The sequence below is a fragment of the Ceratosolen solmsi genome, unplaced genomic scaffold (genome assembly GCF_000503995.2).
Source record: "Ceratosolen solmsi marchali unplaced genomic scaffold, CerSol_1.0 scaffold10, whole genome shotgun sequence".
NCBI classification, from domain to species: Eukaryota; Metazoa; Arthropoda; class Insecta; order Hymenoptera; family Agaonidae; genus Ceratosolen; species Ceratosolen solmsi.
The window spans coordinates 15,347,387-15,466,320 of record NW_011948412.1 but is presented as its reverse complement, the minus strand read 5'-3'; the positions used below and the strand labels follow the sequence as shown (position 1 = coordinate 15,466,320).

Genomic DNA, 118,934 nt, shown 5'->3' with positions numbered 1-118,934 from the left:
GGTTTTTTTGAGGGTTGACCTTGTGCTCTTCAATAGAGAAAAAAAGTCACTACACGTACTTACACGTGTTTTACTAGTCTGTCGTCTCACGGCAGTGAGCTATAAAGATTTACGAGGACGTTTACGAGTCCCACCGCATCGAAGATCTGGCCGATATCGTGACGGGAACTACCACGTGTTTGAATATCGCCGTCTGACCTACATAAGACCGAGTATGTCGGGTCCAAGTAGTTTTTCAACTCGGAGCATTTAATTAAATCAATTGTTATTTTTGTGCTCAGATAGTTTGACTTTAATTTCGAAACTGAGCTCTATTTGTAAAAATCACCCAACTTTCTTCGAACTATTTTTAAATGAAATTTCATACGGTTTTAATATATCAAATTATGTAATTTGTAATTATCGATACGGTAGCTATTTGTTTTATTATTATCATTATTTGTATTTATCACCGATAGAATTGATAATATTAATTTAACGATTTTATGTCACCTTAAGCTTCTTGAACATTTCATGTTTATGAAAGTGAAACGCATACAAAAAAAAACTTTAAAATGTACCTAATTATTGTGCAATGTTAAGGAGTTTGATCAATTGCATAATTATAGTATGTAAAGTGACATATATAAATTTCGAAAAATATTTATAATATTTTAATAAGGCCAAAAGAATCCTCTTTTTATAGTCTTTAAATTAAATTTTAATATATACTTTTCTTTTACATATAATTATTGAGGAATTAACTATGGGCTCCTGATATAAAATTCAGCTGTAATTCATAAATGAATAGGAAATTGATTTTCTCTTAAAAATTGTAGTCTGACCATTATGGAGGGGAACCTGTAATAATAACTTCAGCCATTGTGACATTAAGAACTCTTGCGCAGTCCTTTTAATGAGCGTTGGTTTATTTACGTTCGCACCCTCGATTACATTGAGATTCATCGCCATTGTATTCTACTGGAACTTATGCATGACCCGGATATCTAAAATTCCTAATAAAGTTAGAATGTCAAACTTCAAGAACCTAAATGGACAAATAAAAGTCGTTGGTACGTTAGTTAGGAAATCTTTCATGGTAATTGTATAAATTTTCTTCGTTCAGTTTCTTTTTGCAGTATCTAGTTTATATATCCTTCGTATATACTTTCGTATTTACAATATACACATTCGAAGTGATTGGAATTTTTATATTTTAATATTAGTATTGTTTTTTATAATTATGAAAGTCTGTCCAGCTCTGATAATCTATAATGTTAAATAATTATTGAAAACATTATTAATATTTTTTATATTTAACAATGCATTCATTTACGAATGAATGATTTAAATATAGAAAATACAAATCTCATCGAATTCATGAACTTTTTTTAGAGTTTTTCAATTTTTGATATATTTCAAAATAATTGTAAAACTTTTAAAACATGGTACGTAATATACCACAAACAAAATAAAATTCACTTGCGCGTTTCTAACTTATCTTACGTGCTATTCGCAAGTTTAAACATGATATTTTTAACAAGTAATTAAAAAATTAATTGTAAAAAGTTTTTGTATGTTTTTATTACGCATGCGTATCAGAAATTTCTTTACAGGTGTTTTGCATAAATGATTGAGGAAATTTTCAAGGTTACTTAAACTATGTTGTTCTAATTTCGATATTATAGAATTACATACACGCTATTTTATATTCGCGTAAGTTATAGTTTCGTTCAGAAATATATTTTATAATGACATCTTATATAAAATATGAGCATCTTAATAAATAGTAAGACTCTCTCTCTCTCTCTCTCTCTCTCTCTCTCTATATATATATATATATATATATATATATATATATATATATAATTCTGTTATAATGAATTTAAATATGCATTAGTCAAATAAAGATGAAATTGTTGGGTTGTACCAAACGTATGATTATGTTAGATTAGATTTATTCAACTATAATAAAATTTCAAATTATATCTTATTCTTGTCCTTCAATAGCATTATTGAACGAACAAAAATGAGCAATAAAAAGAATAAGTCTCTCAATGTAAAATTATAATAAAGTCATTGTATTGTTTCTCTTATAGTACGATTATGATTTGTGGTTTAGCATACAACGGAATATCTCAGCGGAATTCAATGTAAAATTAAACGTTTCGACTCATAGTTACCACCTCCAATTTCCTGCATTCGCTTACTCTATGATTATTAGGTAACTGATGGTTGTGCCTTTAGTAGAGTTTCTCTATTTTTCCTAATTCGTAATGAATGAAAAACGATGAGTTATAATATTTTGAATTTAAGTATTTAAGACATAATTCAAATGAATTTTAATAGTCTATAAAACTTATTAGCTTATTTCGCTCGCTTAGCTTACATTAAACCTTTGTTTATCTCGTTTGCATTATTATTCTCATAATTATTGGTTACAGCACTCAAAAACTTATACACATTCATAAATATTTTATACTGAATCAACAATTTGTATTAATCACTCAATAGGAAATCATAAATACTTGAAAAACATAAAAGATAATTAAAGGTTTTATATACGGTCATGAATTGAAAGTGGCATATTTATGATATTTTTTTATAATATATTATGAAATAGAAACAATAATAAATTAAAAATTTATTAAATAAAATGTTCACGATTATTGGAGATTGTTCTATAATTATATTATAAAAACACTCAGCATAATGGATAATTAAAATTTTTATTATCACTTTATACTTTTATCTTCTGTAATATTGTTGTAAAATAAAGAACTTTATTCATTTATCTGAAAGGAAAGAAAATATATAAAATTTACATAAAATTAACAAGATATGAATTAACATTATATGTTCTTAAGCAGAAATAAATCATTGATAGTAAATTATTAATTGAAGCGACTGAAATCTATGTTATAAATAAATCTACTATCGTACTTGATACGTGATCGACTATCGTAATTTTACGTTATTGATTGATGATAATTAAGCTTTGTTCAATATTTGCTTTAGTTTAAATTAAAGGAATAATTTTAATATATAATTTTATATTGTATTTTAGAATTTTTATATAATATTTAAAATTTTTCTATCATTAACGTGTATATTTATATCGTTAGAACAAGGAATATAATGATGCCGTGAGATATATTATTTATTAAAATATTATAGATTTTAATATATTCGCATTAATAAAAAAAATAAATAAATTAATTTAAATTATCTTTCCTTTCAATAATTTCATTTAATTCTAGAAATATTTTGTACATAAATATCAATTCATAGAAGATATTTGCGATTATTGCAGTATTAACATTACAGTTGGAAACGTAATTGTTACAGAGTTTTGTATTAATTTTAAACGTAAATTACGACTCACTCTCATCTGTTTTGCCTTTTTTTTTAAACCTGCTATCTCATAATATTTACTTTTCCACGAATAAAGTATATCCTATAAAGTTAAACGAGTGATTGAATCCGATTGTGAGAATCGTATTTACATACCTGAGTACGGGTTGTTGCCATTGTTCCTAGAGTTCAATAGTCCAGTGTCGTTAAAAGAAAAACTACAGCGATTTACTGACTCCTTATGAGAATGTTTCATGTGTAGACACTTTGAATGAGAGACGCTTATCAACGTGGTCACTTCATACTTGTATAATTTCTGGATTTAAAGATGAGGTGTATTTATAAAGTTTTCGCGCATGATTCAATTGAAAATCTATACATATTGTTCGTCTTTTTCTATTTCAGAATTGTAGCACAGTTTAAAATCACTTAATTGTTTTATTTAAATATTTTGATGACTATTTCTGCCTGTATCTATAGCTATAATTCCAGGCGAAATCGTATAAAATGTTGCAGACAATAAAATGCATGTATATTACTAAAACTAATTTTGGTCAGTTGTTAACAAGTAATTTTATTTTTATTTAAAATAATATCTACGCTGATTTTTTATATTTACTAAAAAAAAGATTAATTTTTTTACTCTTATACATTATTCAAAGAACTAAAGAATAACAGGAAAAAAGGGGCGTTATTGAAACTACTTTTTTGATAACTTACGTTATACGAACTCACTATTATTATACATGACATTTATTACAATTTATTTATGAACATTTGGCTGCCAATTGATTCATTATTAGGTTAATGTTATTATCGAAAGTCAATTTATCGCTGGAACTTTAATTAATTGCAAATGTCGAAGTACATGCACGTTTCTTATCTATTACCATACAAAATTTGGAATTGAATATATGCATTCCATATATTGTAACAACTATTTTAAAAGAATGTAGGGAAGATTTTTGCCCTGAATTTATATGTAATTAGTACACATCGATTATGTCTATACAATATTTTTATATACATGCTGTTATTCTATTTTCTCTTGCTTTTTCATTTAAAAGTACGTGAATTCGTTATATTCATCTGTAATTAATTAATCTTCTATTATTATTTATAAGTAGTTATATTTATTTTTTATTAATCTGATCATATAATCATTGAAAATGTAGATATTTTTAATTATTATTGAGTACACATTTATGATATATTTAAGGTTTATGTTACATTACCAATATTTCAATTATATTTTATAAAATTATGTATTTATAATTATTTGTTTGTTTATTATCTTTAGTTCTTTATTATTTTAATTAACCATGATATATTATTATATATTATAATATTTAATAATTTAAATACATATAAGTGTAACTATGATTTTTAAATATAATTATGACTATGAATCAATTAAAGCATATGCTTTATAGTACTGAAATGTCAAATTTGGTTACAATTTATTTTTATTTCATAAAAGAAAGCATTATTAATAGTGTAATTTTTTTAGAATTTTAATATTCATCGGTAGATTTTTTAATTAAATTTAGCTGTTAGCTAACGATTTATAAAGCAATTATACAAACGTTGTACGATGATGTTTTTTTTTATATCCGTCGAAAACAAGACATACTTGTATTACAATGAAATTAAATCATGTAATGATGTAATAATATATATTATTTTTATTCCTTGCAATTACAATTCTTTATTATAATATTAATGCATAATGATTTGAATCGGAGTACTTATAATAATACAATACATTCTATATTATATGTTATATATCATATAAAAAATAAGTTTGTATTATTAATATTATGACTGTAAGTAATTAAGACTGTATTTATCTTGGAAATTTTCAAGTTCTACAAATTTCAAATATTAATATTTAGAAGTATAATTATATTTATCATAATTAACTATATTTAGTACTTCTAAGATTAATGTTTAGTCATAAATTTTAATAAACATTGAAATTTGAATTGATACAGTCCGAGTCAATTACTTTAACTCATTGAGTATTATTATTGATTAAACAGTTAATACGAGACTTATCAACAACACGATCGTAAATCATCCTTGTCAGCTGTCGTTAATTCACTCGGGAATCAGTACTCACCGTTTGTATTAGCATGTGTTTGTCATATTTTGATAACGATAATTATTGACCGGCAAAAGTTTTAAAATAGGCAACATTAGTATTTGTTTAAATAGTCGAGTTTCGCGTGAGATGTTCTACTACATCTTAACACTTGACTTATGAATCATGCTGATGAGGAAGAATTGTAAAGGATGCGTTGCAAACAAGTATGCCTTGGTATATACAAATCCTGTATTATCGAACCGACACAAATGGTACGTGACTGTAAAATTATGATGCGGTCTTAATTAAGATTTTAGTTCAACTTTACATAGTAAACGAATTGCTTGAATTACATTGATATAAGAAACTGTTCAACTTTGTTACACATAATAAATTTAGATTTTCATAGTTGTCTCAATATCTTTAAAGTATTATTGTGGATAAAATTTATTAAAGAAAGAAAGAAATAACGTTTATTGAAAACGTATTAATACATATCACTTAGTATGCATTCATTTTACTAGTTTTATTTTTTGGTACAACCAAATATATAGTCATCAAAATCATCAAAATATGAACTATGCTTAAAAATTATATATAATAATATATTAAAAATGGAATTTTAATTTGATAATATTTTAATATCGGCCAAAGTTTAAAAAATGTATTAATGAAATTTTAATTGAATTTGTTACAAACGATTAATTCATAGATTATATTAAATTCATATAAAAATAAAAAATATTAATGCCACTCTAGAATTTTCAGACTATTTGTAATAATTAATGATCGATCAAATCCATATAAGATATTACCACATTTTTTGTTTGTAACAGGAATGCATTATTTATCTTTTTTAGTTCGAAAATAAAAACAACGAAATCAAGCTGAATATAATAATGGGTAAAATAAATTATGGAGTGACTTGCGGATCATTCTGTTAGGTAATAAAATTTATTTCATCTTTATACGAGTCTTGAATGATAAAATATTTCGTTACGCTTGTTTTGCATCGGCACTTAAAATTTCCTTTTACACCGACAACCGCATTACAATTTATAAAGGAATTTAATGAATGATAAGAGTAATTCTATCATACCGCAATGGAAAAACAAGGAAAATACAAATTAAATGTGCTGATTTTATGTGTGAAAAAATCATTTTAAACGACTGAAATGTATATTCAATCGTCAAAAATAATATTTTAAACACGTCACTGATTACAATTTTTTCATGCTAAATCTGGATATAAAATCAGCGGAAAAACAGAAGACAGAAGTAAGGGAAAGTTCATCGAAGGCATTAAAACTATAATCGTAATTAAATATCGTTTATCTCAATAAAGAAATACGTTATGAATATAATATCGGTAATCATATTGTTCAATGTATCTTTCACTCATTCGTACGTAGAAATCACAAAATATTAATGGAAACTCATTTATTGGAGGAACTGGCATTGCAATTAGTTATTAAAAAAATAACAAATAAATAGATGTTTAATTTCACAATATAAAATTTCATTGCTATTATTAATTATTTAATGTTCAAATACTTTATCAGCGTCAAGTAATAATAAAGTAATACATTACTAATTATACTTATTAATATTAATTTAAGAAAAAGTTTATTTTATTTTATTAGTTGAATTATTAATTGAATTATTAGTTTTAGTATTAGTAGTATTTCTTCTTTGACATTGTTAGAGCGAAAGTTATTGTCTTATATACAATTACGAAAAGGGCCCAATAAAACTGGGATTATTGGTCTTTTACAACCTTTTTCTGATGGGATTAAATTGTTTTCAAAGAAATTTATTGTGAGGTTTACAGTAAAAAAACTCAATGATTGACGAAATATATATAAATAATTTTTTAGTTTTCTGAAATTAGTAATAATAGAAAAGCATTATATATTGTATTTCAATATATGACTAGAGAAGGTTTTAATGAATTATTTCCAGAATAAGAGAAAACCGTATTTTAATGCTTTTGTATTAACTCTCTTTCCTCTTTAGCTAGAATTCTCAGACAAACTCATGCTAATTTATTTTATGGATCTGTGCTTATTATACTATTTTATAAATGTAAAAAAAGAAATTCATAAAAAATTAAATTAATAAAAAAGCTGATGTTGCTGGTTTGCAAAAACGTTAATTTTCAAATATTGTTTAAGTTATTATATGTGATAGTGTAAATGTTCAAATACAAGTTAATTACGTTTTTTTTTAATTTAATCAAAGATGACACTTTCTTTAAAAATAGCGTCGAATAAATTTCCATTTGCAATATTACAAATACTTTGTGTAAAAATACAATGTGTAGTATTTACGCACACTTATCAATTTGATTAAATTTTTAGATAAGTTATACATACAAGATAAGAAAATAATACCGTTTTCAAGAAAAATTTCGCTAATCAATAATAAAAAGTAATTTAATAATAAATATAATTATAAAGTGCATGCTATGATTACATAAGAATACAGTATCGAACCTATAATTTAATATGCTTCCTTGCGGCAATAACGGTATATTCTGCAACTGTGCTCTCCTTCTAATGTCCATTCTGAATGGTTAAAAAATCTTTTATAATTCTCAACGTAATAATAAGTAATTATTATTTTCAAATTGTAATCTTATAAACTTTTACTGTTGCTTGAATATTTTCACATCGTCTATATATTTTGTGCATGTATAAATTATAAAATTCATATATATTTATATAATATTCGACTGTATTTTTATTAAGTTGGTGTAAATGAAAAATAATTTTTCAAAGACGCTATTTAAATAATACATTTATCCATATGATTTTTTATTTTAACGTTCATTATTCTATTACAGTGGGATGTGCTTAAATTTTTCATAATTGAGTCTAGTTTGACTTAATTATTTGAAAATATTGAGAATTATTAACACTAATTAAGTGTTACAATATGCATTGTATTTATAACATCTTTTGTTCTCTCATTCTATATTTTGATAATGTGTAGATCTGTATAATTTAATTTTCTTTAATTTTTTACATACGAAATATCGATTTATTGAATGAAAATATTTACTCAAAAGCATTTAGGCAGTATACGACAATAAATTAATAAAACTTAGCTAAAAGTGTCCTGAGAAAGGATAAGGACTTCATATTTCATTTTTACAGCGTTTAATATCGTTAGTTTAGATATCTTCGGATAATTTCGGACTACCTTCGGGAGCTTTCGATACCTCTAAGATTTATACCTCTCCCTTAAATTAGCTTATATTTAATAAAAGGGTTTTCTTTTATATGTATATTAGAAATATATTGTAAAGTACAGCGGTAAAGGATTAATTCAATTTAACTTTTAAATATACAATTAGCTGTTTTGTTCGACGGTTTTGTTTTGTTCGACGAAAATCGACGGTTACCGTTGGATAGAGAAAAGATAAAATATTTCGCTTTCATATTTTTCTCCTGCATTCTTTCAATCCCACTGAATTCATAGAAAGATTTTATGTAAGACTGTACCTTATCATAATCCTGATGTTTCTTTACCAAAGAGTCTTATAACTCCTTTTGCGAAAAGATATTCACTCCCTACTAAGCCTGTAAACCGGGCCCAAGTTAATGTTGCCTCTCGAGTTCCCGTCGATTAGATGGATACTGAATATAATTATCATTAATTATTTAATATTTAGTTTACAACTTAATTCCAAACCATTTTTTAATAATTATAAAAAATAATATTGATTGGAATATTAATTTTTAATAGCTTTAAAATATTAAGTTTTAGTAGATTTAAAAATAGTGAATTATAAGCCGGATGTAATAAAAGATTAAAAAATATAAGGAAGATAAAAGAATATTTGAATTTTGATGAGGTCTGTAATTTCGTATTCATCAATTTAATGTTGAACAACTTTGGTAAAATAAAAGAACTTTATTTCTATAAAAGTAATAAATATGTGCGGTTAATTATATATGAAAATGAAATCCATAAATTTGTATATGTTGAATTTCTTCACTTGCTGATCCTCGGGTTTCTTCGGTTCAAAGACCTGAGCACAGACGACATATAATAATGAAACGATTTAAAAGTATTTTTTTTAAGAATTGTGTAAAATGTCGAACTAGATGATTTAGATTAATTAATAATACAACGTGACGCACTTGTTTTCGAATGCTTATTTTAATATTACTTTGTTTTTGTTATTTTTTATTGTTCAACATACTTTTTTAAAAGAATATTTTTATTCTTTACCTCTTAATTCCTTACAAATATTCCTACGATATTTAGTAAAGTAATAAAATATAATGAAATTGATAGAATCTCATAAAAAGAAGAATATAATTAAATATGTTCGAATAATTTTTAAAACTTAATTCATCGATTTTTTTATTTCTAATAAGATATATCATTTATGATTTATTATTGTAAATATATTTTTGCAATCTCAATACATGCTGATCATTATTTGTACTATGTTCGGATTTGGAGCATTTATTTTATTCAAAGAATGTTTACATTTACTTCTTTAGAATTCTCGAATGTTCTACACTTACGACCTCATCTTGTCTGAAGTTGCAAAAATATTTGACCCATTAGGTTTTGTCTCACCTATCGTGATCAAACCAAAAATCGTCTTGCAGGAGTTATGGCTACATAAATTACATTGGGATGAAACATTACCCTCCCAATTATCTTCACGATGGCTAATCATAATATAAGATCTCGTCAATTTAACGACAATAACTATTCCACGTTGGCTTAATATTACAGGCACATCACATATAGAGCTATACGGTTTTTCCGATGCATCTCAATTAGCAATATTCCAAGACGAAATTGGCACCCCTTAAGAAAATCACAATATCAACATTGGAATTATCAGCAGCACTACTTCTTTCGAAATTAACACATTACGTGCTAGCCACTCTAAGGATGGAAATCGATGCAATCCATCTTTGGACAGACTCACGGGTGACACTCTCATGGATAAAATCCAACCCATCACGATGGAAGGAATTTGTAAGAAATTGATGGATTGTATATTGATGCAGGTGGTATATTCGGAATTGCACCATTTATTCGAAGCCTTCGATTCTCGGAAAGTTTAGAAGCCGTCTAGCCCTCGAATGTTTACATTTACTTCCATAGAATTCTCGAATGTTCTACAAGGCTGCTTAGCCTTCGCATAGCAACATCTAAGCTTCGTTTCGAGCTAGTGTTAGTTGCCGCGCTGATACTTAAGAAAGTGCGCGTCAAGACTCTTCGTAGTTATCACTCAGCAGTCACTCAGTACACAGTGTCGGTAGTTAACATAAAGCAGTCATTCAGTACGCGGTGTCGGTAATTATTCAGTGCACAGTGCCAGTTATTTCTCACAATCAGTCACTCGTCCTAGCTACGCCCTAGCCACGCCATTACACGGAGTCTACAATAAAGAGAAAAGTCACGTAATATACACTCTCCCAGTGCAGCCATTGCAAGGAACGCTCGTTCAATTCTGCAGTGTGCACGGTTAACAAACAGTCAAGGGCTGACTGCCGTTCTAGAAAATAGTCGACTACACAAAGTATTGTATCTCACCCTTCTACGCGCGAAGGTATATCATCTGTCTTTATTGAGAATAACTAGCTCACGGACATTCCCATACTCCCCTTATGAGTATGGTCGACTCTTCTTGCTAACCTTTATAACGTTAGCATAGACTTCGCCAAGCCATATTCCCCTTCAGGGAATATACAAAATCCATTGCTGATTCCCATAACATCATCAACGACATTTTCACCATCACCTAGGAGCAAATACATTATTATAATAGAATATAATTCACTCTCTACCACGAGAATATAGAACAACAATTGTGTAATTGTCAATAAACAAAATAAACAATATCCTAACCTAAGCTACACACTGTACATATTTATAGCCCTTCCATATGTGTTTTTTCCTTTTATTTGGCGAGCGACAAATAACTGAAATATTGAACTTTTGGCAGTTCAAGCCAGAATAAAAAAAAAGAAACTTTTCGAACATTTAGCATATCAATTTTAATGTAGTGTATGAAATAATATAACGGTATATAAAAAGAATAATAGATTTAGATATTATTGCATTATAGAAATTCATATTTATAACTTATATAATATTTCGATTTATTTACCAAAAAAGTATGCAGTTTTTAACCGCTTATTATTAGTGAATTGATGTTAAGTACAAAAAAATAAAAAATACAAAATAAAATTATTTATATAAATTAATTTAATTTTGATGTACCAATAGACTGTTAAGAAAGTATGTAAATTTTTGAAGTTTAACATGTAAAAGATGTTCATAATAAATGATAAAAATCAACTATAAATTAGAAACATTAATAAAGATTTTTTAAAATTCATTATAATTTTTAGAATATTTCATATTTGTTCTTAAAATATATTTTTAATTGTTAATCATAATTACAATTTATATATTAATAAAAGTATGTTAATACGTTCTTATGATTAAAAACATTTTTTAGGTACATTGTATTGCAAACTTTAAGTTCCCCTCAACTTGGATGATAACCGCAAACTACAATCTTTATAACTTTAAACCCCTTCTATTACGTAGTTTTTATCTTCTCTCTGCCTAATATTCGTTTTGAGTGGCTTAATGTCAATGATCTCAAGCAAATTTTTAGCTAATGCATGTATATACAACAACTATATTAGTGCAGTCTCTCAGCTGATTCTATAGTAATTGATTTCGTTTGAATTTTCTATACTTCTATATTCTTCACCTTATTCTTGAAGTCGTCTATGTATTATTCCGAAAAAAATTAAGGATAAAACGTGAATGACGAATATTGATGCTATGCTTCTCTGTATATAGAAATAATATTTTTACGTATAAATACATGAGTATACATACGAATAGTAATTATACTTATCTGCTAGTATTGAGTATTTTAAGAGTATTTTTTGTCTGATAGTTGAAGTCAATGCATTTTATTTAATTAATTTTTTATCGTTTAGTATATATAATATATATATAAAGTAAATTTCAATTTCAGTTCATGTATATATATAAAAATATTTTTTCAATATTTTCTTTTTATTATAAATTTTAAATTACATACAATTTTACGATATAAAACATTTAAAAATATATATTACTTAAATTTTAATTATATTTGATTTTATTATTAATAATATTTTACTGTTGTTAATAAATGATGGACAACAGTTTAAAATTTATAATTGAATTTGTTATTTTCCGAGCAATTTTGCATCAATTTGCAGACGTGATATAATAAATGTAACAAGAAGAGAATTGAAGTAACGTACAAGCAAGTCTCCGATAATACCGAACGTTTTCGCTGCTTCATGAAAAGTTATTAGCAGTGTGGCAAAACAATTGTATTTAACGGTTTGATAAGCTAATTCTTGCAATTCCATTTACCACAGCAACAGTTGTCCCGTAAAGATAAAACCGCAAGAAATTTCCTTTAATGATAAAAAAATAAAAAAACTTCTTAAACATAAGATGCTATAAGATGAAGAGATGTACGGTCCGAATGAGAAAGAAGGAAATAAATTAAAGAGAAAAATGACTCCTGCGGTTACTATTAGTACCTTTATAGAAATTATATATACTTCAATATATTTAATTTTTCTCTTCTATGCTTCTTCTTAATTTCGAAATCAGTGTTATCCTTGTTCATTATTTGAACAATTCTATCAAATACCGACTCGATCAATTAAAAAAGTTAAGAAAATAGCAGAATCCGACTATGAAGAATCTCGAACAACTTGGCAATTGCTACTTGAACGTTATGCTTCATTACTGGAGCTATAAGTGCTGATACTTGATAATGTTGATTGCGAACTAACGAGTCGGACATTAACTCAAGTCAATCCGACAGAATTTTTTATTAGAGTGCGTAATATTTTTATCTCTTGTTTCGCACGCAATCAATCGATTTAAACATTGTAATTTAATAACCGAGTGCTTGATTTTTATTTTTGGTGGCCCTAATGTTAATTTTTTTTAACATCTTATATTTTAAATAAACATTTTTAGTATATATATTTATAATTTGTGTTGAATTATAAGTTTAAAAGTTTTATACTGTGAATGGGTAATATACAGTATTTGAAGTCTTCATTATTTAATGATATTTTAATAGATTATAATAGTAATATTTAGCTGTATCTTAGTAAAAAAATTAATATTAATGAAAATTTTGTATATTCCAGTATAGTTAAAGTGCGTTCAATAAACATATCATTTAATTACATAGTTTTCTATATAGTTGAGTGAATTCTATAAAAATATTATTTAATTATATAATATATAAATCAAATTTAAATATTTAGATTATAATTCATTTCAAAATTAACAAATTGCAGGTTAGAATACCTGTGCGTGTGTATTACATTATTTGACAATTATTTATTTAGCACATATGTTAAATATACATGAATTAAATTAATATAATGAATTTTCAATACAGCTAGTTTATGCAAGCTTTGAAATAAAATGTGTAGTAGAAAATAAAATTTTAAAATAAATAAGTTTAAAATAAATAATTCTGAAATAAGTTATATAATGTATAATTATTTTTAAGTGAGCTATAAAAATTGAAGTAAAATAATCCAAATTGACTCACTTTATTTTAGGAAATAATTGATATATAATCAGAAAATAAATTGTTCGTAATATTCACTGTTTTATTAGTATATTTGTTTTAAAAACAGAATTGTTTCAGGTGTTTCTGAAATTATAACTAACCTTATCTATTGTAACCTAATGATCTAATATTGCTAATAGAATTGTCTTTCATTAGATTGCTGTAATAATTTTAACAAATGCTTTTTAAAAATTAGGAACATTTATATGTACACAACATTAATATGTATTTAATATAAAAGTTATATATTGTTTTAACAATATTTTTATTATATATCAATTGATTAAATATTTTATAAATAATATATCAAATTGAACAAGAGGCATAATAATGCATTGGAAAGCAATTTTAATATACATTACAAAATTTTATCTAGGAATATTCAAGGATAAATTGAATGGACTATTATAAAAATTCTTAATGTTACAAGTGGTTAATAAAGAAAAGTTTTAGTGTATTTATCGACTTGTCTTAATTTATAAATTTTAATACACTCCTTTAAGTATTTAGAAATTGGTTCTTCAATATTAGTTACATAGCAATTACATAAATTCAATACTTGATCGAAAATTACGAGCGGAGAAAGACTCGCAGAAGTAAAGGAGGAGGAGCAACAATATAAAAAGCGCTAGGCATTCACAATTTAAAGACATAATAATACGGACAAAGCGATGTACAGTAAAGTACATTAATTTTTTTGTTTTCCAGTGCCCATATCGTTAACAACCGTTTCCTAGTAATTATAATAATTTTTCTTGTTCCCCCTCTTCTCTTTATCATTCAATTTTTTCACATTTCATTTACATTTAGTATTGATTTATTAAGCCAAGCATTTAGGATTCAAGCACACAATGAAGTGAAAAGTAATCTTCAAGAGGAATTAATATTTTGTTTTTTGTATTACACGTTGAAGAAGAAGAATTCGACTTCACATCAGCGTAGAGATTTAATTTTACAAATAAAAAAATTAGATAAATAAATATAGATAAATGTATATTAAAATCCTTATTTATTGGTACTCTTAAAGTGTGAGAAAGCACATAGAGGATAAAACGAGAGAGATAACTTTACAAAAAATGTGTCTATTCAATAATACATATATATTGTTATATCCATCTTTGTTCTCCAGCAACATGCACTTATAGTATTTTGCTCTGTTAATAATATCTTACGATAAAATCTTTTTGTCCACTGCTATTAGCAATGGTAGAAGTAAAGATCGACAATATTATTTATCTCTAGGCGCTCTACGATGCCAATTTACTCTTCACTTTGACTTAAATTATTTATTTTATATTTCATAAAAATCAGTATCGTTTGGCCTCTCATATTTTCTTCATTTAGCCATTTAAATGGAGATTACATATTAATATTAATTCATCATCATAAAAATTTACCACGTTCATGAGTTGCTTATAATGCTAATATGCTACCTTGATAAAGCGTAATCAGAATTCTTTTATGATTGATGCACTTAACATGAACAAATATCTGATGAAAAACTATTAATTTTACTAAAAATGAATTTAGTAATGTTTCTATCATTTAATAATTAATTTGTCATAATGAACTAATCTTATGATTACTCAATTATTATTCAACTATAAAAAATTAATATTCTATTTTTTGTTTTGTAATATATTTACTTATGATTTCTGTAATATATTTTTGTTTTTTAAATTATGTTAAAATTTATTTGAATAGCATGGGTTAAAAAGAGAAAAGGTGAATTAATTAAGAGTTGTGTACTGTCCAAAAATCATTCCTCTATGATGTCGTATATGTCTTTTTATATTTTTAAATATTCAATTTCTATTTAAATAATGTATATTTATATAAATAACATTAAAGATGTTTGGTATCTTCTGTGTTTATTCTTGAAATGCAATACTCCTTTATATTGAAATGTTATTTATCTACTAAATATAAACTAAAAATACACTTCTACTAATTATTTGAAAGATTAATACTGAAATTATTTACTATAAATTGTTAGTTATATAATTTATTAATTGTAATTATACTCTGACTCTCTTATACTAATTTTGAACATCGTTTATAAAGAATATATATAATTTTAATGGATACGCTACTCGTTGTATCCTCAAAAGCTAATATATATTGCCTCTAATAAATTTTACAATATATTATAAGCTCGAAATCTTTAAAATAAAAGTAACATTTAAATTTTTACATTTTAATGAATTATAAGTACAATTTGTCAATTGCATAAAAAACTAATTGGTTATTCAAATATTTTAAATTGATTTTGTTTACTATCCAAATATTGTATTAAAAGCAAAATTAAAATATTGCAATATTAATAAAAAAAATATGGTGGTGTGAAATATGCATCTATTAAAACCAATATTTATTAAAACATACTTATTATATATTATCACAGATTAAAAGAATATAAAAATAAATTAATGAAAATTTTAAATAAACTTTCTTACATATAAAATATTTATATACATATATATATAAAAATATGTATATACATATATACATATAATACTTATTTTATCCAGTATTTTCATTAATATTTTAAAACTTATTATAATAACTGTTTATAATTATTATATGTTTAAATTGTATTTTATAATTATCAAAAAATAAATAAATATCAACGAATAAGTTTAACAACTAAATCTTACACGATACGAATTTAAAAAAAATGATATTGAAAATACTTTAAATTATTTTTGAAGAACCTATTTGCAAAAAATAAATCTTTGTATACAAAATGTTTGTTTTTATTTTTCATTAATGAATTCCAATTCATCTCGATGCGAGGCTATTGTTACTCCAATATAGTGACAATAAAGGAGTATTATTTTTTTCACTACTATAGTTATCAATTATTTAATCTGTAATATTACATAAGGACATTTTAAAAATACAGCAAGATTCGTCGATGTTATAAGAAATTCACTAGAAACAGGTACTCCCTGGTTTAGATATTAAAAAAAATTTTACTTATAATAGTATTTTTACTCTTCCTTTATGTTGCATTACAAGTACGGTTACCAACGCACAGAAATTAAAACAATAATAACTATGTAAAGAACTATAAAGATACAGTAAGATACCTAAACATGCAAAAGGCACACTTTCCTCGGTTGCAAGCTTCTATATGAAGTCTGTTTTGGCTTTAATTAAATTTTCTTTTATAAATAATTTGGTACTTATAAAAACAATTTTATTAACAACATTCTTTTATTTTTACTATGGATGAATCAAACGTGAAGCGTAAGTCGGCTTAGGCAAATAAAAAATACGAATTTCCTACGATGAATCCTAACGTTGGTAAAAGAAAGCAGAGAGACTAAAATTTCATCTGCGGATGCATTACCGAGAATGAAAAAGACACGAGCAAAAGGAGATTAAGCCGCTGATGAACGAGGCAACCTTATTGTTATTATCATATTATTACTCTAGATTACTATCAGTTACTTTTCATTATGAAATTTTCTTATTAACTTTATTAACAATTACTGTCTTTGTGCATATTTTGAAGAATAAATTTCAAATTTGAGTTAACTATTCATAAAATTGATTAAAAGATCTTCCTAAAATTCAATTTAAATTGAACTATTAATACTTTTTAAATTTAATACATATTTAGTATTATATATTATTTTTATTTGTATGCATGAATGTAGAAACTTAATAAAAAATTCGTTTCATCTTTTCATTAGTAAAAATTTTGATGTAATGAATAATGGTATAAACAAGAAATGACTGTGTTATTCATCTTCTTGACGGTGCTATTTAGAATACTATTAATGTACGTGTAAATACGCGGATATTATAAAAAGAATCGTTTTATTTGTTCAAAAACACTTGCACACACTCTCACACACACACATATTTATATAAATGCACAAATGCACTGAATCCTTTTGACCAAAAAAGGAATGATAATGAAAACCAAAAAAGGAATTCAGTTTGCACTTTTTAATGAAGATAAAAACTATATTTTTGTAAGGAATTTGATTTGAAATGATATTACAAGAATATTTGTATGATTGCTATTTGTTTTTCTACTTACAACTTTTTAAAATAAGAATATACTGTTTTATTGTGAGAAATTCTATTTGTAAAGAACTCTTAATAACTTAATCATTTTGGCAGTCCTACAGTCCTTTTATTTCTTTTTATTTCTTATTTCCTTTTATTTCTTATATCTTTGATTATCAACTTAGGTTCTCTTATCCAGCCACGATATTCACACTAGTTTTTATTGAGTATTATTATTATTATTAAATAAGTATGTAAGAAGTAATGATTAGATATATTTCATATAAATAAATGATTTATTTCTGCATTTTATTTAAGAGTGAATCAATTACAATTTATATCATTTAAAGTTAATACAACATCATTATTATTTAGCTTTCTAATTATCTATTTACGAATTTCCATAAAGATAGATTAAAAAGTGAAGGAAAATCATTTACATTACCGTTGTACACTGTAAATTCTCTTTTAATTTAGATAATTGTTAGATGTGATTCAAATCATTTATCATCCCAAAATGTCTTAATTCAGTGTGTTGATAAGTATTTGGTGAGATTAACTATTGGAATTTCAAAATCAGTATATATTAATTATTTGGTGCTTTCATTATTTTAAAGGTTATATTAAATGATTATATAAAGAAAATTTTATTATTCTTTAGGAAAAATATATTTCTTATTCATATTGTTCTTTGCTGAAATGCATTTAAAAAAATAATATTTCATTACATACATATATATTACAATAATCAAGTTAATAAATTAGTATATTGTTAGAGTAAATATTATATAATAGAGTGAATCAAATATTTAAAAAAACCTTGATGTTGTTGAAACTGAGCTTGAAATATATGTAAATTAGTAAAAAAATGATATTATAGATATAAATCATAAAATTCTAAAGGAATCTTTTTTAAATATATCAGTTAGAAGAGCCAATAATTTAAATATAATCCTCGACCATTTTTTTCTCCATTTACAAGCTTAACAATTATTCATCCGAGACTTGGTATCATTTTGATATCATTCTTCAACCTAATATTACTTAAGTGTATGCGATACCATTCCATTAAAAAGCTTGAGTGAATTGCAAGATTTCTTTTTAAAAGTCCATTTCAAAATATTGTCCCTTATAACCGTAATACAACTCTTTCTCTTTTCCGATTGTAATCGGTAATTAAAGATACGATGCAAGTGAATTACAATGATTATTCTATATTTTCGACCTGTTGTTCTAACTTTGCTTACTTATGTCTAGCGATTGCGAAAAGACGATCTCATGCAATCATCTGTAAATTCTATATCTCGGCCAGAAACCAGACGAGCGAAGATGAAACTCGAAAAAGAGAGGGGTAATACCCTCAAGAGCGAGAGGATGCGTACGCTGATTTTTCAAGGCTAACCAGTGCGCCCCTTGTATTTGCATTGCGTTTTAGAACGTCCCTTTGTTCGATGAAGGCGCCGCCTTTTTACCTTCTATTCTTTTTTTCTGATCACACCGTTCTTTGGTGATCTTCCTTCGCTCATTTCTTACTCCATTTCACCTTTCCCATTCCTCTTCGACGCGTATTTTTACAGGAACGTGAGAGCTCTGTTTTACCGACCTCTGCATGGGAATCTGAGACTGGATTTTGTAGATATATCGTTCGAGCTCCTTTGCATATTCGTTGTGTGCTCGGATATTCACGAAATTCAATTACTCGTATAAAGTCTGTAAGCGTTTTATGTTGAAATGGAAATTCACATGAGATAGTAGTAATGAAATAAGAGATTAACTTTACTGTCATTCTTTGCATTTAGAGCATAATATGATAAATAATTTTTTCTCAGATATATTCTTGTGGTTCAATAATTAAAATGTCAATTTTTGAAATTTTTTAGAAAAGCAATGAAAAATAACGGCAATCTGAATAAGTATTCTATAAGTATTTCCTATTACAACCAAAATTTTTTTAAATTGTTTTTCTTATAATAGTTCGTAATACATAAACACCTATCTTCATTTATACATATATTATGTATTTTTTATTGAGTGAACAATATTTCTAATGAATCATTTAATAAAATAACTAATAATATAATAAACTAATAATTATAATATAAATAACTTTTAATTGTGCAACACTGGAAAACTTAATAAAATTACAATGATATTATGCTTATATATATATATGTTTGAATTATTCAAAGAAGATAATTTCAAACTGTATAGGATGGACATTAATTCAAACTATTTGGCTCTAGTTACACTTTTTAATTTAGCTGCGATACGTTTGTTGTCTTTTACTATATACAATACTATATCGATTATACTGATTATGTACAACTTATTATAAATTAATATTTAATTACTCTCAAACACATTGCTCAACTGTACTTAAAATATATTCATAAATATTCAGTTGAATTATCTTCAGTAATATATATCAATATTTATCGAAACAAATTAAAATTTGTTTATAACTATTGCAGTTAAGCTGTACGCTTTATCATGTATCTTACATTCTATTATATTCCCTTGACACAAAAAATATATACATCATAACTCATAACTTACTGTCATAGTTGTATTACTAGAATACAATATTTTTATTTTATTAAATTAATTATAATTAATAAAATATTAAATTCTGTGTATAAAAAATATTAAAATGAATTAAAATATTCATTAATTAGTTAAATTAGTTAAAGAAATTTATTAAAGCTTTCCTTAAAAGATTTATTGTAGCACAAAACAATGAAATTATAATAAAAAAATCCTGCTATTAGATTATTAAATATTTATGACAATTACATATTATAATAAAATAACAAAATCAACTGATTTATATTTTTAAATAACAAAAATTAATAAAGCTAATATACTAAGATTTACGATTATTTTATTTAAACAAATTAATATAGAAATTACAACACAAATCCCCTTATAAAAAGTGTTTGTTTAATTAATAAGATATGTCTATATTTATTTATTAAAATTTCAAAAAACTATGACCTTCAATAAATATAAAGTAATTATTTAATAATAGAATAAAATAATACATAGAAAATAAAATATAAAAGTACTTAAAAATTATATTAACTACGGTTTTCAATGTTTTAAACAAAAAAAGTTTTCATCCAATTAAAATAAATTACTTAATTACCTTAAAATTTGTATGCAAAATTCCTGATAATCACGTACAGTGAACATCTTAATTTACAGTTGTACTATTTTTTATGAATAAGGCTATTTATTATAAATAAAATTATACAGTTCGGTGGATCAATAGCAATTAAAAAAAAAAGTGTCAACAAATTATCTGGAAAGGTAAATACATTAATAAATAAAATCGTAGATGTTAACCATGATGATAAAAATAGTGATTTAAATCGATAAAACGGTTGCGATTTTATAAATACGAGGTAGAAAGAAAAATTATCAGTTAGAAATATATAGTATTAATTGTCTTGACAATTAATAAAAATCATAAATACAAATGAATCTTTCGACCGAAATAATATAATGGGCAATTTATTATAACAAAGGAATCAAACATTATACCGTTGTTCACAAATATGATTCATAAGGTGGAATGAATATTTATATTATAATAAATAGTTAGATAGTATCTTTGTGCTTTACGATAGATAAATTGCTAATATTTTTAAGGTGAGAATACAAAGGTGATTCAGTAATACTCAAGCTTTGATTCTAAGCATAAGAGAATGTTGTATTTGTATTATTTTATAAGTTTAAATATTTTTTTCATAAACGCTAATGAAGATATTTGGATGAATATTTTAGTTGATCACATTTATCAAATTCATCCTTATCAGATTACAATTTTTAGAAATACTTCAGTAACTACATCTATTGAAGAAGATCGTATTATTAAAAAAATGGTAGTATTCTCACCAATAGTTATTGTTGACGTATCAAATATACAAGAAATTATCAATAGTTCAATTGTAAAAATGCCAACATTTGATTATCCTAGAAAAACGACAATATACATTGTATTTTTATCGAAGTTGCTATACAGTGAAAGTATTCATTTATGACAACTTCAAACTTTATTAGACTTTTTAGTCAGCATATCTCCAAGAACTATACGTCCAAGATGTTTATTACTTTATTTGAAGAGTAATTCTATTACCCAAAGTTGGTTACAATTGATTTTACGTCATGCTTGGTTCATGAAGTTTTTAGATTTTTCTATTATACGATTAGATTCACAATACAATCACCAATTAAGCATGATTATGAACAGTTATAATCCTTTTCTATCAACTTTTGACAGCGAAATTTATACATCGAAAACGAAATTATTTCCTGATAAACTTGTCGATATGAAGGGATACGTATTAAAAATTCCTTTTATATATCTACCACCGTTTATGACAGTTAATATCCTTAACCAAAGCTTTATTTTTGATGGATCGGGAATAAAATTGTTACGCAGTTTTGGAGAAGTTATTAATTACACGACTAAAGTGATAATAACTGAAAAAATACCTAAAGGAGAAGTATCGTTGAAATATTTAATTCACGAAAGTTCCATTATACTTAAAGATAAAATACAAAAGATAATCAAAAGCTTACGAGATAATAAATTTGATATGTCACCAGTTCCATTTTATCCGACGGCTAATATGTTAGATGAGGAAAATGTTGAAAAAAGTATACCTTTTATTTTTGACAATTTCGGTATTCTGGTTTCAGTGACAGCAATGATTGAAATCGATACTTCATTCGCTGCATTTTGCAATTATATGATCAATATGTGCATTGTATTAATGTTTATCCTCGTGAGTTATTGGCTTAAATTACCAAAAGAGAGTTTTGGTTATTTGGCATTGATCGGAGTTTTTCTAGGACAATCGACACAGACACCGAGGAAATCTAGCGACAGAATAATATTTTTCTGCATCGTGTTTCTGTCGATCACACATTTCTCAAATATTTTTGCAAAAATTACAGAAACACATGTAAAAACTTACGAATTACCACTATCGACCGCTGAAGAAGTTGAAAAATCCAAAATGTTTCCTCAGATCAATGAAGGTTTCTTTGCAAATTATTTTAAAGATTCAGATGATCAATTTCGAAACCTCAAATTAAAGTTGCAGATTGTGAAAGGTAATAAAAACTGCTTCCAATCACTCCAAGAGAACACAAAAATTCTTTGCTTCACAAGTAAATCCAAAGCACAGGATATTATGAAGGTAAAAGAGAAATCTAATGGATGTCCATTATTACGATTTAGTGAATTTGAATTTTTTAGTGTAAGAAGTAGTATGTATTTTGAACGAGGATCTCCATATGTTGAAAAATTTAATTGGTTTGCGCAGCGCTTTCTAGATTCTGGCATTTTTGAACTTTGGGAGCACAATCATAAAGAAAAAACTGTGTGCTTTGAGGATAAAATAAATCATTTAAATACGGATAAACATAACTATATAATGCAGCAATCGATATCTATATTGATTTTTGGATATATATTTTCAGTTTTAATTTTTTTCTTTGAATTTATTTTAAGTTCGAAAGGCAACAATAAGAATAATGTAATATATTGAAATTGTATCGATTGATACGTATGTGTAGTGAATATAATAATAAAAATTGGATCATAATTCTAATGGATTTTGAATTAGCTTTGTTTTATATTTTATTAGATTTGACGAAAATTATAAAACTTTTCGGTTAACATTACATTATAAAATTTATAGATGACAACTGTATTTTATGCTTGTAATTTTCTGCTTGAAAATACGTAATATGTTAATTAATATAAATTATAATCAGGATAAAATTCCTTTATTTACAATAGTATGAAACAATGTCATACTTTTGGAAAATAAATATTTATATAAATAGTCAATTTTAATGGTAAATAATTTTTTATTATTCTTCAGTTTCTCTTATACTGGAACAATAAAACTGTAGAATTTTAAATATTAATTTTTCGGTTCCTTTACGAAATGAATAAGTTAATTCTATTAATAATGTTGATATGTTTATAAATAGTGAAAGTATTAGAATAACATTTGTAATATTTTTTGTAAAAGTACCCAACACATTGATTTCGTTTTATTTCATGCTTTAATAGAAAAAAATTGACCGAGTCTCGAATTCTTTGAATTTATTTTTTGCGTTTAATGTCCATAATGATTACTTCTATTTCAAGTATAATTTTTTATTTTTTATTTTACTAATATTAAAGTGAATTGTTTTTTATAAAAATTTCATAATTGTTTTTTGAAAATTGTGTGTATATAAAAATATTTCAACTATTAATATTAAAGCTTGATGCTTTACTTTGTTCATTAGTTAATTATATTATACTTCATTCGGTGCAGATTTTTATTTCTGTTCTAATATGACTATTAATTACCTTTCTTCTTCTTGCTATGATCATTGTAATAAGATGATACGAAATACAATCCCTTTAATTGTGTTATTAGCAAAAGTTTTATTTTTATAATTTACAATATATATAGAGAGTATTTAAATAGCTTTAATTTCTTTAATTATTTTTTTTAATTATTTATCTTATTTGTTTTCGGTAGAAAAAGTAGGTTATATTCATATTTCATTTTATATCATAAATAATTTATCTGAATGTGCCTGGCATTTATAGTATATTCATATTGTGTAATATACTAATTTTAGTTGTCACTTAATGATCAATATACTTCAGAGTGAAATAATAATTTATCATCGTTATAATTATATTTTGCCTCTCTTTATTAACATTGGTATTAATTGTAAATTTTAAGTATTAAAAATTACAGTATAATTAAAAATATTGTTACAATTTAATAAATATAAATTGTTAATTAAAAACTTACTAGCGTAATGCCATAGTAATGTAATTGGGTCAAATTGCTTAAATATTGATATCATAATCGAATAAATAAAGTAAAACTCGCTATCTACTAAAATTAACTTGGTGTGTAGAAAATGAATAAAAACAGTTCAATCGAGTTTACGTATAATAGTGAAAAGCTTTGTTATCATAACTGTTGAAATTTTCTTTTTCTTTAGTTAATTATACAATATATATTAATAAATAGGAATATTAAAAAATATTCTGGTATTTGCATTAAAAAAGAAAATTAGTTACACTAATAAATAGAATAATAAAATATTGTTGGCACATATTGACATCCTGTAAATACATATATAAGGTGTTTCATATCGAATAGATTCACAAGAGTTCACAATATAGAAAACTTGCATAAAGTATTGGAGTATATTTTTAAGTATCTTCAACAAATATTGTACACAAATATTATTTGAATGATTCGTTTAAACAAAATTTTAAACTATTTATTTCTCGAAAAATTTATAAAATGTACTTATTAATGGAAGTAGGATTACTATATAACGCAATTCATGAGTATTTGATATAGCATCTTAGGAATACTATTAGTTTTATCGATAAAATGGATCTCTTCATTTTCCGAAGGAGCAGAATATCGAAGGGCGGCCTTGGCCGTTACAAGACCGGAATTCAGTGCGTGACGAGCAACGCATCATTAACATCGCCGAACGACGTTTATGTCGCGAAATGAAGAGGCGTGAGGGGAGTGGTAAAGGAGCGTTGGGCTCGACGAGTTTAAATTAGTTGGCATTTTTCAAGGAGACTTCGTACTTATTTCTTCTCTTTTATCTTCGTTTTGAAACTGTGCTCGGTGTACTGAAAACTTGTATGTTGGCTGCAACATCATTTTTCTTGATACTTTGTGGACCGCTTTTTAAATCCTTTGTTGTTGATGTATCGTTGAATCTTTTTTTATCTAATAAAGTGGAGTCAATGAGATTTAAAATTTCTCTTTTAATACATTAGGAAACAATATAATATGCTGACAATTGCAGTTTGGTTAGTGTATATTTTTACATTATAATACTGCTTACATAAAACTATTCATATGATCAATTATATAAAAAAAAAAATAATTAAAAGCCACACACATGCTATATATATATATATATATATATATATATATATATATAGCATGTGAGTGGCTTTTAATTTAATATATATATATATATATATATATACACGGTAATATTAATGATCATTACTTATCTATAATAGACATTTTAAATAAATTTTTGAAATCTACAATAGTTTTATGAAATTTTTGTCAAAATCTTATTTTATTAATATGTTTAATTTTACCATCTTAAAATTATAGTATATATCTAAAAATATTTATTTTTATAAATATAATAGGTGCGTATTGAAGATGTAGCGATTGATCTCCAAAAGAAACTAGAAGATTTAACTAAACAAGATAGACGATAAACAAAAAAAGTTAAATAATCAACCGGAAGGTTTCAATTGCAATTTTGAGAATTTACTAACATGGAACTTGTAAACTCTACCTGTTCATCAATGAATATACAAAATATAAAATTGCCATTGAATTTCTAATGAAAAATTCCAAAACAATTTTAAAATAAATTCTATTCAATCAATACTCGAAAAAAATATTTCATTGGGAGTACGATTATTATCATTTCGTGGAAAGTCCTTAATAATGATGTCAAGGAATAGTTATTTTTTAATGACATATTTTTAATTGTTTATATGAATATATATACAGCTTTGACAACATTTTTTCTTCTAAAAAATAAACAATTTATATATTGGACGAGGAATGCACTTTGGATTAATCATCTTTTCTAAGACTCAATATTTCAGAATAATGTCTTGTAATATATTATTTTTCACTTCATTCAATTACTTACTTAATTTTATTTTCAAATGCCCGTACGAAAATTTATTTCTTAATAAATATATGATATTTTGTAGTCAATGCGTGTATGTGTATGCACGCGCGTTTGTGTTTGTAAACGTGGGGAATGACTAAGTTGATGCTACAAAACAATACTATAATATTTAAATCAATACTACCAATTAATTTTTTTCCAAAAAGAATATAAAAGGCTATTGTTGAACAACTCCACGTTCGAAACAATTAAATAACGTTCATTTGTTTATTAAAATTTTGGAAGTATAATTATTTCGGAATAGTTATTTTTTAAAGCAACATACGTCAACAATTAAAATTGTCTGATAGAAATCTCGCGAAAAGTGTTCATTTCTAAAAAGAAACGGAAAATGCTAACTGTTTACAGTAAAAATATCACGAGTAGGCCATGAAATCTAAGCACGTAATACGACTCTTGTTCCTATTGTTTCGCTATTTCATATATTTACTCCATGAAATGAAAAGAAAGGTCTCGGACGCTGTATTCTACTCTACACAGTATCACCGCATACGATCGCTTAATGACTTTTGTATTGTGTAACCTTTTCCAACAGTACCGAATACTACCTTTAGATAATTATGCGATATTTATCCCGCATGTTAGTGCTTTAACTTACTCTTAAAGAAAGCTATTCCACCATACGTACCGATATGTTTGTATTGCAAATTATTTATACATTCTAATGTTGTATTTTACGTGTATTATTATTATTTGTTTTATTCAAAAATTAATATTTTGTTAATTTGTTTACTTTAAAGGACTCTTGCGTTATTTTTTTTTAATATTAGAACATTAAGTATTTTTATTTGAACTTACATTACGATAATACTTGAAAATAAATTTGATATTTACTGCATATTTGATTTCTTATTGATAATATTATTTTAATCTTTCGCTGAAATAATTATACTAACTATTTATAATAGTCCTAATGCTTCGAAATATCCTTATTAATATGAAATATTCTTAACGTAAATGCGCATTCACATATTTCCCGATGAAGTTTTTCATATATATTAAGCGATCTCCCTTTAAGTCGTAAAACTTATGATATTTTTTCATCTGATATAGTCCAATAATTATGGTAACAAAAAGGAAATCAGACACTGGGAGTATATGTAAATACCTAGTCGATTGCCATTGTTCTTGTTTTTCGAATATCTGATAAATTTAGTACGTTAGAATTTCGATTTTTGTCTTTAATCGTTATTACATGAATCGTGACTATTGTCGATCGATGTTAATTTAACATTCCATTATATGTTTTTCCTTCGACTTTTGAAGTTGCAAAAAATCCGTGTGGTATGAATGTACTTGGTTGTCATTGCCTTAACATCAGTTGCTATCTACTTTTTCAGTGCCCTTGGTTGCTGGCACTTGCATTACTTTCCACTAGATCGGATACTTTAACATTGTACACTGGTTTCTTTTAATCTATTTGCTTGATCTCTTTATTCAGATTTAACAACTTCATTTCTTGACATACTGAATCGCTTATTCTTTAAGATTTTTAATTGGATTGAAATTATTATTTTTCTTATAAACAATATTTATTAAAGTCATCTATTATTAAATTATTTTGTTAATTTATTAGTTTGGCTTTGATTCTGTTTAGAAACTGCATAGTTAGGCCAAGTACTAATATTTGATATAAGAAGAATTATAATGTTAAGTTTCAAATTATAAATAATATATACTTATTAGACTTCTTTATGAATTTTAATAATGATCTGTTATAGCTGTATATAATTTACAAAAGCAAAGTATATTTATTTTTTAGTACAATATGATTTAAATATTTTAGTACATTTGTTTCGTATTTGTTGATTAAGACATCAAATCGAATCAGTAATTCTTCTAAAGTTAAATTATAAATAAGTTAAGTTATCATTAAGTAAGTAACTGAAGCTTGAAAAAATTATTATAAAGTAAAATAATAAATAAATAATTGTTAATACTATATATATAGTTGAAGATGCTTATAATTCGAATAATAAAAATTCAATTAAGCATTACATATACATAAGTCCTTGAGTAAAACATCGCTTTTATATTGAATCCTGAATTTCACACTTTTGAATCTTACATTCACTTCGGTATTCTGTAATGTAAATTTAAATTTTCGAACTAAAAAACATTCGAAGAATCTTTTTCTCGAAAATGAATCTGTGATCTATTCCTTAGTGGATAGATTCCCGTTTATTCTTTACATATAAAAAGTAGATTACTTCCTTATACATTAATGTATACTAATTTTTATTTTAAAGTATCTAACATTTTATTACTGCCTAAAAATATTGAAGTACTACAATAGTATTATATCGCTTGTTAAAAGATTGTATTAATAAAATTTCTACTTTCTACATTATAAAGATATGAAAACAATGAAATATGATGTACACTAACATTTGTCTTACTGACATGTGAATCATGGATCTTAAATTTTTAAATATATTTTAACTCTATCTTTATTTTAACTATTTTTATTTTTATTTTATTTTCTTAATTTGGCGCGTGGAATATTTTACTAGAAATGTCAGGCATTGCTGGATGTCGAAAAACTATGGTATCAATTAAAGTTATATATGATTAATGTTATATATTAGTGTTATATAGGGCATACGTTAGGCATATACAGTATAGGAAAATGGAATAATCTAATTTTTGATCATTGTAATTTTTGAATTGGTATACTCAATATTTGGATGGTTTTAAAATTTGTGCAGATATATTTTTATGATTGAATGATAAAAATTGGAAATATTTAATGGTTCATCTTTCACACAACATGTCGTGTCATATTTTTAAAGTTTATATCTTACGTAACTGGAATCAAAACGTGTAATATATAACAAATCATTTTAATGTACTCATCAAATTGTTCATTTAAAACTACCAAATGATACTATAATTTATTCAAAATAATTATTAAAAAAATAATATTCAACAACTAGCAATTTGTTTCAATGTATTATTCTTGCCTAAATGAGAATTAATATGGAATTCACTATGTTAATTAGAATTAACTAGTTCGGAGCAGTTATATTTTTTTAAGGCCATTATCCTTTCATTGCATTCCTTTTTTTCCAAAGAATATTATGTCAAAAAATGAGAAAATTTCTCAAGAAATAAATAGATTTTGATTTTATGGTATTTTACTTTCCAATTAAGCTACATATTTCAAATAATCATTATTTATTTTGTTAAATTGTATTCAATTTACTATTTTAAGTTTTATCATTTCCCGTAAACTTATTTTCTAACTCAATATTTGTTCCATTTGAAAACAAAAATACAGGTTTTTACACTCAAAAATTAATTTTAATAATTTCAAGTATAAAAGTGGCAAGTTTTTATTAAGTGTGTATACAATTTCTCATGATGAATTATTTTCACTATTTTTTTTTACTGTACCGTACTGCTGTAAAGTAATTAAAGGCATTGAAATTAGCTTAATAAATTTGAAAGACGATTAGACTGAGAGTTTATTATTGATTTTGTACAAAACGGTATTATTCGATAATTATTTTAAGTATTTAAATTCTGATTTTGGTAATTAATGTGTTATAAAATGTCACTGGTGAGAACCGAATTTAAATCATAATTTTTTTAGATAAATCCATGTCTTCTAAGCTGTAATAATTTTAATACTATAATCTTCACAACTTGCTTAGTCGTAATAACGGGTTTCTTCAAGACTCCTAACAAATTGCTCTGTATATCTGACAGATTTTATCTCTATTGTGGTACTTATTGTGCAATAAACTTTTATTGTCAGTATGAGGAAAAAAGTAATGTCAAAAAGTTTATAACGAGCATATTATATTACTACATGGTATCATTTTGCAAACATTTAAATTGTACCTGCGGCATAATTTATATAAAATTACTTGAAAATTGCAGCAGTGAAAACTTGTTTTTCCAGAATTATAATTTACATATTACTGATGATGTAGTACAACCCTTTTTATTTCATTACCTACCTATAAAAGTAAATAAATGTCTTAGATTACGAGTTTAAGGCTCAATAATAACACGATGAAACTTTGAATAGAGGTAAATGATAATCTCGTCTATTCGTTAAAACATACGTGGAAATGTTTGAAATTAGGTTTAATAAGTCAATCGTTGCACATTTTTCAAATGTACGTCGATATTATTAACATCGGCTACCAGGAAATGATGCTATTGTAAATCTATCGTACTAATTATTTAAAATGACTGTACATTACTCTACAGGCTTTTATAATATTTCACCATAGTTTTTCAAGTACACCTTCTAGCATCCAATTATCTGGTCACGAATACCGGATACTCTTACCTGCAATTCTGGATTTTTAGTGAACGCTTAGCAAGTGGTACAATAATGCATAAAGCTTTTCAACTCATATGTTGAATAGTGTTATTTTACGACTACAATCGCAGATTTGAAAAGGGGTTCACTTTCAGAAGATGAAGATACGAAGCTATATAAGCTTCGAAAATATATAAGCTTTTCCCGGAAACTTAAAAGTTAAATTTAAATTATTTTAATTTAAAGAAAGTTTTTATTTATTTGATATTTGTTATCGTTAAATTAGTGTAGTACATATTTATCAGAAAAAATATTATAAAGTTTCATATTTTATTTTGTTTTAAAAATGTTATTAGTATAAGAAAATTAATCAATCATAGCTGAAAAATTATTTTAAATAAAAGTATTATTTTAGTAACAAGTATTGTAAACAACAAATTCTTAATTTGTATTTGTCTAAATAAATTATGCTTCATAAAATAATATCAACAATCATCCTTATTGATATACCCAATAAAATAGTGAAAACCTGGAAATCAGTTTTGCTGTTAAGAAACTTTGTTTTGTAAATTAAAGACTTTGATTGATAAATTCTCGATTAGTAAATATAGTTAATATATTTAAGAATATTGATGATGCGTACTTCTATTAATTTATTAAACTAATCTTTAATTGACAATACTGTTTTTAAAATCAAGTATCTACGTTCTTTGTACAATGATTATAAGTAATAAATGCGTTCATATAAAACAAAGCACAATTATGAGACATAGCATTTTATGTATTGAATTATAATAGTTTTATATATTATCTTTATATTTAATTAGTATTGATCAATATTTTAAGAGTATCGACAAATACCTTTAAATATTGACGTAAATAATTAATTTCGAAGATTTCAAGTTTGCTTAAATAATACATTTTTACGAGTCTTTTTGTAATCTGTTTAATATTTTAGCTAACTTACATATATCTATGCTTTATTATGTGTAAATTAAAAATATAAAAAATAATTTTTTTTAAAATCATTATATTAGTTCGAATAATTAACTTTTGTAAATTATTAGAATTTATCCACTTATTCTAAGTAATGACTGAAAAAGTAATAGAAATATTTACTATATTATATCCCAGATTAATTTTCCTGCTTTTTTAGAGGTTTCTCTCGACTTCTACTGATGTTATCATTCTGTCATATCTGCAATATTATAACTACTGCTGTTACCATTAATAAAAGAACAGTTTTGATAGAAGACAAAAGAGCTAATTTCACAGTATGTGAGCACCCTTTTTTCGCGTATCACGTGATCTTAAAATCTTGTTCCTACAGTAAATTGGGTTATCTATCAGCAAGTAAAATCATTTTTCTTCCGAGGAACGTGATATTTCAACATTGGCTTGTATTTTGCCAAGAGTTCGGACGGCATTTAACGATCCCAGAGAAATGTTACGAATTACGAATACTGCAGACAATTCATTTTCATTGGGTGCATCTGTGGACAGCTGCTGCTTGTCGATATCTTCATTATTGGATTCCTCCATAAAGTGAGCTCGCATTAAGCTTAAGTTCTTGTGGAATCTACTGGCATGTTGTTAACTTGGCTTTCGACATGCCAAGCTCGTTTTGAGATCTGGAAACCATTTTCATTAGTAAAATACCACAAGTATCCATATTATTTTTGTTAACATATAAATTATATAATTAATTGAATTTAATTAATTTTTTTATTAATTAATCATTGTTAAAAATTTAAATTTTGTAAATTGTTTTATTGAAGTACAATGTATTACAATTGTTTAGTACAATTCTATTATAGACATTAACATTTAAAAGCACTAAGCAATAATAAATTAATATCTTACTAAAAGTTATTTACTTTCCACATTTATTTTTATATTATCTTAAATGTATAACTTTGAATACTAGTAGAACACATTATATAGTAGATTAAAAGTATAAAGTATTCCATTCACATTTTTAAAATTATTTAAATAAACGAACTATCGCTGAATCTCAGTTAACATAATAAAGTAATTATATATTTTTATTTTATTATCATAACTTTTGGATGAAATGTTTATAAATGCATATAAAGTATATAAGCTGAAGTATCATACTGAAGCATAAAGAAAAAACGATTATGAAAATTTTCAATTCTCTCCCTGCCCTCTTAAAAAATGCACTACCGATCCAATTTCGTTTATAGGTTGGTAATTACTCAAGATAAGGATATGATATAGACTGTCATTTTCCGCACGAACAACTCTTTCTTTCATCTCATACATAAAAGAAAACTATTCTATCTGTGAAATAATGCTTTCAAGATACTACAATTAAATTCTTACGTGCCGAAGAGTTTAAGTGATCTTATTTTGCGAGAGCCACATTTATCTACGATTCCCAGAAGTATTATAATGATCCAAATTATAGTAGCGCAATATCACTGCAATGTACATATTTTTTTTATATAGATATTACATATATATTAGTTTAATTACAATTGTTATGGAAATTTTACTTGTATTTTCTATTTATTTGAACTAACAATATAAAACAAGAATATAAAATATAAAAAATTCTATTTGTACATGAAAAACAGGAATTTAACTAAAAATTAACACTTAATCAAGGAAGAGCATTAGTTCCAGATTTGGAGTGTTTGTAGGTTCTGAAAGGGATGAAAAACAATCTCTAGATTAAAATCATTTGACGGTCAGATGAGCAAAACAGGTTGTACCAGTTTTTTCTATAAATGCACACTATAGCGTGAGATCTTAGCTAATCCATAAACATTTGTAAAAATTGACGCCCCTTTTGAGTGAAAAAATTTTGAGCAAACAAAAATGAAGAAAGAAGAGTTTTCGTGAGGAGTCTTGTTATACGCTTATCAGAAAACCAACAGTTATGACATGCAGATTTTAAAGAATAACAATTGAATTTTAAATAATTCAGTTATTATTTATATTGCTGGATTAATTTAAGAAGCTTAATAATTGTTGCTCTATTTATCAAATTTTACTCCATTTTAATAAAATTATATAAGTTGAAATAAAATTGAATGGCTACAAATAGATAGTTTTAAATAGTTAGTCTCCTTAACTGCCGATATTGAATATTAAATATTTAAGAGTATTGGAAATTAAATTTAATTCACGTTAAAACCAAATTCTCCTGTACTTCTGTAATATTGAAAATATTTATGAAATTGATTTTATAGTAAAAATACTTTGTGATGCTTTATGAATAGTATTGCAATATTATAAAAACCAAGTCTAAAATACAAATATTTTTATACATCTGTAATATATTAAATTATTTTAAACTTAACTAATATTAATATGTGTAATTGTGATATTGAAATTAGTAAATATAAAAACGTCATACTTCTTAAATATTTGTAAGGATCTAGATAATATTTAAAAAATTATTCCGATATTATTGTATCGATATTTATTGCTGCCGACACTTCAAGAACAAAAAAATGCCAATATGAATTAGTGAATAAATTATGAAATTAATATGAAGAAAAAAAATCAAAAGTTCAATAAACTAATGAATAAAATATTATATAATACATATTTACTCATGAATTTTATGAATTAACTAATAAGTAAATATGAAATGAAATTTTTTTAAGACATATTTTAGATTTTATAAATATTCTTTGTATTTTAAGCATATAAGATATATATTTTACCTATTTCTTATATACATTAGATATATTAGATATATTAAAGAATTCTTATAAATTTAATGTTTTTAGTATTTTATTAATTTTAATATAATGGTCCTTTAATATATATATATATATATATATATATATATATGTGTGTGTGTGTGTGTGTGTAAATATTTAATAAAAAAATTTATAAATATAAAAAATGAATATAAATGATATCGAACAACAGAGATAAGTAAAAACTTGATATGAAATATTTAAAAAAGGGTCTTTTCTTTGTAAACTTATCTCTAATGCTATGTTGAGTGTAATAAAACATTTTTTGTCAAGCGCTGCTCAACTTTCCGTATTTTAATCGGTCGATCTATCTAACACGCTTTTTAGAGTCCTTGAAGAAGTTTATAATCTTCCTTTAGCGATCCGACCTTCTTCGTCAGTACCGCTAGTAGTAATTGTTTAGACCTCTTTAGGTCGGTGTACCGTGTCGAGTTTGTGGCATAGAGGAGAGAAATTATAAATAGTTGCTTCTTCCAAAATTGTTGAAGCTTATGGATGCTAAGCCGAAAAGTTAGTTGCATCATGTGGATTTTCATAAAATTCATTGATTTTTATTAAATCAAAATAATAAAAAATAAAACGTAAAATCATTGATATAAGAAGAATGTAATTTTGTCTATATTCAGTTTATGAGTAAAATAAGAGTGCACCCATATTCTTTTGTCAATAGTTGCGGTTCTGTAAACATGTATTTGTAAAAATGAAATAATTATAAGCAAACATATTATAAAGCTTATTTTTAGTATATCAACGTGTATAAAGAAAAAGAACCACAATTCAATCATAAATATTGAATGTTAATTCATTCTAGTTAGTAATTAGTATAAATTGGGCATGTCGAAGAATTCTAGGCTCAATGTTACTTGAGTTTCGATTCACAATTACGACTTAATTATGATTTCAGTAAATTGAGTTACGCGAGTCTTTGTCGGGATGTTTTATTTAAATTGAAGTTTTATTCCTGGATTATAGATTCTTCTTTCATGCACGTACCCTATGAGTTCTCGCAAGTTTGCCGCATTCGTAAATTACATATTAATTCTTTCTGTTAGACTTTATTCAACTCAGATTTATTAATATCAACTGAGAGTTAGAAGCAAATTGTATGCAAAATCACCTGTTCAAATTTAAATTAATTTACTTAGGCTAGATGGAAATTCTCTTGACTTTAATTTCTGTAACTATTTGAGCAAATTTCACATAAATTTATGTAATTTTAACGTACCATTAGTTTTCACGACCTTATTTATGCTTTATACTTATATAGAATTAAAATTCTGACATTATTTTTGAAAATAATTCTTATATCTTTGTGTTTGAAAAAGTATAGATAGTTGTCAAAACTCGACTTCAGATAGTTAATTTTTATTTATTTTAAAATGTTTTTTGAACTTTCTAATACACGAACTACATTGAATCTGTCGAGGAATGTGTATAGAATAAAAATTGCTACTATTTAAATAAAATCAGAATATCATTGCACTTTGTATGATCATGATTTATTATTGTATAAAGTTTCATTTTAACATACAGAAGAGATATTCGAATATTATTTATTAATAGATAATAATTTTTATTTGAAAACTTCCACAGTGATATATTATATCTATGCAGAGGACAATAGTATTTAAGTTTTATACAAGTTTATATATTTTTTAATTAGAGACATTTATTGATGTCTAATAGCTATGAGAAGAAAGGCTATGAAAGTTGGTATTTTAGGTATCTTCATTGCTAAAATGTTAAGACGTTAAAATGAAGATATGTATATTCATAGTAAAACACATCTAAATAAATACTAATAATTGATGTGAATAATTGATTGATTAGTTTTTATTATGAAAATTGGTTAAAATTGTTAGTTAATGTTAAAATCTTTAAACGTTTTCATTTGAATAATGTTTGAAAGTATTTTAATGCATAGCATTTCTCCGAACTCCTATAATAAAACTATTATAAAATAATATCCTTATATTATTATATGACTATTATATATTATATTATATAGCTGCAATAAAAATTAATAAAAAAAGATCCATGAAAGCTTATCTTAATTCTAAAAATAATTTCGGAATAAGTTAATTACAGTGTTAATTGCATTAAAGTGCAGACGGATGTCTTCTTATAAACTCTGAATGAAGTAACACTATTTACACTATTAAATTAATGGTAATGTTTATATAGTTTATTTAAGTCTCTACTCCCTATCGTCTCAGTTGTAAAAAGACTATTTGGATGAAGCTTTTATAATGCATTTTGATTACGAAGAAAATGATCGAATATACATATCTCTATCTGTAGCTTATCACTTCTACTACATTAACGTTAATGCGAAGCCAATTGCAGTGGTTTTTCACGAATTTCAGTAACAGTTTTCTAATCGATTCAATTAGAATAAAATATACAAATAAACGTAGACGTAAAATCAAATATTGATTAGTTATATTATATATAAAGTATATACTAAAATTTCTGTAAGGAAACATAGATAACTCAATAAAATTTTTAATTAGTTTAAAAATGTTTGAAAGTCCCATTATTTTTATAGATATATCTTAAAAATTATAATTTACTTATTTTATTATCAGAATTATATTTTTACAATTAAGATTATTTTTATGTTTTGAATAAATTTATAATATATAATTTTATATATATTTATAGCTTAGAGACATATATATTGTATACATTATAATTAAAATGTTTTTCTATTAGTGTATAATAGTGTCAATTGATTTTTAAATACAATTGAAATTTAAAAACTATATTAATTTATTAATCATATAAATATAATAAAATTTTAATTACTTTAGCAAACTTCATTATAAGATATTTTTATTATAAAGTGAAAAAAATGCGTCTATTTTTTATTGATATGATTTGTAAAATGTAAATATTATAGCAATGTGGGCAATTGTGAGGAATGTTATTTATATAGTTTATAGCTAGCATTAAAAGAGCAAAACAAAATTCTTTTGTTTATAATAATATTCAATTGTTAGAATTCAATGAGTATTCCATATTAATATATAAATCGTGTATTTTTAACACGTAATAAATATTTTTTAAAAATTTCAATGCAATAATCCATAGATTCTTTTTTAATAAAAATTATTTTTTTAATATTCTTTTTATAAATTATATTATGTTCTTATTCTTGTAAATATGAGTTTCAAAATGTTGTAATTATTCACAGTAAAATATTGGAATTTTGCATTAAACATACTCATAATTATGTATGAAATAATATAAGTAAAATTTAGGTTTATTAAATAAATTTATATTCAATTTCGTTGAGTTTACATTAAAATGTTGTATAGAATCGTAAAGTTTCAATGCTTATTAAAAAAGTAGAAAAATTCTTTTTACAATTATTATAAGATTTTTAAGGTATAATAATTGGTTTTATTATTATAAAATATTCTAAAATATACAAGAAATAAATTTTTTATAGGTATAACAAAGAAATTACTGTTTTTTATATTTATAAAATTTAAAAATATTTTTAAATGACTGTACGAAACTTATGACATTTCATATTCCAATTATATGAAAAAGTTGTAAAAAAATATCCATATTAGATTTTAGTGGCATCACTTCTCCTCGCACATACTATAAATTATACAATGATCACATTTTTGCATCTCTTCTTATGCCATAGAGCACAAACTGCATTGTTTCTTTAAATTTCTCCACAGTCGCGTATCTGTGTAACGTGTTTAGATGCACCGTACTGTACATTTTCCTTAACTCAGATTCCCGTGAGAATTCGCAGACTATTTCCACTTATACTCCATTGCTTCCGCATGTCTGTTCTCTAACTTTTTTTGTAAAATACTCTTCGTATCTTTACATTGACTTAGAAAATGCGTTAGATGTCAATTGTTCTATCTATTAAAGTTAGAAAAATGTGGCTAATGAAGTTGGAAGATTTTATATAGTGTATTTCACTTATTACAGCACTAATACAAATAATTTTTTCGCTTAAAAAATTATTGTTAAATTTCATGATAAAAATAATAAAGCAAATAATTTTGTTTTTTATATTTGAATTTTTAATATATATAAAGGATAAATCTTGAATTATTTCAAATGTATTGATATCAGTGGGCACGAAAAATATTAAAATCAAGATTGAATGAGAATAAGAATATTAGTTGAGATAAAAATATATATTTTTCTAGTAATTGTAGTATGAATTCTTACTGTACAATTTTGAAAAGATTTTTAACATTAAGACGCTACTTATACTCCATATAATGTACATACGAAAAAATTATCGATTGTTTCTTTTTTATTCATCTGTAATCGATCGCAACTTATCAAGAAAATTTTATGTCATTGTATACCTAGTGACAACAATAGAGTAAATAAAAAACGAAGACATTTCTTAAATTACTTATTAAATTATAATTCTTTTTATTATAAATAGACTTTATTAATTACAGAATAGCGACTTACTATTGTAATTAAGTGATATAATAATTAAAAAATTTTCATAAATAATTTGAATATTCTATCATTGATTGGAAATATAATGAGCTTTATTATCACATTCGCTATAGTTTGCAAATAATTTGCTCTGACGGGTTAACTTAAATGATCGAGTCAGATCGATATAAATTATAAGCGGTGTAATGCACTCATGAGATATGTGTCACCGTTGTAATTAAAAAAAAAGTAATAATTGTACGTGATGCGATTGTTTGCCATGTGATAAGGAAAAATAGTAGTGCAGTAATTCATAATTGCAGATGGTATGCTGATGATAATTAGGATTTTGAAAATGTAATGTAATTTTTTTCAGAAAGTTTGAAAATTCTGAGGGTGATTTTCACTTGTAAAGAAAGAACGTAATAAATATAAATTCAAAAGTTAACTTATATTGTTTATGTTTAATTATTTAAAAATCATCTACTATTATCAATTGTCATTTATAACTTACAACCTTGTTTTTATTTTTGAAACTAAGTTTGCTATGCTGCGCTGTTGTTAACTACTAGTCATGCACAATAAATTACACTTTCTAAATCTAAGATCCGATTATTTTCAAAATTGATAGTATTATGTGTAAATAAGAAAAGTAATGGCGCTGTAGGTTAATTATTTATTTAACCGCTGTCACATTGAAACTCATATAAATATTTTCTCTTGGAATTGTATTATTGGTTCAGCGAGTTACAAAAAACTATTTTAATTGAGGAAAATAAATAGAGATTATATCATATATTAAAATGCAGTCTATAGTTTATAATTATAGTCTTAAACAATTAATTTATCATTATATAATTATTATTTAAATAGCATATAACGTATTAGACAACAAATTAATATAATAAATTATATTTTGAATAAGAAATTAAAAAAAAATACTATTGCATAGCGTTTAAGGAATTATAAGTATGTGAAGTATAAGATACAATAATTCATGATCTTTATTTCTTAATTCAGCATAAGATAATTCACACGATATATCTTTTTGATATCTGTATTAATTACATGTATTTCAAACATGATAAATTGCAACATTGTATGTTTGTATTGCAACATTTGTATCATTATTAGAAATGCAGATATATAGTGACTTGTAATTTATATGAATAAGTGTAAGATTATTATATTATGCGGAATTCATACAATTCAAACACTTCAAATTTGCCAAAGTCGGAAGTCTCAACTATTTATCGATATTTATCACATCATTTGCCGATCGAATTAATTCAATCATCTCCATAGGTATGCATAAGATTTAATAGAATTTTCATCAAACTGAAGATATTCAAACAAGGATTTTTTGATAATTATTCAGCCTTCTTTTATTCAGGAAGATGTACTTTTCAACCAATAAACATGCGGTATATATCAATCTAAATATGAAATTGCAGTAAAAATTCAGTAATTCGAGAACTCCTATCGATTTATGTATGAATATTAATATTTAATTTAATTATTCTCATTTTTTTTAAATACATACATAGTTTCAATTTGAGTTTGCACAATCAAATCATAATACGTTGCATATATTTGAAATTGTGTAAAGTCTGTTATGATGTTTCTTGATTACAATATAATTATAGACAATTAAAATTATTTTAGTACATATTTTATTAATTTACTATTCAATGTTGAAAGGAAAATTACGATTTTTTTATTTTATTTAATTTCTTTAACAGTTTTAATAAATATTAAAAATGAAATAAAATAAGTAATACAATATTCTTAGTATAATATAATATTACTATAATATAATTGATATGATTTTTTAATCGAAATTTTCTTAGAATATTGTTGAAATTAAACTGGAAAATCATTGTACATTTATTCTATCCTACTCACCCACTTGCGAAAAAGTTTCCAAACTAAATTCTGACATATATATATATATATATATATATATATATTTATACACGTCAGAATTTAGTTTGGAATATTATATATGCATATATAATATATAATATAGCATATATAATAAAGTGCATTTAAAATAATTATAAACAAAACAAATGATTCGATTATGTAAGAAAATACTTTTTAGAAAAACTACATATGAGTACAGAATATTGATCAATGTAGTACGTGTGTATGTAACTTGTATATACTACATATAAACTACACGTAGTTATAATATGTATAAAAACGTCGGAAAACATAACAAGTACGGGTGGGCGCTGCAAGTGTTGATGTATGTAACCGCAATTCTTAATTGTTATCCTCGATCTTTTATTTTTTCGTGCTCTTGATTAACGAGAATATCTCTCGCTTTTCACTTTTTGCCATCCACGCTTGCTTCTATTTGACAAAGTTCTCATATTTGCTTTTTTATGTACGAATAATAAATAAGCGATTACTGACATTTCTCATGACGTGAATGCATATTATTCTAGAACGTATTTTAGTCTTTGAATTACATGAGTGGCTTGCAGGAGAAAGTAGAGAAATAAAGATAAAAAAGAATAAGAGTAAGCTTATTAATACGCACGCCCAGAGGCTGTGAAGATCGATCACAATGATTTTTTCCATAGCTTTTGTATGATGCACTTAGATGTTGCAACTATTCTGTATGTGATGGACTAATAGTTTAGTTTAATTGGATTTCGTTATTAGGAATTATTCTAAATACTCACATATTTGAAATTTATCTATAACTTTTTTGCATATGTTTCAATAAATATAAATCAAACAATTATTAAATTCAGTTATTCATAATTCTATTAGTAGATTATTTTAAATATGCTAATTTATTATTCTTTAATGCAATGACAAAGTATATTTCAGAGTGCATTTTTTAAAGGCAAAGATAAGTATGATTTGCAATTTTTTAAATTTGTTCAATACAATCCGACACATTATGCGTTATCTTAAAACTTCGTCGCATCATTGACTTAATTTTATATAAGGCAGTAAATAAACTTTATTTGGCAATATAGTAATAAGTAATTATTTTATTTAAGGATAAGCTATTTTTTCTTAATAATTTTTCATTTTCAGGCCTTTATCGATGACTTTAAATAATTGTGGAATTTTATGTATTAATTTCATTCATCAAATAATATTGTACGATTCGTCCATTGCATCTCATTAATCATGAAATTCACGAGGCACAAAACTGTGTGCAAAGGTACGGAAAGACGTTGATAATGTTGTAAGAGTTTGATATAGGTGAGCAATAGGTGTGTGATCAAGGTTCGAGGTGGAGAAATGAAAGGGTGCTATATGTGCGCGTTACTTCCGCGTTGTTCGGTCGAAATGAGCCGCTAACCATTACGATGCTTCGTCGGCAACTATGCAAAGTTCTGCGAAAGACGTTTCACGAGTCAGTTATTATCAAGTACACGGGAGCGTGCGCCTTTATCATTTGGTGAGAGTCCTCATTGTAAAGATTTGTGCCATACTTCGTAAATAGAGAATTTTCTTAGATAAAAGTTTACAATCGTGCGTTTTTATAATCCCCCACCATTTTTCGCTTATGATCTCTTCCAAAACTGATAGTTTATGTGTGCTAAGCTGAAAAATATGCAAATAATGATGAAATAGACATCCAATAAAATTTCGATTGTTATGAATGTATACATTTTCATGCGATGTAGAACTGAAGAAAGAGGAAAAGTCAATTCTTTTATGACTACATCGAGGTAGTTTTTTTTCACTATAAAGTATAAAGGCTGAGCTATCGAAACTTTTTCTTTCTATCATTAAAATTTTATATACTTAAGATAGTTCATTGTTTTTAATAAATTCATAAATTCCGGTACTTAATTCTTTTGATAACAAGTGCTGACATTTATAATTGTAAAAAATATTTACAAATATATTCTTGAATCAATATGTTATGATTGAAATAAATCGGCATTGCTTCACATTTAAATATAATGTATTTGATGACTGTGTTGTAAAAAATAATTATTTATAATTATGTTCGCCGAGGTTTTAGTTAGTTGCATTTATTTTAAAAAGCCAAAGGTTCAAAGATAGAACTTCCAATATATTAATTAAAAATTCCATGTGACATTTTCCGATAGTGGCATGCATTTCGAATTGTAGCTGAAATACTTTGTATGCGTCCATTGACGGAAATGCATATGTTTTGCATGTAGGCGTGTAACATACTGTGCTCGCTCATGCGTTGCATAATATGCATATACAGGTACTTGTATGGTATGAATATACTAGTCACGGAACGAGGAAGATATATCTGTCATTGATGAGGAACAGGACACTACAGTGAGAGTAATCAACTTGTAAGAAATGACAGGGTGTTGAAACTCTATATATCATGTTTTTAGTTAGTTGATTAGTTAGCGAGTTCCTGTTACGAATTTTTATTGATTTGATAATGTGATTTTACCAGTAAGAAATTATGGATTAGAGTTAATCAAGTTTGAAAGTTCAAGACGCGGACTTATATAAGGTTACAAAATGTAAAGTTACAAATACATATGGGGAGATTAACAATTTTTATAAATTGTTTGTTAGTGTGAATTTAATTAAAAAAAGAATGAATATTAAATATCAATCGTTATAATCTTAATATTTGGAATATGTCTTTGGAAAAGTAACAAAATTCTTATTGTAAAATTGATTGCATATTCCAATATATCCAAATAGTAGGCAGAATTATTTTTATTCTTATACTTTCTGGAAATATACACTTTTATAATGTTTATTTATAATCTATTATTTATAATATTTTTCAATCCATTATATTTTTTAGTCATTTATTTATAATTTAGTATGTTTCTATGAATTAGTTGAATGTCTAATATAGAGCAATAAAGCTTGTTTCGTATCATACAGCGTATCATAATAAATTTTTGTAGGCATCAAATACTTGTTTGCAAGAAAAAGAACATCGATGAACTGATCGGAGAAAATGAAATCACCGCACTGATGTTACATTCAGGGAAACACACTGTGAACATTGAGATATTACTTGTTTGCCTTCGACTTATTGTACTGACATAATACGATAAAATAGATAGCTTAGAAAACCAATTAATATGATAATAACAATTAATTGACCGAATATAATCTGAAACTGTACATTCATGAAAAGTATAATTATTTTACACTTGTCTCTATTTAACTTAAATTAGCTTAGAAATATTTTCTCATTCTATAATTGTATAATTTTATTCTCAGCATACAATTGTAATTGTATTAATATTTGTGTTTCAATTATGAATAAATTAATATTACAATATATTTATCGAGGTAGAATGTAGTATTATATTATTAAATAAATTTTATGTATATTATAATAGAAAAATATATATTACATAATATTACTAACAGTAATAATAGTAACAATTCATTCAGTAAAAAATTTAAAACCTAAATTGTATAATGAATTGACATATACACTTACATCGATTTTTCATTGAATCTAATAATATAAGATAGAATTCACTACAATAATACAATTGCAACACGTGAATAAAAAAGGACAATCAAAAATGAGAAAGAACTAGAACATTAGAATCATACAGTAGCATTACATCATAGAATATTGTAAATTGCTAATTTATTATATTCACCTGCTTATAAAAAGGTCGCATAAGTATGAACCCATAAATATACGTAAGACGTTGTTTGCTATGTTTATTCGTTTTAGATTGAGATAAAAGGGACGCACACAGTAGATTAATAAAGTCGATAAGACGTAGTTATACTGAGAAAGGGGAAAGCTACGAAAGGCCACTACAGTCTTTCAAATTCGGAGAGCGAGACTTCAACAATCTACCGTTATGCATTTTAAATTAACGATCGAGCGATTTAGTTTAGAATTTCATTTCACGCTTAACTACTGTAAAATTAATTTATATATAACCTTTTATGAAATAAAATAAACTTGAGTTTAAAATAAAGTCCATTTTCTCGCCTTACTGAAATATATATTAATAATAAAAAATAAAATTTAAGGCTAATTTAAAAAGTCCGATTGAAAAAATTTCTCCATTTAGATTTCAAGGCGGATGCTTGATTCTGTGAAATACTTCTGATAAGTTTCTTTTAAATAAGTTACACTCTTTAATCGAAATGTAATTTTGATTGATTACAATATATATGTACGTGATTTTGTCATATTATATTTTTAAAAACATTTTTTAATTGAATAAAATTATAAATCTTCGATAGAACAAATGAAATATTTAAAGGAAGTTTCACTGTATAAATGTATTATTTAGCAATTTTCTATTATTTTATATAAGTAATACATTTTCTGCTACAAAGACTTAGTTTATAAAACTAATTATAATAGTATGGAAAAATGTATTTTTCATGAAATTGATTATATTGTGAATTTTTTTTACTTAATATATTCATTTCCAATTGTATATGTAATGCAACGTTTTCTTTGTGATCTGCATTTTTTTATTTGATTTTAAAATTGTATATTTTAATCTACTTTTCCTACATTTATATTTTCTCTCCATTAAAAATTATGCGTTTTATGTGAACATAAGCAGCTGTAGCTTTCACTTTACATAATTATGTAAAGATCGCCATTTAATTCCCAATTATATATTAAGGAACAATATTTCATGGTGGCGACAATTAATTAACGCGCTTTTTTAAATTTCAGATACTTAAATATTGAAAATGATTAAGTAATTGAAATTATTAAAAAAATTTTAAATACTGAATCTCAAATTTTTTCATCTTTAATCTTTAATATTTAATATAATTGAAAAAATTACAAATACATATTCTGTAGAATTTTGTATTAGTGTTAATTTATGTATTTAGTTTCATATTATTTGAAAATTATCGTGATGAGTTTTGTTCTCGGTACTATTCTACTTATAATTAATTCACCGACATATAGTTCATAAGCAAATTGTAAAATATTTTTTTGAGTTATCGCTAAAAGAAAATTTTACAAAACGGTATGTGTCACCAACATTACGAAATATATAACATTTGTTAAAGGAAAGGCATTCTAGCTTTATTAAATAGAAATATTTTTTTTAAATCTATCAATTTTTTTCGTCAATTTTCATTGGTCGATATTACTGTTTAATTAAACTTTTTATATTCAAAAATAGTGAACGATATATTAAAGCAGTTCCTGGTTGATTTTTTGTAATTTAATGAAAGTATGGTTAAGAAATATGTGTGCGTAAACTGTGCACCTAAGAAACTGACAATGGCCTGGCTTAAATATTGAAGTTGGGAATCGCAAAATTCAAGCGTAAGTTAAAAATGTATAAACCGGCATTCGAAATATGCTCGACACACTAGACAATGGAAGATAAATAAAGAGGGAGGCAGATGATTTATCAAAGACTTAGCTGCTTGGCGTCGTACATCGACAAGAAGCTTCGTTTCTTGCTCACTTGCTTTGTTTATTTTTTACTTGCATTGCTAATACATGCAGGAATTAATAGAAGATCACGATTACAATAGTTGATTTTTTTACAAGTGCGTAAGGAACAGTCATTAGCAAAATTTGATTTATCGACAGTACGATGATTTAGTTTAAGAACAAGTTAGTGCATATAATTCATCAGTCTAATTATAATTATTATAAACTACATTATACAACTATTCAATGTAATAAAATTCATAATATTTATCAATTAAGAGAATTTATATTTCGGGGAATTTTAATTTGTATTTTATATTTTAATTTATTTAACACATATTCTAGTTTGGTTTTTAGGAAGTTATTTTTATTTTTTTTATATTAATATTTTTTTAATACCTGTAAAATACTAGTATTATGGTTTTAGAAGAATTTTATCATTTTGTAAAAATATACTATTTATTTAATAAACTTATTTTATTGCTTTAACGTTGAATTTCATTGGCTTTTCATTTAGAAGTTTGTACTTAAAAGACCAGCAAAATAAAGTGTAACTACAATATTTTGCTAATAAGAAATATTCTTTGTTCGTCTTATTCAATACTAGAATAAACTATAAAAATTGAATTCGCTAAAATTTGATTAATTAAATCAAATCTCTTGAATATAGTAATAGTTATAATCTTATATATATTGTATCTTAAAAAACGATATTAAAAAAACTTATATTATCATATAAACTTATAACAATCTCAATTTCAGTCTCATTATATCACCAATGTTCAGGCTTTCTAATCTCTATTGACCCATAAATTTTTCTCAGGACTTATCTTGCTTCTTATATAATCTTCATAATTTCCCATAACATTTTTCTTAAATAATATAGTAAAGCGAGATACAAGCTCAGATTTGCGAATCTGTGTTTCATGTTTTGAAATTATTGAACTATATATTATCAAACACTCTTACTACTAAAAATCAATTTATATATATATATATATATATATATGCCATTAGCGGTTGGAATTACGTGGCGTCAGATAGAGTATGCCATTAGAAATAGACTCCAAGTTAAAATTGAATAGTGAAACGTGACTTTTCTTTTTTTAATTTGTTTGAAGTAACGCCTTTTGAAAAATTATGATCGTTTTATTAATTTTATTTATTGTTTTTCCTAAATTTTATTAATAAAAATAAAATATGCTGAAGTAAGGAATTAAAAAAAATACTGTTACAAGTATTCTGAGATATATTCTTTATACTTTATTCATTTTATAAATACATTCTGGTTCATTTTATTTAGCTAGTTTATTATTGGTATTATAAAATAATTAATATTAATAAAATTTATTGTTAATATTAATATTCTTTTTTTTTTAATTTGTAGATTGAATTTTGCTTCTTGTTATATTATACACTTCCGTTAAGGATAAAGAAATAATAATAATAATAAGTTTCAAATATATAAAGTGTTATTGTTTATGAAACTAATAAATGTATTTAAAATATATTATCATTTAATCATAAAAATGAAAAGAAAACGATTATATAAAAATAGTAAATAAAAATGTATGAAAATTCTCATTTAACGAAGCGCAATATTAATAGCGAAATTTAACGAATTTAAATTTAAATATTTGAAAATCAATATTAATATAAATGTTATTATAAATTTTTCATTAATACTTTAAAATAATATTTATTTGTAATTTTCTTTCCGACTTATATTAATGTAAAATTGATAAACATTTAATTACAAATTCCAAAATTCATTACTCTATTCTTTTGTTCATTGTTTCCCCTTTTCACCCTAGATCACAACCCTTCAATTTTTATCAAATTTACTCGATCCAATTATTCACTTAAAGATTTGACTCCACTTAATTATAAAGTCTCGAACCATATTCCCGGAAAGGTTTTCCTCTGGATGTTAATGCTCTCTCTTTCCCCACTTCTAGGCAAGACAGAGCACATCGCGAAAAAAAGGAATTATATGCAGGGGGAACAATGCTATCGATTCCACGCAATCTCCTTGTTCTTCGTCATCGTCCTCCTCCGCGAACGGCGTTCTCACGTTTTTTTTGAATTTTCTCTTACGCGTCTCGGCTTTTCTTTACCTCCTAATGATGCTCCCCGTTTGTTTATGGATTATGAAATGACAAAACTTCCGTGGGTCTTAGTTTTCAATTAGCATTCCTTGGATAACAATGAGCTTATTTTTGGTTCGTTATCAAACTGACCTTACATTAAATTAGTAATGATAGAATTTTTTTCGTATGTAGAATAATTTTAATATCCGTAAAATATTAATTTATATGTAATTAAACATTTTCTATTTATCCATAAATCTTTATACGAATTACTGTATATATAATGTAAAGAATCAAGAATAAATCAGTAAAAACTTCTTTATTATCTACACAATATATTACAACAAAAAGACAAGTTCAATATAAATAATAAAATATAAGACAGTGATACGTTCGAAACTTCATTGTTCATTTATTCATGTTTTACTTTTTATTAAAAATTTTTTTTCTGTTTTCTATTCTCTTGTTGAATACTAAATATAACGATATATCTGATACATTCCCGACATATAATAACTTATTCTAACCATTAATAATAATTAATATTATTAGAAACACGAAACTCTTCGTTTATATTTATTCGATAGCCGTTTGTACACTATGTAAAATAACCAATTATCAGCAACTTAAAGGTCCAAATTTAAAATAATAAAATATTTATAATTTAGTATATCTGAAATTTATTACACTGCTTATTAAATTATACAACTGCAATTGATTCAGTATTACTTTCACATGAATACGCCAACTTTTTTTAATGAATTCTACTATTTTCAATAAAGCTTCGATTTGTTTGGTGAAAAAGGTGCAATCAATCAAAGAAATTAAATTCGCGCGTACGTCACTCCAAGCAATAATGCATTCTAACAAATTGCTCCTTCGTCAATTCATTAAAAGATTTGCACTGCGCTGAAATGTTACACAGTTACTAGTTTTTATGTCATGGATACTGTCCTTTGGCGGATACAATTACGACATAATAAACATGAATGAATCAAATGTTAATATTTCTCACCTGCTAAATGTCAGTATAGTGTTTCGCTATGCAGTTTACAAATGTATGAATGGAAAAAAATGTTTATGTTTAACTACTTATGCAAAATAAGAAAAATTAGTCTGATCATCTTATTTGCTACTCATGTAAATATTAATTTACATCAGTATTAAAAAAATATTGTTATTGATTTCTACGTCTTAAAGTATAAAATTTTACTAAAATGAATATATTTCATAGTATCCAATTGAAATAAGCAATCGATACAATTATGTCAGTTATGTGCGTTTCATCAAACCTGTAAATTAAGTCTAAAATGTATGAGTAATAAATTAAAATATATATATACTATATCTATGGAATATAATATTATGAATCAAATTTTTGTTTAATTTATTTTATAATTTATTTAATAAATATAATAGTTAAATAATAAAACATTATTTTAATCATTGAGATAAATGATTGTCAAATAAAAAATATATTCATTAATTTATATTATTGTTTATATTTTTTGCACAAAAGACTTCAGGATTACATTATATATATATATATATATATATATATATATATAATTATTAGTGTTAAATTCCTTGTAGTCAAAATCTACATATATACACATTAGAAAAAAATTTATAAATATTTTAAGTGTATATACAAACATCCCATTTATTAGTGTAAATATTATTCAAATATTTAGAAATTTTGCATATAAATGGAATTAGTACAAACATTTAAATATAATTTATTCGAAAAAAAACTAAACGTTTAAGGCCGATGTGTCCTTGTAAGTTTAAATACATTTGAGGTATCCTTAAAGCAAAAGAAAGAGATTGAGAAAGGGTAGGAGGAAAGAAGAGGGATGAATCAGTTCCAGGAAAAAAGAAGAAATTCAAGCGAATAAGCCTGTCAATAAGAAGAGAAATAACGGAAGTCGGGGCAATTCCTTTTGAAAGAGAATTTTTCATCCTTATCCGATTAGTAAGGCGTCAGTGCGTTTACAGCACTTGATTTCCAAGCAGCTGTTTACAATCTTCGGGATACCAACCAGATCTTTTTATTTTTGAAAATCGTCATTGTTATAACAATCTAGTAAGAATAGTATTTCACTTTTTAAGATAAATTAATAAATGTATTTATGCGAAGATGTCTTGTTTTTGGAATATTTGTCGACAAATTCTCTGTTAAATAGTGATGATAGAAGATGCATTTTTAATAATGACAGGTATATTATAGACTAGAAAATACATTTACTGTAATTATAATTAGAAAAATTAATATCTAATTAAAATAAAAATGTTATTATATTATATGACATTTAATTTTAATTCAAACTATCATGTTTGTTTAAGAATTAAAATAGAAACCGAAAATTTTATTTTCGTTTAAAGAATAGAAAAATATACATGCTTTAGGAGGGAAGATTGTTTTATCATTTTTCATAATCATAAAAGAAACGTTTTTTATAAATCAATTATCGAAGTATTTCCATTATTAAAACTAAAGTTTCGATTCTATAAGTTTTAGTATATATATTTTTGTTATATTTCACTCATATCAGATATGTTGTTAAATTAATTGGAAGAATATTTGAAAATAACCTCCACAAATCCTGACTTATAAATAATATATGTATAGTTAAACTCTAGTAATTCAATTATCATTATTACGTAGCTACACGTGGATGTTGATACTTATTGAAGCAAATATCAATTCGTTTCACTTTCTTTTTTAATTATATTATTTTCCTATATTTAACTGAGTATAAAATATTTAATTCAAATAAAGTTATTTAATAATACCATTCTGGTGAATGTAAAAACATGAAAAACTATTTTTGAATTCTATTCAAATGAATACCATTATCTTGGAAAATAATTCATTGTCAACGCGATTGATCACCGTTTCGATATTATTTAATAAAGTCTCAGTGGCATTATTATTATATCGTGCACACTTATACCTTTCACAGTTAGGTTTCGAATCTTTACCTGCAATCTGGGGCACACTTTATACCCTATTTATTCACATTTGCTTATAAGTTGGGCAAAGTATTCTTGTTTTCAGTCATTTGAAACATGGTGTTATACCCATATTGTATCTATTATAATTTGCTTGTTTTATGCTTGTCATTTCCCACCGAATTTTATTGATCATTATTTTTATACAACAAAGTTCAAATACCGTTATTAAATCTTAAGTGTTCCTTATTATTTGAAACTATCTATATTAAGCGAAAATAGCTTCTAATGTGATTATAATTATTATATAACTTTTTTATAATAATGAATATTTGTAAAAGAACTGTAACGTAAAAATAGAATTTCTAATTATTTTTATAATTAATCATTTTATTTCAGATATCCGGAACGAGATGCTTTATCAATATTATTTTCATCCTTCTTCTACCAAATATAGTCGCTTCAAAAGGTAAGCTTTTAATTATTTATCAATATTTATAGCTTTTAATTTTTTAATTTTTTTAATTTATAATAAATAATTTAGCATTTTAGATCTGTATAGAACGAATAATGTATTACAGAGATAATGTTGAAACAATAATTATAACTATCGTTAAAGTTTATAAGTATCAAAATTGAATTAAATGCTAAATCACCATAGTTAGGTAATAAAATCCTACTACAGTGATTTAATTCTGGACTCCAACTTTCACACACATGTCATTATAGAACTGTATATTTTAAAAAACTGTTTTACTTTCTCCAACTAAATCTCTAAATTCAGAAACTTTCTTGAATAAATTACCGTGAATCACTATTTTGTATACATTCAATAGTAGTATAAAATAAGAATAGCAAATTTAAAAAATGTAGAATGGTAATTAATGAGATACTGATAGAATTAATATGAGAAATGTATATTAGTAGAATAATAATATAAATTAGTAGAATAAAAAGTAGGAAAATAATATTATAGTATATAATTTACCAAATAAATAAATAAAGTTAATAAATATTTTTCTTTTATAATATTCGAAATTACCGATTTAAAGTATATGTGTACATTAATGAAAAAAGTTTATAAGTTTAATATATTTTGAGAATCCACATTTAATTTAAAAATAATATGTATTAATGAAGTTGTTAAAAGTAAAATTTCTTCGTAGAATTCAAATAAAAGTGATAATAAAACAAGCTGAATTCACTCAGCAAACTTAATTTAATTTCTTTAATTTGTTTTGTAAGTATTTATGAACGTTCTTCATTACATTAAAAATTTATAGTATCTTTACATCGTTTATACATACTATTTTAATTTTTTTAAAATAAATTAATTATTCTATTTACTTTTCTTATTTTATAGAAATTTTATAAATATCCGTTTACACGTGTTACGTGCGTTGGAGTTGAATAATAAATCAATTTATTACATTTCTTTCTTCATCTTACTAGATACTTTTAGGTCGAGCAGCAATTTACTTTTTTATTTAACATATGCTCGAACAAAAAATTATTAAACAATTCAAAGATAATTTAAATAAATAAGAAAGTTGTTAATGAAGTAATGGTAGGCATAAGATTTTTATTATTGTATGATAAAATCTGGAATTTTATGAAGGTATTTCTCAAGGTCAAACGTTCTGCAAATATGAAAATAAATCTGAAAAACGACATTCTTACTTACTGCAACCCTGTACATCTATTACTTGATTACATTTTTTGATACTTTTTTTTAGGCTTATAGGCAATTATTTTACTAATTTCACAAATAGAGTAAAATAAATTTTATTAAGACAAAATCATTGTCTTTATTATGAAGGGGTATTTATTTACATTTATTTTAAATATCAAGGATATTTGTTAATTCTATTATTGTTTCGGTATTTACACATTTTCCGAAATCGTAATTTAACTTTTTTATTCAATAATGCTCGAATACTAGAAAGGTTAAGAATAATAAAGGTGTGAATAAAGGTTTTATGTTTCTTTTCAAAATTAAAAAATAATAGTTTAATAATTATTTAAAATGGTTTTATCTGTATATGATTACTATGGTCATCAAATATAAGTTACACAATATAAGTAGAATATAAAGTAATAATAAAGTATATCACGGGACGTTTAAAAACTACGATTATTCAAAATATTATTTTCTTAGTAGGTCTGTACACGTTTTCTTAACTTTAATAAAATTGTATGTTAGATTTTATAATGAATAAACATTTTAGATGTGATGAATTAATTTTTACTTAAGCTAGAATTAATTTTGATTGGAAGAGTTTCTAAAACTTTCAATTATAAAAATAAAGTATAGAAATTAACAAGTATTATCGTTTATCGATGTGGAAAGATTTTTTCTTTTGATATATTTTGTAATTCTAAAATTTCTATTTTAATTTGCTTATTTAAGACGAAATGATAAATAAATGTAATGTTTTAATTTTATACAATTTTGGAGATTTGTAACTTCGGAAGTGTTGACTAAATGAAGTGATTCATATTAAGAAATTTAATACTTTATAAAAGTTAAATCAATTAAAATGAATATTTATATATAAAATTTATATATAAAAAAATTAAATAACTAATAAAAAGATGTGTAATTTTAATATTCGATTTTAATGACTATGTTTTAATAGTCGATAATATTTCATCTGCACTTTTCAATTATTATTTAAAAAATAATATTGGAAAGGTTTTGAAAATTATACAATATGAATGGGAGAAAAATGATATAATTATATGAATGCTTATTTAATACTATAGAAATAAATTCACTTATACATGTAAGATATGATTGAAACGATTGAATGCAAATATATGAAATTAAATTAAAATTACAAATCTTCTTTATATGTGTATCATATTAGTGGATAGCCAAAAATTATAATGAATATTCGTATCTTCCTATCGCTCTTTCTTTTATCAATCTAATGCATCTCTTTCCTTTTAAGTATATTATCGGTTGCTCTAAAGTATAGCCATCACCTCGCAGAAAGAGAAAAGTAATAAAAAGATGAGAAAAATACCTCCCTCCATCGTAAGATATCTGGTGAGCATTCACCACGGGAACGCGGAGTACGCCTTTGTCCTCGTACCTGTGCGACCTCGATGTCTCCCCTCCCCCGAATTATAGTGGCGAATGGGACCTGACCCCGCGTGGGTGTACTTTCTAAATCTTGAGCTTTTGGTGAAGCTTTATACAAGCTTGAATTACAAGCCGACTCACAAACTTTAAATTTAAAATAATCATATAGTCCTTTGCGAATAGATTTTCTTTTAATTAATATGATAGTACTGTATAGATTGTTACATTTGTATTTTAAATTATACCTATATTTTATTAATTATTCCATGTACAATTGCAATGAAAAAAATTGTTATTTCAAATAAGCATACAAATAATTTTAGAATTCCATTCATAATCTTCAGATTTTATGCGTCTCTATCGAGCAATTCTACATGTATATATAAAATAGAAAAATTAAAGGTATTTAAAGGTATTTCTAGGTAATTAAAGGTTTTATTATTAACAAAGCATTATGCTTGCATATTCAATTAATCGGTTAGAATAAATATATTTTGCTTTTTTAATTATATTATTATTTATATTTGATATGAATTAAAATGTATATATAATATATAATATATATATATATATATATATATATATATATATATATATATATATATATATAAAAAAATTAAAAAAAAAAATATATATATACATATATATAAAACCACAAATATTAATTAAATAAATAAAAATAGTCTTTTTAATAATAGAACCATTAATTATATATGTATTAATATTTTAAAACCATATTGTACAATTGGATGGCTAGTTTGACTCTTCATAAAATATTCGAAAATATTTAAATTCGGAAATATGATTAACTAACAAAGAAACAAATGCGAAACAATTCATTTTAATAGAAAACATTCGATTTTCTTAATTCTTATATTAAATTCTTCGAATTTACTAGGTTATTTTAAATGATAAAAGATAAAACTATCTATAAATTTGTTAAAATATTAATTACCGAATAAGAAGTTTTGTTCACTCGTTCTATAAATAATATTTGATAAAACATTAGTTGCATAAAATAAAAAATTATAATATTCAATTTAATTAATATTCAATAATACTTACAAATATAAATAATTGAAATCACAGATGTCTTTTTATATAGTGTTTTAATGAAAATATATATATTTTATATTTGCTCCGAGTTTTATTTCTTGTTCATTGCATCATATAATTTTGCAATTACCAACGACAACTCTAGCGTGAAAATGATGCTATATGAAATTAATCTCTATTAGTCCTTTATAAAATTACGTCATATCGTGAAATTAATTACTTAATTATTTATCCCAAATTAGATTTGTCCTTAAATAAATGTTTAATGTTTTCATCTATATTAATTTTTTTATGTTAAAAATAAAATAGCATCCCATTACGATGCAATTAACGATTGAAAATCTTGTTGCTTTTAAGAGATACAAATACATTAATTTTTCAATAACCCGTTGAAAATCTATTTAACATTTTTTGATACGGCAATTATTTTTAATTACCAATGCTTTAATTAAAACTTAAATTCAGTGTCTGTTTTATGGCCTATATAATAACATCTAACTTGATTGAAATCGTACTTTCTCCTTCAGTACATCCACGTGTACTGAAAGTAACAGATGGTAAAATACCTTCACTTTGGTATGTTGGATTGTCATAACAAATCGCAAGTATCGCGACGTGGCTTATTATCCATTGGGACAAAGGACTCGAACAGGTGGAGAGACTTTTTCTCGGCGTGGGTGCGGTTTGAAAGTTTCTGAGCGAAAGTACAGTTGGACGACGAGGAGGGGTGTGTGTTGTAACACGGAATGCTTTACACTGGTGATAAGTACTTTGCGCATCGAATACATTCACCTATGTTACTGAAGCCAGTTGATATTAAAATAATACTAATCATTAGAAATCAATACCTATGTAGCATATATGGTCATTCGATGAATATTATAGTCGACTTACTTTTAGAATATGAATTTACGAATGTCAAGTTCTGCATTGTCTCATCCTTAAGTATAATGGCAGATATGTTTGTATCAGGATAAACAAATTTTTTACTCAAGTTGCACAAAAATATTTTATATACATTTAATTTATAATAATTATGCTTTCTGAATGAAAAAAATGTTTATATTCTAATGTCACGTTTTGATAATATTATAACTGAAAAAACTAAAATAATTTACATCAATTGTATGCACTTAAATGTGTAATGTCAGTAAGAACAAATAAGAAATTAATAATAACTATGCAACTGATTTAAATAAATAATATCTGACAACATTCCTTCATTTTCTCGATTTAGTATTAATTAATATTTTAGGAATTATATTGGAATATTACAGATCAAAAGTAAAGACAAACTTAAGATAAAAAAGTAATCTTACTGTAATAAAGTAAGTTAATAAAAAACAAAATTAATGGTTTTGGTATTCTAAACCAATCATCTGAGAATTATATAATTTTTTTCATTATTATTTGATCATGATTTAATTGTTTAGTACTATCATCGTACAGGGTATACTTTCTTTTAATTCTGGATATATTTTCAGTATTAACATTTAAAAAATAAATAAATATACAAGATAATATTATCGCGAATGAAAAGAGTATTTATTACACTGTATTGTGTTTATTAATAAATATTAACATATTAACTTTTCAAATTTTCTAAAAATCTACTCCGAACATACTATAAATTTAAATTAGGTAATTAATATTAATTAATATTTAATTAAGCATGTACTAATTAATTTATTGATATTAATAAGTAATAGTTTAATAAACTGATATTAATTATAGAAACGTTTTTAGGATTATGCGAGTTGGAAATTGACCAGTCGAACATCATTCTTGACATAGAAGAGAGTAGAGGAGATTGTAAGTATACAGTATTATTCTATCATTATTTGCAAAATGATTATTCCATTAAAATTTATATATATATACTTAAATTCGATTCGATTAATATTTTAGATATACTGAAAATGGATGCAATAATATTTATATCTTATATATTTATATATTAGTTTTGAATAAAAACTTCATACTATAATTTTTACAATCTATAATTTAGATTGATGGTTTTATCAATTAAATGATTTAAAGTTTATTCTTCTTCGTCACATACTGTGTGTATTGCATGAAAAGAAATTGAAATTTAGTTTATACTTATATATTCTTAATAATATAACTTTTAAAAAATTATGAAAAGGACAAAAAATATGTAAATATGTAAGAAATATTGTGTATAACTTAATTCATGAAACACTCTCGATTATTAAAAGTAATAAAGATTATTTTCTTCTTTTTATTTGAATTAAATTTGTTAAGTACTTTTAAAATTAAAAAATGCTAATATTAGAATATAATTCATGCAAATAAAGAGTAGTATTTCATTTTTTCTTCTTACATCAATATAAATAGATATATTCTAATTATTATATAGTATAATTATTATTTGTTTACCGTATTATTTTATTTTATCTCATGTGTTTATCTGTACCTAGTATAATAATAATATTAGCTTGTCGTGTATTAGTTACAAAAAATTCGTAATAATATAAGGACTTACTGCTATTATTTATTCTATTATTTCTGTTAAATAAAGAAAGGGACGTTTTCAGTTTCTTTATTTTTTAATTTTTATTAATTTAAGCATAAACAGTTTTCATTTCCTTCGAAAATTTGTATATAGAAACCATCGTTATCGGCAATCTTATTGGGATTCATATTAAAAGTCATAATATTTTCATTCGTCTCGTATTATTTTTCTGAATTTGCAAATAAATATTTTTTTTCTTACGAATTTTGTTTTAGAAAAATAATAATGTTTATATAACAAATAAATATAATTTCTTATTTTTGAGTTCTTCGGAGTATCGGATTCATATAGAATGTTTGTTAAATGATAAGCAATTTCTTTGCTCACAACATAATTTATATTTATGGTACAAAAAAGTTCTGGAAAAATTATAATATAAATAAATTATAAAAGTAGTGTTTGTTTTGCACATAAAAATTATTAATAGGTATTTTTATATTTATATGAATACATTCAATGATATAAAATTTGTTGTTTGTATCTCAAAATAAAATAACACGAGTAATCTACATATTATATAAATGTTAAATTACATCTTGTTCTCATAGTATTATTATATTTGTTTTTTGAATGACAATGTTTCAATTTTGTATATGATTTATACTTAAAAGTATATTATAATGGAATGAGTAATAACACTATTTACTAATTTACTAATTTTTAATGAATAACAATTATAAGTACAATATATATATATATATATCTTACAATTTTACATATATTTCTTACAGTTTTTGTATCAAATAGTTTTAAATTACTTTTTATATATAAAAACTATGTATTTTAATAAATATTCTTTGTAGATTTTGTCTAAATAAAAACTTAATATATTTTATAATCTAAATAATACATATAACGGTAATATATTTTAAAATCTAATTTAGTGATTTGATAAAATGAATTTGATAACGAAAATTAATAAATTTGATAACTAATTTTACATAGTTAATTATAAACTGCATTGAAACTAAATATTAATAATTAGTGGATTATTAAACTTAATAGATTACCAAATTAATTATGTATAAATGAATACGGAATTCTATATTATTTAAAATATTTGTAATGAACTTTCGTATATGGATACTGTACATTCATATTGAAATTAAATTAGTGTATTTCATATATTTTCATAAGATATCTCTTTATCAAAAAATTGCTCTAATATTTATATACAATTATAAACAAAAATGAAAAATATACGGGAAGATTTAAGACTACTTATAATTGAATGTGCAAAATAAGTTGTTAATACGATTGGCTATAAGCTGCAATTGCAGGTTTCAGAATTATTCTTGAAAATTGAATAAAACATTTACGAATGCAATACTTGACTAATTAATATTAATATATTGATATATATTAGAATGCTCATATGCATTATTTTGTTCTCAGCTGTCGATCAAGAAACAGTACCCGCTGTGCTCCCCGTAAAAGGCGACCCGCGTAACGAAACCATCTTGGAGCTTAGTGCCTCTAGCCGTCAACCACTTTTTACTTTGGATGGCAAGAAGCTGAAGCTTATACGGCCTCTTGACAGAGATGATGAAAATCTTTCGCACGTTGTTTTCCAGGTGAGTGTGGCCGCGTCACGTAAAATAAATATCGCAGAGACGACAATATTCTTGAATTGGATAAGATGCTCGATGAATTATTTATTTCACATACTCTTGCTGAAAAACATATATTTTTTTTTATTAATAATGGTGCCTTGGAGTTAAAGTACCAAATCACATCATTTACATTTATTTGAAACATAACCAATATTTACGCCAATGTTTGATAATACTTTAATATTCTAAAAGATAGTTTGCTGATATGGTATGGTATAAACAATTAGTCCAATATAAAATTACTAAAAATGTTGAATGACTCTAGATTTTTGTTGGCAATAAGTAATATCAGCTCGTTAGTTGCATAATATACAGATTATGCGAAGTTGTTTGGACAATTATACGACTTAGTTACACTTTATCGAAACATTTTTCTTCAATAGAATTTTGCAGAGCATTTAATACTCAAGCATTCATGTATTTCTGTAACATTTTAAATTTTAGTACATTCGTTGAAAATGTCACTTATATCAAATTGCTTCACATTCTTGACGATCTCTTTAAGAATCTTAACATAAATGCTGATGCATTACGTATACACACCGTACATTCATGATCCATTTATAATTTCAAACTTGGAGATTATTTCAATTAATTGACTAGACTATTGAATTATTTATATGGTGTTTCAAGAAGTGAAAATTATTTCATAAATTAAAAATTTTAGACGCGTGAATCGCATATTCCCATCTCTATAAAAAGCAAAGTCCTGTTAGCGTAATTCACAGTTTCAACGATTTGACCGTCAGGCGTTGCGCGTGCGCGAAATTTTCGCCAATCTCCATGGGTCATCGCGCCTCACGACTGCAAATAAATAGTACAAGAGACGTCGATATGGAAATGGCTGGTCACGTGCAGTCGACGTTTTCCGCCCTTATCTGACGCTTCTTATGTGTTGTGTATGTTTCGCACGGCTTACTTTAGAGTGAAAATTTATTAGGCCTCTATATTGGTATATTTCATTTATCGTCACCATTATTTCGATTCTCCATGTTTCTGTAGTATGCTTAAATTAGAAGTTGAACATAGATTTTTATGAACTGAGACAAATGAATACCTTTATTGTTTTGTAAATAATCTTTTTACACCTTACATTAAATAATTATAATTTTAGAACATAGATTAAAATTAAGTATCATTACTTTTATTATTCTGTTACTAGTAATTAATTTCTTAATTTGATATCATTATTTCAGTATATTATTATGAAAATACCTTTTTTAAAAATATAATTTAATAATACATCTAGAATAAAATAAACATATATCAGAATAAAAAAAAGCATTTAATAATAGTAGAATTATTTTGTTATTATTGAAATAACAATTGATATGCTTTGAACTATGCTTTGACAACACAATGATGAAAACAATAATTTTCATAAAATTAAATTTTGGTAATTTCTCTCAAAATTACTATCTAAATTTTTTTTCGAATTCAGTTCTGTGAAATTGAAGTTAAAGCTATAAATGTTCAATATTCTTTACTTTTATGTTAATGTACTTTATATAATTAAAATATCCATTACACTATAAATTATAGTAGAGAAAATTAACTACTTTAATTAAATTTTATAACGAAAAATGGAAATTGAATCTCATAGATTGGTATAGTATTGTATTTTAAAAGTATTTAAATGTTAAAAATTAAGAATAAAATTACAAATGTAATTACAAATACAATTGCAACTTCAGTAGATATTTAATAATAAAATTTATAAAAAATTATTATTTATTATAAAGCTGTAGTCCTTTAGTAAAATTTCAAAAATTTTGTAATTTTAGAAATAAATATGCCTTTTATTTTTTAAACAATTAATTTCTTTGAATATCGATAGCTTGATGATTCTGTATAATACGTAGATAATAATGAAAAAATATATTAAAGAAATAACGTAAATTTATATTTTTAATAGTGCAAGTCACAAGTAGAATTTATGTAAACCACTTATTAAATAAAAGGGTAAAATTTAAATTCATATTAAATCATTATTAAATGTAAGAGTAAAATTTCTAAATTGAATTATTCATGCTATTCATTCTATTATATATTTAACAATGTAAAAATTGAAATGAATTAAAATTAAAAAATTTTCTTAATAATCTTAAATACATTTAATAATTAAAATATTAAAGAAGGAAAATCCAAAAACATTGTCAATTTAATCTGCAAACTTGTGTGAATACTTAGTAGACAGCTTAAATAGACACCAAATTTTCGAGAATAGTTATATAAAAGTTCCAAGCGTGATGTCAAGTGCATATTTCCAAATTATACAACCGCTATATTTTATGATTTAAGAACTATTTGTAAAGATTTTCAAATATAATATAATTAATTATATTATGAAGATTTTTGTTCACCCATCGGCTTGTCTTTCAATCATTCGTTCAATCATTACTGAAGATTTTATAATTATTGATAAAACATATAATTTTTTAATTATTCATTTAGTATTTATGTAAAGTTATAAAAATATTTTAATTAATATTTACATAATGCTGGATGCATAATTGAAGAAAATTAGAATAATGTTAATTGATGTTGCAAATAAATTTTCAGATGTGTGCAAGTAAATATGGGGCATTGTAAAATAAGTACATAGATAATTACTTTCTAAGGATAGGATTTATCTAATGCACAAAATCCATTTGCCACTCTCACCCTCTCCCATTCTCTCTTCTCTCTCTCTCTCTCTCTCTCTCTCTCCTCTCTCTCTTCCTCTTATGACTTATTTGGTGGGTATCAATGTAGGGGGCGTGTTCACCAAGAGAAAGGACGAATCGTAGTTATGGAGGTTCTAAGTCAGACCCAATCAAATTTATTGGGGTTTTAGTTCGATCGAAATTCAGGCCAAAGAGATAGATGAGTCAGAACCAACATAGCGTAACCATTCCCTACTCTATTTTTAAATTTGTCAAGTGCTAAGTAATTTTTCATATAATAAGTCAATCAGATATCCCTGTTTTATAAAGAAAAACCTTGAATAAATATGCTTTTTATCATCAATTTTCATTCCTAGTAATGTTATGAGCTGTTACAGAAGCTTTTTTATGTGACAAATTTAAATAAATTGATAAAAAAAAATTTTTTCTACGAAAATTTTACTTAATTATTATAATTAATTTATTTAGATTTTTTATTCTGTTGTATTCGATAATATTGTACGAAACTTACTTGATACAATTTTTATAATTTTTATATTTTTCTTATACAAATTTATTTCATATTTTTATATTCCTAATTTGTATTATATTGCATATATCTAATTAACAAGTTTTATAAAAAGAGATCATAAGATTTTAACAATATTTTTATGATAATATGTCAAAATTAATAATAAGTTTTCAAAAGATTTTAAGTTGATCTGATTTTAAGTGTTTAATATTGTAATAAATACGTAAAAATAAAAATTTTAAATTTTATAGAAATTAATTAGATTAATTTATAATTAATACTGTATTTAAAATTTTAAATTGTCTATGTATAATTAAAGTTAATACACAATTAATATATAAAAAAAAATTTACAGTCCAATAATTATAAATACATATAAAAATATTTGCTCATTTTGTTTTTTAGCTGAGCTGCACCGTCAGAAAGACAAATAGCAATCGCAAAATTCCTGTGATTGTGAGGGTATCGGATGTCAATGACAATGTACCAAAATTCGTGAATACACCTTATGAAACGACGGTTTCTGAAGTAAGTATTTATATATTTTGTATTTTTCAAGCGTTAATTTTATAAATTACCAATACTTTACCATATTTGAAAAAGCATGTATTTTATCTGTGTACATTCCTCAAATTTTAATATATAATAATAATATTAATTAATTGCCAAAAAATTTTTGATATCACTAAATATCGTATTTAAGTACAAAATAAAGAATATCGTTATTATCTGGCAATAATAATGTAGTATTTATAAATAATTTCACAACAGAATTTCCAAAAAGAATTAAAAGGAAAAAAATTTCTTATATAATATTGTCCAAAAAATAGACTTATGATTTATGGAGATATTTTGTAATAAAAATCTTATAAATTAATTAAAAATTAACTTATTTCTATATTAAATTCTCTCCATACATTACTTTTAATGGGCGATGAAAAATATTCCTACGTTTTTCATATATTGGCTTGATTTTTAAATGATTCGAATAATTAATTTCCCAGGCAATATTTAATTTATGCCATTACTAAAAATTAAATTTCTTAAATAATGTTTTATGCTACATATACCTTCATTTCCTGTATTCTTGATTAATATTGTGAAATATATTCTAAACGTTTAATCGAATTCTTGTAACTGTTATTGTAAACATTTATTGTAATTTCTATTGTAGATATTCATAGATAAACAGTATTATCATTGATTTTTCTGATTCAACGTATAACAGTTTTCTATATAATCTGAGAAACCAATGATATCTAATGATTTTATTAAATATACATCAATTATTTCATAAATACAAAGAATCCAGTAAATAAAATGTAAAATAAAATGTAAAAATTATGACTTTATTACAATTTATTATTTTTTATTATTACATTACAATTACTTATTAATATTCCATAAAACATTTATTATTATGTATTATAACATAAAACATTTAAATTTATATATTAAATTTAAAGATTTTACATAATTTTGCTATTTTTAATCATTGTCAATTTTATTTACTTTAAATTTTCATGTTAAGTTATATGATGCATAAATGTTGAAAAAATGGATATTGTGTGTAAGTTTTTGATTTTAATGAAAGATATGAGAAAGAATAATTTCATTTCTCCTTCTATGTTTTTCTTTCTATATTTATTTGTTTAATATTTTTATATTTCTATTAACTGAAATATTTCTATATATATTTTTAAAACTTAATCAGACAGTGTTTACTCGTAAAACAATTAATATGTGAATACTAAATATTCAATATTTGTTACAATATCTATAATAAGAAGAATCATTTTACAAAATTATTCAAAACTTCAATTACATATGATTTTATGTAATTGAATTCATATGATTATTATGATAATAATAATATTATTATTATTATTAAATTATCATACTTCTATTTTAGACATTTTTTATACTTATATTGAAAAATGTTCTATAATGGATGTAGCTACATATGCATAGATATAATATGAACAAATCTTGCTTATTTTTATATAGTTTGAGTTTAGTTGTTTGTATATAGTGGTTTCTACTTTTTATTAAATGTATTAGCTCTTATTATACATTTTTGAAATTTGAATTGAAGGTGAATTTTGAATTTGAATTGCTTTAATCTATATCTTTTTCACCCTTTGCTGTCTGTATTAGACAGATAATCTGTAAATTGCTTGAATACATTTATCATAAACTTTTATTAAATAACTATAAATGGTATTATACCCAATTTTACATCATATTTCCATATTTATTTAATAATTTATAATTAATATTATAAATTATTTTATAATATAATTATATATTTTATAATATAATTTATAATATAATATAATATTATTTTATTTTATATAATTTATAATAATAATACGAGAATATTAAAAAATTATGATTTTGAATGCTGCAGTTGACACCTGTAGGTTCCACTATCTTTAAGAATATCGTGGCAACGGATGCTGACGCTGGTGTCAATGGTCTCGTAGAATACTCGATAGCCATGGGGGATGGGACGGGGGTTGGTAACAGTGATGGAGTTGGTCGGGACCGTGTAACCACAGCCGATGGCTACGGATATTTCAGTATCAACTTGCCTCACCAAGGTCAGGTCACCGTTAATCGTACCCTTGATTATGAGAGAACACAGCGCTATCTCGTTACAATTCTTGCTTCCGTAAGTATTTTCATTGATAATAATATTAGATTATAGCTTCGAATAAATGTATTTTATTAGATCTCATAGATCACTGGAATTATTATTATTATTATAATTTATTGCTTTTTTGGTCATATAAAAATGACAATTAATGAGTTATCATAATTAAATAAAAAAAATTAATATAATAAATTAATATAATTAATACAATAAATTTATAAATATAGATAAATATTAATAGAATTTTATTTGTATAAGTCAATTTATTATTAATGAATATTGAAGGATACTATTTGTTTTCATTCTCAATTATATTAACTCATTAGAACAAAATTTAATTCTTTTAAAAAGATAGATTATATTTATAAAAATTTTTGTTAAAAAAAAAATATGTATATATATTTTATAAATGACACAATTTAAAAGAATAAATAACGTGTAAGTTAAATAATTTAGCAAAATTTAGATTATGGTATACTTCACAGTATACATATGATATTGAAAGATAATAAAGAACAAAAATTTAGAAAAAATAAAATGAAAAGTTTCCACGTTTTACTTTTTATTTACGAGCATTATTAAAAAATATTTTTTATAATATTTCTGTAAAGTTTATTAAACAATTTTGTAAGATAGTTCCCCATTTAAAGAAATATAATTTTATGTGCTACGTCATTTTTACTTTCAAGCTATTTAACAGTAATAAATACCTTTTAAAACCTCTGATTCTATCACTAGTATTTTGTTGCAAATACATTCATATTGATTTTAAGTAAAGAAAAGCAATTTCTGAAAAATAACCATACGTTATAATGATGAGTAAGGAATTTATGTTTGCGTTAGACACGTACATATAAAGATGAATAGAAGATTTAAAAAACACTTATATGAATATATTTTATCTAAAATTTTATTATATTTATGTCATTTAGATAAAAACATAATATTCGGAATTTTTATATTCGAAAGCTATATGTATATGACAGAAAATATTTATAGGATAATTCAATGCAAAAAATTAATAACGAACTTGTTTCTCCAATAATCAAAATGGTAATCAATGGAATTATCAAATAATTGTCTTCGTCAATTTTGTGATCTGTCAATATTTGGTTTCTGGATTTATTCGTACGAAACCAATGTTCTAATGTACCAGACTCTGCCATTCTTCTTATAATAGCATTAAACTTCTGTAGAAGTGGAAACCCAGGCTCAAACAAGAAATTTTTGCCTGTTTTCATGAACTTGAGCTGACCTATCCTGATCATAGAATTGCCATCCACATTCTTGAACATGTTCTGGTACATCCTTGCTTTGGATTTGATAGTAAAGCAAATAACAGCTTTACCTTCAATAATTTGTCTGATAATGTAAACGAAGTTATTAGATTAAAAGAAATGACATTTGACTTTATATCATTAAGTTCGGCATATCATTTTTTATACTAGAATTTATAAGCCAAAATATTTATTTTATGTATTTATACTTTCTTGAGCTAAGGAAATGAACTATAAGAAAATGGTTTTAATAAAGGTATAATCCTTAAATTTCCTAACATTCACATCTAATTGAAATGACTACTTTATACAAAAATTCAATTTTGATACTATTATTATATTATTATATTTAATCATTCATATGAACTTACATTGATAAATTGATTTATTTGGTTACTTTAAATTCTATTTAAATATGTTAATAAGTAGACAATTTCAGAAGTTTCTATTATTATTTACAAATTTTATTTATTAAATATAGTTCAAAATAATTATTAACTATATTTCTATAATTTTTATTATATAATATTCTAAATGAAGTTAACAAAATTAATATGAAATTTTAAGTCTTTTCCTTTTTATATATTTTTTTTATAAAATACAATACATTTATGTATTTTAATCGCAATAAAAGTTAAATATACTTTTTATCCAAATTAACAACCTGTAATTTAATATAAAATTTTTTAAATAATTGTTTATAATCCAAATAAATGAAGCTTTAAAATCATGTAATATTTGTTATTCATATCGACCTTTTTATACCAATCTATCATAGTTCGATTTTTAAATAATGTAATGACATTGACAAAAGTAATAAATGTAATAACATTGCAAATAAATTAAAAAGTAAATATATATTTTATACGTAGAAATAAAAAATAATAATACAACATTTTATTATCAAATTTTGAGGTAATTTCAAGTTATATGTAAAAATAAGATCATATATTAATATAAATTATTTGTAATCAAAATTTTATTGATAATAATTTAACATACCGAATACAATTTTCTACTCCATTCAGTTTAATTTTTTGTTTAATCAGTGATAATTCTTGCTCTGGATATTCAAATATCCAATGAAAGCCAGCTGTACTCATGTATGGAGTCAGTTTAGAATTCAAAACATCCTGAAAAGTTTTTAATGGTATTTCCGTATATGACAGTTCGTAATCAGTGAAAGTAGAGTAGATATTTTCTAAATAAGTTAACGATAAAAATACTATACTAATGAAAATGAATCTATCTCTAGTTTCCTTTGGTTGCTTAGCACCAGAAGCACCGAGAATTAGTCGCACTATATCGTAGTGATACAACCGATGTTGCGTTATCTTCAAACGATCAGCCAGGATAACGATGATAATTACACAACCAATTCCAAATATAATTAATATCATCGACTTTAAAGGTGTGTAGATAGTGGCAGACTTTTCATGAAAGTTTGGCGATACAGTTGCACAAAAACTGTCGAATGTAAAGACTTTTCCACGTGAAAGTGCAGTAAAGTTTCTTAATACAGGATGATTTACTGACATAGAGAAAGATAGAAGATTGAGCACTCCCAATTGTATATCTCGAATTACATTTCTTAAATCGTCCTTTGTATACTCTAATATTGTTAATTTTAAGTTAAGAATACTTGCTATATATTTGATAATTCGAAATTCTGTTCCACCATATGTATTGTTATAACCTTTTGTTATATATGGTAACTTTGGTATATAAGGTAATTTCAGTTCATATCCATATGTATTAATAATTTTATCAGGAAAAAGATTTACTTTGGATGTATACTTTATAGAAATTTGTATGAATCTGAATGGGTCATAATATAATAAATTTGCAACGTTTGTTGGACTGATTTTGATGATGGAAAAATCTAAAAATTTTTTTGACCAAGCATATAATAAAATATTTTCAAAAAACGAATGGTAACTATTTGTGAAGGATATCATGAGACACTTTGGATGAAAAGATGGAAATGGCAATTCAATCAAAGAATTTAGATTAGCTTTGATTTGCTCAAAAAGATAAATTTCGTTACGCATATTTGACATCTGAAGTATTATATACACTGTCGTTTGTTTAGTAACAGACAAGAATGGAATTTTATTCGTATCTTTTGATAAGTCAATAACAATGTATGGCAGTACAGTACCTAATTTTTGAAAGATATAATTTTCTTCTACAGTTCCACTGGTATCATTATTTTTAAATATCATGAGCTGATAGAAATTTTTCGATTCGTTAAAATGTTCGACTAAAGTATCCATCCAATAATGATCTACCGCATGAATTAAAATGACACCTTGGAGATTCAGAACTAAGAAATACATAAATATCACCATTTTATTCATTGTAAAATATACCATGTTCATTAAATAATATGTTATATAACGTATAAGTTTACAACCGAACTAAATAAACTAAAAAGTACGTTAATAATTTTTAACTTTAACCGTAATACTTATTGCTATCGTAATCAATATATGATTACAAATACAGAAACTTATTTACTATTTACAATTTCAGATTCCCCGTGACCTTTTTATATACTGAATGTTAAATAGGGCTATCGAAATAATAATAACTTACATATGTTACTGTTATTTGCATTTCATCAATATTGTGATTCAATTAGTACTTACTTACACTAGTGCGACTTAAATACGTGTGAAAAATTAAATAAGGTTAGAGTATTGTTATCGATTTTCTAATTATACTATAGTAATAAAAGTAATATTATATAATGTATGAAAAGATTGGTTTGAATACTTTCACTTTTAAAATTTAATGACTTAATTTACATATAAGTTAAAATATACTGAAAGCTATTTGAAAAAAAAATTCTTTCAAATTTCGAATACTTAGAATATTAGTATTAAATAAAATAAAAAAGTTTATAAAATAACTTAAATAAAATATTTTTAAAATACTTTTCCAGTATAAATTAATGTATTAAAGTTTGTTATTGTCCAATTCAGAAAATGGTCGACTTTCATAATTGTTTGGATAAACTCTGAAATGATTTCATAGATATATAAAAAATTTAGTTGCATGTAGAATTTACAAAATTCAATTCTGTTTATATATCTTAAGAAATATTTTTTAGATTATTTTTTGTATATTTATTTGAATTAGACTAACTAACAATACCAATGGAAATGCATAACTATTTTCAACAATTTCTAAAAGCTAATGTTTTTATAGTCCTATAATTTTAAAAATTTATTTTTGAAAGTAGATTTTTTAACTCAATATAATTAGTTAAAATAATTAAAGAAATCTTTATATACTATATATATATAATATTTTTAATTGAATAATTTTATTTATAAAGGTATATTTATAAATTTTGTAAAATTAATGTTAATAAACATTCATTATATGAAGTGGTAGTGCCAATGTTTCCAAATATTTTTTGTTCTAAGGGTAATTATAAAACTTTTATAAATCTGTATAATAATCATTTTGAGATTCTTAATGGAACCAAATAGTTATATAATTTCAGTAACCAGATATATAAGTTTGTAATATAAGATGTTTTTCTTTAAAGTCATATATTTCATTGTTTGATAAAGTAAAATATTAATTTCTTAAAATTCTATTAAAACGAAAGAAAGTATTTGTCATTGATTAGTAATTGATCGCTTTCTATAATTAAATTTTGAATTGTTACTATGAATCAAACTTACGATGTTTATGAATTTAAAATTTTATTCAATGCTCAAATTGATTTAATTTTATTATAGCATTAAAATATGAATATATAATTAAGTAATGTTTGTTACAAGTCATAAGAAGTCTAAAATTGACATTAGAATTGTTTGCAATGAAAAGAAACAGTATTTTGAATCATAGTCATAAAAATAAAAAAATGTAAAATTTTCTTCTTATAATTCTGGCTTATAACTTTATTAATTATTAATTATAATCCTATTTATTAATTATAATTGTAACAATATTATTGATAATTTTTTTAATTTCTTTAAGGGAGTATTCGAGATGAGTTTTTCATGGTATCTATTATTTTTTAATATCATATCAAGAACTAGTTAATTATTATATTTTTGAATTTACTTATAAAAATAAATGAACTAGTTAATTATTATATTTTTGAATTTACTTATAAAAATAATAAATAAGATTTGTTTAAAAGACTTTTAACACAAATATAACACCTTTAGAGTTATTTTATCAATAAGTTAAGAATATTGACAGAATATCTGATGAAATATCGCATATCTTTTGTCAGATTTTGTATCTCAATGCTCATTAGATTCTGATCATTTATTTGAGTCAATGAAATCTTATTTCCACCAGGACAAAAGCTTCGAGAACAATGCGTAGGTGGGTTGCGACATGAGATACTATCACATTTCCGAGATAGATTAAGCATCTTTCAATCGGAAACAATACTGATTGAGTACTGAAAATCGTCGTTGACGAATTGTTAATGGCAGTATTAATTATTCAGGACCATAGCTTTTCATTGTTATTAGGTTTATCTGTATATCATCATTAAGAAGATGCGAAAGTTTAAAAAATTGGCTAGTTAAATTTACTTAGTGATACACAATCTAATGATTTCAGAACACTCAAATAATCTTTTCACTAATATAAATATCAAATATATCTATATAAATAAAGTCTAGAGTTGTGGAAAATTATAGCTTTCTCTCCAAAAGTATCTCTTGTTAATTAATTCAGAAACAAGATTTCAATAAAGCTTATCTACATAGTAGCCATTCTAAGAAAAATCATTAAACTGCAGCATGAGAATTTTTTTAGCGATCTTTAATAACACAAAATGATATCTATAAATACTAACGACCACACATGCATTCGGTCATATTTTAATATAATATTAAAAACAAATAAAAAAGTATGATTAGTTTAATCTATATCAATATTTTGCTCATTGTTAGATAAGAAATGTAAGTGATATAAAAGTATTGCTTATAATATTCTAATGATTCTATATATATGTTTTTAAATTTATTAAATTTTTCTTTGCTAAATCATTACGAATTATATTTGCAACACACTAATTTAAAATGTGTAACGCTGCAATCTACATGATTATTAGGCACACTTTTATATTGGATTTAATAAAATGTATTTAAATATTTATTAAATTATCACACTGTCTATTTTTTACAGTTGTACCATAGATAATATTTTTCGACGACATTACTTGGCTTAAAAGGATTTTTTTAAATATATGATTCTATATATTCTGATCTATATATTCTGATATTCTGATTGATACATTTACAAATCTTTTAATATAATATGAAAAATTATTAAGATTTATTTCACTTTTAATGCATAAGTATTATAAATATTGTTTACTAAAAAAATACTTTAAAATACATTCATATTTTATCAATCAATGTTATAAAAATTTTAAATCTATATATATATATATATATATATATATATTGATACAAATATAAATATATGTCATTTAAATAAATCAATATTGTGACCCTTAACTCATTAAAATATTTTGTAGCTTAAAGTATATAAAATTTTATTACAGATAGTTAATTTTAAAATTAGGGACATTGTTTCTTTTTCATTCGTTTTATGTCTTTTCATTTTTAAAAACGATTGCTTCGTAACTTTGTATATTTGTTAACATTTTTTTTTTAAACAATTAAAATATGATAAAGTCGATCATACGATCATTGTCAAAGAATTCAAAGATCGAAAAATATAAACAAAATTGTATATTATTTTATACCAATAAAAAATTCCAAAATTATTAATCTTCTTGTAATATCCTCGAACCTCATCTGAATATTCAGATTGTCTATAATTTAGCGAAAACCGCAAATAGGCCCTTAACAGCACGATACTAGTAATGTGATCGAATGTAAAATACATTTATAATAAGATTCCAATCTTTATTCACCGCTTCATTTTTCTTGAGGTTTTTTCGATTTCACGTGTAACTATACTTGATATTTTATCTTACTTTCTTTTTAAAGCATAACAGAACAGCTAATAGGAATCTTAAATTGAATTTATAATGTTGAATTCTTATTTTATAAATTATATTTTACGTGGTTGTAAAAACTTATTGAGAAATAAATTTCTTACTGTTATCTTCTTTAGATATTATCGTTGAAAATAAGTTCTTATTTATTTCTCTTTCTATCATATATAGTACATTAAATATTTTTTAAAAGCAATTATGAATTAAGTACTTATTTATATTTTTTCATTCCCAATTTCATATTCTTTTACTAATATATTATATTCGTATATACTTAAAATTGTTGTCATTAATAATATTTCGAAGGTTAACTAGAATATAAGCATGTACGAATTAGTAATTTAAAGGTGATAAATTAATTTTTAATTAGAATACTAACATTACTATGCACGAAAATAGTAGAAATCCAACAAGGCCATGGTTAATTTCTGTTACAGGATCGTTCGATAAAACCTGCTGAGCGCTTCACTTCGACGACAACTTTAATTGTGAATATTCGCGATGACGATGACCAGGATCCTTCATTTATCTATCAAGGCTGTATGCTACTCAATGGCGCTTGTATTAATCCAGAATATTCGGCATCGGTAAATCAATTTTTATTTATCCGTTAATGTATTAATACAATATAATTGGAACAATAATATTCAATGGTATTAGATATAATCAAGATTGCAGCATCTAAATTGAAATCTAATAGATTTTTTATTATTAATATTTTCTAAATAACAATTTATTAAACATATTTATTGTTTTCTTTTATTTACGATTAAATATAACATACATAGGCTTTAGATACAAAATTAAAACGAGAGAAAAAAGAACATTGAATGGTAAAACTCGACTATTATGTCATAGGTATCAAGTGGCGTCCTCTCGGGTATCCTCAATATTTCTCCGGAGAAGGTTCAGGCAGTGGATATGGACAGTATTAATGCCCCTATACGCTACTCGTTTCTCAGCGGTAGTCCCACCAATTACAGAGATTTTTTTGAAATTAACCAGAGCACAGGAGCAGTTAAGCAAATACGGGCCGTTGACACCACAGTCTCTAAGAAGTTCGATATCATCATTAAGGTTAATTTTTCCTCTATCTGAATTATTTAAATTATTATATCTAGACACAACATTTTCCATGCCACTAACAGTACAATAAATTAACTAAAGTTCACGTTTAATCAAACTTTTTGTATAACTATTTTTTTTGTATTAATAATTAAAAAAAAAAAAACTTATGATTATTCTAACAAATATTTTTATTTTAGTAGAATATTTTTTTTATATTTTCAAATTATATTTAAAGGGCATTATTTTATTGTAAATTTTCATTCAGAAGATTAATTGAGAATTAACGGAATAAAATATTTCATAATTTATCGAATGTTATAAATATAGAAGTGCCGAACATGCATAGTCGTGGTATTCAAAATAGTCGGTATCTGCTTCACGACATTCTTAAAAAATCTTATAAAATAAAAATCGCAGCATTACATACATAATATGTAAAAAATGGGATTCAACCTAAAAAAACTCAAGTATCTCCTGGCTCCCCTTCCTCTCGACTCGATAATTCATCCCCATGATAATATTCGCGTATGTTGTCAATTGCGAAGGCTGTGGAAGACTCGGAAGCTGAACGTTCAGCCACTGCTAAGCTCAGCATCACTGTGAAACCGGTCGACAGTAATCCGCCGGTAATCACAACCAGCTCCATCGAGGGCTACGTTGACGAGAATGCGCCCGTTGGTACCAAGGTGGTGGATGCTCAGGGCAAGCCCATCTTCCTTGCTGTTACAGATGCTGACCTCGTAAGTAAAGTTTGTTTTCTTTTTTATTTGACATTTTTTTACTTAGACTTGGCGATTCTTTATAATTGACAAATATTTTATGAGTTGCCGATTTAATATTCCTATGTAATATTTAAAAGTGTTTTTCTAATTATTTAGTTGCCTTCTCTTACTAAAAGCTACTACACTAGAATAATAAATTTCAGTAATTTGCAATATTTTTAAATATTAAACTTAAGAGCGCGCGTGCGAGAGAGAGAGAGAGAGAGTATAATTAAATTGATTATTTAAAGAATGAAATAGACTATATTTAAATTATATTCATTTTTATACATAAAAGTGGTAGTCAGAATCTTACATCATTCATTATTTGCTTTATATAATACATTATAACGTATTAATATACGTTATACGTTTCAATACGTTAAAATTTCTTATTATATTTATAATAATCAAAAATAATAATTTTAATTAATTATCTTGAATAAATTCATTTGGTTTTTCATACAATTAATCTTCTATTGACTTTAGAACAGGTTTCTCTTTAAATTATTTAAAGTAAATTTTTTCATTAATGTTAAGTTTTTAACTCATATATATATATATATATATATATATATATATATATCATATCTCACTAAAACATATATTTAATGGATTAATAATGAATCATACTATCGTGCTATCTTGGAAAATTTCTTCAGATGTGCATCTGTTGGAGATAATAATGAATTTATGATACCACGAGTAGTTGTAACTTTTTCAATTGTATTTCTCTCGGAATACGTGTCACATAGGTATGATATGTATAAGTAATGGATGAGCAAATTTAGTTTTTTTCATATACTTTGATTGAAAAACAAAAAATTTCAAACGGACAATAATTTTAATATTTGATCACTAAATTATTTATAAAATATAACATTTTACAGCAAAATTTATTATCATTTTAATTTTGTAATTGTTAATAAAAATAGAAATATAATGTATATAAATCTATAATTCAACCTTCATTAATCAATCATCATTAAAAGATATACATATAATATGTATAAATCTATAATGAAATCGCATGATAAAAGTTAGTAATCTATCAAATTAATAGGATCTTTGAAACGAGATGATTTTTATTAATTTTTTTTTTTGATTAGGAACAATTTTTATAATATTCAATACTATTTTACAGAATTTCTAAATTATTAGCTTTATTGAATTCAAAGTATCTAATCTATCTATCTTCAAGTATCTATCTAAAACTATGAACCTATTCCAATACCTACATATCTCAAGATCTTCTAATAAAATCTCAACACTTTCGATACATGTCTCTTTTGGTATTATTTGAATATGAATTGCCAAATAGGGAGCTGAGGATCCGAAACCGGACTATTTGTTTGAGCTGACAACAACATTTTTCTCGATCGACGCCGGTGGTAGCCTCATAGTGAACGAGGAGAATTTGGATCGCGACCCCCCGAGTCCTGGTAAATTTCGTTTCCAGGTTGTGGCGCGTGAGCGGAACAATGTCGCTGCCTCAGCTCCGCTCTCTTTCGTCGTCACCCTCAATGATGTCAATGATAACGCACCCATGCTACCGATGACCTCGCCCATCACGGTCCAGGCCGGTGAAACCAAACGTGAAGTTATCAAGGTAATTATGCATTGTACTGATTAACGTCGAGGATTGTTTATTTAACACAACAAAAATAATAAAATATTTAAGAATTGAAGTTTTGTTGAAGTATTATTGAAGATTTGAATTATAGTTGAAGATAGGTTTTACTGGTGGAACGAATAGGCATCTAATTGTTTTATTTATTCATATTATTTATTCATTCTTAATGAATTTAACAATTTCACTTGAACAAAAAAAAAACAAATTTATTTGATCGTTATTTGTAATTTTAATTTCAATTTTATTTTTATTCCAAAATTTAGGAAACAGTAAATTTTCTATTTTACTTGCGCTGATAATTGAAAAATATAAATGATGTGGCCAAAGAAACGTGATTGATTTGAGTTTTTATAGTATTGAAAGAAACTTAGAATGAATAATGATATTTAATACAACTCTTAATTTTCGATTAAATATTCGTAAAAATGTTTTAAACAATACAAAGTGAAAAATAAAGTTTGTAAAAACAGTTGTATATTCAGTTGTACATAAAAGCATTAACTTAGAAGGTGTTAGATTTTTAATTCAACTTCTATTTAGAAATCAATTATTTGAAAAGTAACTAATGTATTTGCATAAAATGTAATAAGAAATAACTATGAATGTATTTTTTAAAATATAATCTTACGAATAGTTCTAAATAAAACATGTCTATGTAAGGTATTACAAAATTGATTTTTAACACGTTGTAATATAGTAATATGTAATATATATTTATTCTTGCATATATCTTTTTCTTCTTATATATATATATATATATATATATATAATATAATCCTCTACTTCTCAATGATATATAGGTGGAGGCAACGGATAATGACGAGGGTCCGAATGCCAAGATAACCTACAGCATATACCACGTGTCAAATAACGGGTTGCAGAAGTTTAAGATTGATCCGAGGAGCGGCCTCATAGAGTCTGTTGGCAAGTTAAATGCGGGTGAGCAGTACAGTATCACTGTTCAGGCCAGTGATAACGGTGGCCGTTATTCCCAAACTATCGTCGAAGTTAATGTTATACCCGGACCTAACACCCGCAGTCCTGTATTCCAGCAACAAGTATACGAAGTACAGGTGAGCGAGGGTGCCTCGCTCAATGCTACCGTCGCCACGATTACCGTAAATATCTCCAATTCTGCCTACATGTACATTCATAAATATCGTAAACTATCTTTAAACAATTTTTGTTGCTAAGCTAACTTGATTATCATTATCTTGAAAAGAAGCTCACAAGTAAAATACTGAATAATTATAATCAATTTATAATCTATATATATATACTGTTATAATAAATTGGTGCAAATGTTTTAACGTGACAGATGATGGTAGTTCTCAGTGTTCCTTGTTTTCACATAGATAAACAGTAACTTTATTCATATCGAAACATTAAAAAATAAGAAATAAATATTTCGAAACTCCCTTCTAATATAGATAAAAATTCATAAGAAGCATTCAGATAAGAGTGTAAGCATTAGCATAAATAGAAATAAACAAATTTTTTTTTTTTTCTACAAATATGAAAATATATAATTCTTTCGAAAGTGGAATTAAGTAAAGGTTAACGTTTAATCACAAATGAATTTTTTGAAATCGAGCGCCCTTTCAAGCAGCTCCCATTTTACCCGTTTTACAGGCCATCGATCCAGAAAACGATCCTGTTTCATATTCCATCGTCTCTGGTAATGATCTCAGGCAATTTTCGATTGGGGACAAGTCTGGTATCATTACCGTTATACGGAAACTGGACAGAGAAGATCTTACGCGCTATCAATTGGTATATGCAGTTACTAATTAAAAATATATGAATTTATTGAAAATTATTAAAATATGTTTTTGTATTTAGCGTGCGAGTGTGTAGTAAAGCCTAATGTATTGAAATAAATGATAAATAGTATATAAAAGTGAAAGTTTTAAGAAAATATGTTATTTTTTTTATTCATGTTCATTAATATATATTTGTTATTATTTCATATTTTACTTTATTACTATTAGCTTTTTTACTAATAATAATACTTGTATGTTAAAGTTTTAGTAATACGATGTTTAGCTTATTTTCAATAACATTTGTCTTTTAACATTACAAAAATTAAAGATGATTCATGCATACATTTTATTAATTTATTAAAATTCTAATACATTATTATAAATAATATATTATTCAAAAATAAATCTAAAATATGCCTAAAAATATACTATGTAAATCCAACCCAATTTTAATTGCATTAAAATTCATAAAATTATTATTAGATATTTGCATTAGTGTATTCATGGTACATTTTCTAATTAAAGAATCTAGTAGAATAAATTTTCGTCAATCTTAAATCATGCATTACCTGTAATTTACGTGCAATTGAGTGCAAACACAATGTCAGTTGTGATTAAAGCCTATGATCTGTAATGATAGATCATCAAAGCGGAGGACACGGGTGGATTGTCGAGTACGACGACTGTAAACATTAAAGTAACGGACATCAATGATAAGAATCCAGAGTTTGAAGGGCTACCGTACGAATTCACGGTGAAGGAAGGTGAAGCTAGAAAACTGATTGGACGCGTCCATGCCGAGGATGCCGACGAAGGTATCAACGCTGAGATCACGTATTTTGCTCCGGACGACATACCTTTTACCGTTGATCCTGAGACTGGCGACATCCTCACGAAAGTCGCCCTGGATTACGAACAAAATCACGTGAGTATTTTTAACTTTTTTTAATTTAGCAGGTAAATCACGGTATTTATGATTTTGTCTCTTTAAGAGATTAGGAATATTATGTCAAGCCACTTTCTCCTTCTTTTCTCATTTTAATTTAATTCAATCTACGTGCTGCCGTTAATTTTAAATTGAGATTCAGAGTTTGTATTTTTTCTATTTTTATAATTTCATTCCAATTTATCTGGTTCTCGTATTGGAATTGTAAATTATTATTGTGTCTTAATCAAGCGTATCTTATTGTATATAACCAGAAAAATAATTATTTATTTCAGTCAAGATAAATAAATAGATCTTAATTACCTTCGGCGTTAAAAAACAACCATAAATAAAAAATTAATATGAATTATACTTAGGAAATAAATATAATCTAAATTAACATTAATATGGATGTTGATATTTTTAAATTCAAGGAGTACAAGTTTGTTGTGACAGCTCGTGATGGAGCACCGGATCCAAGATTAGCAACAGCAACCGTAACGGTTCATGTTGTTGATGTCGAGGACGAAGTTCCGATTTTTCATCAAGGCAGTTACGAAGCAAGTGTTAAAGAAAATGTACCTGATTGCGTGGTTATTCATGTTACGGTAAGCTTTCTCAAATTGATTTATTTGAAGAGGACGAGTTAATAAATTTCCATTGTGTACAAAGGTATACAATTATGTATTAATTTGTATTTTTAGAAGTTCATTAACTGTTTCGTATCTCCGAAAATACTTCTGAATTTTTAAAATTATTACAAACTATGTACTGATTGATGAGTACTGACTAGTTGTTTTTTTTTTTTTTTTTTTTTTTTTTTTTTTTATAAAGTATCAATAATAATTTATATTTTTATTTTTATTAATTAATATATATTAATTAATTAAATAAAAAAAAACATATACATTTCTATCTTATAGTTTCTCTGTAGTGGAAGATCCTTCACCAGTTTTCATAGATTTCATAAATAATAATGTTTCGTAATAAAAGATATTTAAAAAAATAATATTTGATTGATTACATATATCTTTTTTAACCTTTTTGATACATACGATAGATACTTTCATTTTTAATAATAACTGTTTATTTTATGATTATATTTTATGATGTCATTTTTATTGTTCAATAGCAATATTAAATACATAAATTTATATTGTTGAATAATTGAATATGATGTTCATTGCAAACATTCATACATAATAGAAATTATAATAAAAAAAAAGCAAAACAACGACTGTCCAACCTTTAAAAGGTACGAATTAAAAATAAATCTGTTCTGACAGGCGGACGACCCAGACACAAAGAAACAGGTGACCTATGTGATTAAGCAAGGTGACACGGAGCTATTTAGTATCGAACCGAAGACCGGAGTGATAAAGACCATTCGGGGTCTTGATTATGAACGCGAGAGCCAACATACACTTCTCATTGGCACCATCGAAAATACGAGCAGTCTTCCTGGTTCGACCACTCGGGTCCTCGTCAATGTCCAGGATGTTAATGATATACCCCCGGTCTTTACGATGATTCCGCGGCCTATTGCACTCGATGATAATGTACCTATCGGCACTACTGTCGTCAATCTCATTGCAACGGACTCGGACGGTACTGCGCCCGGAAATCAGGTTCGTGCTTTTCAACTCAATGTATATTTGGCATGAAAAAATGAAATCCATCGTCAAAATATATTTTGCTAATATGTACTTAGCAGGATATATGATAAAAATACTTTTTATTGAAAATTTTATTTAAATACATTTTATGCAATATTTATTATGTACTAAAATAAATTAATCCATGTATTAAAATATAAAGTATATAAATATCTACTTTGCTCTGTTTTTCTAAAATCGGTGTCATTGAAAGTTTCTACAAATTGAAATGCAGCTATATAACTATTTTAATTGAAAATTTTTTTATTTTTAAATGAAAATTCATGATTTATATTTGATAAATTAACGAAATATTAGCTGTAAAGGTAAAATCTGACTACCATAATGTAAGCAGAAACGAAGTTAATCAATATTATTGATTGAATTTAATTCTGAAAAGTAACAAAATAAAAATACCAAATATAAATATCTTTATATATCACCTACTACTAAAAAATCTTGTAATTCTCAGTTTAAGCTTAAAACAAAAATACATTGAAAAAACTTTCTTTTCTTTTTGTTTTGTTTAATGTATACTTTAAATATTCAATACTTAAATACCTCAATTCCAAGACAAATAATTGCATGGCCTTACTATTTGTATTTTCAAATCAAACCGTTTGTTCGCTTTCATAATACAGTAGTAACATTTTTTAATGCACTTTAACAAAGGCTACTTCGAATTCCTCGTTATTAGTACAATTTCAACAAAGCCTATAATTGGCTTAATACTAATGCCGGCTATCATTTTAGATAAGATGAATAAAAATTCTATTCCCTGTAGTCATATCGACGCAGGCATTATCATTGCACCGGTACTTATACAGACGAAACGAACGTTTCCAGGTACGCTATGATGTGATCGGACGGGGCACAGCCAGTAAGTACTTCGTTATCGACCCGGACAGTGGTGTACTCCGCGTGCGAGACGACCTCCGCAAGGTGACGGACACGGAATTCCAGATAGACGTGCGCGCCTATGACCTCGGAGAGCCTCAGCTCTCGTCCGTGAGTACGGTACCCGTGCTCGTACGGCATGTAGCGCTGCTCGCAGGAGAACTCGGCCTTGGTTTCGCCGAGGACTCCTACAACGTTGACGTACCCGAGGATGCTGCATCTGGCACTCTCATTAAGATTCTCAGCGTGATCAGTGGAGGTTCGCGCGACGGCGCGGCTGCCCTTGAGTGCCACGTTGCGAGCGGCAACGAACAGTGCCACTTCGCTGCGAACATCACCGAGGAACGCAACTGCGCCCTCTGGCTGGACAAGGCAGAGCTCGACTTTGAAAATACCGAGAGCTATCAAATTAAGATCGAACTCGGCACTCTCGCCGGCGCCATTAAGAGCGGACGTAATGGCACCATGGTGAGGAGCTCCCGTAATTTTCAAATCTTATTACCATTTTTAAAGTGACACATTCAGAATGTGTGACTCTTATTATTTTCATGAGCTTATTAAATTTGCTATTAAATATACCGATTAGACGGTAATCGATTTCGATATAGAGTCACGGGCAAATTTAAGATTCTGTTTTGAGTCGTTTTGGCAAACACATTTTTAACTATTTACTGATTTTTTTCTTCTCTTCTTCAGATTAATTAAATATTTTTATAAATTATGTATACACCAGTATATAAGGAAACCTCGAAAATTTATTGATATTAAATTTTATTTTAAAATCATAGAATTTATTGCCATAATTAGAACATAAAACAAGAAAACGTTTAATTGGATTATTACATTTTTAATTCAAGTTAAGTTAATAGCAATTCATTACTTTTATATTTCATTCGCATTCAATTATAAAATTTACAACGGTGTTTAAAATGTCGCAAGATACTATTTTAATTAAAGAACAAGTATTTGGTATTACCAATTGCAAGTTATTTAGTTGAGTGATAATGCAATATAGTATTATCTCATTAAGCAAGCGTTTTTATTTGCATTCGATAAACTAATTGATTTTTTAAATAATGAAATATAAGGCAGTTTATAAATTGCTAAATACTTTTAAAAAGAAAAATTAAGTAAAAGTTAAGCAAAATTTAAATAAAATACAAAAGTAATTAATTATTGATTTAAACGCTAGTTGTTTATATTATTTACACTAATATGCTTAAATACATATTTATATCCACGCATATACATTTGAATATAAACACATTAAAGAAATATTAAATTATGAAATATAAAATCTTATATAATTGTATATTTTAATATATACGATTGCATAGATTACTTCAAATAATTTTAACAATTTATTAATTTAAGGCATTTGATCTTTTATATTTAATACACATTTAAATTGATCATTTTTAATTATATATAAAATGAACTTGTTATTAAATAAAAAAAATTATAACAAATTATAATTAAAATTAATAATTCGTTAATTTAAATTGATTTTATTACAGATAAATTAGAAACGAATTATTAATTAATAACTTTAAAATGTATATTGAAATTTAATTTCCAACTTAAATAATTAGTTTAATTAATTTCATCAATACGTTATAATCAAAGAAAATCAAATTTCCATAACATAAATAGTAATACATTCTTACGCATTAATAAAATATTAACATTAGTAGATAAATTCATGGATTACTTATCATTAGTTCGAGTCTGAAGTACTATCTTACCGATTATCGATAATGTTCCATTCTTATAAAATTTTATAAATTATTGCATTTATTGTAGTATATATATATATATATATATATATATATATATATTATGAATATTATTATTTTAAGTTAGCTGTTATTACTTGAAATATATATTCTAAAATAATTAAAGAAATAAAAGAATGAACGATTTGTATGAATTTGTAATAGTTAATTTTACGAATTATATTTGTGTCGACATAAAACTCTATTTATATATATAAGAAAAAATTTTTTGGAATATTTTTCCAAATGAAAAATATATTTTACTATATATTTTGAATTCTATTTGTATGAAATTGTAATTTTAATTGAAAAATACTAATTATTATAAAATATTATACTGAGAAATAAAAATTACTTATTCATATCAGATTATTAATTGTTTTATGTTACATAAATGTAAAAAAAGGAATAAATTAAGAAATTTACAACAGCCATGTACTACGTGGATGTGTTACATTTCAGATAACGTATTTAATATTTTTTATTTAATGTTTTTCCATAATACATATGAAATAACATATTAATATATCCAACATAAGGGCTTGTACTATTGATAAATTGTTTTTTTAAATAATTTTACAGAATAAATTCACTATACATCAGATTTGAATTTTATAATTTTGTGCAATGAATTCAAAAATATTGCGATCAGAATCTGAGATGCTAGGTAAATAATTTTGAAAAGTAAACTAAATATGATTTTTTTATTCGCAGGTGAAAATCCAGGTCGTCGACGTGAATGACAATAGACCAGAATTCATATTTCCTCAGACGAACTTGACGAAAGATCGATATTTTGCGAAGGTTCCGTTAGCAGCGCAATTTGATTCGACGGTTCTTGAAATCAAAGCCCAGGATAAAGACAATGGAAAGTACGGTAAACTCGAGTTCTCTCTCCTTTTCGATGGAGAGAAAAGCCGTTCTGCTGATTTCTTCGCTGTCGATCCGACCTCCGGCATCATACGTACCACTGCCAATTTCGACTCGGTGGAGCCCGAAGAACTACCGTTTAGGTAATTCATTATAGGCCGTGATTATACGAGGGCAATTAAATTTTAATTTCAAAAACTGATTTTAAGATTGATTTTACATTACTTCAGTGTCTAATGTTAAAATTATCATTCCAAACATTTTATTTGTTCAAATTTTGATTAAAAAATGAAAGTCTTATAAGGTAAGTTCGAAACAACAATTCATTTTTTCTTATATATCAATCAATATTTTGGACATTTAAATAGAAATATACTAATAGACGTTTCTCGTTTATTTAGGAAGTATTTCATTATAATTTTATAAAATGAAAAATGTATAATAATAAGAACATTTTCAACACTTAAATCATTTCTTTTACAATGATACAAAAATAAAAAATGTAAAATAGAAAAGATTTTCTAAATAATTTAAACATTCTATATTTTAAGTAAAAAAATACATTTATTTGATTTTTATTGTAATATATTTGTTTTTATTATAAGATCTAATTTTGATCAAATAACGGACTTTATTTTTATATATTTATAATTTCATTAACTAACTCTTGGAAATTACCGATAATAAGGAATTTGATTAAAAATATTTATTATAAAATATTTTTATATATTTAACCATTCCAAATTATTTCTTTAGATTATAATTATTGGAAGAAAAATATTGTTTTTAATTATAAATAAAGAAAATCAAATTTATTGATGGTCTGACAAATAAACCATTTAATCTATAAAAATACTATATAAATGAACGAATTATTAAACTAGCAGCTGTAAAAATGTTTGTAGGTTCAAAGTTCAAGCAAAAGATAATCCAAACTCAACCAATAATTCGAATATTGCCAAAGCACCCGTGATTGTGAATCTCGTTGGGCCCGATAATTACCTGATTCTCACCGTGCAAAATGCTTCACCAGAGTCTCTACAGAAGGATCGTGCGAAGATAGTCCGAGTAATCGAAGAAAAAACCGCTCTATTAATTGAGATTGAGAAGATCGATTCGCGTCGGCTTCTCTCTGTTAACAACACTATCGAGGTGCGTCATCACGACTCTGATGTCTGGTTTTACGTCATTGATCCCAAAAGCGAGAAAATACTTCTCAGGAACAGTAGCCTCTTACACAGGTGAGACTTTGTAATTAATTATAAGTAATTATTCAATTTGAATATTAACAACGGCATTTGATTTGGTTCCTTGTAAAATTACTTTTTGTGCTAATACAAAACAATAGCAATATTTTGATATTTAAAATTAAAAAAAACTTTTATTAATGAAATAACAGTATATTAAAACAACATTATACAGCTAATTATTTTGGTTAAGGATTTATCATATATAGTCTACGAATTATATAAAAATTTAAAAAGGTATTTTGTTTTTTTTACTTTTACAACATTAAAGAATTTATAAGATAAATTTTATAATATACGTAAAGACATATTAGGCAAAATTAAAATGAGTAATAAAATTTTATAAAAATAATTTCAATTTAAAATTGTTACTATAGCTATTGAAATTATTACTATAACATAGTATAACTACTTTTAAATACAATTGTATTAAAAATGATTTTTATTACATAAATATTTAAATAAAATATAATTTATTTAACTATTATGCCAAAGACTATGATGTACTTGTATCATTATTATTAGTTTAATTTTTTTTTGTACATTTTTCACTGTTTACAATAATTTCTGATATTTATTATAAAATTGAACATTAAATTAAAATGATTAGATAATTATTTTGAAATATTAGTGTGTTCTAAATATTTGAACATTAAAGCATGAAAGTATTATGAAACATAAGAATTATTAAAAATTATTCAGAATATTAAACAATTTTAAGTAAATTGATATTAATTATTAAAAAGTAAATCATTATTAATTATACCTGTAGATGAAATAAATATTATATTTGTACCAAATATTATATCTATTACCAATGGATTTGATAATATTTAAATATTTTTATATTTATTCACAATGTAACAGTGTAATGACAGATTAAATACATAGTTTATATAAGTTTATTCATAAAAATTTAGACAATATTGTGTAGTCAACGAAGTGTTTTGTGATAAATTTTTAAATAATTCGATTCGTATTTTTTCAAAATTGCATTAATATTTTAGTAAATATATACGGTTAATATTAAAATTAACTATCAAACTAAGTTTTACTGACAAGCTATAGTAATTATCTAAGTCAATTTAATTACAATTTAAATAATGTATTAATACTTAAATACATTTTGCTTACATATTAGATATATTTTAGATATCAATATAATATTTAAGTGAAGTCAGTTAAAGAAAATAAAAAATATATTCGCATCATGTTATAATAATTATAATTAATCGGTTAAACGTACGTTTTTCTCTCGCCAATAATAAATAATGTTTAATTTGATATAAAATATAAAAAATTCAAATATAAAAAATATTTCAAAATATATCTACAATAATTTATATATAAATAATATAATTCTTTCGTAATTATTTTAAAGATAACTTAGTTCTTATTACACTGATTATCAAAAAATTTTGAGTGTTTTAAAAAGAAAATTTAAGATTTGGTTCTAATACTCGAAATAAATTCACATTCGCAATGACTAGTCTGCATAAAAGGAAACGTCAATCGATGTTTAAATTTCTACAAAATTGGAGGTAGATGTGAGCTGTAACGGTAATAAAGAATTCCAGAGGCTCAAGGACGTTTCCGCTATCCGATAATTTTCACGTAGAAAGCGACCGGTGAGCATGCACAACCGTTAAAATCGCATGCCTTAGAAATCAGTTTACAAAACAGCTACCTTTTGTAAGTTGACGGATTTTCGCTTTTCGTGCATGAAGGTATCGATCGTGTTTTTTAAAACGTTTTTCATTGTTTTTATCGCGAAAGCTAGTTGTTCTAAACTGGTTATACGACTTTTCAATTATTACAATAGGGTAAACTCTTTCATTTTAATTATTTTAAATTTAAATTATTTATAATAATAATATTAAAATTCAAAATTTTTACATTTATCTTAATATCAAATAAAATGTAAAAATTAAATAAACAATTCAATTATTGAAAATATATTATATTGTGCTTATATTATAAATAATAGTAAATAATTTAACGTTTAAATAAACGTAATTAATTTTTTAATTTATTTTTATGCAATATTTAATCTTCTTTATTAAAATTTATTTCTTCATTGAGAGTGTTTTTTTTTTGCGTAATGAAGTACCGATATGTAAAATATAAATAATCTTAATTGTTTTTTATGAAGAAGACTAGCAGATATATCAAACATTTAAATTATTTTATTAATCACTCCTTTCACCTTTTAACACACTGTTTTCTAATTATTTTAAATATATATTAAATATTTCTAAAATGTATCAAACTAAATTTCATATATTGTAATAACAATAATAACTTTATATGATGGTTGTTTTATATAATATGTTTTTTTTATTCTTTTAAAATATTTTAGACCAATGAACGTCGTTAAAATAATATAAATGTCATGAAGTTGAAGTAAAATACAATAGGAAGTATTAAATTACTTAAATATACGTAATGTTTCTTGGAAAAGTATAACAAATACTCATTATATAAATATTTTTGGAAAAGGTTGCTGTGCTTCATCGTAGAAAAACATTTTGCTTAAATATTCCGTACAATGATTAATTACCGGTATCATAGATATAAAAAAGTTTGATTATTTATATAAAATTTATATTACAAGCATTTATTGGTATAAAAAAAAAAATTACGTTTTGTACAAACATGACAAAGATGTTTAAGATAAAGATTCATTTTGTCATGTATAGAAATATGCATATGAATATAGTGAATACCATATTATGAATAATATTGTAAAAAGCAAACATTATTATTTATTTTTTATACGTATCATTGAAAAATTCGTTAAAAATTTTGAGCATTTGTAATGGTATTTGTACCAGCAGTACAAATCGTTGGTTTGATATATCATTCCGGTAGGAACGTTAGAGAATGCTCGCGCTACTAATGTTTCAATTTAACCTTAAAATCGAATAAATTTCAATGGCGTTAAATTTTTAAATAATAATTCCCTTTTTATGCATTAAACCAGTGTAGGGTCGATAATTTTTATCATGAAATTAACAGTAAGAAATATGTGATCATTCCTCGATGTAACTGACGAATGAAGGAAAAAAACGTAAGCAGTCAGTACTCGGTTCCCTAAATAATAATCAATTGAAAACGTCTCTTCACGGCAAATATTAAGCCCGATATTTCTTTGGTGTAGGCTGATACTCGATAGAGAAGCTACGGCGAACATCACGTACGACCTGTCGCCATGGAGCCGGAGCCCGCACGTACGCACACCGCTGTCGCTTTCAGCGGTGAGGTCTTCCCCTACGCCCTCATCATAATCGCCTTTGTTATACTCGTCCTTGGAATAGCTGGTATCATCTACATTTGTGTATCGTGGTCTAGGTGAGTAACTGGCATATATGTTCCCCGTGTGCGATTCAAGGTTATGTGTGCTTTTCAGTTGTATAACTATTTTATCTGCACTCAATATTGCTCGGCTTACGAAATTTTAGGATGTTTAATCATCACATAGTAGATAATAATTATCGTACTTTTGCTAAATAACTTTCATTTAATGTTATTTATTTTTTTTTTTTTAATCCTAATTAAGTAAGAGTACAATTATTATTTCATTGAATTTTCGATATTTCATATTGCATTATTAATAATATTTTATTAATAATATCCAATTCTATGAAGAGTAATAACAATGATTGTTACGAGTCAATTACTTTTAATTTAATTTTTGTATATTTTTTTAGTCTTTTCAATAGAACTATGAACATTAATATTTATGTAATTAATGAAGACTCGCGACTACATGAAAATCATAATTTTTATTTTAAAAAGTTCCATTAAAACAGAAATTTAGACTCATATTAAAAAAATGTTCTGGTTATAATAAGAATTAAACGATAAAAGTGAGAATAATTTCAAATATATAACATTTTGCTACATCCTTAACAGAAAATATTTAAAATTTCTTATCAAAATTTTGTTTTCACTACAACAATAACCTTTAATTTTAATTCATAGCAATTATTCACGCTTGGTATCTTCAATAATATTTAAAAATTATTTCATCTACAGGTCCACCTATATAACTATTTTATGAGCAAAATTATTACTATCATATAATGGATTTTAAAAATAAAATTTAAACGCGAATGTTTTAAGAAAATTGTATATTAAGCCCTTAAATCAAATTAATATTTTACATAAAAAAATTAATCTTTATAATTAAAATGTCCTTTCTATTCAATTTTATTTTGTCGTAAAATAATTAAAAAAAAAACAATGTATATATTGCTTAGAAAGAATAAATGTTCATCTAATTTCTGGTAGAGAAGAACTTTCAGAAATTAAGAAGAAAAGTGCTTTTGAAATACATTAATTACAGTTATGAAATAGGAGCATAAATTGTAAATAGTATTAATTCATTCAACTACACCACTCTCCATTTTTACTGAAGTTAGTACCTGGAACTTTCTAAAATATGAAAATCTATTCAAACTTTCCATTTATTAAAGCTTGTAAAAGTGAAATTGTCTTTAAAATAAAATAATTTTAAACTATTAAAATAAATTATAAAATGTAAATATTGTTTTCATTAATTCAGCAGAATTAATAAATATTGATTTTTTTCAATAATAATATGGATTTTTATATCACAATTTTTAGAAGAAGAACGCCATGAAAAAATTAACAATATATATATATATATATATATTAATTTTAACTGTTACTTCGATTTCTATTAATAAAACATTAAAGATGCACTAATAACATGATATAAAATATTTTAAAAATTAATTAGAAAATAATTAAATGAAATGACATTATTATAATAATCTAAATTAATAAAAATGCTGAGGTAATTTTCTAGTTTTCAATGGTAAACTTATTTATACTTAATTATACATATGTATGTTATTTTTGTAATGTAATCGTAATAAATCGGAGGCAAATTATTTAAATATATCATTTTTTATACATATAGAAAAGGCATTAGTAAAGACATTAAATATAGTATTTAGATTTGTACATCAAAATTATTGTTAATATTCCATCACGGTAAGAAGATATAATTTAAACCGTCGACTAAGACTAATTGCAAAATACTGAATAATCTATCAATATTATTAAAATACTACGATAAATACGTTTTATGTTCGGCAGAACGTTTACGTCAAAGAAATAGTAATAAAAAGAACATGAACAATCGAACGCACTCGTTAAATAAACGTCCGATGAATAAGCTTTAAAAAAATATTAATAGGAAAAGAAGCTATAAAAATTTAACTTAATTTTTTTCTACCATACTCATATAATTCCTATTTCCCGCGCAATTTTAAAAGTGAAAAGTGCATTTCCTTAGTGAAAGCGAACACACCCAGAAAGATTTGGCCGCACTAGAATGTTGAACGAAATAATTAGTTATTCATTATGTTTATTTTTTTTTTTTGACCTCTCGAACGATTAAATATTATGAAAAAGACTTTTGTTACTTGATAGTTTTGTTTGTTCACTGTCATAAAGAATTAAAATTTTACATAAATATTTTTTCAATATTTTTATTAAATAGAAAATATCATTGATTTTTTCAATATAGGTTTATGCATATCAAAAAACTTGTTATAAATATAGAATAACTACAAATTGTAATTACAAATTTTTTAATTATGAAACTCTAGGAAAAGAACAATTTTTATTCCTTAATCGATCTAATATTTAACTTCAAACAAATAATAGTGTTCTTTTTTTTTTTATTAATTGACAGGTATAAAACGTACAAGGAGCGTATGCAACGTATGTACGTGGTGCCTCGTTACGATCCCGTATACGTCGAGCCCAACCTGAAAGAATACGAAACGCAGGTGTTACAAATGAGCGTCCCTGTTGATGACAATGACAGCTACAACGACCTGCAACTCGACTTTAGCAATAAGAATCATGCCTTTAGTCTCGATAACGTCAGCTATATTACGAAAGAGAACGGGGAAAGTACCGGTAACTATCATCACAATATTCTTTTAATTAAGCGCAATTATCATTGTGCTTGCATTTATGTACCTTTATGGATTTGAAGACTCTTGTCTAAAAATATTTGTTATTTTTGCAAATTTATTCGGCTTATCTGAAATTTATCGCCTAAAACTTAGTATCATGCCTTTATTATATTTCACAATCTTTAAGATTATATTTTTTTAATCCGAGATCAGTTCAACAGTAATGCTCGACATTTTGTAATAGGTCAGCAGAGCCCAGTGTCTTCAGAAGCTGCAACGACGGCACGGGCCTCAAGTATTGCCGGCAATCATGGGGCCATGGATTCAAATGTTCATACGTTGAGGCGTTCCACTTTAGGGCGGAAAAATAATGGCTGCAGTAATGGTCAAACCAGCAACACCAACACTCTCAACAATCGCGATACGCCAGTTCTTAATCCTCTCTACAATCACGATCTGATGAGCGCTAGTCCGTCTGACGACAACGTTATCTTCAGGGAAAGGAAGGATTATTCCCATCTGGGATTCACGTACCTCGGGGAGCAGAGTCCTGTGGAAACTACTACCGAGTTATAGTGATGTAGTTATGTGTGCTTGGCAAGACGTTCTACTTAACGAGTGAGAAAACTGCAGTGCAATGAAATTTGATATGTGATGGTTGATAAGTGAAAATCACCGTTGGACTTGTGGATAAGGTGATTTTCGGATGAATTGTTTTTATATTCATTGAAAATAATTAAATATAAAATTACAATTGTTAGATTATTAGATTTAAAGAATGAAATTATCTAAGCTAATGAAAGTATGGAGAATCTCAGAAAACTTATGTTTAAAATTTAACAGTGACACTACAGGAGATACGAATTTATATGATAATCATATAAAGATCTAATCCCAATCGATTATATGATTGTTGCGTTGCTTTAGATCAAGACGTGTGAGCTTAAACAAGATAATGGTTAAATAAGCTTTTAGCTTTCACGATGAAAAATTTTTGGAGACTGAACGAGCTGTTAAAGTTGTTGAAATATTTGATAAACTAATGATTAAAAGTATTTTAACACAATATATTTCATATTATCATTTAAATTTTTTACTGAATTCTATAATCCTTTTTATATCTAATTTAAATAGATATGAAAGTTTATATGGTTATAAAGTTCAAATATTTTGTTCTCCACATTAAAAAAATTGGTAACTTATGTCTTATTAAAAGAACTAAAAAGTAATTTGTAGGATTTGAAGAACGAATCAATAAAAGTTAAACCAATTTAGAAAACTAGTAATTTAATAGTAAAAAGTCAAATTAGTAACCTTTAAATGTATTTTTAAAAAGTATAGAAAAGTGATTTCGTTATTAATCAGCATAAAATCATCTGGCTAACAGCTGGTTTATTAAACACTTCACTACTATTAGAAGTTAACGAAAATGATAAATCTCGTAATTTTTTCTATTACAAAAATTCGAATAAATTTATTTAGAATTTTGATATATTATATATATATATATATATATATATATATATATACATACTAAGATAATATAATTCATTAAAAGAAAAAAATTAAACATGCGACAAGAATAATTAATCTTAAAAATTGTTTTACAATACTTTTTTATAAATCGTTTTTATACGCTAATTTTTCGTACGAAAATGCATCGAATTTTAATTCGGTTAATATAAAAACTACATCCTTGTTTTGGAAAAAAAGTGCTTCAAGTGCAATTAAAATTTTATCTATTCTAAATAATGGAGCTCATTAAAGGAGAACTAGATAATCTTCATTTAGCTATATTAGATAATGAAGAGGTGAAAAATGAGAATTTGTAGTTTACAATTATTTATCTCTTAATATTATCTAAAACAATCAAATAATGTAATATTTTAATTAAATAAGCTAATACAATTTATCTTGATAATACTACAAACAATTTACCTTAAATAATATTAACTTATAAAGATCTATTTCATTTACCATGGTAAATGAATTATTATCCCCTAACATGTATGTTATAAAATCATATTTTAAAAAGTCTATTGTAACAGATGGTTCTTGCTTAATTTTTTTTCAAATAATATGAATATTCGTATAATCACTATGATTTAATAAATTTAACTTCAATTGTTTAAATAAAACGTTTAATAATATGATTATTCTCTAATTTAATTACTCACGAGATTAATTACTCCGTTTTGTATAGTTTATTATTCAAATTGACGGTAGTTGATAAATTTACGTTAAAACGATTATTTTAATATTGAATGTACTTAATCAGATAAATTATTTTGTAACTTTTATAATTTATACAAAAAATTGTTAAAATGTGAACTACATATTATATTATTTCAATAACAGGTTGTTCATTTATTGAATGGAATCTAAAAATCATTTTTAAAACTTTGATATTTACTTAACATCTGTTTTCTCTGGATTTATTTAATTGAAAAATTAAACGTAGAAACATTCGATAAAATTTTGTATGTTCTAAAACTAAATATAGATACATATTTAGTTATGGCAATGATATTAGTATTTGATTGACATTATAACTTTTTTATAATTTTTATTGTCTTTTTATCGTCTTCGCATCGCTTACCTGTTTATTCATGATTTTAGTATTTAAAAATATTTTTTTTTCCCATGATGTATTCCTAAGACTAATACTATGGAAATTGTCAGTATGACAAAATTAATAATTGTGGGAAGTATTTAACGTTAAATTTAAAAAACCCTAAATTTCCAGTTGTGTAGTTATGTAATCAAATACTAAATTTATATATATAATTTTATATTTCATTTTATGCTATCATTTTAAAACGTGAGGTAAAAAATTTTAATTTAATTGATTTGAAACGAAATATAAATTCATACAAATTTTTTTTATTGTAATTACTGTTACGAAATCAATTTCTTTTTGTAATTGTATATAAAATATAAATTCAAAACTTTGAGTGCATAGTCTATTCGTACAAATATATGTTAGTAATATTTCATATTTATAATTGATACTATTAATTATGTACACAACCCAAATGCAGTTAATTCTTGCATTTTTATGCTTGTAACTATTGTATGCTTGTTACTATTAGTACTGACAAAGATTTTAATACGAATAATATATTTATTTTTTAGTTACAAATTAAGTTGTTAATTGGAAAACAAAAGAATGTGTATTTATGATGCCTTTGAAAATAACGAATAGAACGAATTTTTGTATCAAATTTATTTAAATAATTATTTCCATGAATTATGTTTATATTGCCTTTATCATTCAACTGTGATAAATAAGGAAATGCTATGAACTTATTAAATTGTTTCACTGAATTTTAACACACGTTCATTGAAACTTATAATTAATATGTCGAAAACAATTATAGTAAAACTGATACTTATATATTTTGAAAAATACAATGTTTTTTAATTTATTTTCTATATGGAGTAAAACAACGAATATTATTGCCACTATTCTATTCATTAATCTTAGTAATTTAAAGATCAATATTTCATTTTACATATTACATATTTTATCTTCGTATATAAATCGTATATGAAGCTAAAAAAATTTAAACAAATTTTTTTTTTTATTATATTAGTAATTCTGAGTAACATTTTATTTTTCTTTTTATAACAATATAACTTCGTACGATTCTTAAGCGAGAAAATAAGAGAGAATGTTAATTATATTTGTTTGTTCCCTGACTTTAAATAACCAATGCAAACACATATAACTTTTGTTGTTAAGTACAGGAAAGAGATACCTGGATGCATGTATGATTGCTGTGAGTTAAATTTTCATAGGACTATTAATTCTTTAAATATTAAATAAGCGTTTGTGTATTATAAAATAAATTAATCGATTGATTTAATTATTTATGTAAATTTTGTTAATGTCACAAATGAATCCAATGTAACAATATTAGTTTTTAATATCTTACGTCTTTTATATTTTTATACAGAAAATATTGATTGTTATTTCGATGGTGATAGAGAATCAAGTCGAACGAGATTCGATGTCTGTAAATGTTTTCTAACCGTAGTCTAAGTTATCAAGTTTTAAAAATAAATCGATTGTGCAACCGGCAACTGCAAAAGTACTTTTTTTATGCCCATATATTCATCGTAATGTAGTTTTAAGTATCAAGTAGTTCTAAGTTATTTAATTGCAAATGGTTGTTTATCTTTTATAAACGAGAAAATACAATTACTGAAACGTCAACTTAATTGAATGCTTGATTCTTAAGTCGTCTATGAATTTATTTAATTCCATGATATAGATTTTTTTATATAAATAATACTGGCTACTAAAAAATACTTACATATAATAATAATAATATAATTAATATCTTTATTACTATTAATATACATTTAATTTAATCACGAGCACAATAGATTTATATTTACTGAGGTGAAGTTAAATTAAAGTTTATGAAAAAAATAGATTTTTTTCCAAGAATTTAATTAATAATAATTTAACCCTCTTATAATTGTAATATTATCTATTATTTTTTAACTTTTTATTTAATTGATCGGCCAGGGAAAGTACTTTTAGTCATATTTACTTTCATACTTATTGCCGGAGGATTTACGTTTGCCTTTTTACATGATATTGTCTTCTCTTGATTTTTCACTACTATTTAGATGAATGTCAAGATAAACTTGTTCGTGAAGACCATTTGTAAAAATTATTGTTAAAGACAATAATAAATGTATTATATTATTAACTGGTGTTATTATTTAAATCCCTTGTTTATAATTAATTCCTATATTCTAAAGGCATGTTTTATTACACAATTCATTCATTTGGTTTACCTAATTTTATGAGTATTATTATAAATACAAAATTTATTTACAATACTTTAATTTACAAAAGTTTATAATACAAATAATGTAAATATATATCATTTTATAATAAATAATATTATGAATATAATAAAAAATATTATAAAACATATATTATGATGTATTTTATAATATTTTAATAATTCTAATAGCAATGTTAATTATTAAAAAAATTCGCAATTAAATTCTAGTAAATAAATAGTTTATTTATACTCAATGAGATATTATTTAATAACATAAAATAGTATAAAAATGCAATTAATGTAATTAGTATTAATTTAAGTATTTACATAAGTTATACTTATAAAATAAAATGTATATAAAAATGTTATACTTATAAAAAGTCATAACTAACTTATGGTTATAATTAATATTTTTTTAATTTATTACATATATTGAGAAAAAGTATTTTTTAAATATTTTACAAAAATATATAGTTTGATAAAAAATTGATTTTTACTTTTATTATTTCATAAATTGGGGGGGGGGGACTTTAATATAAAATTAAATGTTTTAGATTTTATCAAAATAAGAAAAATAATACACACACAATGCATTAAAAGAACATGTATTTCATAATATATTTATTATCATTTTTATTAGTTTAATTAAATTAATTAAGTTAAAGTCGTTTTATTAGCAGAAAATAGAATCTTCTACATTAAAATTTTTATAACTTTGTTCAGAAATTAGTTTAAGTATAGATTGTTTTTTACATTTGTGTGATATTTCAGATTTTAATATTATTTGAATTATATTCGTTGTAATCAATCAATACAATTGCATTATATTAATTATTATTTTCATAAGTTATAATTAATCTTATTCGGTACTGTACAATATTTAACTTTAATGTTTATTTAGATTTATTGAATAATTGATTTTTATATTAAATTCCAATCTTTAATAGTCATATAAAATACTTCTTATATTTTAGTTCAACCATATATTTCGATTGATACATAAGCATAAAATATATTATTTTCATTGATATAACATTATGATTTGTATTGATGATCGGGGATACAGTTATAATAGAAGAAATGGTTTGCATATAAATGTTTATTATTAAATATTTTGAAAAATTATTTGCTCATATGTTATTTGTGAACTGACATAACGGAATAATTAATATTTTATATTGAAGTTACAAATTCATTATAATAATTTAAAAATTTAAATTAAATAAATCATAAGTCCAGTATCTTCACGAACATTAAGAAATTATTACTCATGGTTTTCATTTATATTTAAATATGTTTCTGTATAATTTTCTGTTGATATTATTTCATATATCTCTAAGTAGTTAAAATATAGTTAAAAATTATGTTAATATTTAGGCACAACTCCTTCATCAAATACTATTATAAAATGATACCGTCAGCGGTTTTTGTTATTGTATGTACTAAATAATAGTTTAGGATAAAAGGTAAAAATGGTATCAACAGAGTTTCAAAAACATCATATATATATATTTCATTTAATATATGATAAGCTTGTTAAAGAAATTTTTAATACAATTTATTGATTTTAATATTAAAATTAATAAAATTAATAAATGAACAATACGTAATTTCTATAATTTAATCTGAGTAATTTCAGTACAAATTAAAATTAACATTTTATAATATTTAACCAGTTAGAATGAATGGTTAGTAAGAAGAATTTTTAAAGTAGCAAAAGATCGATTCGGTTTTAATTTGGTCGACCGACATTTCTTTAGAACTTATGAGTTAAACCAAGAAAAGCTGAAAGGAGATTAGCGTTCGCTTGGGTCGACGTTTGACGTGACACAATTTTCAGAATCAAAGGATTTGCAAGTAATTCTATCCTGTCTCTCACTCCCCTCTCTGGTTTTGATAATAATGTGATCTACTAGGACATTCGCTTAAGTTTCTTTACTTCTCGTCTATCTTTTGTTAACTTATATGTCAATTTATAATATGATCGTATATTATATATTGTGACTTAACTATATCTACAAAAACACAAATTTAGATTACATAACATACATTTTAGATTACAGAGATCATTTTAAACGAAAAGATTTTTCATGCTTAAATCGTTATTTGTTTTGTATTTCCAGTAGGTTTTAATATAATAAGCAAACAATTACGTAATCGAACTGCAATTCATTTAATTAGTTGATAATAATAAATTTCATTTTTTTATAAATAAAATTTCTATTATTCATTCAAACTAATAATTATTTTTAGTTATTTTTCAAAAAGTAATTAATCAACAGAAATCATAATTATAAAATAAAAGCAATACAAAATATTTTCCATTGACACAGTACTTTTAAAATTAAAATATCAGATTTTAAAAACTTTCATATAAAAAAAATTGGAAAACTAGCTTTTAGTGTTTTCCATATATACATATATATACGAATTCTGATTGTTACATTTTTTTATCTATTACATTAAATTTTGTTAAAATAAATCTATTGTATGTAAAAAAATTTGTATGAAACATATGGTTAATTCGATTAACGTACATTAATCTTTCAATGTTTATAATCAATTATCAACTAAAATGCTTCAGGTACTTTTTCAATGATGAATTTGATAATTCTTAATTTTTTTGCAAAATTTGGACACAATTTCAGAAATATTTGGACTTGAAGACTATCTTCAAATTCTAAGCAAATTTATAATATTCATTCTATTATTTAAAAATAAATATCAAAACATACAATATTAGAAAATGATCTTCTCATGTATGAATAATGTTTTAAACAAATTATCAATATATTTTTAGCCTCACACTTTTAATAAGAAAATTATCTTTTATTAAAACGTACTTCAACAGTATTTAACTAATTGAATATAATATTATTTATCGATATAAAAAATAAAATTTGTTATTAAAATATTACAAAATACCACATAACTTTTTCCAGATAATCCAAAAGACCAAAAAAATATTTTTAATAATAATAAGTTTATAGACAGGTAGACCATAATTTGTTTATCAAAATGTCCTAGGTTTAATTTTCTTTCTAATTAAACATACAAATGGATATATTAATTAACAGCATATTCATTTATGTTTCAACCGATTCACACAGTCATCGATATTCACATTATCGTTTCTAGATTCCAAAATTCTAGATTGTAAAATGTTCACATATAGCTTTTTAATATTGTATAATAATCATTGTTAAAATATAACTATTTATTTCATATAAAATGTTGTATATACATAACGAAAAACGGATTTAAGGATGTAAAATCTAATTGTATAAAAAATATTTACATAAATTTTTTGTATTTTTAAACTTTGAATTGTACTTTTATTAACGTACAAAAATTTTTCCAAAAAATTGCTATAATTAAAAATTTAAATAAAAGAATATTCATACTATTTTATAAAAATGCAACACTTGAAGAGAGTTTGTACAATATTATATACTTTTATTGAATTCAGATTTTTATTTGTCCCAATACTGACTCAACAATATAATATGAGTTTATATATTCAATTAAATTAAATCTAAAAAATATATCTAAAAAATAATAATAATAAAAATTTACGAAAACTGGAAGCGTTATTTTTCATAAAAATAACATTTGAAATTTTAAAATAGTCAATGGAACGTGTAACAAATATGAAAAAATGTAAATAAAAATAGGAAATAAATGATTCTATATGTAGTGAACTTAAAAAAGATGGATGTATAAAATTATTTAAATCTATAAAGTAAAAAATAATATTAATTAAATAAATTAATGGATAGATTAAATAAAATAAAGTTTATGAAAATTTAATGATAAAGCAATTATAATTATGAAAGCTTAATTGATATATACTAAATTCAGTTTTGTATGGTAAATTCTGTTTTTGTATGATACATTAAAATATGATATTAATAAATAAATATAATTTTTTCAGAAAAAAATTTCAATCTGTTGTCTATGATTGTTCTACTATTTTTAGTTGCTACAATTCAGTTATATTTAGTTCACGTGCAACTTTCGTTATTTGATGAACTATAATTGTATTCTTAATTTCTTATTGTATTCTTAATTCTTATTTGTATTATTCGAGTTTTATTTTTTATTATAAAATTATAATATATTTATCAATGTACAACATATAGAAGAACTGAAAGGAATATATATTTTTAAAATATAATTATTGTGAATCATACTAAATAAGATAACTAATTGTATATCATATACAGATATTTTCAATAGTGTCCTGTAATATCTTTATTTTTATTGAATTTAGTTGGTTGAAGTTTGTCCAGAAATATGAAGCATTTAACTGACATATATGCATAAAGATTAATTAGTTTAATTAATAGAATATGCAGCTAATATTGTTCGGAGTTTTTCAAAAATAATATTTCAAAAACAATGAAATTATAGCTGAAATATTTATAAAAAACTGTATATTAGGATAAAGATCTATTTTTTGTAAACGAAATATTAAAAGTGAGGTAATAAAATGACGATATCCGTTAACAGTGTTATTAAAATTAAAATAATAACAAAATATATTAATTAGGTTGAAAACAGGTAATTGCCTCCAAAAAATTAAATAACTGAAAAATAATCCCAATGATCTAATTTGCGAAACATAGTGGAAGATAGAAATGTGGTCGCACGCAGCATCTCCAAGGCGTGCGCACGCGCAATAACAGTGACCAGGAGGGAAAGATCTGTAAGACTGAGTCTGGAGGGAAGAAGTTTTGGCAGTCGGCAGTTAGCAAACGGGTGTAGTGATACGAAGAAGTAAATAAAATAATTTCGTGCTAATTGTGTTGCTAAGTGTCTCAGAGATTTAAATACATCACAAGATTTATAGTATTTAATATTACGTATGACGAGGAAGTGAATTCTTTAAATAGCTGCTGCTATACTAATATATGAAAATGGTCAACGATACCTGATGAGACTACAGACGTTTAACGAAATTAGGAAGCAACAGTTTTCAACTCACCCATATACAGTATATGACATAGATAATATTCACAACAGAATTAAACATAATAAGATAGTTTTAGTATATCTGCACATAAAATTAATGAACGGTATGTTTAATATTTCAATATTTTTGTAGTAAAATATTGAAGCGATTTAATTCCAATCATAACAGATTATAAGATCGAAAGCACATTATCAATGTATACGAAATAATTTTACAATAAAATATAATGCTCTTTATTAAAAGTATACAGAAACTTATTTAGAGGTAAAAACGTATACAGAAAAAAAAATCATTGAGCATATTCAATATAAATATTCACAAAATAAAAAAGTAAATAATTTACATTTATTTATTAATGAAATCATATTATTAAAAAATATTAGTTAACAAGATTATGAATTTAAACTAATTAAATATTATTTCATGAAAATTTATTAATGTTTGATAATCAAATACTTGTGCAGTATCTAAATATTACCGAGTGAAAATAATTAAAAATTCATATATAAGGGTCTGTAGGATATTAAATATGAAACTTATTCTAAATGCCTGTTATAGAATTATTATATTATAATAAAACAAATTAATGTTGTTAACATCCATTATAATTTTGAAATTGAAACGCAACAACTTATTTAAATTTTATGTATATAGATATAAAAAATTTAATTAATTATATTTTAAAATCATTTAATACATCATATTTTTGTGAAACAGTTAAAATAGAATTATTATTAACTATCAAGTCGATTTTTGACACATATTACCTATAATAAATAAATAAATAATAAATAATAAGTACATATAAACTATTGCAGAAATATGAATATTTTATTAATACTTATAAATATTCTAAATTAAAAGTAAAGTATAAAAAATAAAACACGTGAAGTAAATCAGTAATAAAGCAGTGTTAGTTTATAAAATTGACGAAGTTATATTTAAAATATTTTTTTTTATTTTCAGTGATTAATATTAAAATATTGTAAAAATTGGATAAGTTACATAAATGATAATCTTAGTATGTAATATTATCATTCAGTACCTTTTTGCTCATATCCCTTGTAATATTTGAATTATTAATTTTTTTTTATTCTATTTTGGCATCACATATACATTCAAAGAATATAAATTTAATCAATATTAAAACTTTTTTGGATTTTCACAAACGTCCAAAAAGTAGAGTTTAAATAAAATGAATTAAATTTTATTATTTTATACTCAATTAAAAATTAAAGCTTAACGTTCTTTGAAAATTATTTTAATTTTAAAATTGTCTGTCACGAAGTAATTTTAAACATATTTTAAGAATTATATATACATTTAAAATAAATGACAAAGTTGATTTATAAAACAACGAAATCATAAATAGTTTAGAAATATATTGTATTGTACAAATATTATGCCTGCATTACTAAATTTTAATTAATAGAGTTTTGTACTGCTACGAAAGTGGGTTAAAAATCAATTTATTTTATTTTTTTTTTTTTTGAAAATATAACTATCGATCTTCAATACAATTAAAAAAAAAAAATTTATTAATAAACATGTAAAAGAAATATAAAAGTATATTTTGCCGAATACACAATCAATGCTATGAAATATCCGTATACGTCTGTATAATAATAAAATCCCGGTATAACAGATTTCCAGATTGATGTGTGTATAGATAATAATTTGATAAAAATTTTATTAACCTGAGAATATAGGATTATACGAAATAAAATTTATTTTATATATAAAAAATAATGTATATGTAAAGCTCTTGATTCATTTAGTAAAAGAACCATTGTTTTTATAAAATTTTATAAGTATAATTCTCGTTTGAGTTATATTATAAAATTTATATAAATTCTTCAAATTTCAAGATTGAAACTTTATCATAAAATGAGTTATTTTTGGAAATAACTAATTTTAAAGCTATATATAATATCTTCTAACTGATATTAAGTTGATTATAGGGTAATCTTTATTATTGTTAATTATTTTTAACCCTTTAAAATAAGTAATAATTGTTTGATAATTTGAGTAAACATTCAACTGAAAATTGTTTATTGATCATTGTCATCAAATATTAACATTAATAATGAAAGTCAATATTTATATAATGACACATTGCTTAAAATATTATCATGCAGGTTTCAATAAATCTATTTTAATATTTCTGTTGATGGCCTCCAAGAAATTTTTTAGTATTATACTATATGATAATAATAATAATTATTATAACTAATGGATATAATAATGTATTAAAATATTAAAGCTATTATATATAAATATAATAGTCACTATTGTAGCAAATGACTTATTTAATGAGTTATATATTTATTTATATAATGAGTTATTTATATAATTTATTTATATATTTATATAATATATATTTTTTATATAATATATAAATAATAATATATAAAACTTATTTGTATAAAAAATTTATATAATGATTTAACTTTTATTCTGCTATTAGATGCAAATTAGTATTTTCTTTTCGTATTCCAGCTGTATTTTTATAAATATATATATAATATATGTATTTATATGGTAGTTAAGTTTTATATTTACTATAATGATATTCAATTTTAAGTACTCGTGTCTGTATAGATTTTAAAAAACAAATTGTCATTCCAAATAGTATTCACATATACTACCATATATACAGTCACAATATAAATTTTAAAATCCTCATGAAAATAATCAGTGTATAACTGGATAATTTATTTCTGTCATTATTTTCTATTCATTTGCATATAATATTTTAATGTTAACTGTAAATATTGAATGAAAATATACATAAAGCTAAATGTAACTTCTAATTTGGTCTCAGACGTCATGATATGAATATAAAAATTTTATGTAACCTCATTGAAATAAAGTAGGAATATATCGGCGTTTAATCTGTATCTAATGTAATTGAATCACCACTAATTACTATTATAAGATGCGAAAAATACGAATTACCATTTTACATTGTAAAAAGAAAGTTTTATATGATGATAATTAATAATATTATATAAAATATCACGAGCAGTTTAGTTAAAAATTATAAATATTATTCTTGAACTTTATCAGATACAACATTATCGATTGTAATCTGAAAAAATTACGATTTAAAATATGAATTTATAATGAATAATATGTTGAAATCTCAAAAACAGTATTTTGTACATAAATATAACAAATATACAAATAGATTTCTTTCTCTCACTTTCTTAATCGTTAACTCGTTATCTCTTTCGTCGTTTTATCTCCAACACTCTCCCTCCTCTCTCACTCCCCCCTCGCTCTTTTAAAACACAGATTTTGTGATACAAATATTAAATATAAAGAAATGTTCATGTGTCATACAATTCGTATAATTTATGAAAATTTAAAAATTATTAAAACTAAATTGAACTAAAAATATTAAATTGAAAAATATGTGCCTTCAACATAAGTATTTTAGACGTTTAGCATTACCTTAGATGTAAAAATATATTTTAATAATTTATGTACTAATGAAATAAATTAAAAATTAATGAGGACAAAATTTTTAAATAAAATAATAATGAAATCTCAAAATAAAATCATTGTTAATAGAAATAAATTTATATTCATGTAAAGGTTGAAAATATTTTTATGCAATAGTTTAAGTACATTGTATTAAATAAATCTATGAATTTACTATATATTTATTAGTATTACTAATAAATATTTTATACTATATAGTTTTGGTTTTCTTTTCATTTTTATTGCTTCATAATAGATCTTTATTTATAAAACAATGTAAATTACATTATAAATTTCATAATGTTTCATAATCTATTTTATTTCTTTTATTGACATTTCTTATATATGCCATTAAAATATATTGTATTAGTATTCGATATTTTTACTTAAAATTGTTACTATATAAATATATGTTATATGTATATATATATATATATATATATATATATTTCTCTACATATTATAGTATACATTCTAATATTTAAGAGCCTACAATGTTAACTTTATATCTCGTAATGAGTACTGCATTGAATATATAATGAATGATGAATAATATTATATTTCAATGATATATTCATTATCATATCTATTTGCAAATGTATTTCTAGTTGTAATGTATTATAATTTATAAATTTTAGCATTTCTTTTTAAATATACTTCTGTATATCGAAAATATTTAATAAAATATGTACATGAAGGAAATAATACATTAACCTATTGTTATTGATTATTAGATGATATTTAAATAAAAATTGACATAAACAATATAATGTATTGCTTTTGTTTCTAGTATTCAAAAATAAATTGAAATTAAATAAAAATTTTAACTTTCATAGAGTTAAAGTTTTTATGTTATTATAAATTTTGTATTATATCTTAACTTTATAATTTAACAAATATTTTATACATTAGTTCAATCAAAACCAATCTTGATGAAAATTTATTCCATTCTAGAAATACTAGCTTTTAAATACAGTATTATCTACTAAATGTGTAATTACTATATAAAAGTAATTACAGTTATTGCATTTTACATATACTATACTTATTTATCAAATCTAAGAAAACTGTTCATTCTATTTAACTGACAAATCAAAATAATTGAAAAAAATCTAATAATTTATATAATTTCTAATTAGTCACATATTTATTTATTTGAAATTTTCCCGACATTTCAAATATAGTCTTATATATGGATAGGAATAAACAATATTTATTGTAAATATTGTATAAATTAATAATATAAAATAAACGCCAAAAATATATACAGTAAAAATATCAGATGTGTATCATCAACGTACCCGAGAACAAATCATTTTTCGTTCTATGAATTTTTTAATTTCTTAACATGTTTACAAATGTTTACTTAATTTTCCGTTTATTACAGATTCATGATTAGTAAAATCTATTCCCAAGAATGAAGTGTTTAAAGGGAGTCCTCTTCATATTCAACCTGCTTATATGGGTAATATTATATTTTATGTAATACGTGAGTTTTACACACATAAATAGGGTATGATCTTAAAATAACTAGATTAACATAGGAACTAAATCATTCATCAAAGTTAATAAATTGTAATGTTTAAATGATGAATATTTCTGAAAAAAAAAAAAAAATTGTGAAAATCATTTGATCCAGTTCTATTTTAATTATATCAAAAATATATTACAAAAGTTTTTCAATAACGTCGGAACTTCTAAATAACGAAATATATTTTCTTTAAAATATATAAAAATATTTTCAATTTCATTACAAATCAACACATTTAACGTAATGTCTAGTAATTCTTTAAATTTAAAATCAATTTTTTTTTTAAAGATGTACTTAATAAATTATATTTATTAATAGCTTTTTTTTAATAATTCTTTTTCTCATTTCGAATTTTATATTCAAACAAATTTTTATTTTATTTAACGAAAAGTAAAACCGAATAATCTATAATCTAATTTAATAATCAAAACATTTATTATTTTAAATTTATTATTGGCATTGATTATTATAAAAAAATATCTCTTTTTAATGTTGCATTACACATTTTATTAAATTCTTGATTTTATCAAAAATAATTATTGTACTCTACGAATCTTGTGCGAATATATATACAAACATAAAATATTACTTTGCATCGATTTTTCTAAAAATATAATATCATAAAATATGGTATTTAAGATATGTCTCTGAATAATGTAATTATTGTTATAATATTGAATGATTAATTTTCATTTATCGAAAATTGATCGGAAATTAGTTTATAAAAAATTAAAGAAAAATAAACGAATAAGCTTATTATTATTATATTTTTATGGACAGGTGTTCTTTATTATCAGTAAGAAAATTTTTGTTTAAACATGATTTTGTATTCACAAATATATTTGTGACAAATTTCCAAATTATTAAAAAACAAAAATCACTTTGATATGACAGTTTAATTTAAATATTTAATATGTCACTTTTCATAAAATATTTCCATTATTAATGTTTAATTTCATTTAAATAACAAATTTATGGTTTTTTTGTTCTCATTTTCTTAATTTCATCATGATGATGATTTGAACTAGTATTTAAATTTAACCTTATAACAACATTTTTTATTTTTTATATTTTTTTCTACTTTAGATTCCTCTGCAATTGGCCTCATTTGCGTATATATTATTGCGTTAGATGTATTTTAGTAAATTTTTAAAATATGTACATAAATGTAAAATTTTTTAAATTTTCTACTTTAAAAGTATAAATTACATTATTTTTTATTTAGTTATATTCAAATATTGTATATTTTACATTTTACGTATTCAACTATAACGAATCTCAAGCATATCTTCGTGTATTATATGCCATACATTAATTATGTGTTTTTAGTAGACAAATTCTGAGATTATTTAGCAATTGAAAATGATCTTGCATAAATAATAAGTAAAAATAATGAATATATGACATCGATGTTAATGCGTTGATATGTCGAAGCTCACCTCAAGAAAATACTTATAATTTTGTTTGATGAGTATACATATTTCACACAAGTTTCGTCAAATAGCACATAAATTTCACTGGATAAATAGTAATCATTTTTTTTACAATGCAGCCAATAATCATTCTTCTAAAGTTGCACTTCATTCTACATTAAGCTTGTTGTTTCTTCAGTTGTCAGGGTGCACTGTAATGGTGATCGGAGCATGGTTACTAATGGAGCCGAGCAAAGGACATTTGCTTAATATCTTCGCCCCTCACGCAATTCCCACGGAAACAATTTATTTTGTGGCCTACAGCCTCCTCGCAACCGGCTTCACGATACTGATCGTTAGTTTTTTCGGCTGTCGTGTAGCCCTACGAGAGAGCCACTGCATTCTCGTTATTGTAAGTCTAACATCCTATTTTTCCAACTTTTATGTCCAACATCGACGATATGAGAACGATGTAAATATATTATTTTTTTAGCCTGTTTTTGTTCAAAAGAAAAAATAAATAAATAAAATACAAATACTTTTAAATTTTTCTTTGAGTAATTTCGTCTCTAATTATGTTAATATTTTATGTTATTTTATGAAAACAACATTTCATTAGTTTATTTTAGATTAAAATATTTTGTACCTATTTTATATTATTATATGTTAAAATTTGTAATGTCTTCTTCAGCCATAATAATGAATCTCATTGACCCATTATAACTTCTATATTAAGTAGAATACAAATTCATGATTAGATAATTTTTTAAAATAATATTTTTTAAAATTTGATAATGAAATTTTAATTACTAATATTTCAGTTACTTCATTACTAATATTTCAATGAAAAACATAACCATAAACGATTTTATAAATTTTATAAATTTATTGAGTATAAAAGTTTTCTTGTAATAATAGCAAATTTCTTCGATTGTGATAGTTTATTTTGTAATGTACATAATAAATAGAATAAATGGAATAGCAACATATCCATACATATCGAAATGAATGTAAATATAAGTATATATTGGAGAATAACTAAAATGAGTAATGCTATGAGAATTCTTTTTTCAAATGAGAAATTTAACATAACAAAGCAAACATAACATTTACAATTCTATAACGTATAAACTCATCTTTATATATTTTATTTCACCAAAAGTTTCATTATCTGAAATATACGTTCTATTTATTTTGCCAGAATACTATTATTGTATGATTTATTTAAATTAATTAGCATCATATAATTGTAAATATAATATATTATATTGAGAATTTTTAATTAAAAAATAATTAATACATAAAATATATCCATATTAAAATGATAGAAAATGTTACATATATAAAAAATTTAATTTCAATATAAATTTTATTTTAAGGTTAATTAAATTGCAGTCGATTTTAAAAATCAGAATTTTTATATTTAAAGTAAAAAATTGAACTTCTTTATAACGTAAAATGAGTTTTGAAAGAAATTTATAAATTATGATAATTGAGATATAGTTATTTCTATATATATATAATATAAATTATACTGATGTTGGCCTTATTTTATGAAAGAAGAAAATTTCAATCTTTGATTAACGTATAAGTATATTATTATATTCAATAAATACATAATAGAATATTATAATTAACAAAGATATTGTATACATGTTAAATATAATGTAAGACTATAAATGTAGCTCATTTCAAACAATAATTGTATTAAGCTGTGTTTCTAACAAAATACCTTCAGTGGAAAGTATTAATAATCTGAGATAATTTTTAAGTTATAAGAAGAAAATAAACTTAATAAGACTTTCTATATAGAAAAAATATTTAATTCATTAGTAAATAAAAATGTATTTCAAGTACGGGGATTTTATCTCATTTTGAAATACTTGCAATCATATAAAATTGATTAATCATAATAATTCAAACACCTCATTCTGAAAATGATTAGTATCACAAACATTAAGAAAAGACTTGCAAAATTAAAAGATCAAGTATCTTTCATTAATAGTTAAATTTATCATCCTTCCGCTTTCTATCGATTTTTCAAAATTTACTATTGCTTCTCTGTTATACGCATGCGTGTCAATATGACCTATTAAGCAACTGTGGTACGTCGAATTCATAAAAATGTATGCTCTCACGCATAATTCTGGTTATTCGTAAGTTTCTTTTGAATAAATAAATATCTTCTTATACATCGTATAAAAGTATTTTTCAATTTTGACGACAATAATTTCAGCCAATACTCGTTGCGCTTTTTTAATTGATTATGATTATTAATTGACATGATTGCGACTGAATCTATAATAGAAATTTTTAATATTTAATTTTATATATCAGTGTAAATTTTTATATGTATCAATTTTATTAACATATATTCAACATATTTTTGGATTATTCGCCTTTATTAATAAATAATACTATTTTATTGTTGCATACATTATTACTATGAGGAGGCTGATTATTTACGAATATGAGTTAAAAATTGAATACAATTTTCGTTGGAATAGTTATAATATAATGTCAATGTACTTGAATTGAGAAGTTCTCAAGACTTTTTAGATTTACAAATGAATTATTTAACTTTAAATAATATCACTTTCAAACAATAAAATAAATTCACATTTTACAAGAGAGCGATTGTATGTATTTCGATGATACTGAAACATATCGTTTATATTTCAAATATTAAAATTTCATGAAAACTTAAAAAATTTTTAAACAAAATTAAATTTTGTATTATTTGAAATTTTTTATTATAAAATATTACTAAATATTACAAAATTATTTCTAAGCTTTAAGTATAATTAATGACATTAAAAAATCGAGCCTAAAATTTGAATATTAGTACTTCATATGTGTCGTATATAAATGTATTTTGTATATTTTAATGAATTTCCTTAATTATCAAAGTCAATTTGTAAATTTCATGCAGAGAAAAATTCAATCGAATAATAGATGAAGTAATATATAGATTATTTTAAATTAATCCTTCGTCTAATAGAAAGCATTTGTTGACGTAGCATATTGGATCGGTTTTTACGTACAAAGAGATTTTCAATTTTACCAGATTAAATTAGATTGTGTCTAAATTTTAAATTACGACACATATTGCAACGAAGTAAATTAATTATTCTTATTTTTGTTCTATTAAATATTGATTCTTTTATAAAATAGCAACATAAAGCTATATAAAATATCTTCATACGATAACCAGAATACAAGTAAATTTAACCAGGGCCAACTATAAAAATCTATATTATACGTCACTCATACATCCAAACATTTATATGACAAACGTCACTTTACATCTTTATCTTTTAGACAGCATTAATAGTCATTTCACTCACGATCATTCAATCTCCTATCTCTACCAGTCCATTTTTATGTATAATCGATGACTTTCTAATATGCATATATTAGAACGCATATATAATAATATGCATAACTATTACAGTATATGAGCCTGTTAATAATTCTGATCGTTACTGAGTTGGTGACGGCTGCTGTCCTCGGCATAATGATGTATCGAGCGTTGTCAGGGTTGGAGGTCAGGCTGATGGAGCGAATGTCTGAATATTACGGGTACAACGTTTCCAGTGACGTCAGCTTCACTCATAGTCTTGATTATGCTCAATACAAGGTTGGAAATGTGTTGTTCTTACAATCTATTGCAATTATCTGCTAATTACGTCTTATAATTTACAAAATTTTTAGCAAATTATCAATCTCGCCTTTTTATTAGTAATCTTACATTTATGTTTATAGTTAAAAGTAAATAATTATGTTGATTTATAGGAAAACTAAACTAGACGACGAAAATTTAAAGATAATCTGTAGCTAAAATTATTATGTTAAGTAATTATTAAAAATATACTTATATATTTTTTATAAAACAAATATTAGCACTTTGTATGAATGGTATCGTTGATTGTAATAAGAAATTTTCTGTTTATACTTTATTATATAATTTTAAATCTATTTCATTTATTTTCAAACTATTTAATAAATTTATATTATAATTTTAGAACATCAGAATAAAATATTTTACTGTAGAAACAGAAAAATGATAATAATTCGTTAAAGTTCTACTCATAATTATTTCTAAAATTGTGATTATATAGTTTGAAAGTAAATAAAATAAGTTAGTAGAGCGTAGAATTTTTTTTAAATTATAACAACTATAATTTAATATCTTAAATGAAAAAATATTCGTAATATGTATAGCTGTAATTAAGCAAAAGAATATTATTCTCAGTACTTTAACTTCATTTTTAATGTTAAGGTTAATAAATAGGAATAATCCATTTTATACATTACAATAATTCATATTTTACACTTATAATTTTTTAGAATTGTTTATCTTATTGAAATATGTTGTTCCATATTTTAAATTTCCATTTAAATATCTTACAAACTATGCACTTCATTATCAAGTATAATTCAATTAATTATTGTAGTGATTACAAAAATGCAAATACTTTTATACAATTATTTAAAATTTTTAAAGAATCCTTAATTTTAAGAATTATATAAAATTACTATAATATTTTTTAAAAGATCTTATTAGTTTAAGTTAAAATTTTAGATTACTAAATACATTACTTAAATAAATTTTATGTATTTCCATATATTCTGGATGAAATAAAAATTTTTGTGAAATATAATAAATTTATATCTCACACTATACATGTTACATACAGTGCTGTTATTATATATATATATATATATATATATATATATATATATATAAATGAAAAAAATATATAACTTTTTTTATTTTATAATGGTTTTAATGAATATGTTATACTAGATAATAAATATGTAATACATAATTTATAATCTGCTTGAAATAAATTCTACAAGAATATATGAATTATGTTAAAATATGTAAATTTGATTAATTATTATATCCTTTTATAAAGTTATACGTGCTTTCAACTTATTTATTGTAGATAAAGTGATATTCAAAATTAGGATCAGTTCTAATGGGAAATAACCAACGTGCGTGTTAAATAATTTCTGTTGTAATTATTATAAGCAATTGTTTGAGCGCCGAGGAAAATGTTTGATGTGTTTAACCAAGTTGGCAGAAATAAACTCCAAAAAATGAGAGAATTTGAATTTTCAGCTTGCGTTGTTAATTCAGCATTGTCAAACCATAGAAATTCAAATAACAATTTTTGGTTAAATCGAGTACATAAACAAACCTTGATTAACCCTACTGGCTTTGCAGTTCAACTGCTGTGGTATCTACAGCGATAGGGATTATAATGGCACAGCCTGGTGGCGAGAAAGTCACTTTTCCGGGGGGAAGAGGCAAGTGCCCCTAACCTGCTGCATATTTAAGGAAGCCGAGGTCAGCCTTCATCCTTGTTATATATTAATCGACTTTTGGGGTTTAGATTGTTTATTAATGCAAAGCTTGCATGAACGCTAAGTTGATCGGATATATTAACTTTGATTATTTGAATCTCATAATATATAGTTAGTATTCATCCATACATTAGATGACCTGTCATGAAAAGATATGACAGTCTATTTATTTTTATAAGAGCTGTTAAATTTTTTTAGAATTTTATATATGTCTGTATATACTCATAACCCGTATAATTTTTCGTAATATACGATATAAATAAATTCATTTATGTGTTATGATAATTATGAAAATTTTTAAGAATTTTTGCAACAAAAATTAAATATATTCAGTAAAAATTACATATATTTTTACTGAATAAATATAAAAATTAATTTGCACAATTAGAAATATTTGAATAAATAATATTTAAAAATAGAAACTTTTTTAATACCTTATTATTAATGAAACAAATTTTAATAAAAAAAATTATTATCTACCTACTACTTCGACTATATGCTTTCCTTGTGAATCCTAAATTTAAACAATTTATAAAACTATATTTACATAAATGTTTTCTTTATAATATTTTATCACTATTATTTTTCATTAAAACATACAAAATTATATTGCTAAAATGAATTATCATCTTTTTTACTTAAAGATTAAAAATACTGGTAGCCCAATGAGCGTCGTTTCAAGGGTATTTTATAAAAATGTGAGTTTAACTACTGCATACAATATAAAAGAAATATTTATAAAATATATTTAATTAATATCGTTGTACTTAATAAATATGACTTTAGAATGAAAAACCATGGCTTTACCCACAACTTAAAGATGAGTCTGCCTGTCAATCGCAAGATGCAACAGTCCATGAAAGATTCAGGCATAAAGAAGCAAGTTCATATATTGATAATTTTCTTATATTTTTTGTTGACTCTTTAAATTATAATTAAATTATTATAGTATTTAATAGCATAAAATTTACTCTTATTAAATAAATTATATTTTTAATATAATTATTAATTGAATAGAATGTCTTTAGATATTTTTAACTATAATACCATGGTTTTTGCAACAATAAAAAGATTGCTACAAATTATTTTGAAGCCCATTTAAATAATATATTATGTCATTTATTAAATAGAAAATTTTTAATCTATATTAATCAGAATTAATATTTTAAATTTTATCAATAATTTATATCGGTAATTTAATTCTTTTACACTGAAGTTAATTTGGCCATTATTAAAATAGCAAACACAAACAGAAATTTTTAAATATTTATAAATTATTTATATTTATTAATATATTAGCTATGAAAACTTTTAAATTATTTTTAAGATATTAACAGAGCTGAAATATTAATAAAATTATCAAATAACTTTTAATTAATAACTATTCTCGTATTATTATTTTAGGGCTGCCTCGATAAGGTAAAAAATTGGATTCAATATGAAAGCTTAGTGGTTATTCTTTTTGGTGTAGTATTTGCAAGTGCTCAGGTAAATATTAAAAAAAAAAATTATTTTCTCGAAGTTATTTTTCTATCAGATTGTCAAAGGAATAATTCCAATTTCAGAATATATTTTCTATAATATTTTAATGAATTTCATATAGTAGATGAGTGATTTGAATTTTAAATCAGAATTATATAAGTAAAATTATATATTTTATAAGAATTTTATAATTAGATTTCACTTGCATGTTTGTTAAAATTACGGTCTAATAATCAGAATTGAATTTCATAATTTTATATGTTAAATTTTGATTATTATTGAATAAAATACACAACATATATATATATATATATATATAGCTAACATTTGGATTAGTCATATTTTAATATAATTCAAATAAATTTAAATATAATTGTATGAAAACTTCGAATTCAACAATACCAACTACACTTAAATTTTAACAAGTATAAGTTTATTGGAGTTTTTGATAAATTCGCTAAAAATTAAATGCGTTAGTTAATGAAATTATACTTACGTAGTTAAAAAAAATCTCCTACAGTCGCCGAAGAAACATGTAAGACACAAGCATGTTGTTTTTTTTTAAGGCTATCGGTATAATTATATCGGCGTTCCTTTGTCGACGCATCATGAACATGCAGACTGGATAACAGAATGGCCGTGTCAGTCGCGGAAGCGACGGCAGCAGCGGCACATTAGGAAAAAACATTCAAACGTGCAGCATCAGACATTGATAGCTGATGTCACTCATCCCATGCTCGTTGGCATGGTCAATTATTATCCACTTTCTATTAAGAATTTGTTTGTTTTTTACCAATTTATTTTTCGTTAAGAAGTCAGCATACTAATTCATAGGCTTTGAGATTAAAAAAAATGGCTGAACTTGATAATAATAATAATAATAATAATAATAATATAATTTAAATATTTAATCAAACAAGTATTGGTTTTTGGTACTTTCATTATATAAATATAATTGTATAAATATTCTGTATGTAGAATTGAAATCCAACTGCCAATTTAGGTCAATTTAAAAATGAGTTTAGTATTTCTACAATTTATAATATTTTACAATTAATATCAAGTCAATGAAAAATCAATAACCTGTTAATGTCTGTAATTATGTATAATCTATACATTTATTATTTAAAAAATGTATATTATTCATTGATATTCCCCGTTCTAGTAATTATTTAAAATTCGCAATATATTCATGATTTATATTTATAAAAGATTAAATTAAAAAATTTCGAATGATGATTGTCCAGTGATTATTGCCAATAAATTCTGTGTAAATTAACAATTAATATGAAACCTATTTCTACACATTTACACCGATGAATACAACCATTTATCAAATATTGATAATACATCTTCTACATTGGAGTATTACTTAATTATTGATTATTAATATTCAATTAAATACTTTATCAGAAAAGTATGTATGAGATAAGGGACATTGTTAATGTATTAACGCTGCGTATAGAAAATATTTTAAATAAATATTTACATATGAATGCATTTTTTAAACATTGCTATCGTACTATGATTGAAGCTTTTTAACATAATTTACCTTTTTATTCTCTCATTTATAATGGATAAAAAATGAATGAAATAACAAAAGAATTTATATCGAGAATGAAAAGAATTTGCTTGATTCACATAGTATAATATTTATTGCGTACATAGAGAAAAAAAGAATTTTACATGAGATATTATTGATCTTCGTAAACGAATCAATAAAAAAGACTTCACAGCGAAGATAAAAGTACACTTTTACCAAGACAATATACTGCTTCTTACATCAATAAAAACAACATTAACTAAGGATGTAAAATTGATATTCATTTAGAAATTTATAACATATAATAATGATTTTATAGGAATTTTTTATGAAGAGAATATGATTCTTCAATCAAATATTATATTTTCTAATTATCCAGAATTATCAGAATTTCTTTTCTTACTTATGTATATTAGTGTCGGGAGAAAGTTTTAGATTAAAGATTTAGATTAATATTTTGACATATTAAATACAAAGTGTGGCCAAAGGAAATTATCTTATAAAATATAAAGATTTTTATAAAAAAATATATTCTTCATTTTTTATTTAGAAACTCTTACCTCGTATAGTAATTCAATTTCATAAATGAGAGTCATAATTGCATTTGGTTCTAATAAATATCTCGTAAAAATAAAGGATTATTTTATAATTAATTATTATAGCAATAAAAATTTGAAATTAAATATATAACTTTTTATTCCTATATATTCTTGATCGACTTGTCATGTTAGTAATTTCAAATCATTGCTTACATAAATTTACTTATATAATTATTGGAAAATAATTTCTTTTACACGTATTACTATATAAAATTATGTTACATTGTGCCAATATTAATAAAAACTATTAATATTTAAGACACATTGTTGAGTAATAAAATCATAAGACTTTTTAATTATTATTATTTTGTATATTATGAATAAACTACTCGAATTCTAAAAACTTTATGTAATTTAACATTTTAAATACTTTTTAATAATTCTAAGAAATACTTTTAAGATCTCTTATTTTGTTAAGATTTATATCACGCACAATAATTATTTTAGATGATGTTTTATATGTGATATATGATTTTAATTATTAGAAATTTGTATATAAAATTTTTTAAGAATCGATTATTATTTATTTCGATAATGTTTGAAGAATCATTCTGTAAATAAGAAATCAATAATAATGTAAATTATTCAATTGAAAAATAATTTAATAACTTCAAAAAAATGATATATACGAATTTAAGAGTATATTAAATAGTTTAACAAATAAAATTTCAATGTATTTTTGGTTTTAATTATTTGTATAAATTAATTCCATAAAGATTATAATGATTTTATATTAGATCTTTTCATTTAAGAATATGTAAGTACGTTATATGCATTAAATTAGCCATGTTTTTACATAAAGAAAAATTAATTATATATGGTTAAATAATTAGAGTAGATAAAAGTTAATCTAATAAATTATGTATGCACATCTCAATTCCAGTGTTTTGAAAAATTAGTATTCGTGGTATAATAATAATAATTATTAATAAAAAATATTTTATAGTCAGCTCATTAATAGAAATATTATTTAAAAACTAAAATAAATATTAATTAATTATAGTTTTACGTTATATAGAAATCTTTGTTAATTGTCTTATTTTGTAATATTATTTCAGTAATAATTTAAGAATAATTATGTTCAATTTTAAGATTAAAATTAGTAATATTTTAATAATAATATAATAATTCATTGCTATTAAATAAAACAATTGAGTTTAATTTGATTATTAAATTTTTATAGTAATATAAAATGACATAATAAGTAACTAGATTTATGACAATGGAGAAATTTGAAATATAATATTTTTCTATTATTACAAATTCAATACATTTTATGGTTACAATTCTGGTTCAAAAGTTATGAAACAAATTATTTACTGTAAAAATGTTTTTTATATAATAATCTTCAACAGAATTTCTAAAATAATTATTATTCTATTTTATATACAGGATGTACAACTTTAAGCATTAAATTTTAAATATGGAATTACAAAACTTACGCTTTTTTAAACGAATTTATTACATTTTGTGTTTAATGATACCACAAATACTTTTTTTTTTAATAAAGAAGAAAAAATCGTCCATATACTATAACAAAATTTATAAAATTTCAGCAATATCAATAGAAATCGCGTGTGGAAGAATCAAGTAAATTATTATTAAAATAAATTAGAAAATCACGAAATGTGGTAATCCTTAAAATCGATTGTTCTAAATTCGTAAAAAAATATATTATAATTAAATATATATTCATATATATTATTATTTGTATATTATATATTTTATAAGATATTCTATATTTTTATTGAATAAATAAAATAAATATACACATATATAAAGTAAAGTGTTAGTAAAATGAAAAATTATTATATATAAATAAGTACACAGGATACAAACTATGTCCAAGATCAAGAAAGTTATTGAAGTCTTTAATATGTCTACTTAGAATGTGATGTAAAAGTAGAAAAATGTGTGCCAAATGACGGTCATCTTTATTCTCGAAATGGCCCGTCTTCTACGTATGAAAATGTAATAAATTATTTGTAAATAAAGATATTATTTGTGAAATAATTGTATACAAA

At 24.0% G+C, this 118,934-nt stretch overlaps 2 protein-coding genes across 2 annotated transcripts; both read left to right on the top strand.

The window, feature by feature from the left end:
- Nucleotides 1–22,696: 22,696 nt before the first annotated feature.
- Nucleotides 22,697–92,711, top strand: Cad99C (cadherin 99C). The gene is given in 23 exon segments (XM_011503386.1): nt 22,697–22,757; nt 23,058–23,302; nt 52,143–52,212; nt 57,634–57,699; nt 59,819–59,997; nt 63,619–63,741; nt 65,624–65,887; nt 73,591–73,740; nt 74,012–74,230; nt 74,767–74,961; nt 76,304–76,591; nt 77,416–77,733; nt 78,248–78,388; nt 79,019–79,303; nt 79,738–79,911; nt 80,590–80,931; nt 81,805–82,323; nt 84,345–84,643; nt 85,406–85,741; nt 88,908–88,954; nt 88,957–89,098; nt 91,476–91,705; nt 91,913–92,711. Coding segments are annotated over 23 exon segments (5,061 nt in total). The 3' UTR covers nt 92,281–92,711.
- A 13,646-nt stretch (nt 92,712–106,357) lies between these two features.
- Nucleotides 106,358–115,397, top strand: LOC105365256 (tetraspanin-11). The gene is made up of 8 exons (XM_011503374.1): nt 106,358–106,435; nt 108,113–108,325; nt 111,368–111,553; nt 113,147–113,269; nt 113,931–113,984; nt 114,073–114,165; nt 114,691–114,774; nt 115,335–115,397. Exons 1-8 carry the CDS (start codon nt 106,388–106,390, stop codon nt 115,395–115,397), a joined length of 864 nt encoding a protein of 287 aa, XP_011501676.1. The 5' UTR covers nt 106,358–106,387.
- The last annotated feature ends 3,537 nt before the right edge of the window (nt 115,398–118,934 follow it).

Bases quoted from the DNA above. Each gene is read 5' to 3' on its own strand.
- LOC105365256 (XM_011503374.1), top strand. From the start codon at position 106,388: ATGAAGTGTTTAAAGGGAGTCCTCTTCATATTCAACCTGCTTATATGG. The intron at 113,270-113,930 runs GTCAGCCTTCAT...TTTTACTTAAAG, and splicing joins GCATATTTAAGGAAGCCGAG to ATTAAAAATACTGGTAGCCC. The intron at 113,985-114,072 runs GTGAGTTTAACT...ATATGACTTTAG, and splicing joins CAAGGGTATTTTATAAAAAT to AATGAAAAACCATGGCTTTA.